Source organism: Dreissena polymorpha, chromosome 3, assembly GCF_020536995.1.
Source record: "Dreissena polymorpha isolate Duluth1 chromosome 3, UMN_Dpol_1.0, whole genome shotgun sequence".
Taxonomy (NCBI): domain Eukaryota; kingdom Metazoa; phylum Mollusca; class Bivalvia; order Myida; family Dreissenidae; genus Dreissena; species Dreissena polymorpha.
In genome coordinates this window covers 53,018,423-53,162,601 of record NC_068357.1, presented here as the reverse complement: position 1 = coordinate 53,162,601, position 144,179 = coordinate 53,018,423, and the positions used below count along the sequence as shown (strand labels likewise).

The 144,179-nt window shown below is 35.4% G+C and overlaps 4 protein-coding genes and 1 long non-coding RNA gene across 7 annotated transcripts in view; 3 read left to right on the top strand and 2 right to left on the bottom strand.

Annotated features, from left to right (window-relative positions):
• Positions 1-10,067, top strand: part of LOC127874173 (cysteine proteinase 3-like) — a 21,540-nt gene extending 11,473 nt beyond the window's left edge. For both annotated transcript variants that reach the window (XM_052418371.1, XM_052418372.1), the window contains 3 exons: positions 8,531-8,736; positions 9,289-9,520; positions 9,750-10,067. In XM_052418371.1, coding sequence (XP_052274331.1) covers positions 8,531-8,736; positions 9,289-9,520; positions 9,750-9,841 — 530 coding nt within the window. In that variant the 3' untranslated portion in view covers positions 9,842-10,067. The remainder of the gene's footprint in view (positions 1-8,530; positions 8,737-9,288; positions 9,521-9,749) is intronic.
• An 11,095-nt stretch (positions 10,068-21,162) lies between these two features.
• Positions 21,163-25,156, top strand: LOC127872231 (cathepsin L-like). The gene is made up of 5 exons (XM_052415560.1): positions 21,163-21,183; positions 22,821-23,010; positions 23,497-23,702; positions 23,981-24,212; positions 24,884-25,156. Exons 1-5 carry the CDS (start codon positions 21,163-21,165, stop codon positions 24,973-24,975), a joined length of 741 nt encoding a protein of 246 aa, XP_052271520.1. The 3' UTR covers positions 24,976-25,156.
• Positions 25,157-25,192: 36 nt separating this feature from the next.
• On the bottom strand, positions 25,193-28,439 carry LOC127872230 (uncharacterized). The gene is made up of 4 exons (XM_052415559.1): positions 28,392-28,439; positions 27,666-27,874; positions 26,776-26,921; positions 25,193-25,969 (listed from the first exon to the last, which is right to left on the bottom strand). Exons 1-4 carry the CDS (start codon positions 28,437-28,439, stop codon positions 25,830-25,832), a joined length of 543 nt encoding a protein of 180 aa, XP_052271519.1. The 3' UTR covers positions 25,193-25,829.
• Positions 28,440-29,942: 1,503 nt separating this feature from the next.
• Positions 29,943-47,023, bottom strand: LOC127874178 (uncharacterized). Its single transcript, XR_008046684.1, has 3 exons — positions 46,817-47,023; positions 45,899-46,062; positions 29,943-30,091 (listed from the first exon to the last, which is right to left on the bottom strand). It is a non-coding gene; the product is annotated as an uncharacterized LOC127874178 (long non-coding RNA).
• A 13,316-nt stretch (positions 47,024-60,339) lies between these two features.
• On the top strand, positions 60,340-136,629 carry LOC127874162 (TPR repeat-containing protein DDB_G0287407-like). Of its 2 annotated transcripts, none has more exons than XM_052418353.1 (23): positions 60,340-60,462; positions 89,303-89,506; positions 92,355-92,423; positions 95,455-95,564; positions 100,250-100,383; positions 100,802-100,932; positions 101,332-101,424; positions 103,735-103,890; positions 105,141-105,277; positions 106,759-106,870; positions 108,708-108,815; positions 112,139-112,312; positions 113,094-113,281; positions 124,210-124,379; positions 126,016-126,187; positions 127,279-127,420; positions 127,827-127,955; positions 128,747-128,865; positions 131,150-131,282; positions 131,427-131,543; positions 132,070-132,213; positions 132,742-132,822; positions 134,741-136,629. In XM_052418353.1, the coding sequence occupies exons 2-23, from the start codon at positions 89,336-89,338 to the stop codon at positions 135,563-135,565; spliced, it is 3,615 nt and encodes a 1,204-aa protein (XP_052274313.1). In that variant the 5' UTR covers positions 60,340-60,462; positions 89,303-89,335; the 3' UTR covers positions 135,566-136,629. The 2 variants fall into 2 exon arrangements, with proteins under 2 accessions (XP_052274313.1, XP_052274314.1); XM_052418354.1 differs by lacking the exon at positions 60,340-60,462 and adding an exon at positions 82,169-82,300.
• Positions 136,630-144,179: the final 7,550 nt, after the last annotated feature.

The window sequence follows — 144,179 nt, the reverse complement described above, 5'->3', positions numbered from 1 at the left end:
AAAAATAATAAGAAAATGATTTGGAATGGTAATAATGCGTTTACCCTCTATATATTGCATCACTATTTTTATGCGTAGTATATCGCCTTATAACGCAGGCGGATCACGCGTTGGGTGTATCAAAGCCAAGATGGCTGGTAGTTAGGTACGAGTCTACTCACTCTGGATCCAACCGGCTTTTTATTGCATAAGGAAGCCTCTGGTATAACGTGGGCGCCATTTTGTTTTCGGACTTCTTTCAAGCAAAATGGCCGCGCCCATCGACAGTTGTCAATTGAAGGAAAACAAAGTGCAAATCATGCCCAATACTTAGGAACGCGATACATATCGTATGCAGTGCAGTTAGGCTATAGATTGCCTCGATTTAAGACCAAAATTATGAACGCCTTGTCCTGGGAATTGGAGAAGAACAAGGAACATTTGGATATCAAAGTTCTGTAGTAGCGGCACCCTGTAATAGCTATAAGCCTATAACTTTGTTTTTTTAACTTCTACCCATGGTTCGAGTTGTCGTCAGCAGTATTTCTTTGAAACTAACAATAAAGATTTGTGTTTCATAGCTATAGTGCTTAAGACATAAAACACAATCATCTTCGAAGTCAAGTTTCTTGGAGCAAGTTTGTGGTAAGCATTTATCCAATATTGTTTATACTATATGTGTTTCATTTTTTTTTAAGTATTCATTACATTTTCTTAAAGCAAAAATATCAAACACACACATTTTAAAATTGTGTAGGCAATTAATTATGTTTTGTAAGCTTCTTAAACAACCCTATGGCCGAGCTGGACGACACAAGAGCTGAAATTTAATGTCCCTGTCCAGCCAGATTGGTTTAACCTGGAAGTAAATTAGTTAAGGTACTGTAATTCAGTGCATCTCAATTATTTTTATGAAAAAAAGCAAAGAATTTAGGTTATTTTTACAGGACTGTCTTCTTTGGAACCAAATATTGCCCATTTAAAAAATCAGCTCAATATTAGTGGAGTGTCAAAAAGTTTGTTTATCCAATAATACAACCGCAACCCCTACTATGATATTGTTTAATCAAATTTAATATTAAAATAGCGTACTGTGTACATGTACATTTAGCTACAATGACATAACATTTTCATATTACTGAGTACTACTCAGAACAAAATTTGTCAAAGATTTTGTAGCAGCACAAATGAAAATAAAAAACACACTTGATTACATGTACTTTCTTTTGATACAAATGCATTCTTACTAGTACGTTAAACTGACATGTGATATTTGCACTGATACGAGAATTAAAATGTGAACACGTGTAAAATAATATGAGTTAACTTAGAAAAAATAGTTGCTATTGTTCATTTAGTTTTTCCTTTAAATCTTTGATTTAATAGATGTTGCACCGAGTTACTTATTTAGTTTTAAAGGTATTTAGAAATTATCTAAGTAAAAATTATTAATGCAATATTTTGTGAACTATGCATAAACTTTTTAAGAAAGCCGCCCATGCAATGTAAAAGCAATACTATGGAAGAAAACAGCTTATTTTTAGTATAAATATATAATATTTTCTAAACTCTAAGAGAAAATTTACAAAGGGTATTTAAATTACTGATTTTGTTATGACATTTGGGTTTCTAATAACAAATTAATCAGCCCTCTGTCCACTATTGTTTATTGGAAAATCCAGACAGAACCCCAGAATGAAACTCAAAGCATGTAACAAGTCCATTTACCCGAATAGACTACATTAGTATTGTTAAACTTGGTTGTGAGAGTATTACATAAAAAATATAAGAGAATAAAAGAATAAATAAACCAATAAATATTTGTAAAATAACAACAACTGCATTTTAATTAAATAAACAGTCATTTCTTAGTTCTTTACAAAATTAATATCACCCTCTTGTAAATTTTAGTTTAAATTGTTTGCAATTTGAAGTAATGTAACATTAACTTTTTAAAAGTGATATACATTTTTGATTTAAAAGGTGACTTACATGTAGGTGTTTCCCTGTATCAATATAATCTTACTGTGACTCAATAAAAAAAAATTTGGCAAAAAACTAAAGTAATAAAAGCCTTTCAATATAGGTAAGTGGCAAGGTAACACAATCATGTTTGACGGTTATTATTTACTTTACTTTATTCACACTTTTTTTTTTAATATATAATTATGTTGGTTGGTAAAGCAGATTCTTGATTTTCCAGCACTGAGCAGGATTTCTTAATTAATATAGGTCTCACAAGACTAGTACAAAAACAATGTGTTATTAAGGCTGAATCTGTACAAATGTAAGAAAAGAACAAAAGATATAAGTAATATTTTTATTACTTTAAATAACAATAATAAGAAATAAGTGTATGCTCCATAGAAAATTTCATACATTAAACTTAAATTTAAAATATAACAAACATGTAATTTATTTCAATTATAATGCTTATCAAGCCTTAACACACTGTGTATGTACTGCTCGTTGTCCAGCTTGCTTAAACCTTAACATTGGCTCTAAAATCTCAGTGCTTCCACCTACAACATTGAAACTTCATATGAAGCTGCACCTTGATGAGTTCTACATGCCACACCCATTTTTGGGTCACTAGGTCAAAGGTCAGGGTCACTGTGACCTCTAATATTCTTCTCAAAAACTTTCATTTATTCAAAACTTCACCCGCAGCCCAGCATTGGCATCCGCTATGCGGTGCTCTTGTTTGCCACTGTCCTCAGCACAAAACATGATATATCTGCATGTGCATACAACCAAATCAGTTATACTGTTACTTAATTATAGTAAATTTTAGTATATTATAAGCTTTAAATTGTATTATGACACCACTCATGATGTGGCTATACAATTATACAATTATGGGACACATCTATAAGAGAAATTCCAATACATCACCATATCATCTCAGATTTAAGGCAGATAATCTATTGTTTTTTAACTGCCATTTTTACTATTACATATTTTTATTATTTTATGTTATGATGCATTGATCTTGTTTCTGAATTCACCAAGCAATCTATTTTCATGTTAAACTTTTGAAGAGAGATGTTATCTGATATTAAAATTATAAAAATTATAACTAAAAAGTGAAAAAACTTCAGTTGAATACTGTGACCAACTAAAATTTGCCAAACAGCAAAATTTTAATCAGATCTTAAATTAAATTAAATACAAATATAAGGAAAGACTCTGCCTCTGGGATCCCAGTTCAGACTTGTCAAATCTGCAAATTTGCCCTTGGCCATATAGAATTGGGACTAATTACCATCAAGTCATGTTAAAAGGAGTAGGGTGTAGCATGCTTTTATTTATCTCTTGAACTTTCAAATGAATTTTATGGGTAATTTTCATACAACAAAACAGAAGTGGCAGATTTTTTTCAAGCAGAACACATGATTCATACGAATGATATCACATATTGTATTTTACCTTTGACTTTGAAGGATGACCTTGACTTTTCACCACTCAAAAGTTGCAGCTCCATGAGATACACATGCATGCCAAATATCAAGTTGCTATCTTCAATATTGCAAAAGTTATGACCAAGGTTAAGGTTTTCGACAGACACACACAACAGACAGACAGGCCAAAAACAATATGCCCCCGATCATTCGATCCGGGGGAATAAAAGGTTATTTAAAGATAATTTAATTCACTTAAGCATATAATTAAAAGAAAAAGTGCATTTAATGCACATTTCATGCAACAGTAATTGCATTGTATTTTTCTGCATTTAGTGTGCGTTCAATACACTTAAAAATGGAGACAAGACACACTTTTAACAGAAAGAATGTATTTTTTCAGCATTTTCCAGCATTAATAATCTTCTAGTGTATTTTTTATCATCACAATTACACTTTACTAGGAAATCAGTATGTTAACCCTTTCCCACTCAGAGCTAAAGTGGAAATTGCTATGCGAGTAACTCACAGTCTGTTCTGGTTTTATGCTGTTTGCTGCCCATCAGTATCTAACGAATGGAGATGAAGCCTTAAAAACTTGAATTTAATATAAATAATAGTGAATAAAATTTATACAGTACCTAATTAGTAGCAATAGGCCTTATATGGTATACTTGTGGTAGAAATAATGCATTTTGTATAATACAACACACCTGTCGATAAATAACCGAAAGAGGAGTTAGACAGTATATATAGATAGATAGATAGATAGCATAGATAGATAGATAGATTAGATAGATAGATAGATGAATAGATAGATAGATAGATAGATAGACTAGATCGATAGATAGATAGATGAATAGATAGATTAGATCAGATAGATAGATCCTGCGATCGCTAGATTCGCTCGCTCGCTAGCTCGCGACTAGCTCGACTCGATCCTCACTCGATATATAGCTAGCCTCGCTCGCATCGATAGCTCCGATAGATAGGATCGCTCGCTAGATCGCTCGCTCGCTCGTCCTCGCTCGCTAGCTCTCTCGCTCGCTCGATCGCTCGCTCGCTCGATCGCCTCGCTCTCGCATCTGATCGCTAGCTCGACTCGCTCGCTCGCTCATCGCTCGCTCGCTCAGCTCGCTCGCTCGCTCGCTCGCTCGCTCGCTCGCTCGCTCGCTCGCTCGCTCGCTCGCTCGCTCGCTAGCTCGCTCGCTCCTCTCCGCTCGCTCGCTCGCTCGCTCGCTCGCTCGCTCGCTCCCTTCCTTCCTCCCTCTCGCTTCCCCTCCCGTTCCATCCCCTGTTCCCTTCCCTCCCCCCTGCCCCGTTGGCCATCCTGCCCTCCACGCTTGGCCCTCCTCTTTTCCCTCCTGTCTCATCCTGCCTGTTCTCCTTTCCCCGTGAAATAGACCTTGCATATAAAAACTGATTTTAACATCAAAAACTAATTGTTAAATTTGATTTTGTAAATACTCAAAAAAATGAAACAGTTTATAAATGCAGTCAAAATGAGAAAATATGCAATTACTATAAATATAAAGTAAGAGAAACGCGCTTTGGTACTAAAAAAACGAATGAATATTACAATAATACATCTGAAATATGTAATTAACAGTTTTATCTAAGAAAATCACCAATTCTTTTCATATCAATGTACATGATTCTGGCATTGTTTGTGCAACTGTAAATAATATTCTATGCTATGAGAGCATAAATTGTTGAATTTGGCACAGTAAATTTATGTCCATCTAAGTCAAATTTAGTTTTAGATTTATGTTAGAAGATTCTAGAAAACCAGCCCAGGTTCTCAAAAAATTTAAAGGTATTAATTACGTTTATGGGATAACCATTCAAATTTGTTCCTTTGTAAAAAAGCCTTTTTTTTTATGTACTGTTGAAACATTTAAATCTAAGTATGATCTCGGATACTGGAAATTTTAATCATTGAAGTTTTTAACACAAAGTGATTATCATTTCAACATTTATGAGTTTCTTGATGATGTAAGTCCTGTATTTAATCTTACACACAATTGCCGGTGTATATTTTTGTTAGTTATGATTTCTGTGATAATTGTGAATAAGTAGCATTTATATTTACCGTTTGCATTTATTGCTTCATTGGAACAATATAGACAGACATTCAATTTGATGGTTATGTTCATTTAAGCCCAAAAAGTATGGTAATTAAAACTTAAATAATACAGAAAGAAAGCACTATAAAACTGTTCTACTTTTAGAGATCTTAATTTATATATTATATTTAATCATTCTAGAAGCACATACCAGTATATATAAAAAAAATATCAGAAAAATGTCAAAATATAGTGCTACATTTATGAGTAAAACAAGCAAATCCAGTTGCATAGAGCTGTTTATTGTTATTGTAACGATTTTCAATATACATATAGTGTGATAATAGCATTTCTTAAATAATATGCAATATAAAATTGCAAAGATATTAAATATAAATGTCATGTTTTTACCAGGCATTTATTTTCTTGCTATTGATAAAGAAGGAGCAATATTGATAGATGCAAAATTGAATAACATTGTCCACTTTTTACACAAATTAGTTGGACTACACATAGTGTAACACATATGTATGCATAAAGGAAGTCATCATAATCAGAACTGATTAGTACCCAACATTAACATTAAGAATACACTATAAACACCTTGATATTGACCTGATTGCAAAAAAAACATTAAAATGCGATTAGCTGAAATCCGTCAAATTTTTTATAGTTTTTAAATACTCCACTAAACATGACAGTGTATTTCGCATTAAAATAACTCTTTTTTAGACTATTTTCACAAAACGTGACCAGGAAACATCTGGTATTTCTTATTCAATTTCAAGTTCATTAATTTTGGATTGATCAAATGTGAAAGGTCAAGCAACTGTGTCATGTTTAAGGATAAAACATAGCATGTACTTGATTGAAAGATGTTGCCCAATTCTAGCAGGGACCTATACATACCTGTTTGTATAGTCCCTGTTCTTATTATATACTTTAAATTGCATGTTTATATAATGTATGTTATAGGGAATAAAAACAAACAAGTACTTTTAACATAGTTGTGAATAAATTCTTTCATGGTTCAGAGTGAAAATGGTTCTAATTGGCATCTCTCAGTCATTTAACCAGCCATACAATTACTACAACAACTATTTTGGTTCCCTGAAAACAAGACACTTCTGTTACTGTAGCCAAAATGATTAACCAAATGTAAGCGCACGCGTGTGGAAGTTTTGAATGTATGAGAACATTTCAATGTCCATTCCTTTCCTGTTTTTCAAAATGTCACCGTTGTTATAATAACACAGTCAAGACACTTGCAGGTTTACCTTGCAACCTGCTCTACCGATTTCTTGCATGTACTTTTCAAGTGTTGTAGGTGGTCGCATATGAATAACTCTTGCAATTGAAGGCGCGTTTAGACCCATAACTAAGGCAACTGTTTCAAGCACTAAACAAACTTTTGGATTTTTCTTTCTAAGGTTAGAAATAATGTGAGCTTTCATTCTGTCCTTGTAGTTTTTGAGAAATTGTGCTACAACTCAATCTTCTGGTTGTGTACTGGATTCAGGACAATATGCACGTTTTCCTAGTTCATAGCAAAGTAGTTGAAAGCAATAGCCTAGAGATTCCAAATAATCACAGTACATAATTTATGGTGACTATTAACTCAATATGTTGGTCTTTTAATTCAGGCAGCACTTCATGCATTATCATATCATACTTTTCATATTTGTGAATATTTGGCATTCTTTCTTATTTTTCCCCAAAAATATTAGGGCAGTCAGGGTTGGCTAATACTTTTGTCGTGTTTGGAGGCTTTCAATAAGGTTTTCTATAGCATTTGGTGTTGCTGTCGCTGTAAGTGCCAAGTGAGGTATTTTGGGAAACAAACATGTCAGGTCTCCAAGTCTGTTGAACGCCTTGCAGAAATCTGAACCCCTGTAAAAACAAGACACATTACAAATATGATGTTGTTCTGTCGTAATTCCAGCAATCCATATTTAATTTATTGTATAACACGGTTTTTGAATGAACTGGAAAATGCAATCAGAACTTTTTCCATTCTTTAAACTAGGAATGTGTCCACAGTTACTCAGAAATCTATGAATAATAAACAGTCAGATATATTTATGAATAATCGCTAGGTGTGGAATTAGCAAATTGCTTATTGTCATTCAACACAATATAACAATCGTGGTAAAGATCGCGAAAACATCTTACTACCTGAAAAATGATGCTTTTTCCTGAGCCAGTTAGAAGAACTGCGATCGTATCTTTCAAATCATAAAGACTCTTTAGGACTTTCAATTGGTAGTCGCTAAAACTAAACTCTATCTTCAGCTTGCTCGTCGCATTTTCTAGATCAGACTTGAAATCCATTTTAACTCTGAAATGTAAACAATACCATGCAATATACTCTTTGCCGTAAAAGTCAACTTATCGTTTATTATGTAATTATATGTAATTAAATTGCTTGTTTTTGCATAAAAAAATAATAAGAAAATGATTTGGAATGGTAATAATGCGTTTACCCTCTATGTATCGCATCACTATTTTTATGCGTAGTATATCGCCTTATAACGCAGGCGGATCACGCGTTGGGTGTATCAAAGCCAAGATGGCTGGTAGTTAGGTACGAGTCTACTCTTTACGGAGAATCCGGAGATGGACGAAGTGTTACGATTGAGCGTCTGATAGCTTCGGCAGCAGATTTCTGGGATAGCTTGTTTGAATTATGCAAATTAACGCAAGCCGAATGAATTGGATCGTGACTTGATATCATCCACAAAACGAAAGTAGATGACATCGTTCTTGTTTTTAGGGTCTTCCTATTGTTAATAACCATCGTATGGTACTGTTTGTCGTTGATTTTTTTTTTATGGCATTATACAGTATGTATGTAGTATTGGTGAGCGTTATATAGTGGCTTCAAGATTTTCCTCAAAGATGTTTAGCTATTTGCCCTAGCGCTCTTTTAAATTCATTACAACATGTGTTTCTTTCGAGTTTTGTGTTCTTATATTTTGGACTAAAACAAATGTTTGAGAAAAAAGTAAAAGAAAAAAGTACGGGGTTTGTGTGTTCGTAAAGCACTTGATTTAACCATATTAATATATTTTCCTCTTATTTCAGAGTGCGTTGATAGTTTTCATTGCACTAAAACGAGAAAACTGGTGTCCGCAAGCGTCGTAGAGATGCATGACTGTTGTGCCAAAACCCCAATTGCTTCGAACCATATATTTCAATGCGTGCTCGACATTGGTGGTCTGTGCTCAACTGGTGACTATCCAAGAAGCACCAGTGTTTGTAAAAATTCTACATGCCAAGCTGTAGCTACGGTAATTGTGGTAACGTGTTGTTCACGTGAGCCGTTCTGTACATTTGTTTTCGAGGGCGAATACGCGTGAATACAAACCAATGGTGTCTTGACATCTATTTCATAGCTGTTGTGTTGTATGCGTTATTTGATGTAAACAAAACAGTTAACACCTTTCATTACAGAGAAACATTCGATGTTATATAATTTAGCCATTTTCATTACCAATATAGAAAAGTTGTCTATATAATATAATGAAACCTTCGACAAAACCGTGATAAAATATGACTTCAATAGTTATAATGTAATTTACTCATTGTAAGTACCAGCCTAGAAAAGTTGTAAATATGATGCCATAAACACACTGATATTACCGAAGTCCGGTAGAGGTCCTTATAAGGAAATTAACTTATCCGTATTGCCAAAACAAAACAAGTGGTTGATATTATGTTAATGTCATTACACATAGAAAAACATTGTCAAGAAAATGCGATTCAATTATTTACATTGCAAATTTTGCAATACGATCGATTTCCAGTTTTAAGCGTTTAATTCGGGTGCTTCTTTTCGTTAGGTCAATGGCGGGAAACAGGTACCGACAGGCGACGAGACAGCTATGAAGGCGGCTGTTTATACAACACCAGTGTTCGCCTTAGTGGACGCAAGCCATCCATCCTTTCAGTTGTACAGAGCGGGCACATACATCGAGCCGAGATGCTCCTCCAGTATGCTTGATCACGCATTGCAGGTGGTCGGGTATGGATCGGCGAGTGGTGTGGACTATTGGATATGCAAGAACAGCTGGGGTAAGTTTACGGACATTATATCCATCGGAAGCCGATCATGCCTACCGCAAAACAGTTTAAGGAGAGATATTAACTATAGCTGTAAGATATAGGAAATGATAAGAATTTTTCTTGAAAAAATGGCAATGATTGCTTATTATAAAATTATTAGTTTGTAAGCCATCTCCGCATTGACGGTAGTGTGTTTACAAACACGTGCGGGAACTGTTTTTTTTTGTTTTTATTTCAGGCGTCAACTGGGGTATGCAGGGGTATATTTACATAGCACGCAACAAAGGCAATATGTGCGGCATAGCAAGCTTTACGTTATACCATGTTTAATAATGATATTTGTATTATGTTTATATTTACCGATGTGTACAGCAAAGTAACTAGTGTTTCCTTTATTTTATGTCATCTTTATGTCAATTATATTTAAGTTATACCCAGTCTAGGGATTTTAATATGCATTTTTCATGACATTGCATGTCAATTTTATCTTAGTCCATTTTCATTTCAATAATATTGAGCTTATTATAGTTTGAATGATTAAAAAAATCCTTTATCATGTACTGTTAAAATAATATGTAAGTCGCGTAATTTGAAATAAATAAATTCACATTTTCATTCTTATCAACGATAAAGGGAAAGTTTTTTTTATTTTCATAAACACATTTTTCGAAATCATACTAAAAGTATTGGAGCATTTTAAAACAACGGGTCACACCATATTAGAAAATCCAAATATCTAGAATGGATATGCGCGTAATTAGATTACAGACCACATGTTTCATATGATTGAGTAATCATATTTACCTCGTGAGCGTTTCGATAAATGTCTCGTGATCATGCTATCAAATAATATTCAAGAGACAACCACCATATGTATTTACGTATAATAACACAGTTTCTGATGCCCCGTTAATTCATCATCGGACGAATAGAAGCCTCGGGTTTGCGGGTATTTATTCCATAAATATAAATGACATAAATAACGATTGATAATATGATAACAAATATACATACTCGTCGAAGTTCGAAATGATCAACCACAATGCGAACAATGGGGAAACATCACGAGGAGCAGCAAAACATATTTTTTTCGAAATATTGCTCGAGTAAACTCACATAAATAACTAATCGATACTTCTTTTAAAAGTCGTCATATTAATCATAGCACTTAACTACTATTGCTTAAAAACTGTTTCACAACTGTCCGGAACTGAACATCGATATGTTCGTAAAGCTTCATATATTGTACATGTCTGCGAATGGTTTATTCATGTTTCAGTGTTTTCATGAGTATGGTCATGTTGGTGAACGTTCACTGTTACCGACATGCCAGTTAACGCAGTATTTTATATTTAATTGAAACGTCGCTGCACCTATACTTATATGAAGCCAATATAAAACTAAGAAATGAATGTATGATTGAACAAACATTAACACAAAACAAAACATTAATCTTTCTGTATATAAGCCGTCTTTAATGTGTCTTTGTCTTATCAAGTAACTTGTGGCAATTTTAAGTTACTACATAGTTGCGTTGTACGAATTTATCTGAAAATATAAATTGTACGAAAATCATGTACATAAGATGTCATTTATTCGATCGCTGAATCATTTTGACCGTATATGTATTTAAAATGTGCTATAATATGATACTGGTCCCTTCTCTTTATCTTTACCTGTACATTTTATTATACAACTTAAACAAGTTTCAACTTTTGGTCAAAACAACCACGGTTCGGTGGATGTTATCTAACGCACCTCCTAAATGGTTTGCGACAACCTCATCACTAACGATTTGTCACAAGAACGCGTGCGCCATCTCCAGTGTTGGTTGCCGCATTGTTTTCGACACATGTTTCATCAGGCCGACAACACTGAAGCGCACAGCCTCAGTCATTACGGACTTATTTTAGAAAAGATTCAAACAACATTGGATAAATATATAACGCATTTGTTTTAACTATAGAAAGGCATTTTTGATTATTGCAACTTTGATTATTGATAACTTGGGGTTCCAACTCAATAAAAATTAATCTGTACGTCAACATTTAAAAGACAGTATTAATCTGTATTGCTCATGTGTATCGCAAAATAATTGATCTTTTGCCCAAAATGCACTATTCCATGATAACTAAATCCGACATGTAACCTTTACTAACTCTGCACGTCGATTATGTCACAGTATAATTATTAAAATCTTAATGTAATTTATTTAAAATAAAACAACTTCATCTGTAGTCAATACTAACGCCAATATTTTGCACGTTAGGATCATCAAAACTTTTTCTTGAAGGACTGGATACGCTGAATTCATTTAAGAAATAGAAAAGGTATGTACTGTGATATGTTAGAAAGAACTCAACACGTATCAAACTTCATTTCTTTTTTAGTTCAGTACAAACCGCCAACACGCAAAGCTTCGCGCTGTATTCTCTAATCTGAAACTATTTCATTGAATTCTTTGTGAGCGACCATGACTGCCCTGCATTTAAGACAGTATAACATTGCATATTAGTGTACTGATGCTTTTATCCCCAAACGGAGTGAAATGTTACAGTATAAATAAGGCAACTATTTATGGTTTTTTAAATGTGACCAAAGACGAAATTACCAGTATTATACTATATAATTATTCGCTCCGAGTTCACATACTTGTATCAGACTGCATCTAAGACTTTAATGATTAGCGAAGGATCGACATCTAGTTTTGGTGTCCTCACATACAGCTCTGCAACGGGCTCGGCAGCCATATAAGAACAAGAATCTTGTTGAAAATAAAAACGCATTCAACGTATTTTTATTTTAAAATTTAAGATCGGGAGCATTAAAATATTAAACATAAATTTTAAATTTACGATACATCGGGCTAAACCCTAGTAATTTGTATGCATCTTTCAAGAACAATTTTATTGACAATTTACCCAAATAAAATTATTACGCTCAATTCGCTTATGTAAACAAATTTACAAATTGAGTGAAGTAAGGCATGGCTTCGACAGCAAACGTGTATTTACAGAGAGAGAGAGAAAACGGTCAGTTATGTTGGATTTTTCGAACAAATAAGGGGATCCGATTGTAATTTTGCTAGCTGTGTACTGGAAAAGCATTGTGTACCATTTAACAACTTTAAATTCAGGGTTAGAATGTGATCACATCTGATACTAAAAGAAAAACTCCTTGGAAACGTCCTACGCCGAATAGAAATTTTAGAGAGCGATTCTTTTGAACAAAAACGCGAGATTGAAATACTTAAAAATGAAAACTTAACAAAAACGAAACAAATAGAAGAACTCCAACAACAAAATGCAAATCTAGAACATAAAAAAGTCAGTAATTCAATAAACTACGATGAGTTCGCGAACAACAGCGAACAATACGGTCTTCGAAACAATCTAAGAATAGCTGGTGTACCGGAAGACCATGACCGTCAGTCCTCGGTATCGATTACAAACAAAATCGTTGCACATGTAAATACTCATCTGGGCATCCATATTGAGCCAACTGACATAGACAAAGCCCACAGGCTAGGCAAATTTCAACCCAATAGACCTGTGATTGTGAAGTTCGTCAGACGACAAACCAAAATAGACATTCTGCGGAAAGCAAAAGCATTCAAAGGGTCTAGCATCTTTGCGAACGAGGATCAAATAAATAATAAATAGCCTATAGAAACTGTCCATAGAAAAACTTGTATTTCCATTTTATTCACATGGTTTATCTGCTCTAATAATGTCTGTAAAAGGTCCCTATATGTATTTGGCGGCCTTCCATCTATTATTATTTATTGTTGTCTTTTAAACGTTCAAAATAATAATATCAAAATATTTAGCACAACACCATTGAAGTTACAGTATGTGAAAGAGATAATTAAACACTACCTCTTTTAATCATGTAGCATAAAATAAATCTAGCTACGCACATGCTTTGTGCTGTTATCATAACGCAGTTACGCCTCTTGTTATAAAATATCGCGCTTCAAAATGTGTATGTTAAATTGATGAACTTATTACACATAATTAATGAAAGCTCTACCTGTATAAGGCGAGTATAATATGAAATATTGTTCTTTCACAAAAATAGCTATATATTGTCTTTTTTTCCAAGACTGTAAATATTTTATTTTGTTCTTTCTTAAATAGCCCCTTTTTTCATATATTCATGCTTTCTGTTTTTGAGAGCACTACACTTTCCCCTATGCTTTTGATATATTTGTGCTTTCAAACAGCTTATGTAAACCAAAGCAGTTGTTTTGGAGTGTGATGTCTTAATGTGAATAATTAAATACATATGTTAAATGATCTATTTATCTTGTCAACTTGTTTCGGTTCATATTTTATATATTGCTTGTAATACAACATTACTGCAACCAATCTTTTTTCCAGATAAGAATACTCATTATCTGGAAACCGTTTTTTTATTTCTTAAACTAGAGCACTTGTTTTTGTGATTATTAATATGCTCTACTTATCATCCTATTAGTTGGAATCCATACATTTTTTGCTTTTTATCAGTACTTACGCTGATACCATATACTATGCATATAAATATTGCTATCCCTGCTAGCATGGCCCTTGATTTTTCTTTATTTTGGAAAAAAATCTGTATAAGTGTGTTATATATACAGTTTGTTTTTCCTTTCTGTGTGCATATAATCCAACATGTATATATTCCTGATGTATGATAGTGTTAGAATTGTATTTTGATACAACATACCATGCATGTAACAAGAATCCAGTGAAACTATTTAATTTAGATTAATACATATTTAATAATAATAACATTCATATGATTATGTAACTAGACATGACTTTCTTTTTTTGATGGGTTCAGTACATGCTTCAAAATATAAATACATCTGCTATTGTCAAATTTTAACTCAATACCCAGTCATTCAGTATTACCAATTACTAGATAACTTATGCACTTTAATACCTTCAATTCAATAATTTTCATTTAATAGGTTAATTTGAAATGTATAGTTGTTCAAGGTTTTTAAAAGTGGAAGACTTAAATCATCCTTTTATTTTTTTCATTTAACACTTTATAAATTGCAGTCCTTCATAAATATATATACAAAAATCTATCTTCATTTTCGCTTTCATATGGAGTTTTTTTTAAGTGTTGAGTGAAATTTGGGTGTTAAAATGTAATAACACTGTCTTATTCAATATCTCTGTCTTGAAGAGTGCTCTCTTTTCTCATATAGATCAGTTACACAATTTTTAGGAGAAGTAACACGCTTATCAAATTATATACCTTTTCTAAATGCTGATTAAATTATACTGATAATACAAATTAAAAAGAAATTAAAAGTGATTCAAACTAAGTGTATTTATGTTACAAAATTAACATTCTTGTCAAACCTAAGTTCTCACTTGTATTAAAATTGATTTTATAGCTATATTCATTCTACAAATAAAAATTAACTTATGTGTTAACATAATCAAATATAGACAAACCAATGATTATCTACATTAATGCTCCTAATTAAAATGTTTCCAGCATAGGGTTTGATGTGACCATGCAAGTAATTAGAAATTATCACTTACACATTAGGGTTGTTGATTTTATAGGTGTAACTATTTATTATGCTGTTTATTATACAAACTGCATATCTAACTTGTACCTTAGCTATGTTTATAGTTTATGTTATAAGTTTATGTAGCATAAGCAAAACTGTTTTAGAAATCACCTTTCAAAGCATGTGTACTTAAATTACATATATTACTCCTAAATAGAAGTTGCAATTATTTTTGTTAAGGGATTGATCCATGTGTTTGAAACTTATGTGTACTTCAATTACATATATTAATCCTAAACATATGTTTTCATTAATTTGTTAATACTTTTATCCATGGGTACGAAACGTATTTGGTTTTTTTCTATGTTTATCTAAAAACATTTGAAAAACAATTATTTTTATTAATTTGCCAAATCTTTGATCCATGTGTATGAAACTTAATTGGTTTTTTTCCATGTTAATCTTAAAATCTTTGAAAAAACAATCCTATTTGTTACTGCCTCAGATTGACATCCGTTGTTGCAAACTTCATTGTGCAAAGTTTTAACCAACAATCCAATAACCAGCGCGTAATAGCTCTTTTAGTTAATTCTACTATTACATGTAAAAATTTGTTAATACTCTATGTCAAGCATACGTTATTGTTATGCACTTATGATCACATGAAAATAACAATAATCTTCCATAAGAATTCTAAACGAAGTACATTTATTGATTTCTTTTATAAATAAAAAGAAGTTATTCATTTCTTAATAACATTGTATAAGCTTATATCTGCATTTAAAAAAGGGGAATGAGACAACAACAAATCTTATACATATTGTATATAAAAAAAATTACTTAAAAATACTTCGAAAGATACTTTATTTAAACATAACTTTTCAAAAAATAATTATGAAATTAACTATTTACTGATTGCATATGTCTGTTTATTTTGTAATGTTCAGCCAAGCTGCCGTTACACATATTGGCCTTATTACTTTTATGTTTTTCTTGGTTTATTGTGTGTTTTATTTGCTTCTATCCACTATACGTAGATAATGCTAATGCTTTTTGTCTATGTCTCCATTGGGGACCAGTCGTTTTTTTGTGGTTTCTTTTCACCTTTGTGATTACTTCTTTTAACTTCTTCATTCTATGGAATATTCATCCTCTTGTATCCCTAATTTTTGTTTTCTATTTTTGTTTCCATGTATGGAGATTATATGTCTCATAATAGAAAGCAACTGGACATGTTTTAAAATTGAAACTAACTGGACAAGCACACACAAGTTATCATTTACAACACCCTTCACCATTTTAAATGATTAAACTATGTATTAAGAATGTAAAAGGGCTAAACAATAAAGATAAACGCATAAAAATCTTCAAATGGTTAGACGAAAAAAATATAGTATATGCCTATTACAAAAAAGTCACTTGGCATATACTTTAGCACAAACCTTTAAAGATGAATGGGACGGAGACATCTATCTCAGTGGACAACATACTAATAAACAAGGCATTGCCTTTCTAAAAAAAATAATATAGGGATCACAGTCGATAACTTTAACGAAATAATAATCGGCAGACAAGCAAGTATAGATATTAAAATACACGAAACACAATAAACAATAATCAACGTTTACGGCACTAACATAGATGATTCCACTTTTTACGAAACATTACAATCCTTTATAAATAATAACCAAGATAATAACATTATAGTCGGTGGTGATTTCAATACTGTTCTTAACCCATTATTAGATAAAAAGAAGGGAAACCTTTATAATCATCCTAAATATAGAACTAGAAAAGATTTAAGTAACATAATTGAAAACTACAATATGATAGACAGCTGGCGTACAATATATCCAAACGAAAGCAAATTCACCTGGCAATCAAAACCAACAATATTTTGTAGATTAGACTATTTTTTAATATCTGAGTCTCTTTGCAACATTATTGACACATGTAACATAAAATCAGGATTTATGACTGACCACTCTCTAGTTGAACTTAAACTGTACAATATACAACATGAAAGAGGCCCAGGATACTTTATATTTAACAACAGCATCTTATTAGATACACAATATCAAACACAAAAAAAGGAAATATTAAATACAGTTCAAACTAATAACGATGCAAACCCAAACACCTTATGGGAAGTAATTAAAGGAAATATACGTAACACAACAATTAGATACACATCATTTAAACAAAAAGAAACACACAAACTTGAAACTGAAACCATCAAAACCATTGAAACACTTGAAAAACAATTGCATCAAACAAACTCAAATGATACCACCGACATTGAAAATGAAATAACATTAAAAAAATATATTGGATGGAATCTATCATACACATCACAATGGAATAATACTAAGAGCGCGTGCACAGCATGTTGAACACAATGAAAAAAATACAAAATACTTCGCAAACATCGAAAAACGTAGAACTGAACAAAAAACTGTACACAAATGAGTAGTCAATGGCGAAGATATAACAAACAGAACTCATATACTAGAAGAACAACGTTTATTTTTCGAAACCCTCTATAAACGAAAACATGTTGAAGATAACACACTTTTTAAAAATACACATCACGCTTTAAATCAAGAAGAAAAACTATTGTGTGACGGATTACTAAATGAATATGAATGTGAATTGGCACTAAAAGAAATGCAAAATAACAATAGTCTAGGATCTGATGGCATCACCATTGTGTTTTATAAAATATTTTGGAAAGATATCAAAACGCATTTAATTAATTCACTAAACTATTCATATAATAATGAAAACCTAACTACGCTTCGAAAACAAGGTATAATATCACTCATTCCAAAACCTGGAAAAATCTTAGAAGCCTTATCGAACTGGCGCCCAATTAGCTTACTAAACAATAGTTATAAAATTGCAACTAAAAGTTTAGCAAACAGAATAAAAAATATTACCATCAATCATTTCAAAATCTCAATCTGGTTTCATAAAAGGACGTTACATTGGTGAAAACGTTCGTCTTATCCAAGAATGCATAAACTATTTCAACAATTCAAATAATCCTGGTCTAATATCTTTGCAGACTTTGAAAAGGCATTTGCTTCGCTTGATCATTCATTAATGTTCTCTTGCTTAGAAAATATGAACTTTGGTGAAAGTCTCATTCAATGGGTCAAACTATTCTATACCGATATTAACAGTATAATAATTAACAATGGCTTCTTTTCAAACAGTTTTAACATCGAACGAGGGATTCGACAAGGATGTCCACTCTCATCATCGCTATTTATTATTTGCATCGAGTATCTATCAAATCACATCTAATCAAATAAACACATAAAAGGCATATCACTAGAACCTGACGAAGAAATCAAACAGTCCCTATTTGCTGACGATGCAACTTATTTTTGAAACGACAGTTACGATTATTTCCATAACCTAATATAGCCGCTAACCCTTTACGGAATGACATCGGGTCTTAAACTAAACAAAAGTAAATGCACTGTGCTACGAGTAGGTAAATTAAAACAAAGTAATGTCCAATATAAAAAAGAAATGAAATTTAATTGGACATCCGATGAAGCCACAACGTTAGGAATTACTTTAACAAATAATGAAAAGGATACAGTCTTTAAAAACATACTGCCTAAATAACATGGCATCACCGTAAACTTACACTTATCGGAAAAAACACAGTATTGAAAACGTTTGCACTTCCTAAATTAATTTTTGTATTTACAGTTCTCCCAAATCCACCAAATTATGTTATTAACGATGTAAAATCAGCAATATTTAATTTCATATGGGACGGTAAGCCTGATAAAATAAAACGAACTCAGTTAATTCAATCTGTAGAAAATGGAGGTATCCAATTAACAAACATTGACTCATTCTTGAATGCAATCAAATGCAGCTGGATTAAAAGATACCTAGATAACACCAATACGAGTAAATGGAAATTATTCTACCAGAAAATCCTAAAAAAATATGGTGACTCCTTTCTCTTTGAATGTAACATCAGCAATACTATCTTACATGAAATTGCAAACGAAAACATATTTCTGTCTGATGTTCTATCAGCATCGAGTGATGTCACTCATAACCTAGAAACCCAAACCAGCAGTAAAACTATTTTATGAAACAATAAAGACATAACTTCAAACAATAAGACGTTTTTTCTATTAAGATTGGTTTGAACGAAGCATTAAATATGTCGACCAATTATAAGGATTTCTACTATTTTGATGATATATGCTACATATACGGAATACCTTCAAATAATTTTCTGAAGTACTACTCACTAATCAAAAGCATACCCATACATATTAAATCTGAAATCAATACAAATAATACACCATGTACTCAAACAACATTCGTAGAAAACATACTTGAAAGAAAAAACAAAACGAATAAAATATTATACACACTACAAATTAAGAACCCTTCATAAAACTCCAAAACCCAAAATAAATGGCAAGTCCTTTTCGGAGAACATGAACTTAATTGGAAACACATATTTACCATGCCATATAAAGCAACTATTGAAAGCACACTGAGAAATGTTCAATATAAATACATTCATAGAATTATAGCTATAAATAAATATCTCTTTAAATGAAAATTATCTAACTCAAATCTGTGTGAGTTCTGCGGTGAAAATATCGGAACTATAGAACATCATTTTTGGGAGTGCAAACACATCCAGCCTATTTGGAATCAATTAGTATCTTTTCTTGAACAACAGCAACTAAACGTTAAACTATCTTTCTTTAATGTAAGTTTCGGAATTTACTCATTGAAATCAATATTGTGAACTTGATAATTCTTATATTGATGAAATATTTTATCTTTAACATGAAGTACAAAAAACGAGTACCAAATTTTAATTTTTTTGTCCATAGTCTTAAACTAAAAATCCAGATTGAGAAAGAAATAGCCCTCAGTAATGACACATTACAAATCTTTGAACAAAAATGGAACCGGATTAAATTCTCATAATGTTTGTCCACTTATATACATTTCACTCTAATGTTAGTTTATCTTTCAAAAATATTTTTGTATATTTTTTTTTTCAACCTTATAAGATCATTGTGAATATCCAACAAAACACACAAGTCCAGTATGCTTTCTTCCCACTTTATACAACTCATCATTTTTCATAACTATTCTTCTGTTGTTCTTTTCTTTTCTCTTTAAAAAACACCTATCACAAACAACCAAAGAAAAAACATATTAATCCAGTTTGTTTTTTCTTGTGTTTTTTAATCTTAAGGAAACCAAAAAAAAGTATATATATATTAGCATATATTGTATAACATGTCTGAATTTTATTGCTATGCACAATCACTTTGTTGTATGATCATATACATGTATACATTGTATGTATTATATTGAATAAAAAAATCTGATAGTAATATTAGTTTGGTATAAATATTCTTTTACTAGTACTTAGTAGTAGAAGGCTCTTGAACATTATTCATACGGACCAGATGGTTTCTGTTTAAAGTCAAAATATTTAGCACGTAGACTTTTATAATTATTCCTCTATGGATGATGACTGAATATGGTTCAGGTAACTACAGGTTTAAATATACTCAAAGCAAACCTTGGAGGAAAGGTTAACCCGGAATAGGGCTCGAACCCATGACAGTTGGAACACTAGCATGCTGATCTACAAACTGAGCTGAATTACCCTTGGATACTTTTTCCATCCTTTAAACTTAAACCTGACATCCATACACTGTAGTTTACCTCTGACAAAATTAATGTAAACCCAAGACAAAAAGCTAAAAGTGCTCCCACGCTAGTGAGCTAAATATATGACAGTAAAGACAGCCTGTGAAGAATACCATATTTAGATGATCAAACATCCTTCTAATCACAATATGATCAGGCTCCGGTGTTGTCCGTTCAGGCACTACATGTACCTTACTTGAAAGTACCCCGGGTACTCTTTAGTATACTGCCATGTACCCGGGTAAGGAAAATACGGTTAAAGGCAACTGACAATAATTGGGGGTACTTTTTAGTTTATACCCCGGGTAGTTGTTACTATACTTAATCGTACATGGGGTACTAAAATATAGTACCTGAGCCGACAATGACCAAATGAACAATTTATAATAATTTGCATAACTAAATAAAAATGGGTGATAGTCATGTACAGGTATTTAAAAACATCTAATTAACAAAAGCTTGACAAAGGTCATACTATCACTCATACAACCAAAAGTCCCTTTATCCATGACCACAGTTGTGAATTTAAGGTTTGAAAATGTGAAAAAAAAAGAATAAGAATTATGTTTGTGTGCAAAGATTCGCGTAAATAGAGGCAAAAACAATTTACTGGTTTTAAAACTGATTTCTGGATATCATTTTGAATTTCATGATCATGTGATTTGAAATCACATAACTTCGGATGGACTACTTTTGATAATAATACTATATACTGATGATTATAACAAAGTTCACACGTTAACATAAACAAAGATAATATAACCACTATCACAAGCACAAATGACGATACACGATCTTATGATGAGTATTTATTGAAATGTAAACAGTAGTACATTATTTCATCGCATTGTGTTTGTGATAACATAATAATATATATCCCGTGCGAATAAATCCATTGCATTCTATCGTTCATAATGCATTTGCTAAAGATACTGTTCGCCATTCTCGGTGTACATATTACTGGGGTTCTTTCGGACAGAGCACTGGACGAAGCATGGCAAGAATGGATGCGAATGAACGGGAAAAAGTATCCAAGTCGCGTTAGCGAATTTAAACATAGGCAAACGTGGGAGCGTAACTACTCTAGAACACAATTCGCGAAAGGATTCAACTTTCAGCATGGCACTGAATATCCTTGCGGATGAGATAATTGTCGATTTTTTTTATTTATCTTAAGATTTAAAAAAAAATGGCGCCTTTTAACGGCAGTTTTTGCAAATTGTGTGAAAGATATTGTTAACGATCTTGCTGCGTATAAACAATTATTAGTAGTCTTAAGTTAAACAAATGGTCATCTTTAAAAAAAAACACTTGATCAGGAACTCCTCATAAACACCGTAGATTTATCACATAAACACATTTCATGAAAACATGTCATAGTAATTCGAATACAAAAACGTCGCTTGATTGCTTAAGTGCTCTAACTACCATTTTCATTTTTTGGAGAAAAACGCATGTGAAGGTTTAACATTTATTTTCTCACTTATTTATGCACGTATGTGGACAAAAATATACCGGGGTGTTTATCAGCAAACGGAGAATATGAATATAATTAAATACATTCACTTTAGTAAATAATATGTTAATGTTATTTGCAATTTTATGTATGGAGAAAGATCTGGCAATTGATGGATAATCTGAGCGTGACTTTGCTCTAAGTCCCGGAGATAGTGCAGTACAGCATTCACCCGTTTGTAAAAAATGAGGGAGATCGAGCAAAATGAAATCGAAAATTGGGAGATAGAGCATTTGAAAATGGAATCAAAAAAACTCTTCTGTGACGGCTGAATCTTGAATTCGATTACGTCATATTTAAGATCTCGTTCTCAAGAACACAGCGATATAAAAAAACTCATTTTTGAAACAAAATGAAGATAGAGCACTAAAGCAAAAAAGCGACGAAAAGTATTTCCTCCCGCAATCCGTTAACACTTTTAATATAGATATTCGTGCAATACAAAAAATGCACTACTCTACATCGTATATTCATAACAATAATGTAAATTTCAAATTGAAAGGTATTATCGTTTTCACATGTATGAATGTCTTGTGTTGAAACACCTGCAGGTGTATGAACGCGCCCAAATTGCCTCTTCCAAGTCGACGGCAGATACCTTACGATTCCAGCCCGCGAGCGATAAAACAGTATCTTTCATTGACATACTGGTTCCCGATTCCTGGGATTGGAGAACAAAAGGGGCAGTGACCCCAGTACGAGAATATGGGCCATTGGATGCCTTTTCCTATGCAGCCGGAGGTATGGCATTAAAAATAAACTTCGTATAACTGTGCTTGTATGCTCAAACCTTGTACGGCCAATGAGGCTTACAGTACATTAATTGCAAACGAAAATAAAATCAATTGTATAAAGCAGTGCTTATTTCATACTTAAATATATAAATATATATAAATATAATAATAGTAATTAAAGGTGCCTAGAACGTGGGGTTGTATACAGACCCCGTTTTTTATATTGACCTCGTAAGTATAGTCTGAACACTACCGAGACCGCGTAACTGGCACTATGTATTAGTATATGTGTATACATATAAAGACAAAATTTCATTTAAAATTCATTTGTAAAAAAACACATTTATTTTACAAGTGTAATTACATTCTAATGATCACTGATCTGTTTTAAGCAACTCGGCACAGGTCATCTTGCAAAGTTAAAATCAATTATTTCATGTTTAATTAATTAGTTTCTCAAGTTATTGAAAAATGTATTTTATTCTCTTCACAGATTGCGTAGAGAGCTTTAACTTTATAAAAACCCAGGACCTGGTTACAGTGAGTGTCGCCGAAATGTACGACTGTTGCACTTACTCAGGAGTCTCTTACAATAATCCATTTGATTGTGTTCAACAAATTGGCGGCCTTTGCGCCAATAAGGACTATCCCTTGATTTATGGACACTGCTATAACCGCTCTTGTGACGCCGTTGCAAAGGTAGCTCATCTTTTCAACATTATTAGAATGTTCGTTGCATGTTAACGTTCTTAAGATGATTTGCGTTAAAAAAATTAGTGTATCTAAATAACTTGCAAGCGCGTCCTTCTTCAACTCGATATTTTATTTATACTTCGCCATGGTATTCCAAGTATATTCGTTTATTTGAATATTTTGAAATGAATTTCAGTCATATACAAAATAATCATCCCAGTGTCATTGATAATTTATCATAGTGATTCAGTTACAACTTAACTGGAAACGCTTAATTGCTGCAGATCTCGGGAGGACAAAAGGTACCAATAGGCGACGAGGAGGCAATGAAATCGGCCGTGTACCTCACGCCTGTGCTAGCGGAAGTGGACGCGACAAGATCGTCGTTCAAACTGTACCAGGAGGGCATATACAGCGACCCGCAATGCTCCAACTCCTCCGTTAATTATCCATTGCAGGTGGTTGGGTATGGGTCCCTGAACGGCATGGACTACTGGATCTGCCGGAACAACTGGGGTAAAATATTATATTACTGTTTATCTTCTACGGTGACTTGATTTTATTTCGTATATAACACATGATCGATCCTAGGTCCTACTTTATCTTGATTTAATTGAACATATTTCACTTGATCTGTTGAAACAGCTTGAGATAAATCTGTGTCTTCCTTTGTCTGGATTTGATTGCGTCGCAGTTACTTGATCTACCGAAACAACTAGGGCAAAAATAAAGCTACTCCATGGTCTTCTTTTGTCAATTAGATTGCGTATCTTACGGTGGATCTATCGAAAACATATGCCCTCTTTTGTCTTGATTTGATTTCGTCGATAAAAGTGGATAGATCGAAATAGCAGAGGCAAAAAATAGGTCTTTCTGTGTCTTGATTGTATTGCATTGATTCCACTGGATATATATATAAAGAATAACAGGTCGCTGTCCTATCTTTTTGTAATATATACATGTAATTTGATGAATAATGGTCGACCGATTTTCATTTAAATCAAATATTACGTTCAAATGACATTTTTTTCAGTTCAGGCTAATTTGTTTTAAAACTATGAAATGCCACCCAAATTGAATAATCACGCATTCTGCACCCTTGTGTAAATAAATCAAAACAACCGTTTACTCGAGCATTTTACTGCTTCGTAGACATGCATGAACTGTACTTTTTGTCTTTATTGCAGGCGTCAACTGGGGTATGCAGGGGTATATTTACATAGCACGCAACAAAGGCAATATGTGCGGCATTGCAAGCTTAACGTCATACCCAGTTTAATATTTGTATTATTCTTGTGGACAAAGAAACAAAGTAGTGTTTACCTTTATTGTATGCTATCTTTATGTCAATTATATTTACAACGTATCCTGTGTATGAATTTAAATTATGCACATTATAATGAAATTGTGTTTAATGTAATGCCTTTTTTTACCCAATAATGTTGAACTTATTGGTTGAATGATGCATAAATCTCATTATTACGTTATACTGAACTTATATGGAATTCGCATTTTTTTTAATAAATAAGTTTACCATAAAGTGTAAGTTTGATAATTTAATATAAAGCTTTTTCGAAAGCATGAGCAAAGTAATGAAAGATTTAAATATAATTGGTCACAGCCTATTTGCAAATCGGAATATCAAGCAAGCATAGGGGCGTGATAAGATTAACAGACAGCATGTTTAAATTGATAACGTATTCATGTTTACCAATATATATGTATATAAATATTAATAAATATATATATATGTGTATAATTGGACGAGAACAAGTCAGTTAGTAACATTTGGTTTACAAGAAAGTATTACTTCAATTTATGGTACATATATAATGATTGATAATAAAATATTTAATATGTATACTCTTCGAAGTTAAAAAGAACAATCACGGTGCAATCCAAATGAAAGAAGAAATATGTTGCGCAGCAACAAACACCCTTTTTCCTATTATTATTGCACGAGTGAACACTTGTATGGCTCACATATACCATCAATCGATACTTCCTCTAACGTTTTTATGTTTACCAGAACTTTTCGAAACAGACCATTTATCTGTTGGAATGGCTTCAAATAGTGTTGTGTTTATGTCTGCCATTCGTTTCTTACATGTCTCAGTATTTTCAATAGGATGGTCACGTTGTTGAACGTTCACTATTATCGATTTTTTGCCCCGGAAACCCGCATCGTTTTTGAATTTCTTCCACTATTGCTGGTGTTAGTTTATCATTGACGTTTAGTAGGCCTTCATGAAACTCGCAAAGAAATGTGTCATCTGAAAAAGTTTTAAAAAGTGAATGTATTTAATATTTACATATAATTTGTATGGACTATTTACTACTTAATCGAAACGGTGTTGCATCGTTACTTCTATGGAGCATTTAACAAACTAATACACGGATTTATGACTTACAAAAATATTAATATACGCATAATCTTTCTTTAAATAAGCCGTTTCTGATTTATGCTTATTATATATTAATACTTTGTGTTCTCACGTACATTAAGGCAATTTTAAGGCGAATTATTGTTGAGTGGTATGAATTCGTCTTGACATTTCAATGGTTGAAATATCATGTAAATAAGTTATCATTGGTTGTATCGGTAAAGTATAAAGTTTCTATGAAAATGTGACCGTATATGGATATTATATGTTGTATAACATAATACCGGTCCTTGCTCTTTATCTAAATGTGTACATTTTTATACAACATAAAAACGCTTTATAACTACCACGGTACATTAGATGTTATCTAACGCATATATAATATTGTTTGCGATTACATTTCCTCCCTGAATGTATGTTCCAAGAACGCGTGCGCCATCTCCAGTTTGAAGTTCAAAATGAAAATCAATAATGCCATTTAAGGAAAGATGAAGAAGTCTTTGCAGATCAGCAAACACATACTCCTGTAATTATTGCACGGGGAAACAAAAACGTTGCTCACATCGAACACTAACAGACACTTCTTCTACAGTGCTTCAAATCAATCATGACTCTCGTACAAAATTCATTAAACATCTTTCACAACTTTTACCATCTGAAAACTACCACGGGCATTTGCAATTTATCTAACAAACCTGCTATATTGTTTGCGATAACATCATCGCTGAAGATATCTCCCAAGAACGCGTACGCCATCTCCAGCGTTTGTTTCCGCATTCGTTTCGACACATGTTTGATGAGGTCGATAACAGTGGAGCGCACAAGATCAGTCATTACGGACCTATTTAAGAAAAGATTCAAACCAACATAGGATTAATATCTAATACAAATCACTTTACTTTTTATCTCTATATATCTAACGCAAATCACTTTACTTTTTATTCTATATAGGTACTTGTATTTTTGATTACTTGGGTTTTCCCAAACTGTACTATTCACTGATCATTAAATCCGATATGTTACTGTACATATTATGTATGTAATTTAGATCACGATATAGTAATTGCAATCTTTATGTTATTTAATTTAAATCTTCAGCTGAAGTCAATGTAAGATTTAGCACGCAGGGACCCCCAAAGTCATACAGTTCCTTCAAGAACATTATACGCTAAATGAATTAAAGAACAAAAGTTAGCCATGTGATATTTAAGAAAGAACTCGACATGTATCGAATATCACCCGTTTTTTTTTCAGTTGAGTGAATCCCGCCTTCGTGGGCGTTTCCCGCTGTATTATGTGATATTAAAACATATCAGTGATTTCTACGTAAACACAAGTGCTTCTCTGCACACATGTCGAGAATAGAATATCATAACAACCGTCTTTCATTGAAAACATATCATCCTATAAATCAATACTATTTAAATAAAGTATATAATTGCATATTTGTATAATGCAACGTTTATACCAGAAGGCAGTCAAAATTCACAATTTGTAATAATGCACATATTTATGCTAGTTTAAAATTACTAGACAAAATAAGTATGATTATTAAATTATGGTTAGTCGTTGCGAGTTTACATACTTGTATCTGACCGCATCTATAACGCTAATGATAAGCGAAAGATCGACATCCATAAGTATTGTGGTGTCCCCGTATTTCCGTTTGCAAAACGCCACCAACTCAGCATTAGCGCCTACTGACTCCAACATTTCTGTGACGGGCTTGTCTATAATCATCAAAACTTGAGAGTCGTTTCCCTGGAAAGCTAGGGTTCCAGCGTATACAGTTATCTGCAAAAAATCAAGAGGTATGTATTAAGCCTGGCATTGTAATGTTTACATAAGAGTAAACTCCTCAACAGAATGATAAAATATTTGGGGATCATGTATCGAGAAAAGACATAACCTGAGCAAGAATTTACTTTTCCAAAAAGACCACCTCTGGAGGTAAATAGCCATGTGATTGCTCAAGTGATATTCTTTCATCTTCACTTGCAGATTCCGATTTAGCATGTTCATGCATCTCTTTTTCTGTGTTGGCATCTGTTTCACGCATGCCAACATGTGTTTCTTCTTTGGGAAACGGCAGAGTTGTTTCGGATGCATCGTTATATTGTTTTGAATCCGCTTCGAACGGTGCATCATCTTGATGTGCTGTTACATTTGCGGTTCGTGGTAAATTTCTGAACGCGTCCTTTGTGGTTTCTAATGGGTTAATAATAACGCAGTCATGTTCTGTTTGTTCCTCTACTACAGGTATCAATTGATCACTATTCATTCAATCGTTATGCTGCACAGAGTCTCTCACTTGAGTTTCATGGTTTCCATTTGTTTTGGTAGCATCATTCAGTGCCATTCCGTTGACCGTCTGTCCAGAAATTTCATTATCCGATTCAACACTATCGTTCTCATAAAAATTTGAATCATTGTCAGCGTTTTAATTGCGTTCAATGTCAACGAACTTGATTTTCTTGTCCTGTTGTTTTACTGGTCTCCCTTATCTTCTCATAATCCCGGAAGGCTTCTGTTTCCAGCTTTCTACCAATAGAATGTCCGTGTCAGTATTCCATTGGGCAGATTATGTCGTCAATGTCCTCCGACATTGGTTCCCGACATACTTGTTGTAAAGACGATAGCTTCTACCTAAAATGTAAATGACAAGTGTTTAAGAAGGCATGAGTAGGAGCTACTGAAGTATGAAGTAGCATAAAGAGTGTGGAGCATGTACGAACAAAATATTGTGATGCCAAATTATGACCGTTACACAAGCAACATTTTAGTTAGCATTGATGTTATCTTTTATATGATATAACCCATATAAAATATATAGTGATGCATAAATATTATGCATGTTAGTATATTCTTTTAAATTTTCGTATCAAATATACAATAATTTAGAAATCGGTATTGTTTTGATCAAATAACAACGTTGTGCAAATCATTACAAAACAAACTAAGGATGTATAGATACGCAACATTGAATATCTCATTTTAAGACATACTCGAGTTGAGGAAATTTCCGTAGAAAAAGATGAGCTTCCGGCCCTCTGTACAAACGTCGACGTCAGTGTTGAACTGTTTCATAGAAGTCTGCACCACAGGAATAGCTTCCTTGAACACGTGTTGTAGAAGTTTCTCATAGGTCGAAACGCAGTTGAGTGAAAGAGGACTTGACTTTTCTGGACAGAAAAGATTTAAACATAATAAAATTATTGCTTAACTGTTGAAGGTATCATGTTTCAAATTGACACGTGTTACCTAACTTGATTAAGCAGGAAAATTAAGAAGCGTCTTTAAAAACTTAGAGTGAGTCATTAATCTTAAATGTTGCGTGAAATGTTTTTTTCGGATAATGTGGCCGTACACTTAATCGTTTGGTGATTTACGCAATCAACTTTGCACTCATGTTTTGATGCATGACATACGCAAGTGCCTGATAATGTACACGACCAGTTGCACGGTACCTGCAGCTAAGTAATCTTATTTTAAGTAATATCATGTCCCAAATAAACGCTCTCAATAAGAGTTTCAATCCGAGTAATCTTCTGCTTTTCACTATTTGTATCAAGCACAATAGCTGCCCATGCCAATTTAGGCACCTAAGTGAACCATTTCACTGTTCATATAAGGTTCATATCGAATTGGGCAGCGTCACATAAACGCACGATTTGTCCTTGCTGATGTAAGGCACACGAACCATTTCACCCCTCTTGTACGGTTTTTATCAAACTTGCAGAGTCAAACAAAAGCATTATTTGTTTATTCTTTCGTCAGGCCCCGATTTAAACGATAACTTGACGCACTTATCTGTAATAAGTGTAATTCTGTTTCTTCTTTTGGCTTACCTGCGTCTTCTGTCAGTCTGTCGATGCTGTTGTTGAGCAGCTGGGTGATGCTGTTTGCCAGATTGGCCATGCATCTGCTCACGGATCTAGCCAGCTGGAGGTCGGCCTTGAGCTGTCGGACGGCCGCTAGTAGGACATCCACTGCCACCTCGCGAATAGTGGGCTGCAGTTATGGTAATATATTGTATAGCTTGAACATGATCAGTTTCAGAGTTTATGTCTGGACTTAACATTTATGTAATTATAAAATGTGTGTTCGCAACTGTTGGCTTGAATACTTGTAAAACAAGGACTTGTCAACACTCAAAACTGTTTAATTATGTTTGTCGGGTGTGGTTATATTATTCAATTTATTTTGATATATTATTAATTATTTGTTTTCTTAAAACATGTCATTCATCTACCAAGTAACATTCTTTTGGTAAATCAACAATAGCACACAAACACAACCAAACAAATATCCGTCCAGGTTGCCCGTACACAGAGCAATGTCCAGGACGGCGACGTGTTTGTTCTAAACCTGGGTCTCACCATATACCAGTGGAACGGTGCATCAGCTCAAGGCATCGAGAAATTCGAGGTTCTTGTGATTTCGTTCTTACTTCTTATCAATATAAACCAGGGCGCATATTCATCAACCCATTCTTAGATTATAGAATAAAGAATAGACATAGAATCAAGAAAAAAATGTCCTACTTTGGAATATTTACAGGTTACAACTGGTGATCATGTCATTAATCAAAATGTTCTGCATTAAGAATGATATTGGTGGTAAATGCCAATTTTTACTCAAAATAAAAGAATGTATTGAATACATCAACTAAAACTAAAAGAATATTGTTTATTGTTTGATTTAGGTTAATGAATTGTTCTGTAGAATGTTATGAATACCTGCGAATGGTATTGTTACCTGAGGAATGAAGTTATAAAACAGCTATCAGCCTCCCATACTTTTCAAAAAGGCGAAATGCACTGCTATATTAATCAAGTCACGTTAACAAGATGTTTAGAACTTGGTGGAAAGTTTTACCTTTCCTTGGTTTAAGGTTCATGTAGAGGCTTCAATTTGAAAAATGTGGGACCCCTAGCATTGAACTCAAATTTGACTAAAGGAAGAGTGCCACATTGAAAATATATACATATATGCTTTAAAGGATGTTTTTCCTTCAAACTGCTTCCAATTTTGTACATCAACGTATCATAACATCCACAAAATCAATCAAAATACAAAGCAATTTTAACACTAAAATATACATTATTTTCAAAAATCTGAATCATGTTTATTCCACGTATTTCGGCGGAAAATTATATAACAAGTGAATAATATCGACATTGACGAGGGCAAGTTACGCTTAAATAGTAACAAGAAATATCTTTAAAAAAGATATACGGCGTTGATTGTGGTTTGAGTTTGTGAAAGGTAAAGAGTTCAAAAAATGAGACCAATGATAGCGAATGTCTTTTTCTGTGCAGTTCCTAGCTGGACCACACGCAATACGGGATGTTACGCGGAGTTTTCGCGGCTTATTTTACATAATTACATATTGCTGGTCATAAACCTATAGATACAAAACAGAAAACCAAATGAAGAATGGAAGTGAAATTTAAACATATGAGTCAACCGGCCACACGCGAAGTATCCGTACATATTTTAAATATTTATACGCGCGTTCTTCGAACAAACCTGTTTTAGTGGTTTGTCGGGCATTGCTTTTTGATTCGATTATTAACAGTATCGAGAATCATCGCACTCATGCTTAATACATTAGGCAATATGGTGGAATAATTCTTGTTAAATTAATTAAAAATAATATTTATCATGGTATTGTTGAAAACACATAAAGACTCTATTATTGACATACCATAATTATATCGCTGAATATCTTCATTTAACATCTTTTGTGGTCTAAAGAAAATCTCAGTTCACCTAGTTCACGGATAGGGTCTATATTATATAACAAACTGGCCACGAACTCAGGTCAGCACATAAGCGTCTTCGGACGCAGCAATGACCTGTAAATAAACCCTGATAACTCGCGGGTTGAAATGCAATGCATTAAAGTGAGGCAACGCTTCCATTTTATACTTTTACATGTTAACATGTTGACAGGAATATGAAAGTCAGTACTAAAATGAGAACATAGCCTTTAAGTAAAAATGCTGTTGCCTCTGAAAATAAAAGGTGGACGCACAAACTGTATTGATGTCGAGATTGAGTGTAAAATTGTTCTGTCTATAAAGCCTTTTCATTAGAGATAAAATTGTTTCATGCTGAACACGCAGTAAAACAGTGTTACAAAGACGCGGACATGTTTCCAATGTTCTGATGGTATGCTCATATCAGCCTATGGGATAACTGAAGTGTATTCATTCTGAATTAGCCGCGGGAAATTTTATTTGAATTTTATTGGACAGTTACATAGGTCAGGTAAGGTGAAAAGCTGGCGTATACAGCTAACGCCGAAAAAAAGTTTACATATCTAGAAATATCAAAACTCGAACACATGTCATTTCATCACCATGGGGGCAGCCATTTTTAAATTTATAAAATAGAAAGAAACATGCTAAAAACTCACTCATCGCCTAATTGACATTCCAAACGGTTGACGATGACAAATGCATTGGATTGTAATCTTTCCGTTGATGTTTGCAAACTGCACGATCAGACCTCATAAACACTCAAAAGAATAACTATGTAAGAAGCATTTCACCAATGTTTACAATCGTTGTCGAATCACATTACTTATATTATTGCGCATAAAATAGTACGCTTACAGACTGACAGAAAGATCGATACGTTACTCCGTTCAATTCATCACGGTATACCTTTATAATGATAATATATAATAATACATCGCTTTAACAATCTAAAAGTAGAAATAATTCTTTTAAACGGAGCTTTTAATAACGAAAGTGAAAACAACGGAAGTTGGATAGATATTCTGTGAGATGCACTTCGGCTCCAGAAAAACAATACAAATAAACTAAAAAAGACGTGTGGGGGACAATTTTCAGCTGGAAAATATTTGAAATAGGGTAAGTGATGATATCTCTACGTGGTCATTTCTGTTATTTAGTGCGATCTCTTGCTGATTAATGTTAATAGTTGTTTTACTAGTTGCCACCCAACTGTCAAAATAAGTTATGTGTTTTCTCAGAAATGTGTATACACATACCCGGTTTTCTCACCACTGCACGTGGTTTCGACCGATTTGTTTTGCACGTTTTTCTACGGAGGACAGCGATGGCCACGCTTTCAAAATGGGTAGAAGGAATCGAAATATAAAATCAATCGGTTTGCCAATTTCTTTATATTCCTTTACAATTTTATATGTCGTCTGCAATCTATTTCAATTTGAGATGGTTTAAAGTTTGCAATTTGGTTGAGAGGTAAATAACAACAATGTAAAGCCTATGAAATAGAATTGTGGCTCTTATTATCCACCATACCTGGATTTTTAAAAAGTAGTTACGTTTTAGTTATTTTTAGAACTTTGTTTAGGAAATTTATCCAAAAAAGGCAGTTGATGAAAAAACTCATTTGTTGTTTTATGACAATAATTTTCTGTGAAATGTTGCTAACTTGACCTTGTATATGTATATAGCTTTGTATTTATTCAACTTAACTCAACACATATCCTCAGTGCCCCAGATAATTATTTGAGAAATAGGGTTTTCACCCATTGATTTTGAAAAATAGGGAAATTTCCTTCTTGAAATAGGGTGAAATGATCAATAAAAATGCATACCTTTATATCACTGATGTTTTACCTTTGTGGAAGATGCTCACTTGTACTGATTCAATAAAACTTTAAACTATCATAATTAACTTTAATAAACTGATGTTTCATAACATTTTAATCATTGAAACTGTCCTTAATATAAACTTAAAACAAAAAAAATCGATAACACGAATGATCATTTGGCTCTTGCTTTCTTGGTTCGAAACAGTTTGCGATCGACTGATATTTTTGCGCAACAATAGCGGACGTCTTTCGACCTCTCTTAGATATTTTTTATTTCGCATCGTTATAGAAACTGAAAGTACAGGCGCTTTTTAAATACATGTACAATGAGCGACGGATAAAGTCAGATTAAAAATGCATGTATGTCGAGGAAAATAATTTGATCAGACGCTTTATTCAACTATGAAATCTAGAACGCAGAGAGTTTGAATAAAGCTTGACTGTTTTCATGCTCCGTCATCCAGGCGCTTGCTTAATAAAGACGCGTGACGATAATTATTTCAAAGAGAAATTACCGAAAATAAGCAAAGCATTTTCGATTGAAGCCATTGTGTCGTACGCATCGAATTTGACGAATTTGCGTACAAATCAAAATGGTTGTGTTTTCAATACGCATGTTATTGAATTTCTTTGCGTTTTTTGACATTTTAATAGGGTGAAAGACGCAGATACGCAGCTTATCTGGGGCACTGATATCCTTCCTAACTTTAGATTGAAATTTTGTAAATTAGTGTAAAAATGTATTGGTCTTAAACCAAAATATGAATAAAGCACACAAATATTGAATGTCAAAAATGTGTTTATGTTATTCTATCCGTCTTAAGCTTTAAAATGATATATAGTTTGACCATACTGTTCCACATTGAATGAAGAAAAACCAAAGCGAAGTTTTAATGAATTTTATCCCCCCATGAACCTTAAATCAATTAAAAATAATAATATATTTAAAGAAAGCATAACCCAAATTCATAACTTAATATTGATCAAACAAACTTGGTCAGAATGTTATTTTAGCCAAACCTAGCTTACCAAGTCACATTTGTCCAAACACTAGGTCACAAGATCAAGTTTTGAAAATTGGTTCCCCTGGAACTCAGGCTAGCACTTAAGGGTTATCATGGCACATTTGCTATAACTTGCTTTGTATATTGTAGAATATTAAAAACTTCTGTTTGATATAGAACTATGATGAGCTTAAAAACAGGCATTTAATCAGGAGTGTTTTTGCTTATGCATCTTTTGTCAGCACCGGCTTGCCCGATGCCTGCAAACAAGTAGAATGAATTTTCGGGCTATTTAAACAAGTCAAAAGTTTGTGCAATTGGTCAAGCGTTATTATGAACGTTTCAAATTAATTAGGTAATAAAGCTCATAATCCATCTGTTATCAGTTTTGCTGCTACTGCCTTTTCAATAATTTGTAAAATCAATGGATACATAGGCATAATGTGCTAATAGACTTTGGATAGGCAGCTCATCTTATCAGTTTCTCAATAATTAGTATCCAATCAAAGGTTAACACAAAAACCCTGTTCAGGACAATAGAAAATTATAAAAGGACATGATGTGCTAATTGGCCTTGGAAAGGACAGTATTAAAATGTGTCGACAATTAACTTTATTTAAGAAAAGGCATACACATTTCAGTTTTATAATACTGAAATACTTTTCCCAAAATCTTTGTAATATGTCTGTAGATGGACTGGTTATGTTTTGTCATGTTATTATTTTGTATTTCACAGGATGGCAATATTATTATTTTGTATTTCACAGGTGGGCAATGTTCTTAATTTGTATTCCACAGGCGGGCCATGTTCTTATTTTGTATTCCGTAGGCGGGCAATGTTATAATTTTGTATTCCACAGGCAGGCAATGTTCTCATTTTGTATTCCACAGGCGGGCAATGTTCTTATTTTGTATTAATGTGGGTAATGTTCTTATTTTGTATTCCACAGGCGGGCAAAGCTGTGTCCAAGATAAAGAGCGACAGGGGCAGAAACATTGAAACAATCGTTCTGGAGCAAGCTTCAATGTCAGCAACTGTGGGTTTATCAATAAGTTCACAAAAATGGTAATTAATATTAATAAGTGATAGTTTTACAAATATGGCCGTAATTGGAATGTTAATACATGTACAACATGTACAAAATATAACTATTTAACACAAAATAATGAATCACAGTGTTAAGATTAGGGCACTAAGGAAAACACTATTCTCATGCACATTTCGTTTTAATTTCTTAAACTGGTTACATTCAATGAGCAGTGAAAGACAACTTCAATATAGGATTTTTTTTAAATGCAGGGGCCACAGTTAAGAAACAACTCATTTTTTCACAGCTTACATGTGTGTTTTTTTCGATCAAGCAGCCAAATGTAACTGGGCTGGTGTTCTTTTAACAGAGAATCACGTTTGTAAAGCGCAAGTTAAATTTCAATTACCAACACAATTCGATTTACTCATATAGCAGTTTATGATGATTTTTCCAAATCATTAATGTAAGTATCATTTCCTTCAATTGTTTTCAAAATGTCTGACATCATTTTGTAGAATTTTGTGTGTGTGTGTGGGGGGGGGGGGAGTTCCATCAAATTTTAACAATTGTGCTGAAAATATTACTAAAAACATTGTGTCCCCATTAGTGTCAGTGGGCAGCAAAACCCCTGGATGAAGATTAAACTAAGTTGTGTTTTTTCTAAATGTTTTAAGCACAAGTTCTACAACTTCCTTGACGATGATGACGATGATGATGATGATGATGATGATGATGATGATGATGATGATGATGATGATGATGATGATGATGATGATGATGATGATGATGATGATGACAATGTCCCCATCGAAGGAGAGTCTACGCTTTTCCGAGTGTCAGACGACGATGGCTCCCAGGACATGGAGCAGGTGAAGTCAGGGGTCATCATCCAGAAAGATCTGAAAACTGAGGTATTGGCCAATCGGCAATTTGAGTTATTATTTATTTTAACTCTCCGTAAAAACAAAGTTGTGGGGTAAAACTGGGATCATAAAATCGTTGCTATCCATATTCTAATTTAGATGAAGTATGGTTTGCATGGGTCCGAAGAGAGTTTCCCTGATGATTGTATCTGACCTACTCGATGTCGGTTCTTCTGTCCTACATACTTTTTATTTTGGGGCGTGATCGTATACACTAGTGATCATTATATGTTGTAACTTTATATGCAACATCCATGTACGGCAGACATAATATTGTCAGGTCATTTTGTTTGAGTAAATGGTTATTTATGGAGTTATTGCCCTTTGAAAAAGTAAAAATTGATTTTCTAATGGATATTTTCTTCTTCTCACGCCTTCATTTAACTCAAATATTCATGATTGGAGATCATCCAGCAGTTTTATTCATATTCTATTTTTACTGATATTTTTGTGTTTATTTAGGCCTATGCCCTTTCCAATTGTTATAACTGTTTTCACTGTCATTGAATGATCAATCCGGATTTTATTTCCAATTTTAACCTTTAATGCCTGATAATTAAGGAATGTTGAACATAAGCAATTTGTACATAAACATGTTTAAATCTCTGATATATATTTATTGTTTTATAGACCAGTCCATTGTTATTGTTTTGATTCCTGATTTTCGCGCATGCGCAATGCACTGGTAGTCAAAAGCATTGCTTACAGCTAACGCAAAGCATATGGATAACGAGACTTGTTCAGTCAATAAATCGAAAAGAAACTTAAAAAAAACAACACCTAAATAATATTTATTTTTTTTAATATAATATTTAGCGCCAAAAGAATGCATTAACACATTTATTTGCATTTTAAAAGAACGCGTAATTACCATCAAAGTAATTAAGATTGTCTGAAGACTGAACGACAGACAATTCAACACAACAAAGAGCTCTATGCATTAGTTGTATAATTATTTGCAGAAAAGCTTCAATAAAAATAATGATACATCTAATTATAAAATTATAATTATCAATTGCATGCGTAAACTAGAGTAATACAAAATTAGGGATAGAATGTGTCAGTGTTTCATTGAAAATAAACGTACTACAAAGCCCTATTAAAAGCGAAGTTCATGACGGTATTTACATGTAATTTTAATTTGGATGGGTGTTGTTCAGAGAATGACTTGAGGAATATTAACATACAACTGAAAAGCACAACCTCACATGATGAAAATTGAAATGTGTATTCATGTATTTTGTAAACTCGTTACTAGTGATCGAGTATGAGTGACAACTATCTAACATTTAACACACACACACACACACAACATAATTTATATACATATATAATATAATATATACATATTGTTTCATTATTATTTACCCCCATTGATGTCAAACGTAATTTCTTGTTTTTATGATGTATTTCGTGCATTGCCGTAATATTACATCTTCATACGGAATGACGTATTTATAATTAACCGATGCCCGCTAAATACGTTAAATATTTTTCTATTTACATTTTATAATTCATAAATACTTTGTTTTTTTTATAAATAAAACGGGCTTGTATCTTTACCGTGTTCAATTTCCGATAATCTATAGACTTTAAATTTGAACAATATGTAAGATATCTAATTGAAGCAACTGTTAAGTATGTCGGCGGTAAATTTATTCAACCAAATGCCTAGTTACTTAATACTACCAGAATGAAGACATGGTGGCATCATCAATTGACATGACGCCTTATCTATGATCGCTCCGCCCACTAGAATTGATCCACCAATCAGCGATCGATTAATCGGGCGCACTTGTTAGCAACGACCTGTCCGCCATTTTCTAGACAAGCTACATGTTTAGGTTCACTTTTATTCCAACGAGTTTCTTTTGTTTTCCTCTTTAAAAAACGATTAAAAATGGTTAAACGGTGTCAATGGGGATAATGTAACTCGGACAATCGATATCCGGACAGATTAGTTGGTGACATTGAATTTATTTCGTTTCCAAAGCCGAAAAAAGATCTTGAGAAGTGAAAGAGATGGATAAAGGCATGCTGAAAATACGGGATTTGACGTCGATTTTATCGTTATTTCCCCTAAAAATTCGGACAGAGTCAATGTACGACTCATAAGCAAATTTTCTTCCTTGAATTCGTTGACGTAGAGAGCATCTATACGGCAAAAAATGTTCGCCCAAATCATCGGGTATATCGCTTTACCGTATCATAGACATTTTCATCTGCATTACTTTACGAAAACTGAAACCCAGCATGAAGCCTAATTCATGCTGTGTTTTATTACTCTGATAGTAATGCACTTAATTGACATCATACATGTTATTTGAAGGTGACATGTGATATATTATCTTATTAACGGTATCTACGCATTTGCACCCATGTGGTGTCACCAATAAACGCTTTTAATCCACACTAGGAGCTCGAATGCCCAGATCTCATTTTTTAAACGAGTTTCGTTTATTTTGTTCGGATTAAAAAACGGAAATGAAATATGGCAAAAACGGTGTAAAAAGGGTTAATGCAACTCTGACATTTGGTATCCAGAAAGATAAGTTTGATGAATTAAATTTATACCATTTCCAACGCGGCAATGCGGTCTTGACAAGAGCGAGTGGAAGCTTCAAGAATTACCGAGATCCCCTTTATTGAACATTAATTTATTTCACAAACTTGAAATGTCATATAATCAATAACTAAGCATTATTAAGTATGTATTATGTCACGTGTGCATGTAAAATAATTGTGAATTTTGGTACCCAATTCGTATAACTTTACGAAATCCCCGTTAAAAATCGCGTTTCTGTGTGTGTCTGAAACAAGTGAAAACCATTTTGTTATTATTTTAATAAAGACGCATCGATAAATGCTATTGTAAAAGAGTTATTGTTACTGATATTAGTTAACCAATAAATGCGGTAACTTCGGGGAAGTCGGTACCTGCGCGAGCGTCTGAAATTGGAAGCCTTATTAATTTATAATAGCCTGACCGTATTCCATTTCGTACAACGCTAATTTTATATCAGACAATGTCCAAATTTACTGTGTTGTTTTTGCGCTTTAAATAATAGTGATTGATAAATGTCCCATAAGCAATGTTTAATATGATTAATATCACTTTTATACGCAATAACATGTGGGATTGAGGTACCCATCCGGCGTCAGAAAGCGCGTAAAACTTCACCGAATTCCAAGTTATAAAGCGCTATTTCGTGTCAAATACACGGGTAGGGGGAATGTTTCGGTAATAATTTTGTTAATAACACGGGTAAATACCGGTGAAGTGTTAATTTATTGCAAATACCACCATTACACGTAATAACGGGTTCGATTTCGGTAAGCGCGCAAGCGTTTGAGAGCGTGTTTAATGTACCGATTTACCCGTTATAAATAGCTGATGTTCTCTTTAATCGTATATTTTTTGCATTTGCAGAATAACTAAATGGCATCAACCCCTTTTCAAGTGTAATATGGTGTTAAACAAGTCCATAAAATCATCCAGAATATCGCGTAAATCTAAATGCAGTCTAGGCAAAGAAGCCATTTTGGTGTTAGCTTGTCTAGGTTTTCTTCCCGCTGAGCCACGTGATTAAGTGGGCGGAGCGATCACTGATAAGGCGTCATGTCAATTGCGTTTAATGGCCAGACTGTCATCTGCCACCTAGTGTGATTTATGACACCATGTTGTTAGTTAGGTCTGGACAATATCTGATCAAAACGAGATAATCGGATTAGGCAGAACAAAGGGGCAATTAAACACCGGAATACAAAGGCTTAAACGATTTTAAGATTGATGCAAACAATCAAATGAAAACTATTGCATTTAATTTAATTAAATGTTTATTTAATGTGTCAACATGTTAGTTTTTCCGGACCAGGGTATAGGGTGGAATGGTCCTCGTGGTGCTCCTCAACGCGGTGGGTCTTCTGGGCGTGGTACCAACAGTGATCGGGGATGGCAAAGAGCACAGCAGAACAGAGGAAGACGAGGAGGAGACAATTATTAGTTAAAAACAGGCTTTTGGAATGTTCATGGTTGGAGCAGTTCGAGCTCTAGTGACAATTTTATTTTACGTGAACAATGTATTAAGCATTTGAACCTTGATTTAATTGGGATTGCTGAGTCCCATTTAAAGAACTTTAATAGTATTGATGTTTCTGATTATACATGGTTTGGTAATAATCGTAAAAATATTCATGTGAATGCAAGAACTGGTTCTGGTGGAGTTGGGTTTTTGGTCCGTAACAGTGTTCTAGATGTTTTTGATGTATCTATTTTAAATGACTCCACAGATGGTATATTATGGCTGAAATTTGTACACAAAAATGATAACTTTTGTTTTTTACCATGTGTTTGTTATCTTCCTCCAGAAAACTCTGCTAGGCATGTAGATGCAACTGCCTTTTTTGACACAATACTTGTAAACTTATATGAATATCAAAACCTAGGTCTGCCTTTTATTTGTGGAGACTTTAATAGTCGTTGTGGCGATTTGGAGGACTTCATAGCAGGTGTTGATAATATTATTGAGAGAGATGTGATAGACTTTAAAACAAACAAATATGGAGATCTTTTTATTGATTTTTTAATTAACTGCAATTTTTGCATGTTAAATGGACGTAATACAGTCCATAATGATTACACGTCAATTTCTGTAAAGGGTCAATCAGTTGTAGATTATTGCATAGTACCTTATGAAAACTTGTCATTATATAGTCAGTTCTATGTGCATACAGTTGTTGATGTTATGAACAGTATTGAATTGCAGGATAGTATTGCTCCAACATGTGTCCCTGACCACTCTATTCTCACATGGGTTATGGAAATTGAATCCACTGATTTGGAATTTGCTACAGATAAGACTGGGTCAGTACAAAGTACAGATAAATTTGATTGCTCTAGAATTCCTAATGATTTTCTGCTAAACCAAGTTCTGGTAGGTCAGATTAACGACTGTATTTCTAACCTTGAACAGGGTTACAGAACACAATCAGACATAGATCAGGCATTTGGAGATTGGTGTGGTATTGTACGGGATGAAATGTATGATAAACTTCCGTTCAAAACGATTATTCATGATTCCTGTAGAAGAAAGCGCAGGTCTGGTAAGCCATGGTGGAGTAATGAATTAAGTAGTCTATGGTCAGATATGTGCAAAAAAGAGAAGTTATGGTTAAGATGTAACAATAAGCATTTAAAAGTTCAGCTTAAGACTGACTATATAAGGTCTAGGAGGTTTTTTGATAGAGCGGTACAAAAGGCCAAAAGACATTACTGGTTTTCTACACAGTCTAGATTATCTAACTAAGCTTCTGATAATGATGTAGAGTTTTGGAAGACTATTGGAACTTGTGGTGTTGGCCAGGAACGTAAGAAGGGTATTCCTCTTGAAGTTGTGTTAGACAATGGGACAGTTTCTTCAAAATTGGAGGATGTGTTGTTGAGATGGAAGAATGACTTTGCAAATCTTTTGAATCAATCTGTTAATTCAAATGTCGGCCAGCATACAAGTAGTTTTGATAATGTGTACCATGAGGAGTTGGATAGACCTTTTTCAGTTTTTGAGGTGAAAGCAGCTATTGACCGAGCCAAGTTGAATAAAGCGACGGGCATTGACCAAATTCCTAATGAAGTTCTTAAGAATGACATGTCTGTCTCCTTTTTGCATTCTTTATTCTGTGTATGTTATGAAACTGGTATGGTCCCATCAATGTGGGGTAAGAATATCATAAACCCTATCCCTAAGTCGAGCACTGCTGATAAGAGAGATCCTTTACAATATCGTGGTATTAGTTTGGCTTGTACTATGTATAAATTGTATGCAAGTATATTGAACCATAGGCTGTCAAGCTGGTCAGAACTTAATGATAAAATAGAGGATGAACAGAACGGCTTTCGCAAAAAGCGCAGCACTTTAGATCATATCTCTGCACTGACCAATATTATAGATGTTCGCAAGAAGTTACATAAATCTACGTTTTGTTCATTTATTGATTTTAGACGTGCGTACGACGGTATTGAGCGGAATTTACTCTGGCAGAGGTTGAATAGTATAGGTGTCCCAACAAAAATGTTAGATGCAATCAAATCCTTGTATGCGGCGGTCTCCTCTTGTGTTCGTATAAATAGCCATTATACTGATTGGTTTGCAGTTACCACTGGTTTACGGCAAGGTTGTTCGTTGTCACCGTTGCTGTTTAATCTCTTCCTTAATGACTTATCTGTGCAGATGAAGGCGGTTGGTAAAGGTGTTTTGATTGAAGACGAGCCAGTTTGTATATTGTGCTATGCAGATGACCTTGTGTTGATTGCGGAAAACGAGCAAGATTTGCAATGCATGTTAGATGTATTAAGCCAATGGTGTACCTCGAATAGTATGGTGGTCAATGCAAATAAAAGTAACATTGTGCATTTCAGGCCAAACTCTGTGCCCAGATCTGAATTCAACTTCAAATGTGGTGTTCATGGATTAACTTATGTTGACAAATACTCCTATTTAGGTTTATTACTATCAGAACATTTGGACTTTAGTATTTCTGCCAAATCTGTTGCACAGAGTGCTAGTAGAGCACTTGGCTTACTTATTGCTAGATATAAAAGTATGGGTGGTATGTCATTTGCAGTTTATAGCAAGATGTACAATTCTACAGTGTGGCCAGTTATCTCATATGCATCAGCTATATGGGGCATACGGACATATGCATGTATAAATGCTGTTGAAAATAGGGCCCTACGCTTCTTTATGGGTGTTGGTAAATATACTCCATCAGCTGCATTAGCCGGTGATATGGGATGGCAACCACCTCTAGTTAAACAGTACAAACATGTTTGTAATTTGTGGCATAGATTTGGTAGTATGAATATGAACCGGGTCAATAGGAAGGTTTTTCAGTGGACTGTTAATACTGCTGGAGTTAAGTGTAAGAACTGGGTGTTCAGTGTGAAAATGATGTTTAAAGATTTGAATCTTGAAGAATTCTGTATTTATCCAGCTACTGTGTCTAAACAAACTTTTAGTGACAAGGTTGATAGTGCTATGTTCTGTAAGTTTAAAAGTGATTGGAAAGATACTGTATTACAACCAAATGCAATAAGAGGGAATGGCAGAAACAAGCTAAGAACCTATTGTCAATTCAAGAATGAATATTGTACAGAAGAGTATTGTAAGATGATATTACCATATAGACATCGTTCTGCTTTTGCTAAATTTAGATGTGGGGTAGCCCCAATTATGTTGGAAATTGGGCGTTATGCTAATGTGCCTGTTGAAAATAGATTCTGCCCTAATTGTACAACTTGTGTTGAATCAGAAACTCATGTTATGCTATACTGTCCACTTTATTCTGATATCAGGACCTCTCTTTTTGAAAAATGTCATACCATTACTGATTTTAACTCTATGTCAGATATAGAAAAGATGGTAGTTTTATTCTCCAACAAATTATTGATAAGAGATACTGCCAAAGCCTGCTATAATATTTTAATGACCAGAAATGCTTATTTGTATAGATAGGTTACACATTCTATATGGCATTTTAGTTTTTAGATTTTATCAATTATTTGTAGATAACATAAACAAACTACATTTTTGGTACAATAAGGGAATAGGACCTTTGATTGTTGCTTTAAATTATTCCAACATGACACTCTGGAAGTAAATATCTTAACTAATACTTTTAAATTCTACACACAGGTTTCATGAGATTATTTTTATATTGAAACTATCAAAGGTCTCAATATTCCACTTATGCAATATTGTTTTATTGTTTTATAATCCATGTTTTATAATTTTAACATATTTGGTTAACTTTTAACTGATGCATAGTAATTGTGTTCTTGACTACTGTTATGTCTCTTATAAATCCATTATATGATTGGCACTGTAATTGATATGAATACTTTTATTGTTGTATATACTTGTACAGTGATGAGACAGAAATAAAGATAGAATACTATAGGTCCCTGCCCAGACAAATACCATTATGGTTAATTTGTAAATGTTTTTTATTTGGAATTGATCTATTTATTCATTGTGTTCAATCTTATTTGTTTCAGTAACGTTAAACAACTTGTTGGCATGTTGAAAAATAAAATCTAAATATAATCGTTTAAATATAACCGATCACGCTCTATTTCTCCCCATTGATTATATCTTTCTTGTGACTACCAATATAGTCCCATTGTGCACACACCGGTCTTACTGACAATAACGTAATGACGTCACCACCTATGTATAGAATGATATAGTCCGGATGTAAACACGGGTTGTCGGCTCTTTCGGCCCCGGTTTTTTCAGGCTCTTTCGGCCCCAATTTCAGGCTCTTTCGGCCCAGGTACCAGGCTTTTTCGGCCCCATTTTTTATTTGAATTAATCGTTGCAAATATGTTGGTCGAAACTCTTTAAAACTATGGAATAGTGTTTATTACAGTAATATATTATCTTTATTGAGGATGAATGCATTTAAAAAAGATTCTCTTTGTCTTTTGCTTCAGGTATATCGTCGTCGAAATGAGAAGAATAGATACAAGAATATGAGACGGCTTTGAAAATTAAACAAACTATAAAATAATTTATATTACATTTATTTGGATAATTTTAAAGTTATAACAATAAGGAATACATACGTCTTAACAACACAATACATTAATTTAACCTAATTACATACTACATAATTTACTGCACACAAGTTGTTTCCGTAAACGGGAAAGACCACAATATTACTACGTCGTAGCAATGCGTGCACGAATAGAAGCTGATAAAAAGGCTTCCAGACGACGTGGAACGTGCCGTCGACGAACCAGCGGTTTGACTGCTGGAGTCTGCTCAGCTGATCGTCGCTGGCGAAGATGAGTTGACGTTCCCCGTCTACACGCACATCACCGCGTAGAAAACCATCTCCGATTAAGTCTGTGTCCACCTGTTGTTATTATAATGAGAATATGCATGTGATAACCATTATTTTTTGTATATTAGAAATAAATACAATGTTTGTATATTATACGTATATTTAAAATGAGCAATTCATCTCATTAATTTACCTCAAAGTCAAGTGATGATGGATCTGTTGGCCGATGCTTTTCTCGGGCACGGTTGAGGATCCTCGTAAATGTCTGCGGCTTGGGCAGGTTAAAATAAGTGGCCTCGAAAACTTTCATATGGTCATCAACCAATCTACGGGAGGCCGCGAACACATCAGCCACGGCCGCTGTCTTCAACTGAACAAGATTACAACATACATATATTATACCATTTTTTAAGTTTACATACCGTTCGTCGATCACAACGGGCGGTTGCACTTCGGCTCTTGTCAAATCAAAGGGCTCGAACTCGGACGTTCGGGTGAGCGCTATGTCTTCTGACGCTGACACGTCGGACAATCCGAAATCGTGCGAACTGTCGAACCGTGGAAGCAAAGCAGGATCCTCGGATGCCTGAGCATACAACGAATAAACAACTTAAATTTATTAATGTCAAAAATAATGCCACTGTTTTATATTACTTTACTTACGATTTACGATTAACACAAAGAAAAATCATTTAGCACAGCATGATAAAGAGCTAGTCCGTTTAATAGATGATATCAAAATGATTAATAAAACCAATGAAAACTATCTTCGAACTTGTTTATGCTTGTGAAACTGTAAAAACCTTTATCATCAATAATCAAAAGCAATACAAAGGAACAAACCGACAACACAATATATATCATTTTAAACACCTTTATTCAATCATACACCCTAGTTAATAGGTGTAATAAAATATGGGGCCGAATGAGCCTGGTCGATTTGGGGCCGAATATGCTTGGGGCCGAAAAAGCCTGAAATTTCGGACTGGGCCGAAAGAGCTTGGGGCCGAAAGAGCCTGCTACCGTAAATGCGCAGGTGCGCGTGACGTCACGCGTGAACTGGTCTATGTATTTCCATGATATTTGGAGAGTAGATTTGGAAAGGACGAAATATTCTTAACATGCTATTTGTTTGTCCATTTATGTTACCAAATGAAAGTTATAGCGAAAATCCACGAACTTCTGGAACACCCCTCGTACATGCAAATCCTTCCTCAGATTCTTAAAAAAAAGTCCAGCATATTCATAATACCCTCACTGAACCCTGATTCGCGACCTCAAGCAAACAATCGCATTCGGGGACTACAACAAAGTGGATAAATAATAAAATATCTACTCACGTTTCAAGAATAATCTATTTCCCTTTGAATTCCATCAGAAATCACAATTAAATGTTCTCGGCACAACTCAATAAAAGTCCAGCATATTCATAATATATCGAGACAAACAAAGTGCACTTTTCTTTCCCACAGGATGTGTTCATCATCGACACAAAGTCGGAGGTGTTTGTTTGGATTGGCAAAGGCGCCTCAGTGGACGAGAGAAGAAATGGCTTCAGCTACGCGCATGTGAGTTCCCAGACTATAGAGACATTAAAGGGGCCTTTTCACAGATTTTGGCATTTTTTAACTTATTCATTAAATGCTTTATATCGATAAATTTAAACATTGGATCGTAAAAGCTCCAGTAAAAAATCAAGAATAAAATTAAAAAAAGGAAAAGAACATTGCCCGGACCAGGTTTCGAACCAGTGACCCCTGGAGTCCTGCCAGAGTCCTGAAGTAAAAACGCTTTAGCCTACTGAGCTATTCCACCGAGTACACATGCTGAACGTATTTTATACCTTATATAAGCAATCTTCGTAGTTTCACAAAATTTAACGACAAAAACAGAACTCTCCAAATTATTCAATCGTTTCGCGTTGCAACGCTTTATAATTTTTAGGTTTTAAAATCGTCAAAAGATGCATATAATGGCTCTATTAGACCATGGTAAATGTTCTGTATTACTGTTTCCTCACAAATATCATAACTAAAACGAAAATTTGCGAATCTGAAACAACTTTTTTCAATTTTGTCAATTTACCAAAGCGTGAAAAGATCCCTTTAACAGCTCCATTAGAGCGTATTCTGGGAGAACTGGGCTTAACTTATTTGCAAGTCCGCACAGACTAATCAGGGATGACATTTTCAGGTTTTATGAAATTTTAAATTTAAAACAAGCCTCATTTGCAAGAAAATCCAGTGAAGGCAGAAATGTTTCCCTGATTAGTCTGTGCAGATTGCACAGGATAATCTTGGATGACATGCACTAAGCCCGATTTTCCCAGAACTCATTGTTTTTACCTCTCCTTGTACAAACATGAAAAAAATCTCTGTGCACAAACAATAATAGTTGAATGCATACTTAGCTTAATTATTGCTAACACAATGAGTACAGGTTCGATCTAAGCCAGTTTTATTATTATATATGCCAAATTTTTAGAAAAAAACTTGAAAATGTGTGTCGGCCAGCGCCAAATATGACAACAATCAGCATTTTTATGTAGTGTGTACACACTGAAAAATTGTTTGTGCCAAAATAATAATAGATGAATGCATATAAGGCTTCAATGTTGCTAACACAATGACTAAAGTGTGTCACTAGTGTGACCAAAAGTATGGTGTTCAGTGCGGGTCAAACAGGGAACTGATTAGCCTTTCTGGCTTCTTTTACAATAACATTATTTAATGCATGCCGAAGAATAACAACGAATCTATGTATTAGTTTGCACTATGTTTTAGGTTAATTTTTATTCATTTTCAGATCACCGACAAAAAGCCAACAACCAACACCTAACCAACAACAACCTATTTCAACCATGGAATTCGAAATAGTAAGTTAAGCTGCTGATTTCATACTTGTATGATATTTATTAACTTTTTTTAAATTACAACGGATTTGTGCTCAGACATGTTACCGTATATACACTTACGAATATATATAAAAAAAACATATAAATTAATATATGATATCGAATATACACGTGTTTTATTCATTTTTAACAGTTGACTGACCCTGCATCTTCCTTGTCAGATTCAGCATCTATCGAGTACCAAGAGGTCATGCCCAATAGATTTGGCGTCCTAATAGTAAGTGATTCGGCTGATTTCATTATTTGTATTATATTTCATAAATGGTTTCAAAATTAACAACGGAATTGTGCTCGGACACATTACGGCATATAGATTTTTATATAAATATATATTAAAGTATATTTTTATATATAGATACAAATAAAAAAACAACATAAATCATATATGATATCGATTATACACGTGTTTTATTCATTTTCAACAGTTCACATCTTCGTCCTGTGACTCAGGAGCAACACCAAATGGTATCAATGATACCGACTGGTCAGAGGACGAGGTATTCCTGTCTCCCGCCAGCTTACAAGACGATGAGGTCTTCGTGCCGGAGCAGATAAACCTCCATCTATCATCTGACTCAGGCACATCAGAAACATCATCATCTGGCAGTGACAAAGGATGGACAACAATTACCCAGTAAGTGAATTATATTATTTATAATATACCAAGGCTTATACATATATATATAAATAAATAAATAATAAATATATATTTATATATATAAATAAATAAATAACCTCCATATTGCATAATGTGTAATAGCTTGCATATTAAGCACTGTGGAGTCACTTGCATTTTGCATATTGTGTAATAGATTGCATATTAAGTGCTGTGTAGTCATTTCTTACAGATTGACACATTCAATTATTTTATTTCGATGCTTTTCAGCCGAAACGAGTTGTCAGGTTCCGACACCGAAAATTAAGATCACCACTTACAGACGATGTAGACATAAGCAAATTGCCGCCGGTACTAATTCGGGTGGTGGAGGAAGAGGAGGCTCCTCCATCGATAGTATGTAGTGTGTAGTCACTTGCATAGTGTGTATTGGCTGAAATGCCTAAATCCGGGTTTCAGGGCTAATTACATTTTACGCATGTTTGGGTTACTTTATTATTTATTATTAGATAATTTGCATATTATATTATTTTTTATGCATAATTTACTTTCAATCAATATATAAATAAATCAGCCTGTGTAGTCAGCCAGGGCGAGATGCACAGGCTATGCAGTCAACTTGTAATAATAAATATGAACGGATTTGTTCTGAGCGTGGTTATTTTTTACAGATTGAAACATTCAATTATTTTATTTCGATGCTTTTCAGCCGAAACGAGTTGTCAGGTTCCGACACCGAAAATTAAGATCACCACTTACAGACGATGTAGACATAAGCAAATTGCCGCCGGTACTAATTCGGGTGGTGGAGGAAGAGGAGGCTCCTCCATCGAAACAATCTAAGGTAAGTGTTATATATCAAGTAAGATTGTCATAATATTTCTTATAAAACTATTTATTTTTCAGTTTCCTTGGCCACTCGCCGTACTTTGATTTGCTTTTAGTAGTCGCCGTGCATTGATATGCATCTATTTAAAATGTATTGAAACACTTTGACACAATTGTTAATAGCTCTGAAAGGTGATTATCAAGGTGTAATACGAAACCGAACAACTAAATTTGTATTTTTAAGTTAAACGACATTATAAACTTTTCAGATGCCACCACCCTCTGTGATGAGGCATAGAAAATCAACAACACCAGCGGACAGGGACAGTTCAGCCACCCGCCTGCCGGCGTTAATCAGAGTGCCTGTATCCAGGATGTGTTGTATTTTGTAATTGATTTTTGTCAGAAAATAAAAAGTTTTACTACAGACAGTCACTGTTGTTATATATTGCCTTGAGCTAAGCGAAAACACTTTTCTACCACAAACTTGCCTTGAGCTAAGCGAAAACAATGTTCAAACACAAAAGTGCCTTGAGCTAAGCGAAAACACTTTTAAAACAAAAAACTTGACTTGAGCTAAGCAAAAGCACTTTTAAAACACAAATGTGCGAACAAATTAAGTTATGCATATACTGGATCTTTGACATTCAAGGATGGCCTTGACCTTTGATGACCTTGAAGGATGACCGTGACCTTTCACCACTCACAATGTGCAAATCCATGAGATACACTTGCCATTCAAAGTTATAAGGGTTTACTCATGGCTCCCCTTTACGTTAGTGCCGTTATGGCACTTAGAAGTCGCCGGAGACCCTTGTTTTTTGTGAAATTTAAAAATTGTTTGTGCCCAAATAATAGTAGATGAATGCAACTTATGTGTCAATGTAGCTAACACAATGACTACAGGTTCATCCTAGGCCATAATTTTAATTACAGGTGCCAAATTTATAGAAATAGACTTGAAAATGTGTGTCGGCTAGCGCCAAATATGACCAAAATCAGCATTTTTATGTAGTGTGTTCACACGGAAAAATTGTTTGTGCAAAAATAATAATAGATGAATGCATATAAGGCTTCAATGTTGCTAACACAATGACTACAGGTTCATCCTAAGCCAGTTTTATTATTATATATGCCAAATTTAATGAAATAGTCTTGGAATTGTGTGTCGGTTTGTAAGAAATAACAAAAAAAATCAGCATTTTTAGGTAGTGTGTTCACACGGAAAAATTGTTTGTGCCAAAATAATAATAGATGAATGCATATTAGGCTTAAATGTTGCTTAAGCTATGACCACAGGTTCATCCTAAGACATTTTTATTATTATATATGCCATATATAAAGAATATGACTTGAAAATGTTTGTCGCATAGTACCAAATCTGACAAATATCAGCATTTTTTATGTACGGTGCTCACATGGAAACACTATCTGTGCCCATAAAATAATAGATGAATGCATATTAGGCTTATATGTTGCTAACACAATGAGAACAGGTTCATCCAAAGCCATTTTTAATATTATATATGCCAAATTTATAGAAATATACTTGAAAATCTTTGTCGGCTAGTGCCAAATATGAGAAAAATGTGCATTTTTATGTAGGGTACTCACATGAAAAAAATCTCGGTCCAAAAACAATAATAGTTGAATGCATATTGAGCTTAAATATTGCTAACACAATGAGTACAGGTTCATCCAAAGCCATTTTTATTATTATATATGCCATATATAAAGAATATGACTTGAAAATGTTTGTCGCATAGTACCAAATCCAACAAATATCATCATTTTAATGTAGTGTGTTCACATGGAAAAATTGTTTGTGCCAAAATAATAATAGATGAATGCATATTAGGCTTCAATGTTGCTAACACAGGTTCAAACAAAGCCGTTTTTAATAAGATATATGAAAAATTTAAAGAAATAGACTTAAAAATGTGTGTCTGCTATTCCCAAATATGGGAAAAATGTGCATTTTTATGTAGGGTAATGCTGGTAATGAGCATCATCTTTTTATCCCCTGCCATAGGCGGAGGAATATTGTTTTGGCATTTTCCGTACGTCCATCTTTCTGTCTGTCTGGCATTTTTGTGTTATGAGCCATATCTTGGAAGTGCTTTGGTGGATTAAGGCGGAGGGATAATGTTTTGGCGTTGTTTGTCCGTCTGTCTTTCAGTCCGGCACTTTTGTGTCCAGAGCCATATCTTGGCAGTGCTATTGCGGATTTCATTGAAACTTGGTATGAATATGGATAAGAGGATGATGCACGCCAAACTGCATTGTACACCATCAGTAAATAACGGAGTTATGGCCCATTGTATCTTGAAAAAATGCTTTTTAATATAAATTCGAGCTTTATCTAAATTAACACATGAGCCAGAGCCATGAAACTTGCCATAGTTGTTCTCAATCATCTGGGGGTGCTTCACATTAAACACCCATAATCCAAACCGAAGGGGCTAAGGTCAAGGTCACACATTGAGGTCAAAGGTCACAAATTTGATGAATGATTAAACTTTAGTGTATATTAAGATTGAATGTTTTCATGGAAGGCAAGACTTTTTAATTCACCTAAATAAATATTGAATGCTCAAGAACCCTCCTCTGTCTTAGTTTTGAGTTATTGCCCTTTGTTATTTTTGTATGTTGTCACTTTTGGGAGCAATAACTAAGTATGTAAGATTTCTATTTAAGAAAATCCTCATAACAAGCAATTTTCTCTTTTGTCATGATACTATCAATGTTAATTGATTCGTGAAAAATATACTATCTGCATTTTATTGTCCGCAAACCCATCACAGGTACAAATGAGTAAAAAAATAATTGACAAAAGGCACAACCCTTCACTTACACCTTTTCTTTTAGTTCTACACCCATCCATGAACAAAATGTATTTGGCTGGGGATATAAATTCAACGAATATGCTTGTTATCTCAGGCAGTGGCAGACATTGATACTTTTAAATTTAACAGTCATTGATTTACGATGTGATACATATCGACACTTGGTTTCATGTTTCACTTGTTTTCAATCCTAATGTGCGAAGTCATAAAGTACTGTTTATTGGAATTAAGCGGGTGTACACTATGATAACGTTGTAATCTGTCAAATTCTTCAGTACCGTTTTCAATCGCGGGTTACGTAATAGCCAATATGGCGGCGCCCATATTATCGATTCTGGGATTGTCTATAAAGATAAATGAATATTTTATTCCATTTTCAGAAATACCTGATGAAAACTAAGTACCCCTATCTGCCTGTGTCAATTGGAGGGACAGAAATCAGATGCATTCAATGCAGCTGTGCCCATGGCGGCGTAAACTACCTTGAATGAGGATGAACATTATTGTTTGTCACCTAGTACAAGGGATTTCATTGTATTCAACCAAATGAAGTACAAAGTCAAATATTTTTTTATGTTTTATTAGGTCTTCTTTGTATTAAATGAGTAAACCATTGATGCTCATATTCTTAGTTTGAGACAAGGATAGATCTAATTTTTGTGTAGTCTCTTGAACTTTTGTTATTGTTAATTTTTTCTGTGTTTATTAACATACTTGATTAAATATTTTGAACGTTTTGCCTGTAATTTTGGTGCAGTTAGTTCTTGTCTGCATTAGAGAAATAGTATTTGGAAAAAAATATATCTTGGAAAGAAATAAACAGTACATAAAGCCTTTTACCCAAGGCTGAGTTTGTACAGGTTATTATTTGGTTTATAATATAACCTCAATATGAAAATCTTAACTCTAATTGTTTCGGTCATACTTCAAGGTCAAAAGTGTGATCCATTTCTCCTGCACACATGAAAGAATTTATATCAAAATTGACCACAATGAGGTCATTTGGTATGATTGGAAGAGGGCAAGAGTCAGTCATGCTGGATCAAAATCACTGTCAGCGCATCAAAATTTATCAAATCTTGGCAAGGGATGTAGCTTTTATTATACTTATTATTATATTGAACGTATCTGTTTATATGGATATAATAAATAAAATTCACATCTAGTGAGTGTTTTGTATTTTAAATGCAGTAAATCCACCATTGCCAATTAAGGGTTTCAAAGAAAGGTATAAATAAAATTATTACTCAACTGCGTAATATTTTAAAGAGATTTTTTAGTTTCAATGCTGATCAAGTCTGTATTAAAGGTCAATTTTAAAGAAAATCCAAAGTCAATATATTAAACGCTATTCGCATTGAAATATGGTTAAATTATCGGGAAAATAACGTTTGCGTGTTGTGTTTAACCTGAAAAAGATGATTTTGTTGACTTTTATGATCGTAACTCGCAAAGCGTTGATTCGCTTATCTCCCCTGTTTTCCCCTGCTGTGTGACGTCAGAGCAGAACAAGCATTTTCGCGTCCGCTTAGAAGATACTGCATCAAAATTCGGGTTTTATTTTTTCTGTTTGTATTGATATTTTCGTGAACTTGTTTTCACAGTAATAGGGAAAATGGTTATCTGTGCGGCCTTTCGCTGTAACTCACGTTCTGGAAAAGATAATGTGATTCTATTCCAGTTTCCGAACGACAAAAAAACTGAAAAAGATTTGGTGCACCAAAATGGTGCTAGCCATGTTTCCAAACACAAACTGTTTTCTCCAAATAAAAACAGCCGCGTCTGTTTCTGCCTCGGCATCGATCCACAGAATCACGCGGCGATTACCCGTGTAAAAATATTTACAAATATGTATTGTATACTATAGCAAATGCTAAATAATGTTAAAATTTACGAAAATTGTTCAGAAACAGATACACATTATACGCTGATATAATGTTATATTTACTTCTGCGCTATTGTGTTAACATTTCGTCAGCTTCTCTTCATACTTCATACAATTACCATCGGATGTCAACAGTCAAAACAATGATAATTCCGTATATGGCCGATTTCCGTTTTTCTTATTAAGTTCTGGTAAATATTGAAGAAACGGTGCTCAAATTCCCAAACAAAAACTTTTTCTATTTTTTCAAAAGTATCAAACGAATTTCGGCATATGTTTCTTTTTAAAGATTTGATGAAATTTCGATTAAAAGTTTCGTAATGAATTTCAACTGAAGTACCGGAGTGTCTCGCGAATTATTTGCCATTGACAATTCCTTTGAATTAAATAAAAATCAAACACGCTGTATCGTTATCGTTACACTCTTTTAGTTCGTTCATTATTGAAAAATTTACATTCAATTGCATACATTTGTATTGTATTGTATACTGATCGCACAAAAAATCATCGTATACAATTCAATGTTTGTATTCGAATTGTCAAAAGTATTTATACTTTGTTTGGTCTGTGTATGATGTATGTTGGATGGTTCTCATTTGTTTTTAGAAATTATTTTGACAATAAATATCGTTATTTTAAACGTTTTAAGCAAGTCTCGTTTCCGAGATCATATACGGGAATTCACTGTGTGAGTTACTTCGATATTTTTACTGATCTCTAAGAATCATTGTTTTGACAGACGGCACGTGCTTATCTAAAGTTTGTGTGTCACAATACACAGGATATTGGATGTTCAGGGCATTATTGGGCAATAAAACAAAAACGCGGTCTGCGGTTTTCGGTAGAACGTTTGTACTGACCAACATAATATTTGATATTGCACGTGCTTATCTTACATTTAGGGATAAAAAAACACTGGTCGAAGCCATTGTGTGCGTCTTTGTGCCATAAAACACAATCCCGCTGGCTATTTTCAGTAGCACGCGTGGTCAGAAACTAACAAGTTAGAGTAATTAATCACATAGATTATGATCTGAGAACTGCATTGAGTCTAAAATGAAACAGAATGCCGACAAATCAAAATGGTCGCAGCCTATTTTTTAAATATAAAATTCGACATGTAGACATATATGGTGACATTATTAAAAATCAATTATGGGTTCGTCGTGGCTACAAACCACGGACTCTAGATGAGAATAGACACTCCGTGTACAAACTGCGAAAAGCATAAACAACACGAAATTATCACTAATCCAGGTGCGGGAGCCTACAGCTAGGTGCGAGCACGGTTTCCTTTAAGCATCGGCGACTAAAAGGCTAACAACATTGACATTTGGAAAATAAGACATATTCTGTTTATATCTGCTAACAAAAAATCCCTAATGTTTATTTGAGGCTTGAATTTGTAAACGGCGCGCTAAGAGAAGACAATCAGAAGTGTGTTTCGGATTACAAATGTGTATTCTTATTGGGGAATTCAACAAAACATTTATATTTGTAATATATTTGTAATGAATTAAATATAAATTTGTTAAAAAGCTTTTCGTGTCGAAAAACTATTTTGATAATATAATAGGTGAAAAGCACGATTTCCAGGAGGATTACACCCGGTTGCTATCATCAGTAGATCTAACTGACTACGATTTTATCGTGGAGGAGTACACATAAGGATTTTCGCAAAAATTAGGATATTATGTTTTTCATTTCCGTCGATTAATAAGACGCTTCGGAAAAAAGTCGCGTCTTTACCCCCGAAAAATACGGTAGTGTGTTTTCTGTCCTCTGAAATTTTATTGAACTTTACATTTGCACTATGCATTTAAGTGGAAAAGATTACGATCTAGACCAAACACGCGCGATGAACAGTTAGAGCATCGATGTAATTACATCGATGGGTGCAAATGATTAGAATTATTGTTATAAGTTAAATTATGTGTTACAATAATACGATTTCGTTCACTTTCATTTATTTACAAAAAATACAATAATTTAGATATATGATGAACAACCTAATAACGAACATTTTAGGGCTTTTTTCAGCCATTTTGGGGAAAGGAGTCTTGTCTAATTGAGATTTTTTAAATCGATAATATGGCGTGTACTGTACATATACGGTCTAATTTCATGCAGTTCATCTTCATAATGATCATATTGGTCAGAAAAGTCCATATTAAAAAGTATTGATGTAATAACAATGCAGTTGAACGTCTCGGCATAAATAACGCTGTTAAAAATAGCGGATGTACAGCTCTGACGTCACAGCAAGGGAGGTAAGTCAGTCCAACTTTTAGAAAACGGCGCGTTATTGGAAGATTTACATAAACATTCTGACCATGCACCAGACGCTACTAAATCTGGAAAGGACTTGTCCGACTTAATGTCTGCTTAGGTTGGAATCTCGATTATTTGTAAATCTGTCAGACATCCATACTTGCTACATGTGAATTTTTCACATTTTTGAATGGTTAATAGTTTCTTTCTTCCTTTCACTAACCGTTGTCTTTTCTTTAAAAAATTGTACAAGAATTAAACTGTCTTGAGCGCATAAAAATGACAACAATAACAAACTAGATGTAAGACCTGGAGTTGCATCATGATCTCTTAATCCAAGAATAAAATGTTGATCAATGCATATGTACAGATGTTGAACCGTATGTGGATCAATGTTACAATCAATCATAAATCAGTCACGGTAGATCAGTCCTTCATCTCTCCTTCCTCGTCCTCTTCCTCCACTCCACGAACGTATAGAAAATTTTTGCACCTGCAACGATTGAATGTCATTAATTCAAAGCAATAACAAGAGCACCGAATAACGGGAGCTGTGGGTGCAGTTTTGAATAAATGAAAGCTTGACTGATTTTTTTATTGTATTTAGAGGTCACAGTGACCTTGACCTTTGACCTAGTGACCCAAATATGGGTTTGGCATGTAGAACTCATCAAGGTGCAGCTACATATGAAGTTTCAAAGTTGTAGGTTGAAGCACTTTGATTTTAGAGCCAATGTTCAAAACCTTAACAAAATGTTAAGGTTTTAGCACGACGCGGACGGCGAGCTGGCTATGACAATACCTCGGGTTTACTCCGAAAACAGGCGAGCTAATTAAATGGTGTGATTTCAAAAGTTGCAATATTTTATTGTGTGCTCTTATCACATTTTATAGGCAGTTTTAATAATGTAGTATTATAATTTCACAATATCATCCAAATATATAAGTAATATTTTTTACAGAAGAAATATATACAAAACATATCGTTAAACATATTAATTCAAGAAAAATATATTTAAGAAGCTATTAAAACTGCAAGCGTTCTCTGTTTTTTAATTTAATATCAGCTCTTTATCCTTACCTGATCAAGACCTCTTCCAAGTTGCCCGTCAGAGTCCCGTCAATCAATTATTCTGTGTTTGCAAGCTGAAAAAGATTTGACAATTATCAGGGGTGTGATTTAAGAACCACCACATATATATGTATCACTTTCTCTTTTTCTGTGTGTGTTTTATGGACCCCATTGGAAATAAGCTTTCAGTTTAATGGGTTATCCATAGGTCCCCGGCATTCTTGCTCATATAAACGTAATTACTGTTAACAAGAAATATCTTTAAAAAAGATATACGGCGTTGATTGTAGTTGGAGTTTATGGAAGGTAAAGATTAAAATGAATGAGATCAAGCATAGCTAATATCTTTTTCTGTGCAGTTTTTAGCTGCATCAAACGCAGTACGGGATGTTACGCGGGGTTTTCGCGGCTTATTTTACATTATTACATATGGCTGGTCATAAACCTATAGATACAAAACAGAAAACCAAAGTCAACCGGCCACACGCGAAGTCTCCGTACATATTTTAAATATGTATACGCGCGTTCTTCGAACAAACCTGTTTGAGTGGTTTATCGGGCATTGCTACGTGTATTTGATTCGATTATTAACAGTATCGAGAATCATCGCGCTCATACTTAATACATTAGTCAATATGCTGCAATAATACATTAGTAAATATGATGGAATAATTCTTGTTAATTAATTAAAAATAATATTTATCATGGTATTGTTGAAAACACATTAAGAATATTTTATTGACATGCCATAAAATAATATCGCTGGATATCTTCATTTCACATCTTTCTGGTGGTAAAGGAAATTTCAGTTCATCTAGTTCACGCTATAGCGTCTTTATTATATAACTATTATGTTACTGACCGCGAACTCCGAACAGCACATAAGATCTGACCTGTATATAAACTCTGACATTCAAACACACTAACCGCGAACTGACCCCTTATACCTCGCGGGTTGAAATGCAATGCATTAAAGTGAGGCATCGCTTCCACTGCTCTTTATACTTTTACATATAACATGTTGTCAGTACTAAATATGAGAACATGGCCTTTAAGTACACAACGTTCTCGCGCTGAAAATCCTCTGAAAATAAAAGGCGCACGCACAAACTGTATTGATGTCGAGATTGAGTGTAAAACCGTTCTATCTATTAAGCCTTTTTATTAGAGATTAAACTGGTTCATGCTGAACACGCAGTAAAACAGTGTTACAAAGACGCGGACATGTTTCCAATGTTCTAGTGGTATTATCAAATCAGCCAATGCAGTCAATGAAGTGTATTCATCTGTACTTGGCCGCGGGAAGTTTTATTTGAATTCTATTGGACGCTAACAAAGGTCAGGCTAAGGTGAGAAGCTGGCGTATACAGCTAACGCCGAAAAAAAAATCATATATTGTTAAAAGTATGCATACTGTAACAGCGTTTTATTTGTTGCTTTTCAATTGTGATTTTTTATAAAGAAAATCAACCTAGTCTTGATATCTGTGATATATTCTATGTTAATCAGTGATATTTTCTATGTCTTATGAGTCATATATGTGTATGTGCTATTGGCCTTAAATGCGAATAAATAAATAAATAAATTGTCAAAGTTAGGACAGCAGATATACATGTATGGAGAGAACGAGAAACATAAACAATGTTAACCAGAAAGGCACAATCACAGGCAATCGGCACCTGGTCGAGCAGGATTTTTCTTGCAGAAGTTAAAGTTTCGACCCCTTTGGTTTATACTGGTACTGCCTCTGCCTGGTTAGCCTTCGAGCTGTATTGCCATTTTTGTAGCAATGACTTTATCGCCTTTTGTACTCTATATCCTCGTTTTATAGACCAAATGTCGTTTGATCATCATAGAGCATAATTCATATAGAGGATTAAGAAGAATACTTTTTTTATAAGGGAACAAGATCACTCACAAAAACATTGTATGATTATTTGAGTCGTGTTCTGAGAAAACTGGGCATAATGCATGTGTGTAAAGTGTCGTCCCAGATTAGCCTGTGCAATCCGCACAGGCTAATCAGGGACGAAACTTTCCGCTTTCATGGAATTTTTAGTTTCAATGAAGTCCCTGCTAACCAAAAATCAAGTTTAGGCGGAAAGTGTCGTCTCTGATTAGCCTGTGCGGACTGCACAGGCTAATCTGGGATGACACTTTACGCACATGAATTATGCCCAGTTTTCTCAGAACGCGGCTTATTTATATGGTGAGTTAAAGCAATAACAGTATGAATGATGTATTGTCGCATTTGGGCACTGAACAAATCGATGTTGAAGTGTTCCCAATTACTCCTACAATCGAATAAATCTGATGTTATGTCATATCGTGGGTCATTGCCAAATGGGCATTCAATATACAACGACCTTGAATGAGTGTGTAATGAATATGGTAGAGAATAGCCGGAGTCTAGTTCGGTGCAGTTTTTCTTGCCTGGTTCCATTATTGTTGTTAAATTATCCCGAAAGTGCCGGGTGAAAAAATGTCTTCTTCACAGTCGATGGGTAAATTTATGCGACTCAAATGGTCGTGTCATCGGACATTTATTTGATAAGTAAGGCACTGTTTGAGCTAACAAGCTTTTAAATAAAAGGACAAGTATATCCGATGTTGCAGCTTATCTGAATGTTGCCCTGAACAAGGGTTTTGGGGCTTTACAAGCCAAATGCATGGAGCATTTTTGTGTGATTTCTGGATAAAACTAGTTCCTTGTTAGTGAATGTTTCTATGGACTTATTAAGGATATTGTTTTTGTTATTTCTACGAAAAAAATATATGTTTATAATCAGGAGCAGGTAGATGTGATGTTGTGTTTTATGCATTTTGCTGTGCGATTAATTGTCAATTATTTATTAGGTTATATAGTCCGTACTCTATTTGCAATAATTAGGCTGAGAGTTGCCATGCACTCTCTCTTGTCCATGGGTGCAAAAAATTATCAACAATTCAAAGGTTAATGAACACTGAAACTGCAAGAGCTTATTAAAATTTACCTATCTAAATAAACTCCTCCAAATGGTACAGTCGGTCGGGTAGTTCCGGATCACTAGCGTAAATAATGGTGTTATTATTTTATACAGAAAGCAATTGCTTTCAAAATACTTGGATTGTTGAGGAAAACTATTTCATCTTTCAGGCCATATTAATTTATTAATACTTACCACTACAGTCTTCGAAATTAGCTTTGAAAAGTTACATGCCAGTCGGGCCAGTTACTTAAGAATTTTTACATGCCCAACATATTTTTTACATGCCCAAACTTTTTAAACCAAAATTATAACAAATCACAACATTTTAACACTTACATTCTACACATAGTAAAGCAGAACATTTGTTTCAATAGTAGTGAATACAACTACATCTAATCAGTCACTAGAATTAAGACAGTCGATCGTTACACCAGTGCTCTTGAAAAGAGCGTTCTTTGGTGTCCTCGTACTATTTCTTGGCTTCCTTTTTCTCTAAATCATTGTCAATTTTCTATTTTGGAAGTGCTTTATCGGGCTTAGCCCCATCAACATACCCAAGATACTGCATAGCCTCTATGTCGACAATGACATTTGTTTACATTGACAAAAACGGAAGCGTATTACTTGATTGAAATGATCGGTTCAAAAATCATCTTCTCGATTAATGTCTAGAGAAACCGTCGATAAGAACCGAATGTGACCGACCTGCATCGGTCAAAAACAATAACGATGACGTGTGCAAGCAGGTGTGTGTTGTTAAACCAATCTAATTTCATTGTTTTACAACTTACGGCAAGGTGTTTGTTCGCAAAATTGAAAAATAGATCTGCAAATATCAAGAACCGCTTACGATTTTTTTTATAAACTGTCAATTGGCTTCAATAATTTACATGCTCGGCGGGCCACAAACGTGAATTTTTGTATGTGCCCGGCAGTAATTTTGCTCGACACGGGCGATCGGGCGTGTGCTAATTTCGAAGACTGCCACTACATTTCTGATGCCAATTTGAACTTATTCACTTGCATAAAGTCGGCTAGTTCTGAATCAAGTGTGGTAATTTCGGATCACTCGGAGTATTTGGAAGATGTAGGTCAGATAGCTTCTTGGGAAATAACATTGTATGATAACATTTAACAACAATAGAATCACAATAATGTAAAACATGTATGAAAATATGACATATATGCCTATGACTAGAACATTTTATGCATGACTAGAAAATATTGTTATAACTAAGGTCCTAAAAAATACAGAACTTTATATAAATGTATTTATAACAAGAGATGTGTTTGTCAGGAATACAATGCCCCCTATTGCGCCGCTCTGATTTTTAGCTCATCTATTTAAAAAAAATAAATTATGAGCTATTGTCATCACCTTGGCGTCTGCTTCGGCGTCCGGTTAAGTTTTGCGTTTAGGTCCTCTTTTCTCAGAAAGTATCAATGCTATTGCATTCAAACTTGGTACACTTACTTCCTATCATTAGGGGACTGTGCAGGCAAAGTTAGATAACTCTGGCGTGCATTTTGACAGAATTATGTGCCCTTTTTATACTTAGAAAATTGAAAATTTTGGTTAAGTTTTGTGTTTAGGTCCATTATATTCCTTAAGTATCAAAGCTATTGCTTTCATACTTGCAACACTTACTAACTATCATAAGGGGACTGTGCAGGCAAAGTTATGTAACTCTGACTGGCATTTTGACAGAATTATGGGCCCTTTTTATACTTAGATAATTGAAAATTTGGTTAAGTTTTGTGTTTATGTCCACTTTATTCCTACAGTATCAAAGCTGTTGCTTTCATACTTGCAACACTTATTAACTATCATAAGGGGACTGTGCAGGCAAAGTGATGTAACTCTGACTGGCATTTGGACGGAATTATGGGCCCTTTATACTTAGTTAATTGAAAATTTGGTAAAGTTTTGTGTTTTGGTCCACTGTACCCCTAAAGTATCATAGATATTGCTTTCATACTTGAAACACTCGCAAACTGTCATAAGGGTACAGTAAAAGGGCAAGTTGCATAACTCTGGTTGTCATCTTTACGGAATTATGGCCCTTTTTTGACTTTGAATATATGGTTAAATTTTGTGTTTCGATCCACTTTACTTCCTAAGTATCAAGGCTATTGCTTTCAAACTTCAAATACTTTCATGCTATCATGAGGTTACTGTACCTGGCAAGTTGAATTTTACCTTGACCTTTGAATGACCTTGACTCTCAAGGTCAAATTATTAAAATTGATAAAATTGCCATAACTGCTTTATTTATGATTAGATTTGATTGATACTTTGACAAAACAACTCTTACCTGACATACCACAACAGTGCCCCAGATAAGCTGCGTATCTGCGTCTTTCACCCTATTTAATTGCTTAACAACGCAAAGAAACACAATATCATGCATATTTAAAACGCAACAGGTTTTACTTATATGCAAATTCGTCAAATTGGATGCGTACAATACAATAGCTTCGATCGAAAATGCTTTGCTCATTTTCGGTATTTTCTCATTGGAATTATTTTCGTAATGCGGCGACGCTTTCATTCAGCATGCGCCTGGATGACGGAGCAGGAAAAGTCAAAGTTATCTAAACGCTCTGCGGTCTAGATTTCATTGTTGAATAAAGCGTCTGACCAAATTATTGACGACGACATACATGCGTTTTAAATCTGACTTAATCCGTCATTCATTGTGCATGTCTTTGTAAAGCGTCTGTACTTTCAGCTTGTATTACGATGCGAAATAAAATGTCTAAGAGAGGTCGAAAGATGTCCGCGATTGTTGCGCCAATGTATCAGTCGATCGCAAACGTTTCAAACCAAGAAAGCAAAATCCCATAAGTGCCGATTCATTCATGTTATCATTTTTTTAAGTTTAAACTTTATATTATGCACAGTTTCAAGGATTAAAGATGTTATGAAACATCAGTTTATTAAAGTTAATGATGAAAGTTTACAGTTTTATTGAATCAATACAAGTGTGCAGCTTCAACAGAAGTAAAGCGGCACTGGTTTTATGGTATAGATTTTTATATCTCATATAACCCTATTTCAAGAATGAAATCACCCTATTTATAAAAATCAATGGGTGAAAACCCTAATTCCCAAATAATTATCTGGGGCACTGCCACAATAGACTCCACCCAAACCATCCCCCACGCCCTCCCCCCCCCCCCCCCCCCCCCCCTCTTCAATTTTTTTTTTTTTTTAATATCATCTCACAAATGACCACCACACCCTCACACTATACCCCCCCACCCCCCAATTTTTTTTAAACAGTTAAAAAACCACAAATATTTATTTTTATAATTTTATTTTTGAAATACCGTCCAACAACCATCGCACTGAGAATCTAAAATAATTTTCTTTTTCCGCATTTTTGGAAGATAGCGTAATAAATGACCACACTATACACACCTCTTCACTCCACCCCTCCCTCTTTTGTGATTGAAATTGAGAGTCCCTTCACCTTTAAAAAAGAAAAGATGAGGGGTCTGCACCCGCAAGGCGGTGCTCTTGTTTTATCATATGGCAGGTACAGATAATTTTCTCCCTTTTCTGGCCGTACCGATACGCCTGCGTCAGCGCGCAGGGTTTTTTTTTACTAAGAAAGTGACGCCGATATTCGGCGTCTTCCCCTACCAGAATTTTTCCACTAAAAATACCATTTCCCCTCGAAAAAAAAAAAATTCACCAAAATATAATATTTTACCCTCAAAGAAATATTTTTTTCTTTTGGGAAGTCTACACTTATGCAATTTGTACCATGTACAACGATCTCGCTCTCTCTCTGCCGACGAACACTCAAATCTGGGAATCCCAGTGATTCTATATATAGCTCTTAAATTACCTCATGGAAACCGGGCAACTAATCGTATTAATAATGTGACTATTTTACTGGATTCCGGTCTTGCGCGAGAAGGGTGTTTCGTAAATTAATTACCGGAAACCAGTCGAATTTTCATCCGGGTTATGTGAAAGCCAAAATATAAACGTTAAAACAGAACAAAGTCTCACAATTGGCGTTCATACACGAACAAAATAAAACGTTCGGACTCAGAAAATATTAATTGCGTTGACGCATTTTTTAAGAATGAATCATCAAAACCGTTGAAACCCAGCAGGATTCGGAGGTACATGTAATCAACATTGATTAATACTGTCGGATTATTTGAAAGTGAAAGTAGACAATCGGCAGCTGCCGCACCTTTCCCTTCCAATACTGTAGCAGATCTAGATCGTCAACCCATTCATCATGAAATTTAAATCATAAAATTGACATCGTTCCCCGGCCCCAGTTGAAAACATTTCCCATTATTAGATCTACACCTGCAACTTTATTTAGGACTTTGACTCTAATATCACACTTGTTCATGTGTTTAAGAACAAAAAGGTCAGAGACATGCCTCTCTTTCTAAAAAAAACCTGAAGTCTGTAGATGAGTTATAGACATTCAAATGAACAGTTTTTATTTTTTTCCCCAAATATGTCTCTTTCGCGCTCGATTTTCCCCTTTTACCCAGCGTCCAGCGTCTTCCCCTTTTTCTAAAAAAAACCCCTGGCGCGGAATGATTTGTTGGTCTCTAACCTAACGGCGCTTTTCGTTAATTTAAATTACTGAAAAGTTGTAGACTGTGTTCATATATTATTGTCTATTCTGTCGCGTGATTTCCTGTAACTTGTAAATCTGTCAAAAAGAATATGTCTGCGCGCAATGGAATGCCGGCTTATCCGAAAGCGGTTCAAAACAACTTTTTGTTGTCACATAATGACTACATACGGTGTCGTCTAACCATCCTGACATTAAATCTGTAAACCCAGAAAAGACATTGTCGCCCCGATATTAAACGATTTGATTGCATTTGTGGCTTAAAACGTTAGAAAACAAGATGGGAAACGGATGAGACTGTGAAATAAGTGTTCATTTACTTAGCTTACTAGTTGGCTTGTGTTTTCTTGTGAAGAAAAATGAAGAAATAGTATTAGTCATGAGTTTTAATGTGTAGTTGTATTTGCATCATTATTCAGAATGGAAAAATCTTATACAGTAACTGTTTAAGAAGCTACATATATTTATTATTATTGCTGCAATGTTTTCTAACGTTTTACGCCACCGATGCAATCAAATCGTTTAATATCGGGGCGACAATGTCTTTTTCTGGGTTTACAGATTTAATGTCAGGATGGTTAGAAGACACCGTATGTAGTCATTACAGTACAGCCAACGCGGCGCAAACATAATCCGCGGCTACGCCACGGCCAGATTATAAGTACACGGCGGCCAAATCGTGTGTTCACGCGGCGTATCGCCATGGCACTCAGCATCGATCCGCGTAACGACGCCGAGTCTGTATTAACCTCGCGTACTTTCGTGGAGTAAATCCGCCGCATACGTACGCGGCGGATGGAGTGAAAAGATATCCATACATGTATGTGTAGCATAGAAACCAAGATTTACGCTGGTTTCATAATTATTATTTTCACGTTTTAATAAGCGATATGACATGTTATGCGCTTTAACAAATTATCGTTGAATTAATTACGCGCAACTGTTAATGTTTCCTTTGATTATCAAATTATCATTATTAAATTGGTAATCCGAAACACACTTCCGAATTTTAATGCTAACTTGACCTTTGGCAAATTCTAGCGTCAAATAAACAGTGCTTAAATATCCTTTGTTTCATAAAAAGCGCGCGAAAATTATGCAGACATGTAAAACGTCGTTTGGAAAGTGTGGGTGTATTTTGTGTTGTATAAATACATGAACATCACGTCAGGCGTAAATCGCGTGTTCATTGGGGAAAAAAAACGCCCCGATTAGACGTTATTTCATCATTTATAAATAGTAACAAATTCCAAAATGTATTTGATACTTAAAGAAATATGGAGGATGTTTGTGTAGCGTAAATATTTACCAGCATTTGCTTTAAAACTGGAACATACATGTACGGGATTATCGGGTAATTAGTAGCGATATTAACTGTATAATATGAACAAAATAAAACGTGTTTATAAACGCATATTCAAACAATAGTTATAATAAGCTGATAATTAACAAAACAACAAATACGTCTTCACCGTCTTGTTATTGATGTGGCTTCAAACTGCTGATTTTCTCAGCTTAAATATAATAGCAAAATCAACGTGCAATTAATTTATAAATCCACCATATGCTGGAGCCTTGACCACTTGTATGTGCGAAAACATAATTACGTGACCTTGTTTATGTGTGAAATACATACACTACGGGCGCGAAACAAACTTAATTGGCCACACACATTAACTTTACTTACATGTATATGCTAATACAATCCCCGCACAATAAATTTATTATGATTTTAATTATTATTATAATTGTTCTTTCAAAATTTGTTAACTACATGTAACTAATAATTTTAAAAAGATCTTTTATTTCATGATGCGCATCGACTCTGCATTATGTCGCGGATCGCGGCATGCCTCGGCGGACAGATGCGAAGCTTCGCGGCGCAATGCGACTTGCCGCCGCATACTGACGCGGCTTCAACGACTGACGCGGCATCGACTCGTTTCGCCTTGCCGCCGCGGATCGCGAAATACGTTTGTTCCGCGTTGGCTGTACTGTATATGACAACAAAGTGTTGTTTTGAGCCGCTTTCTGTTAAGCCGGCATTCAATTGCGCGCAGACATATCGTTTTTGACGGATTTACAAGTTACAGGAAATGACGCGACAGAATAGACAATAATATATGAATCCAGTCTACAACTTTTCGGTAATTTAAATTAACAAAAAGCGCCGTTAGGTTAGAGACCAACAAATCACGCCGCGCTGACGCAGACGTATCGGTACAGCCAGATTTTTTTCGTAAATGCGTAAAATGGATACTAATGTCGTAATTGTACGTCCAGTTTATAAAAATAAATGCGTAAATCTTCATGAAAAAGGCGTATTTACGGCTGTACGGCCCTTATCTGGAGCTCTGACGACTGTGATAGTTACCGAAGCGTGATTTTTAATGAAAACACCGTTGAAATAAGAAGCAAAACTTTGTTATTGCTTGAAATTGATCACATTTTCCAAGAATCACAGTTGTATTTATATGTCAATATCCTTGAGACTAATATTTTAATTAAATCATAGAGTTGATTCGGAACTACCCGAGATCCGGAACTACCCGATCGACTGTACTATTTAAGCAAGAAATAATTGATTTGCATTGACTAAGGTTTTGTTTTGTACGCTGTATCTGCCATATTGGAAAATTGACCCAATATAGGTCAGGTCGCATTACACCAATATTTTGTACATCGCGTTATGTGTTGGAGCCAAAAAGTCGATAACGATGTGGTATTCGATACAGAATACACTGTTTCAAATTTAAACATAACAATGTCAACGAGAAAAGTGTGTTGAAACATCGTCGTGTTTTTATCGGATGCATGCAAATGATAACATCCGTAGGTTTCCATTCAGGTAAATTTAACATGGTTATGAAGTTAATTCATTATTTTCCTCAATTTGTCTCGAACGACGTCTGTAACTCTGTTTAGTGAAGGGCACGGAATCGCTGCGCTGAACTGCACCCATGTTTATGAAGGAGTGCATATGGACTGCCAGAGCCGCCATAGCAAAAATTATCAAAGGTTCTGGGAGTCCGTTTATATGGACTAGTCCGTACTCCTATTTCCGGTGTACCCGAATTACCGGTGATGTTTGTAAATACGCTACTACGTCACAGCACGCGCATTTTCATTTACAACTTCCGTTGGAGACTGTTTACTATTTTTGCCGGAAGCTGTCAAAACGAAAAATCCTCTAAATATTGTCTTTTCTTGAGGTAAGTAGGAATTAAAACACGAATGCCCATGTATTTTGTAAAGTCCGTCTGCAAAGGTTTACTTAGTAGACAACAGGTGCGCGTTTCCATAACCCTGATGTACATATCTCCTCTTTGCATTACTGAGCGAAACTTCTCAATATATGTATCCCGGAAAAAGCAACTTTTTCGAAAAACCCACTAATCTGCTGGTACAAATAAACATGACCCATTTTACTCCTTTCAAAATCACAAACCGTATCAACCGTTATTATTTAAAGGAAGCTATCATTGGTTGATATAATGGACCAGCGTTGTTTGTACCGGGGTGATTAGTGGGGTTTTCTAAACTCGTGCTTTTCCGGGATCAGTCTATTGTCATGTAGACAAAGGAAAGGGCGGGAAAATCACTGGTCAAGCCTGACTGAACAATAACAAAAAGTGGACCTATGATAACCACATGCTTGACTAACTTCAACTCTTAGACTGGCCACAGGATCACTGCTTATTAAGTAAACCATTTAAACACCATGAGTTAAAGGGAAATATTAACATTAAAACAGAACAAATAAACAGAATACTTGAAATGAATGTTTAAACCCTGTTACATCATTCATATTTAATGTCATTTATTGTTTGAAAATTGATCACAACATGTTTTAAACTTTGATATATTGTTTGCATATATTCGACAGTACGGAAGTTCAGTTTAGTAAACTGTGATTTTCATACATGCCAGAAATTTTTAGGTCCAAAGAGGGACATTCCATAAAAAATTGTCGGGACATTTGACCAAAAAGCAGGACACCTGAAACGATCTATCATTCCACCTTTACTGTAGTCAGTATACAGGGCTCGAAATTAACACTCACACACTCGCAAAATGCGAGTGAAAAATACATATTGCAAGTTAAGTTTTAAGCCACTAGTATTTTTTTGCGAGTAAAGAAATTGTGGGGAAAAAAACTAGTAATATAAATGCACTCGACGTCATGAACGCTAAACCGTAGGTCAATTTATAGAACGTCTGAATACCTGTATGCGCAAGCGCGCACCTTGTATGTAGACTGGTATACTTATAGTACGGATACGCGGATAGTATTGGTACAAAGAACATGAAACAGTCGACTATTCACATTTGTTCATTGAACTTGAAAAGACATGGCGTCGAAGCCAAACATAATTAGTTTCTTTTTGCCTACAGACGGAAATAAAAATACTAAAGATTAAGCAAAGTTAACCGTTGATTTGTATTTTGGTGACGTCGCACTCAACACACAATATCATAGCTGATTTTTTTCAATATTTGAAAACCCATTAAAAAATATCCCAAACTGACACTTAAACTTTGTTTTCTGAGTGAACACGACACACTTATATTTGAAAACAATACCCTTATGGTCCAAGGAACTGATATCTTTGTATGATTGCAAAAATAAAATGTGTATGTTAAGTCCTTTTTATTCTGTTTTAATAGTACTAAATTAATGTCCAAACTTTTTTATGTTTCCTGCAAAATTTGCGAGACTGTTTTTGATTTTGCGAGTTGGTATTAAAGCTGCTCGCAATGATTTGCAAGAAGAAAAAAAAGTTAATTTCGAGCCCTGGTATAGTACTAACAAAAACTCTTGATACTTTTATTCAAGACATAAAACATCTGATATGAAGCATGAAATCTAAAACATAACAATAACAGTTTTATTAAATAAGACAATAGCAAACAACGAAGATAATATTCATCTTTTTAGAGCAGGGGTTTTTTTTAGAGAAAGGGGAAGACGCTGGACGCTGGGTGAAAGGGGAAAAAAAGAGTGCGAAAGAGAGATATTAGGGGAAAAAATAAAAACTGTTCATTTCAATGTCTATAACTCATCAAAAGAGACTTGTCTCTGTCCTTTTTGTTCTTAAACACATTTAACAGGTATTAAAGTCAAAGTCCTTAATAAAGTTGCAGGTGTAGATCTAATAATGGGAAATGTTTTCAACTATATTTTTGTACTGGGGCCGGGGGACGATGTCAATTTTGTGATTTCAATTTCATGATGAATGGGTTGACGATCTTGATTTGCTACAGTATTGGAAGGGAAAGGAGCGGCAGCTGCCGATTGTCTACTTTCACTTTCACAATGTTCGATGTTGATTACCTCGGAATCCTGCTGGGTTATAACGGTTTTCGATGATTCTTTCTTAAAAAATGCCTCGATGCGTTCAGTATCTTCCGAGTTCGAATGTTTTATTTTGTTTGTGTAAGAACGCTAATTGTGAGACATTTTTTTCTGTTTTCACGTTTATACCTCGGCTTGCACATAGCCCGGATGAAAATTCGACTGGTTTCCGGTAATTAATTGACGAAACACCCTTCTCGCGCAAGACCGGTATCCAGTAAAATAGTCACATGATTATTACGATTAGTTGCCCAGTTTACATGACGTTTTTTAAGAGCTATATTTAGAATAACTGGGATTCCCAGATGTTGTGTGTTCGTCTGGAAAGAGAGAGCGCGAATTCATTGTACATGGTGCAAATTGGATAATTGTCGAATGCCCCAAGGAAAAATAAACATTTCTTTGAGAGAAAATATTATATTTTGGTGAAAAATGATATTTTTGGTGGGGAAATTGTATTTTAAGGGGAAAAATTCTGGTAGGGGAAGACGCCGAATATCGGCTTCACTTTCTTAGTAAAAAAAACCCCTGTAGAGTACAAAATCTGGAACATTACAACAACAATACTCATTATATTACTTTCAATGGCAAACATTAACGCAGGGGAGGCTATCCAGTACACTGAAAGTACGGGTTACAGTAAACTATCTACCGAACAGTTACATCAGCTTAACACGGAATGCGCGGCCGTACACATAATTTCCGAGGTAGGTTTTTTGGGTGGAAGCAAACCGTCTTTGTGTTCTTTTTAACTGCCAACAATGCCTCAACCGTTCTATGGCCCAGATTTTCCTTTTCTTCTTTCTGATTTTTTTTCAGTGCGCTGAAACAATGTTCTGGATTGGCGTTTGAGTGAGGGATTGACAGCTTAATTGGAGTAGGGTCAAACTGTCATGCATAGCACCTCGTTGTTTTTATTACAATTACACCCAATTACACTAGACAGGATGGGTATCACTTATTGGACGGTTTGTTGCGATTTATATATATTGCACATTCGGATTATCCCGCTATTTTGGAACTAAACATTGAATGTAAAAGACTCATTAATGACGTAGAGTTAATTTTTCAAAACAATTGTTTTGTAAACCGTTTCAAACAAAGACAAAAAAAACCACATTTTCAACATTTATTTCATTATAATAGAACTATCGATAGCAATAAGCAACCACTATCTTGAAGACCACCATGGTGTGAATGCCTGATAAAATCAATAATTAGCCGATAAATCGCTGATAAGGTGTCATAAACAACACTGGTACACACGAGAAGTAGAATCGGATTGTTAATTGGGGGCAATAAAGGGATTAGCGGTGGTAAGTGTTAGCAAAACAGAGCTTGAATAGCGAATTTTATTGGGAACCTATAGACCTTACATCGTTTTTTACGAATGTCGGGACAAATCGTCTCATATCGGGACGCCAGGACAAAGGGCCCAAAAGCAGGACTGTCCCGCCGAGATCGGGACGTCTGGCATGTATGGTGATTTTCTGAAAATGTCTTTTGTCTGAGTGAAAATTATGTCATCACCAGTAATAGAAGTAAACAATAGAAACCAAAATGGCGGACAGTGACCTACTTCTATGATGGATTAAAATGAGTTTTCGTAAATATAGATGGTAGGTTTCGTGTTAACTTGAGGAAAAATGAATGATTCTGATAATTATATGATTTTTTTACGGAAGTTGCATTTAATATTATTTATTTACAAATGCATGCTTACGTAACCGGTAATACGGGTGCCCAGGAAAGATCTTAGTCAAGCATGATTTATTTTTTGTCCCAATTAGTTATCAAAATGTAAACAAAATTGACAGATTGTTGTGTTATTTCAAAATATGACTCATTAAGGTTGACATTTACACTATAGGTTCCCACTATTAAATCTCAATTAGCTTAATTGTGGTATAAAGAAATATAAAAATCCCCATAATTACCTAAGTTTCCATATATTTGACTTATTAAGGATAAAAATATGTCTATATGTTAAAATAATAAAATATATAGATTTCAAATAATATAGTATTTTATTTTATATATAAGCAAATGTGAAGATAATTATGACATCTATTACTAGGAATTCGGCAAAGGATGCAATAGTCCATATAAACAGACTCCCAGAGCCTTTGATAATTTTTGCTATGGCAGCTCTGGCAATCCATATGCACCCCTTCATAAACATGGGTGCAGTTCAGCGCACAGAATCCGTGCCCTTCACTCAACAAACGTCTGTCGAGACAAATTGACGAAAATAATGAATAAACTTTATAAATATGTTAGATTTACCTGAATGGCAACCTACGGATGTTATCCTTTGCATGCACCCTATAAAACACTACGATGTTGAGATCACCACACATTTCTCACTGACATGTTTATGTTTAAATTTGAAACACTGTATTCTGTATCAAATACGACATCGTTATAGACTTTAATAGGCTCCATCACATAACCCGATGTGCAAAATATTTGTGTACTTCAACCTTACCAATATTGGGTCATTTTTCCAATATGGTGGATACAGCGTACGAAATAAAAACTAAGTCAATAACAAGCAATTATTTCTTGCTTTAATGGTACCATTTGGATGAGTTTGTGGTTTAAAGGTCAACTTTAACACTTTTGGAAACTTTATAATATGAAAGATAATTGCTTGAGATGCGGAATAAAACTATTTGCAACAATTAAGCGCTACGCCTTATGCCATAAATCACCAGGTAAATCTTCCAATAACGCGCCGTTTTCTAAAAGTTGGACTGACTTACCTCCCTTGCTGTGACGTCAGAGCTGTACATCCGCTATTTTTAACAGCGTTATTTATGCGGAGACGATCAACGGCATTGCTATTACAGCAATACTTTTATGTTAAATTATGGACTTTTCTGACGAATATGATCATTATGGAGATGAACTGCATGAAATTAGACTGTTTATGTACAGTACATGCCATTTTATCGATTTAAAAAATCTCAATTAGACAAGACTCCTTTTTCCAAAATGGCTGGAAAAAGCCCTAAAATGTTCGTTATTAGATTGTTCATCATATATCTAAATTATTGTATTTTTTGTAAATAAATGCAAGTGAAAGAAATCGTATTATTGCAACACATAATTAAACTTATAACAATAATTCTGATCATTTGCACCGATCGATGTAATTACATCGATGCTCTAACTGTTCATGGTGCATGTTTGGTCTAGTTCATAATAACACAGTTTTATGTGAAGTTGGAATAAGATATCAATTTGGGAATAAATTGTGTTTTTTCAACAGTGCTTAATACGCAGCTTTACAAGTTGTATTTATTGAGTTTTACAAAATATAATTAAAATATAAACGTGCATATATAATAACATCATTTAAATTGATTTTACTACAAAACTGGGTTTTTTATAGATTTTTTTTTAAATCCTAATAAAATGAGACTGTGTCCATGCGGCGCAGGAACACAGTTTAAAAATACAGTTAAAATTATTTTAAAGAAATCACTGTTAATGAAAAAGTCATAGAAAATTGCTTATTAAGCTTGAAGTATAGATAAAATAGTACAAAAATAAATTCAGATCATGAAATGAATAGTTTTGTTTGAGAAAATCATCAAAATGATGCCCATTCCCAGTTTGATGTCTTATTCCCAATTCACATAATACAGTGTTATAATCTTTTTCACTTATGCAAAGTGCAAATGTAAAGTTCAATAAAATGTCAAGAGGACAGAATACACACTACCGTATTTTTTGGGGGTAAAGACGCGACTTTTTTCGGAAGCGTCTTATTAATGGACGAAAATGAAAAACAAAATATCCTAATTTTTGCGAAAAATGCGCGTGTGATAATCATTAGCGGTAATTTGATTGCCTCTGAATAACCCCCATGTCACTATCAATCGATAATTTAATTGGTTTATTGCAGTGTTATGGCTTTGTTATACCTACCACACTTATTCTTATGTGTACTCCTCCACGATAAAATCGTAGTCAGTTAGATCTACATGATGATAGCAACTGGGTGTAATCCTCCTGGAAATCGTGCTTTTCTCGCATTATATTATCAAAACAGTTTTTCGACACGAAAAGCTTTTTAACAGATTTATATTTAATTCATTACAAATATATTACAAATATAAATGTTTTGTTGAATTCCCCAATAAGAATACACATTTGTAATCCGAAACACACTTCTGATTTCTTCTGTTAGCACGCTGTTTACAAATTCAAGCCTCAAATAAACATTCGGGATTGTAAGCAGATATCAACAGAATATGTCTTATGTTCCAAATTTCAATTTTGTTAGCCTTTTAGTCGCCGATGCTTAAAGGAAACCATGCTCGCACCTAGCTGTAGGCTCCCGCACCTGGATTAGTGATAATTTCAGGTTGTTTATGCTTTTCGCAGTTTGTACACGGAGTGTCTATTCTCATCTAGAGTCCGTGGTTTGTAGCCACGACAAACCCATAATTGATTTTTAGTAATTTCACCATATATGTCTACATGTCAAATTTTATATTAAAAAAATAGGCTGCGGCCATTTTGATTTGTCGGCATTCTGTTTCATTTCAGACTCCATGCAGTTCTCAGATCATAATCTCTGTGATTTATTATTCTAACTTGTTAGTTTCTGACCACGCATGCTACTGAAAATAGCCAGCGGGATTGTGTTTTATGGCACAAAGAAGCACACAATGGCTTCGACCCGTGTTTTTTTATCCCTTAATGTAAGATAAGCACGTGCAATATAAAATATTATGTTGGTCAGTACAAACGTTCTACCGAAAACGGCAGACTGCGTTTTTGTTTTATTGCCAAATCAAGCCCTGAACATCCAATATCCTGTGTATTACAACACACAAACTTTAGATAAGCACATGCCGTCTGTCAAAACAATGATTTTTATAGATCAGTAAAAATATCGAAGTAACTCACACAGTGAATTCCTGTATATGATCTCGGAAATGAGACTTGCTTAAAACATTTAAAATAATGATATTTATTGTCAAAATAATCTCTAAAAACAAATGAGAACCATCCAACATACATCATACACAGACCAAACAAAGTATAAATAATTTTGACGGTTTGAGTAGAAACATTGAATTGTATACGATGATATTTTTGTGGGATCAGTATACAGTACAATACAAATGTATGCACTTGAATGTATTTATTCAATAATGAACGAACTAAAAGAGTGTAACGATAAGGATACAGCGTGTTTGATTTTTATTTTATTCAAAGGAATTGTCAATGGCAAATAATTTGCGAGATACTCTGGTACTTTAGTTGAAATTCACTACGAAACTTTTAATCGAAATTTCATCAAATCTTTAAAATGAAACATATGCCGAAATTCGTTTGATACTTTCTAAAAAATAGAGAAAGTTTGTGTTTAGGAATTTGAGCACTATTTCTTCAATATTTACCAGAATTTAATGTGAAAAACGGAAATCGGCCATATACGAAATTATCATTGTTTTGACAGTTGACATCCGATGGTAATTGGATGAAGTATGAAGAGAAGCTGACGAAATGTTAACACAATCGCGCTGAAGTAAATATATCAGGGTATTATCTGTATCTGTTTCTAATTTTCGTTAATTTTTAAATTATTTAACATTTGCTATAGTGTGCAATAAATATTTGTAAATATTTTTGCTCTGGTAATCGCCGCGTATTCTGTGTATGGATGCCGAGGCAGAAACAGACGCAGCTGTTTTTATTTGGAGAAAACAGTTTGTGTTTGGAAACATGGCTAGCAAGACCAATTTTTGGTGCACCAAATCTTCGTCGTTCGGAAACTGGAAATAATCACATTATCTTTTCCATAACATGATTTACAGGGAAAGGCCGCACACATAACCATTTTCTCTATTAATGTGAAAACAATTTCACGAAAATATCAATACAAACAGAAAAAATAAAACCAGAATTCTGATCTATCGCTTATCTTCTAAGCGGACGCGAAAATGCTTGTTCAGCTCTGACGTCACACAACAGTGGAAAACAGGGGAGATAAGCGAATCAACGCTTTGCGAGTTAGGATCATAAAAGTCAACAAAATCATCTTTTTCAGGTTAAACACAACATGCAAACATTATTGTCCCGATAATTTAATCATGTTTAAATGTAAATAGCGTTTTATATATTGACTTTGGATTTTCTTTAAAATTGACCTTTAAACAGGTAAACTTTAATAAGTACTTGCAGTTTCAGTATTCCCCTTAACCCTTGCACTGTTGATTAAATTTTGCACCCATGGGCAAGAGACGGCGCATTGCAACTCTCAGCAACCCATTGGGTTATAAAGCTGAGAGTTGAATTATTGCAACTAAGGATGCAATGAAGTATACTCGACACTGTTTCAAGTTATTATCATTTATTTAGTGCGGGAATGAGAAAACAATAAGTTTTTAATCAAATACAGTGCTTTCCACAGGATTTTTGTCAGGCGCCAGGGGCTAATAGGGGTGGCTCGGGAGGGGTGATTTTGTAATTCTTAATGGTACGACAAGATTTTAAAATAAATACGTAACGGACCTGAAAATAATTCGTAATTACGAAAATACGACCCTTATCTGGAGCTCTGGGCGGGGCATTTTTCCTTATATGGCTATATATGGCTATAGTAAAATCTTGTTAACACTCTAGAGGTCATATTTATTGTCCTATCTTCATGAAACTTGGTCAGAAGATTCATCCCAATAATATCTTGGACAAGTTTGAAAATGATGCTGGTTGGTTGAAAAACATGGCCGCCAGGGGGCGGGGCATTTTTCCTGATATGGCTATAGGAAAACCTTGTTAACACTCTAGAGGCCACATTTATTTTCCGATCTTTATGAAACTTGCTCAGAAGATTTGTCCCACTGATATCTTGGATGAGTTCAAAAATTGGTACCTTTGCTTGAAAAACATGGCTGCCAAGGGGTGGGGCATTTTTCCTTATATGGCTATATATGGCTAAAGTAAAATCTTGTTAACACTCTAGAGGCCACATTTATTGTCCTATCTTCATGAAACTTGGTCAGAAGATTCATCCCAATAATATCTTGGACGAGTTTGAAAATGATGCTGGTTTGTTGAAAAACATGGCCGCCAGGGAGTGGGGCATTTTTCCTTATATGGCTATAGTAAAACCTTAACACTAGAGACCACATTTATTGTCCAATGTTGATGAAATATGGTCAGAAGATTTGTATTAATGATATCTTGGATGAGTTGAAAACGGTTACGTTTGCTTGAAAAACATTGCCGCCAAGGGGCGGAGCATTTTTCCTTATATGGCTATATAAGGCTATAGTAAAATCTTGTGAGCACTCTAGAGGCCACATGTATAATATGATCTTCATTAACTTGGTCAGAAGATTTATACCAATAATATCTTGGACGAGTTCAAAAATGATGCTGGTTGGTTGAAAAACATGGCCACCACGGGGGCGGGGCTATTTTCCTTATATGGCTACATGTAGTAAAACCTTGTTAACACTCTAGAGGTCACATTTATTTTCTGATCATCATGAAACTTGGTCAGAAGATTTGTCCCAATGATATCTTGGATGGATGACTTTGAAAATGGTTTTGGTTGCTTTAAAAACATGGCCACCAGGGGCGGGGCATTTTTCCTTAAATGGCTTTATATGGCTATAGTAAAACCTTGTTAACACTCTACAGGCCACATTTATTGTCCAATCTTCATGAAATTTGGTCAGAAGATTGGTCTTAATGATATCTTGGATAAGTTTGAAAATAATTGTTTGCTTGAAAAAAATGGCTTCCAAGGGGGGGGGGGGGCATTTTTCCTTATGTGGGTATAGTAAAATCTTGTTAACACTCTAGAGGCCACATTTACGGTCCGATCTTCATGAAACTTGGTCAGAAGATCCATCCCAATAATATCTTGGACGAGTTCAAAAATGATGCCGGTTGGTTGAAAAACATGGCTGCCAGGGGGCGGGGCATTTTCCTTATATGGCTATAGTAAAACCTTGTTAACACTCTAGAGGCCACATTTATTTTCCGATCTTTGTGAAACTTGGTCAGAAGATTTGTCCCAATAATATCTTGTTATCTCAGGTGAGCGACTTTGGGCCTTTCAGACCCACTTGTTTATTTTTATTCTTCATTTTTTACTGGAGCTTTTTAGGTCCAATTTTTATATTTATCATTATAAAGCATTAAATGACAAACTTCAAAACATGCCAAAATCTGTGAAAAGGCCCCTTTAAAGCGCATTACGTGTCGAATAAACGTCAGAAAAACGAGGTGAATCAGATCTATTAATGGACATGATGATGATGATGAAATATACATGTACTGGAATACAATTGTTATCGCATAATTGTAACCGGGAGTTATTTGCGCTTACTCGGAATAAGTAATTTATTGTTTACCACTTGCAATTAATTTCTCGTATTAATTATGAGTCATAGGCAACACTTGTTTACAGTAAAAAGGTGTGATGATGATGCCCTAAACCGTCTTTAATGCACTGTACTACTGTACTAGTTACCACTTTTATATTGCGTAAATGGTTTAACTTCTTGCTAATCAAGCTGCGATAAACTCTTACTTCGTGCCCGACTTCAATCAAAAATAATGGTCGATAGTTAACCCCGCCCTCATAAGCATTCCTGTAATCGATTGGACGATGAACATCACAGCTTGACGACTGGAAAGTTACCTGATACATCTTTGTCAGCATTTAAATGACTGTGTAATGTGGCTAGAATAATCCATACGTGCGTCTTATCAGTGGATTATCCATTACCCCGGCCATTACCCCATGTGGTGTTTATGGCGATTACTTGTGAAAGTAGGTACCGAGTGCTCTTTTAAAACAGGGAATATTGATACACTGATTGAGAAACCTTGATTTTGTTTGACAATCTCCACTTTCTTTTACTGAAAAATACACTGATCTGAAAATTTCAAGCGCCCCCTGATTTCGTAATTCAAGCGCCTTGGCGAGGGATCGTTAAATGGCCCGTGGAAATCTGAAATAAGCATTCTAGACTTTGGTAATTATTTGCATCAGGGCTCCAGCATTAAATCAGTGTTTGATTCTTATTTATCTGAGTTAGTTGTACATAGGACACACTCATTTTGAAATTTAGGAGTCTTAACATTCTTCAGAGAGTCAAAAGACACTTTTATTTATACATGTTGTTGTTTTAATTTAAATATTTATAATTTAAATATTTATATTTTTTAATATAAATTTAAATAGGTAGGATTATATTTGCAACAGTGATCGAATATCATGTTCTCCTGATCATGTAGACTCATATCAACTTATAATCAAGGTCAGTGGTATCATGGAAAGACCTTTCTCATTTACTGTCATAAGCCTTCCTTTTCACCCTTCTCTGAAAAATTTGAGCTGTCGCTGACCTTTTGCTTTTTTGACAAACCAATTTATGATATATGAAAATACCCGAGAAAAAAAAATTAACAGTCTGATTCTGAGTCCTAGATTTTTCCCTATTAATTACACATTCAGACTGTGACAATAAACCAAAACAATTAATGTTAGATTGTTTTGTGTTTTGTCAATGGGATCGAGCCACATATTTTTCGGATGCTCACAAGTAAGCACATTCAACATGATCACTTTTTATGCCCCTGGATCGAATGATCTCTTTAATCTTGGTCATAACTTTTGCAATATTGATGATAGCAACTTGATATTTGGCATGCATGTGTATCTCATGGAGCAGCACATTTTGAGTGATGAAAGGTCAAGGTTAAGGTCATCCTTCAAGGTCAAAGGTAAAAAAAAAAGAAATTACATTCAAAGTGGCACATAAGGGGGCATTATTTTTCTGACAAACGCATCTATTGTTTGTCTTTAAAATGTCATTGATTGTATTTCTTTGTGCGTTAGAACACATCTTTGGCATGTTTTTATTTCATATACATGTACAGTCAGATGTTAACAATATAAGCACCACATTCTCATATTTCAAATTCCTCTTGGTATACATTATTTAAATTATTCTTTCATGCACTGGTTGTTTCTGTTCATAATTGACCATATAATCAAATATAATCACAGTTTTTATTGTAAAAAGCAAATTAAGGCCAATATTGATGATAAATGTGAATTTGTAAAATGCAAACATTGCCATTTTTCTGAAGTACATAAAAAATGAACTTTGGATATTTGTGAATCATGTTATTAAAGGTCAGTTATAGATACAGACTGAACTTTTAATTATAAAATGCTGACTATAACCAGGTTTTTTCTGCAATTAAAAAAGGCCCTAAAAGGGGCCTTTTAAATTCCAAAAGCAATAACGAAAAGTGTTATAAAAATTTCCAATTTCTAACATAAACAAATTATTTTTTTTTAGAAAGAAGTGACTAATGATTATTACACTTCAACACCGTTATTTCGAACACCGATAATCCGAAGTCACCGTTATTTCGAAGTATTTTTAGGGTTCCGATTTTGGTTCTTCTTTGTTTATTGTAAAATTTCATTGTTAATCCGAACTTTGTTAAACCGAAGAAATCGTTAATTCGAAGTGATTTTGTTAGTCCCAACAATAAAATTTGCACCTAATTATCAATCTTTAATCCAAAGTCAAAACTGCAAAACACTAAGCGTAAGTTCACACCTTTGTCTAAAGCCGATAATTACACTTTGTCATCTGCGCGTCTCAAATAGCAGATGAATTTGGTGTTCCGGCAAACACACTGTCAACATGGCTCTAACAAGGTTCTGATACTTTGTGCGATTTATTATATTTTATATGTTCTGTAATTAGAGGAAAATAAAAAAGAAGAAAAATAATTGTTTTATTCCTCCGTTAGTAGCAATCAATTGCTATCTGACTAGTTTACGTTTTTAAGTAAAACAATTATTAATAGTAGCGTGTAACCGAACCATGTGAAGTCCATAGCGTTTTATTTTTAGAGAATCAAAGAAGTCTTCTGTCAAATGCTTATTTCGAATTATCATTAATCCGAAGTTTTTTAACGGTCCCGACGACATCTAACAAAGTATATAACTACATGTATAATTTATATGATTTTGTCCTGATGTGTCAATATTTGTTGATAAAAATCCCAATTAGGTCCCTTTTGTCGATAAATATTTCCCAAATTTGCCACTTGGTGGATTAAAAAAATTCCAATTTGTAAATATCTAAAAAAAAATCTCTGCATGCATTAAACCCCCTTTTCACAGAGCACAGCTCATATGTTTGTTGGCCTTAGTTATTACATACTTTATTTCTTATGCATTCCACACAATCATGCTTTGCAAAGCTATGATAAGCTTGTTCTATTATTGGATAAGAATGTCCAAAGTGTAACTGAGGCATGTTATGCAAATAAAACAACCATTACATGAATGTTGTGGACATGTACAAGGAATTTAGTTCATATGTGCCCCATTTTTGTCCCCTATCGGTGAAACCAGAGGGGACTTAAGGTTTGGGCTCTGTGTCTGTGAGTATGTCACACTTTTCTGGATCCTGCGATAACTTTAAAAGTTCTTCATATTTTTTCATGATACTTGAATCATAGACATATGGCAATATGGAGATTATGCCCGTCATTATCCCCACGCTTTTCGGAGAAAAAGTGGGAATATTGTGGTTCTCTCCGTCTTCCGTCCGTCCTGGCCACTATCTCCTCCTACACTATAAGCACTAGAACCTTGAAACTTACACACATGGTAGCTATGAGCATATGTGCGACCCTGCACTATTTGGAATTTTGCTCTGACCCCTGGGTCAAAAGTTATGGGGGTTGGGGTGGGGCCGGGTCAGAGATTTTTACTCATTATTTTAGGTTATTTTACTATAATTTCTTCATTTCTACACCAATTCTCTTCAAATTGATACTGAACCTCTCTTATGACAATACAGTCAATCTCAACTATGCATGGCCTCATTACCAACCCTGGGGCGCCCCGCCCACATAGGCCACGCCCACCCAAATTGCCTTTTACTATAATTTCTTCATTTCTACACCGATTCACTTCAAATTGATACTAAACCTCTCTTATGACAATACGGTCAATCTCAGCTATGCATGGTCCCATTACCAACCCTTGGGGCGCCCCGCCCACATAGGCCACGCCCACCCAAAATTGCCTTTTACTCAGGGTTCGCACAGACCTTGAAAAGTGCTTGAAAATCAAGGTTTATCTAGGAAGTGCTTAAAATCAATCTGGAGTGCTTAAAAGTGCTTATTTTCAACCATAGCCTTGAAAAGTGCTTAGAAAGTGCTTGAATTTGGCTGGAAAAGTGCTTGAAGAACGGATAAAAATATTTAATTTCTGTGAGTCGGAAGTCGTAGTTTTTTTTCACGATTGATGATGGTTCCGATCTGTTCAACGGGCAGGTACTGGATTAGTACGGGTTGGTACGGGTTTTAGAACGTAAGGGAGGCAACTACTACTAATCTTCCGCAAATTGGTCTACTTCGGTTTTTGTTGTACGCATTATGCCATTACGGTGCTGACAAGTTGAAATATGCCAGCAAATAAGTGCATTTTTCAGAAAGTGTGGCTTTTGAAGTACCCTTGGGTTGTTGACAATGCCGATTCTAAAGTCAAAGCATCTTGTAAAGAACGCAGAACAGGTATAAAGATCGACAGTATGGTGGAATCGGCGTTGAAAAGCCACCTACAATTCAGTTTGTCAGTGAAGCATTCAAGCAAATTCATTCGGTTAACGCAAGTCATTCAGACGTACTGCAAAAGACAAAAAAGTTGCACTTGACTGATTGTCAAATAAATTAGATGATAGAAGAAGAAACTGCAATCTGTTTACATGAGTGCAGACTTTCAGTTTGAACATACACAGTAACACTATTGCATCAGACAATGCATCTACAGTGAAAACTCGCTATTAAGACCACGTGTGGGACTTTTCAAAAGTGGTCTAAATAGCGAGGTGGTCTTAATTCTGAGTTTTCATGAATTTGATGGACATATAATTACAACAACGTAAATATTCACTGAACTTTTATCTGTTTGCATACAATATAACAGTCATCCGTTTATACATTGTATTTATACATTGTACAAAGATAGTATTTCAAGTTGTTCATTAAAGAAGTGTAAATACATGTATATGTACTTTTCATCAAGATCCTTGATGTTTACTTAACGAATGAGTCAATTGTCGTCTGCTTAGCATTTTGTCGAATAAAAGTCGAGATTTTCTTTTTAGAATAGCTTGAACCCGAGTCTTTCCAATGCCGAATAAATCGTCGTTGAGATTTCCCATCACTTGCGTCGATCAAATCAATCTTTTCTTTTAAACACAACTCTTTCCGTTTTCGCTTATCCATTTTGAATAACGATATGGTATAAAAGTCGGTTTTTATATCCATCACGAACAAAACCGTGTTACTCAAATAACCTAACTGTTAAATTATTCGCCGTAATAAATCTTTAAAGTGTGTACCAAACAACTACCAATTTACCCATCAAAGACTCAATAATAATAATAGCTAATTGTCAATCAAGGGTTAAAAATTATAACAAGTGCCGAAAATCTAACACCTGTGTCGCAAATCGATGCCAAAAACCGTTGTCGTTAATTGTGGTTAATTGGGTCAGAATGGCTTCGTACACAAGCCCGATAGTACCACAACATCAGGTCAAGTAAGGTGTGAAATTACTGGTCGTTTGGCGGGTGTCAATTAAGAACAATATCGATAATTGGTACTGATTAAAGTGGTCGTAATAGCGGATTAGCGGGTTGGTCGGATTAGTGAGTGTAACGACCATTGAAATATAGAAGGAACCAATCGGGACTGAAAAATGGTGGTCGACTTAGCGAGTTGGTCGGAATACCGAGGTGGTCGTAAAGAGAGTTTTCACTGTATAACAGATTTTAAATTTTTACATGTACATGTGTACCTGCTGTAGAAAATAACTTAATAAGTATAATTTTTACAAGCCTCAATTAATACATGGCATTTTATATTGCTGTTGCCAGATTCTGTACATTTGTAGTTTTCTATTTTTACTTCAGAATTAATTTGTATCAGATGCATAATTGTCTTTAACATTTTGTAGCAGCTATATTATACCACTGGAATATCTGTTATGGACATTTAGAATACATAATGATATTCAATACAAATAACAGGTTTTTTTTTGGTATGTGTAATGCCTTGGTCAATTACTATATCACAATGAAATATCTTACTTTTGATTAAACAGTTGTTACTGTAGCAAGGTAGTGCGGACTGTTGAAATTCACATAGAATGTTAGGCAAGAAGAGACCAATTTAGCAAAAATATTGTCAGTGTTGGCCACAGAATAATATACAGTTTTCAGTGGGTCGGACTAAAAAGTGCTTGAATTTGGATTTTTTCGCTTGAAAGGTGCTTGATTTTCATTGGAGAAAATCTGTATGAACCCTGTTACTATTATTTCTTCATTTCTACACCGATTCACTTCAAATTGATACTGAACCTCTCTTATGACAATACGGTTAATCTCAACTATGCATGGCCCCATTTCCAACCCTGGGGCGCCCCGCCCACATAGGCCACGCCCACCCAAAATTGCCTTTTACTATAATTTCTTCATTTCTACACCGATTTACTTCAAATTGATAATGAACCTCTCTTATGACAATATGGTCAATCTCAATTATGTATGGCCCCATAACCAACCCTGGGGCGCCCCGACCACATAGGCCACGCCCACCCAAAATTGCCTTTTACTATAAATTCTTCATTTCTACACCGATTCACTTCTAATTGATACTGAACTTCTTTTATGACAATACGGTCAATCTCAACTATTCATGGCCCCATTACCAACCCTGGGGCGCCACTGAGTCAAACATGCGGCGTGGGGATACGCGTCGGCCTCTGCCGCGCCATTTCCAGTTGAATTTTGTTCCTACGTCAAGAATTCTGGTTGCTATGGAAACAAATAGACTTAAAATATTGTTTAAAATGGTGGAGTGTCACTGGTAAGGGACATACAAATGTATATTGCTTGGCAATTATATGAATAGTCTTGTTTTCAACTGTCATAGTAGATTAGAAACAATAATCAATTTATGACATGTAGCACAAGGCTCTAACACGCAATATACCGGTAGGTTAGTGTGACTTGCATCATACCATTTGACTGTTCAGTTTGCATTAGAATACATCTACACAATTTTGCTGTTTTAAAAACACTACTTACAGTATTTACATATTTCATTACACTTGTGTATTTTCCACCTGATACACAAATAGGTCATCAAAATTGCATTTAAAGTTGCCAAGATATAAAAATGTATTTAACCACCTCCACATAAATTATTTATGCTTCGACAGTTGATCCGCAACGGAAGATATGGAAGTTAACCATGACATCTTAACAATGGGTTTTGTGGGGAAAGTATTTGGACGTCTTCCAGTAGCAACTGTATAAATGGATAAAGTGTTAATTTTCCAAAATAAAACAGATTTATTGATGAAAATGTAGGTAATACTCTTACATCCATGCTGCAAACTTACATGAACAGGTACTAAACATATCATATTAAAAATGATTTAGTTTTGAGTAGATCAATGTTTTATTTTGTTATTAAATTTTATTGCAAGTAGTGTCAGGTAAAGTCTTTATTACATTTCATTTATTCTGGTATAAAATTGAAAGGGAGAATGTGATAACTTAAAATGGGAAGCACAGGGGTCATGATAAATCAAAGTACTGACAGTACTGGTGTGACGATGCTTATGAAGAGGATGGATATAAAAGCATCAATTTAACCCTTTGCATGCTGGGTAATTTGTTGTCTGCTAAAATGTTGTCTGCTTAATTTCTAAAATTAGCATTTTCTTCATTTTTTTTTAAAGAATACTATCAGAATAGCAAACGTTCTGTGGCGTCTCATCAGGATCCAAACTGTTTGCAAAAACCTTTAAAATTCAATTCCAGCGCTATAAGGGTTAAATTTATCTACATCACCACAATTGTGTATGTGGGTTCAAAAATTTTGGGTACGAACAAAATATGCCAAAAAATATTTGGGTACCAAAAAAGAATTAAAAAAGAATTGGGTACTAAAATAAATTTGGGTACAGAAAAAAAAATGGGTATGAATAAAATGTGTGTACAAGAAAAAATTGGGAACGAAAAAAAATTGGGTACGAAAAATTTTTTAGGGGTAAGGGGAAGTAGTACCCTTGGGGAACTTGACCCAATCAGCAAAACTGGGAGGCGGGTTACATTCTCTATCAAATCTAAACATAACTACATTTGGGATTTTCCCAGCGTCACAGCGTTTGAAGTGCCAACTGGCAGTTTCGTGTCTGGTTCCTTACCCGAACCTCTCGATAAATTTGAAAGAGGATGGGAACCAAGCTGCCTTTACCTTTATCAAGATAATCAGGGAGGTATGCCGATTGAGAAAATTTAGCTTACTCAATTGGACTGGCTCGGTCTTTTACAAAGGTTGCCACTGTGAAGAATTTGTTCATGGTATGATAACTTAGACGAGCTGCTTCCCTGAAGCAGCATCGTCAAAAATATGTTGTTTATTGAACAATGAATATTCATGTAAATACAGCATTCTTGTTTATGGGGTATTTTTTTTTCAAGATTTCTCCTGTGCTGTCAGTGGAGTATAGAATCACCACTGTGTATTTGTTATTGGGAGTGTTTGTATGCCCCCCTTCGAAGAAGAGGGGGTATATTGTTTTGCACATGTCGGTCCGTCCGTATGTCTGTCCACCAGATGGTTTCCGGATGATAACTCAAGAACGCTTAGGCCTAGGATCATGAAACTTCATAGGTACATTGATCATGACTGGCAGATGACCCCTAATGATTTTCAGTTTATAGGTCAAGGTCACGGTGACCCGAAATAGTAAAATGGTTTCTGGATGATATCTCAAGAATGCTTATGCCTAGGATCATGAAACTTGATAGGTAGATTGATCAAGACTCGCCGATGACCCCTATTGATTTTGAAGTCACTTGGTCAAAGGTCAAGGTCACTGTGACCCGAAATAGTTAAATGGTTTCCGGATGATAATTCAAGAACGCTTATGCCTAGGATCATGAAACTTGAGAGGTACATTGATCATGACTGGCAGATGACCCTAATGATTTTAAGGTCACTAGGTCAAAGGTCAAGGTCACAGTGACCCGAAATAGTAAAATGGCTTCCCGATGATAACTCAAGAAAGCTTATGGCTAGGATCATGAAACTTCATAGGTACATTGATCATGACTCGCAGATGACCCCTATTGATTTTCAGGTCACTAGGTCAAAGGTCAAGGTCACAGTGACAAAAAACATATTTACAAAATGGCTGTCACTACAACTGAGAGCCCATATGGGGGGCATGCATGTTTTACAAACAGCCCTTGTTAAATATAACTTTCTATGGAACTACAAAAGCGTCAAAATACATATCTAAATGGTAAAGGGTTAAAGGAAGTTGAAAATCCTTGTTATTAGATTGAGGTACAGCAGGCAGTTGAGGCATGCTGGGCAGGCAGCATTTAACCCTTAGCATGCTGGGAAATATGTTGTCTGCTAAATTGTCATCTGCTGAATTTCTAAAATTAGATTTTTTTTCAAAGAATACTATCAGAATAGCAAACAGTTTGGATCCTGATGAGACGCCACGTTCTGTGGCGTCTCATCTGGAACCAAACTGTTTGCAAAGGCCTTCAAAATTCGGTTACAGCACTGAAAGAGTAAAGCAATGGTTTCTAGTAAATAACTTATGTTTGAATTGACCGATCTTGATGAAACCTTTAACATAGAAAGCTTGTATGGAGACCACTTTTGGGATTGTTATGGGATGTGGCAGGTTAAAGTAATTGTTGCTAAAAATAGAAAACTTGGTTCATGTGAATAACTTGAGTGAGCAGATGTAGGTAATAATTAACATTTTATATAAAGATTGCTTATAAGCAGACATAGCTATGGAGATCATTCGGGGTCAATATCACTGATACTGAATAGAATAATCAATTTCTGCATAAATACTTCAATATGTATGGAGTTACTATGTTTATTTTGTTTACCATTTGGCCATTCATGCTGTGGTAATGATCCTGATTGAAAGCAAGAAAGGCAACAAGTCTGCGTCAGTGCCTAACAAAATTTTAGAATCAGACTGTTCATGATTAAAATATTAAAGTCCATATGGCTTCTATCACTGTACACATTTAAATCACTTGGAATCAGGGGTTGAGAAATGGAGTATTCTATCACCACTTGATCGACTGAAAACAAGCACGGATACATTACTAACATACATTTAATGCAAGCACTTACAACAAATTTAAATTAATTGAACATTTTACTAGTATCTTACATTTGTATATTGATAAATACGTTTTCAGTATGAAAAAATAACAGAATAATTAAACCTTTTCAGTCTGGGTCTTGTATCAAAAAACTATTTTATATTGCAAATTGATGCTTCAACAAAGTATTAAAAAATGTTGTTACATCTTTCAGTGCGTCTCCTATAACAAAGAGCAACAAGTCACCATGGCAACTGGTACATCAACAACGTCGTCAACGGAGTCAGCAGGAACAGGTGGGGCAACAGCGGCGTCGGGTGAGTCGGATGATAAACCACCTTTAGAGGGCTCGGTGAAACTCTACATCACATCCTATACTGATGACTTCTTTGCTGAGCGAGAGTTCTTCAGAAGAGAGGTGAAAGAAGTAACTTTATTCTCCCTGAAGATGGAATCATATTTATAGCTGCTTCTTTATTTATCCTTAAGTATTTTAATTTTGATCTAATGGGGTGCGCATTTCTCAGATTATTACATCCTTCATACTTGATGTCTGCCCTTTGTCAAATTTACTGACTTCTATAAATTGGTCAAGTTGGCTAAACAAAATTCTTAATACCCATAAAATCATCAAAATAATTAGCATTTTGCTAAGGAAAATGATCAGGGCTTTCCGAAGACCTCAAATCTCAAGAGTCAAGGACTCTTGGGACCATATTTTCAAGAGTCAAAATCAAACTTCTAAGAGTCCTAATAATAACGCAGGAGAGTCAATGATTTTTTGCAATTTAAGCAAATTACTGAGATATAATATATAAAAAGCAACAAATTAAAAAGGTTTCTCTGCGACAGTTTCCGAATGCACAAGCACAATTACACTTTGCACAATTACACTTTATCAAATAACTTTGTTTGACCGTTTCGCGTGGCTATTAAATTAAGAATGAAATACAAAATGTGACAAAAAAACCATTTCCGCTGGCTATCACAAAAAAACAACATATGGGTGGTACCTAAACACAATAGCCTATATAAATTGGTAAACTATAAAAGGAAATTATTTCTACTCGCCGATAAAGGTGCCTCTGTATTTAATCCCATCAAAAATTCAGACGCCCTTTAATTGTTTCATGTGCCATCTTCACTGAAGACGTGCGACAAACAGGCAGTTTTCTATGCCTTCTCAAACGGTCAATTATTACGCCTACATGTATTTTGTAATCAATTAGCTCATGCAAAAATTGTCACTTTGCCACAAGGTCAGTTATATCGGTTCTATAGTTAATTTTAGCAACTTTGATGCAAAGAGTGTAATTTGACGTTGTAGACAGTATACATATGCCAGCATAACTTTCGCGCGTCTTTGAACTGAGCAATCATGAAGTAAAACAGTGATGGGTGCATTCAGCTTTGGAAATACATTCTGTCATACTCTGGAAATATCTAAAAATATGCTTTCCGGTGTTCTGTGGATATGGATGTTATTATTTTATATTGAATATTATTAAAACTGACGCGGATGAGTCCATTCTGTTTTGGTTGGTTTATAGTTCTTCTTAAATGCTCTGAGCTTTTATGAGTACATACGTACAGCTCAGAGGGTCAATAGCTGGGAGTTGGATTATTGCAACTAGGTGGGTTTAATACACGTCTTTTCCGCAAACAGCTGATAACAAACGCTTTGATAAATAATTGAAAGTTAATACACGCGTCATCGAACCAGCAGTGTTTTAATTGGTCACTACTAGATTTCTTAATTAACCAAACTCCGCCTTCTGGGTGGACTTGTGCTTCGATGATTGGAAACGGGCGTTAACGATTAGCGTGTACTAAATGAGATACTCCGCCCCGAGCCAATTATCGCTTAGTCTTAACAACTTTTGATCTCGTTGACGCAAGTCGGTATATTCCCCCGGGTCAAATGTGACGCATGACGTAATTTTCTCAAGAGTCAAAAAGGGGTCTTCTGTAATTTTCAAGCGTCAAAACCCGGGAGCTCGGGTCAAAGGAAAACCCTGATGATACTTCATATAATGATAGATGGCTTTAATAGGCAATGCAGAGAGTATGGACTAGAACTTCGTGTCCAATATTTTCCTGCACAGAGTATGACCATTTTGGGGATTTGAAATAAAACCACATGTATTGATTGATCAGGTTCGGAGATTATGTTATGCAATTGATTTTATATCAGCTACTAGCCAGCAAAAGACACATCTTTGTTTTTTGTTTTGGGGGAAATTGTCACAGTTGGTTATTATCCTACTTTAACAACTTCTAAAGTAATTTGACAATTTTATAAAATGACATGCAGTATGGGGGTATGGGAGTTTGAGTAACTACAGTTAATGTTGACATAATAATTTTATACATATTAAATGCTAATTTTCACAATTCTAAGGGCCCATTGACGAAAAGACTAAGAAACAAGTACTGGAAAAGTGTGGAATATCACTCAAGAAAAAGTGAATAAATGAGTTATGAATAAGACTGTTGAATTAAATTGTTATAATTACAAACTTACATCAAAGCTTTTTTTATAAGTATCCAATTTTAAAAAATGATTTTGAGAAAGAGGCGGTGATTATATTCTGTCTCTTGCTGCCATGTTGGGCTTAGTATTGGACTAAAAGTGCACTATTGAAAAGAAGAACAAAATGTTACCAGGGGTGTAAATCTCAACTCCACCCACTTTAGCGAGTTCATGGTCAATGTGTTATATCATACAAATACAGAAAAAGGATTACAAATGTCAAGATGGCATCACATTTGTCTTTGATCTGAAATAAAAACTCTTTGGGAAAGAAGAACTTTACATTGAAAATGAACAATAAAGATTAGGTTGTATTGCCAACCAATTCTGGAGTGTGTATTTAACTATTTATAACAATTCCGGTTTTATCAAGCATCAATGTGAATTGGAAATGTTGGAATCAATCGCTGCTTGTATGTTTGTTTAGTTGGATTGTTTTCAACATTATTAAAGGGATTATATCAAGATGGTCAGTATACCAACTCACACTTTTCCAGGGATGGCTGGGTGTCTAGTTCTAAGTGCACATACTTAAGCATGTAACTGACAACTGTCCTGCTTAAATCAGAGGAAGGGGGAGAATGGAGGTAGAAGGGATCTCATGATAGTGCCTATTGTTCTATTCAAAATTATGACTAAAAATGACCTTTAAAATATGTGTGTATGCCTTTAATCAGCTTAATTGCCATAGGTTCAGATTTCTATTAGTATATTTTTAATTTCTGCTTTTCAGATTTTGCCAAACTTGAAGAGTTGGTGTGAAGCCAAGCATTTGGCTCTGAGTGAGAGATATGTTAAGTGGGTATGTATATAAAAATGGTTATAAATTAGCTTGTCCGGGCCATAACTTTGTCATTTATTAGCTCATCTATTTTTTGAGAAAAAAAATTATGTGCTATTGTCATCACGTCGGGGTGTGCGTCGGCATCCATTTAAGTTTTGTGTTTAGGTCCACTTTTCATTCAAACTTGGTACACTTACTAACTATCAAAAGGGGACTGTGCAGTCAAAGTTACGTAACTCTGACTGGCATTTTGACGGAATTATGGCCCCTTTATACATAGAAAATTGAAAATTTTGTTAAGTTTTGTGTTTTGGTACACTTTACTCCTAAAGTATCATAGCTATTGCTTTCAGACTTGGAACACTTACAAAAAATAAGGGGACTGTACTGGACAAGTTGCATAACTCTGGTTGTCATTTTGACAGAATTATGGCCTTTTTTTTACTTGACTTTGAATATATGGTTAAATTTTGTGTTTACATCCACTTTACTTCTAAAGTATCAAGCCTATTGCTTTCAAACTTCAAATGCTTGCCGTTCATTGTTATCCCTGTTGAAAAAAAAATCGGAGAGGATATAGTAATTGGTCCTGTCCGTCTGTCGGTCAGTCCGTCCGGCCGAAACTTTGTCCGGAGCATAACTCCAAATCTATTCAATGGATTTACTTTAAACTTAGAATATAAACATATGGCAACTAGGAGAAGTGCAGTGACCAAGAACCATACCTCTATCTACCTTTATAGTTTTTGAATTATCTCCCCTTTTATATAACTTTAAAGTAAATTTTTGTCCGGAGCCTAACTCTAAATATACTAAAGGGATTTACTTGAAACTTGAAATATAAACAGATAGCAACTAGGAGAAGTGTAGTGACCAAGAACCACAACTCTATCTACCTTAATGTTTGAATTATCTCCCCTTTTATATAATTTTAAAGCAAATTTTTGTGCGGAGCCTAACTCTAAATCTACTGAATGGATTAACTTGAAATATAAACAGATTGCAAGTAGGAAAAGTGCAATGACTAAGAACCATAACTCTATCTACCTTAGTTTGTGAATTATCTCCCCTTTTTAATAAATCTAAAGTAAATTTTTGTCCGGAGCATAACTCTTAATCTACTAAAGGGATTTACTTGAAACTTTAAATATAAACAGATGGCAAGTAGGAGAAGTGCAGTGACCAAGAACCATAACTCTATCTACCTTAGTTTTTTAATTATCTCCCCTTTAATATAATTTTGTAAATTTTTGTCCAGAGCATAACTCTAAATCTACTGAAGGGATTTACTTGAAACTTGAAATATAAACAGATGGCAAGTAGGAGACGTGCAGTGACTAAGAACCATAACTATATCTACCTTAGTGTTTGAATTATCTCCCTTTATTTAATTTCAAAGTAAGTTTTTGTCCGGAGCATAATGAATTATCTCCCTTTATTTGTTTTAACAAATATTATTCTACTCTCTAAAACAAATGTTGTCTTACAAGCAAACACATTTGGCAGGGATTTGGCACTACTGTGACAAGCTTTTGTTAGATTTGAAATTACTCTGTACATTTGTTCACAATCATTGGACGGTGTGTCATGTTAAAGAATAACATCGATATCTCAAAGGTCAAGGTCACACTTTGAGTTCAAAGGCAAAAAATGGCCATAAATGATCTTGTCCGGGCCATAACTATGTGATTCATTGTGAGATTTTAAAGTTACTTGGTACATTTGTTCACAATCATTGGACGGTGTGTCATGCTAAAAAATAACGTCGATATCTCCAAGGTCAAGGTCACACTTGGAGTTTATAAGTCAAAAATGGCAATAACTGAGCTTGTCCGGGCCAGTTATGCCATTCATTGTGAGATTTTAAAATGACTTTGTACATTAATTTTGTTCACAGTCATTAGATGGTGTGTAATGCGAAGGAATTCAAGAGTTCAAAGGTCATAATGTCCATAAATGATAATAGCATAATAATTCTTAAAAATCGCCATAAATAAGCTTCTCTTGTTTTGTGAAGACAGCATGCAAAATATTCTGTGTCAATGCAGTATGTGGGGGTATACGTCACTTCTGTGACAAAGCTCTAGTTTAACCAGGCTATGGGAAGACCGCAGGGTTCGACATTAACTTTTTTTACAGCAAGACCGTCGGACCAGCTCCTCTTAAAATGTACTAGCCCGAATCTGATGTCTACTAGACCACAAATGACATAGCAAATGAACACAAATGTGTCATGTAACTGTTAAATCAGGATTTATCAGTAAATAATCAGTGAACAACATATTTTTTTTATGCATAGAGTAAAACAATAAAATAAAACTTTTTTTCTTTTCTCCGTCAAATTCAATCCATGGGAACTGACTCGATTTTCCATCTAGGATAAAATTGGTGTTTTCGTGTTTCTTCATTTTACGTTTCGTGTCAGTTTAAGTGTCGGATTCTTTTTTATTAACTGATTTGTAGGACGAAAAACCGAACTTGAACAAAGCCATTCTTTAAATTACATTCTCTTGTCTGCTACGCAAAAATGTTTACATTGACAATACCGATTTTCGATAGAAGTCGTAAAATCATGCTCTACAGTTTTACGACACTGCAAAAAATTATTAATATTCATGACAACTTGACCAATGGAAACAAGCAATTTCTGCAGGAAGCTCTCCTTTGCGTCTAAAAATAGCGATGAATCATGTGAATGCTCCGCGTTTATTTAAATACACTAGTTTTGTTTTAATGTAAATAACGGATACGAGAGTAATTTTACACATTAAAAATTTAGGTTTTCACAGCAGTTAGTTATAGTTATATGAATCAGTATAGATTTTTGTATGTACGACCAGTCGGACAAGCTAGACCACAGTTTTACTAGCCCGACCACCGATCTTACTAGACAATGTCTGTCGGACGTGCCTTAGTGTCGAACCCTGGACCGACTCAGTTGATATGACACTTTAAGCACATCCATTAAGCCCCATTTTTCCAGAGGACTGTTTTATTATATACTATTATCTGAAACTGTGGTTCATTGGTTGTGTTGTCGCCACTGCAGGGTTCCATCTACCCAGACCGGAGGGAGGCCTCAACCCAGGAGAAGATTCAGACCAGCATTGAGAACTGCTATCACCATAACAACATGCCCATCTTCCTCAACTTTACCAGGTACACTGCAACTGTTCACTGTAAGAACACAAAATATGAAAATTACAACTTCAGTCTCACCTGTTTATTGCTTGTTTCAGTGAGGGTGTTAGATGTGATTGTGCTTGTTTTAGTGCAGGCTTCCTGAAAAGTCCCCAAAAATGCCTGTCAACAGGACAGGCTGATGGAAAAGATAGCCTGTCCGGACAAAAATTAACCTGACCGAACAGCATGAGTTTATAATTGAATAATTAAGTAAAGTTTAACTCATATTTATTGCAATGTGCAGCCCGGGTATAAGTACGCTTGATAAAGTAAACCAAAACACTTGCGTGTTCTAGTAATTACAAAGTATGATGGACAACAGCTTTAAATTCTAGTCAGACTCAAAGGAAAATATATATTTCTATAGGGATCGGATGCATGTAATAGGCTATTTAATCAGATTTATGTCTGGGGGCAAGAAGGCCTCACATCAAAATGCTTAATTTACAAAGATTTTCTGGGTATTGAAAAATTTTAATTTACGAAGATTTTCAGGGAATTGAAAAGAATCGTATTTAACTCACATGTTTAACTCGCAGATTTCAACAAGTCTCTGCTCATGTGCATTCTTAGTTCCGAAGTAAACTGTGATGTTTCCATAATTCCGTTTAAATGTTAACAGTTTCGCTTCATATTGATTGTTTTGATATGGCACAGTTATATGTCAGACCAATGAAATGGACGTTGTCAAAAAAACAATAAAGGGAGAGCACTCTTTAAGAACTAGTGACGGGTTAGTGTTCTTAATGACAAAAAGGCTAGAAATTCACGAAAATAGTGATTTTAATGGGGGAGTTTTCGTTCTTTTGGCAAGTATTTGAATTTTCGGTGTTAAGTCATAATTTTTTTGCCTGTCACAAGGACCGGCGATATCAGAAACTTCGCCGAACCGTAAAGAATTTTGCCGGACAAGACCGGCGGTCCGGCCTTTTCAGGAAGCCTGTTAGTAAGGGTGTAATATGTAGTTGTCCTTGTTTTAATGATGGGTGTTAGATGTAACTGCGCTTGTTTCAGTGAGGGTGTAATATGTAATTGTCCTTGTTTCAGTAAGGGTGTTAAATGTGATTTTGCTTGTTTAGTGAGGGTGTAAGAATTGATTTTGCTTGTTTCAGTGAGATTGTTAGATGTGTTTGTCTTGATGTGATTGTCATTGTGTCAGTGAGGGTGTTAGATGTGATTGTGCTTGTTTGAGTGAGGGTGTTACACATGTATATGTATATGCCCTTGTTTCAGTAAGGCCTAGGGTCTTAGATGTGATTTTGATTGTTAAGTGAGGGCGTTAGATGTGATTGTTATTGTTTCAGTGAGGGTGTTAGGTGTGATTGTGCTTGTTTAGTAAGGGTGTTAATGTGTTTGTCATTGTTTTAGTTAGAGTGTTATATATGTCAGTGTTTTTGTTCACCTATAGGGGATGGTGGCGGGGCCTGTCCAAAGGGGAAAAACTCGTCGTTTTTTAGGAAAAGGGGAAAATTAAACATTCACTCTTTTATAAGAAATGATATTTATGCCCCCCTTCGAAGAAGAGGGGGTATATTGCTTTGCTCATGTCGGTCGGTCCGTCCGTCCACCAGGTGGTTGTCAGACGATAACTCAAGAACGCTTGGACCTACGATCATGAAACTTTATAGGTACATTGATCATGACTTGCAGATAACCCCTATTGATTTTGAGGTCACTAGGTCAAAGGTCAAGGTCACGGTGACCCGAAATAGTAAAATGGTTTCCGGATGATAACTCAAGAACGCATACGCCTAGGATCATGAAACTTCATTGGTAGATTGATCATGACTCGCAGATGACCCCTATTGATTTTGAGGTCACTAGGTCAAAGGTCAAGGTCGCGGTGACCCGAAATAGTAAAATGGTTTCCTGATGATAACTCAAGAACGCATACGCCTAGGATCATGAAACTTTATGGGTAGATTGATCATGACTCGCAGATGACCCCTTTTGATTTTGAGGTCACTAGGTCAAAGGTCAAGGTCACGGTGACCCTAAATAGTAAAATGATTTTCGGATGATAATTCAAGAACGCATATGCCTAGGATCATGAAACTTTACAGGTAGATTGATCATGACTTGCAGATGACCCCTATTGATTTTTAGGTCACTAGGTCAAAGGTCAAGGTCACGATGACCCGAAATAGTAAAATGATTTTCGGATGATAACTCAAGAACGCATATACCTAGGATCATGAAACTTCATAGGTAGATTGATCATGACTCGCAGATGACCCCTATTGATTTTGAGGTCACAAGGTCAAAGGTCAAGGTCACGGTGACCCGAAATAGTAAAATGATTTTCGGATGATAACTCAAGAACGCTTTTGCCTAGGATCATGACACTTCATAGGTACATTGATCGTGACTTGCAGATGACCCCTATTGATGTTCAGGTCACTAGGTCAAAGGTCAAGGTCACAGTGACAAAATTCGTATTCACACAATGGCTGCCAGTACAACGGACAGCCCATATGGGGGGCATGCATGTTTTACAAACAGCCCTTGTTATTATTTAAATACACATGTATGTTTGAATGTAACATTCACAGCTGAATGTCATTTTTCTTAAATATATATCAATGATTTTTAACCAGGTTTTCCGAAGGAAAAACTGGTTATTAGATTGGCGAATGTCGGCTGGCGGGCGGGCGGAACAAGCTTGTCCGGGCCATAACTTTGTCATTCATTGTGAGATATTAAAATTATTGGGCTAAAGAATTTCGTCGATATCTCCACGGTCAAGGTGACACTTTGAGTTTAAAGGTAAAAAAATGGCCATGAATGAGCTTGTCCAGGCCATAACTATGTCATTCATTGTGAGATTTTAAAATCATTTGGCACATCTGTTCACCATTTTGGACGGTGTGTCGGGCGAAAGAATTACGTCAATATCTCCAAGGTCAAGATTGCCACGACTAAAAATAGATTGATTTTGAAGCAATCAATAACAATGCACATTTTGAGTTGGTCTCCCTTTATCAGACTTTTTTTTACAAATTGAATTCAAGGTCACCACGACTAAAAATAGATTTAATCTTACACAAGGGGGTAAAAATGCACATTTTGAATTGTCTCCCTTTATCAGACTTTTTTTTTCAAATTGAAACCCTGGTTTTGTGACAATTTTGTCCCTTGTTTCAACATAAGTTTCAGACAGTTCAGCCTTAATGCACAGTCTTAGTTTTCCTAGTCATTTTGAGTCTACTTGGGATTTTTTTTAAATCGATAAAATGGCAAATTTGAGCATTTTTAATCAATAAAAATGGACCAAATCGGAAATGTTTTTATCAACAAATATTGACACAATATAGATACATCAGGCCTTTTCCCGGCCATTTTGGGGAAAAAATGCAATTCAATCGGGAAAAACTAATTTAATATAACTTTTTATAATAATTCAAAATCATATTACATATTACCATATTACTTTGTAAGTTGTTTTTGAAATAAATTTGAGATATATTTATCATTTGACAATTCTTAAAAAGACAAAAAAACTAATTATCTTTTGAAGGGGATTTTTTTTCAAAATTAGGGGAAAATATTTTCCCTTTTTAGGGGAATGGGGCCGAATATAGGCCCCAAAATTGCAATAAAAAAACACTGTATGTAATTGTTATTGTTTCAGTAAGGTTGCTAGATGTGATTGTGCTTGTTTAGTGAGGATGTAACTGCAGTGCTCCAGCTAGGCCTAAATTGAAGGGCGCCCCGCCCTGCCCCTGCCGAACCTCTGCCCTGCCCCTCCGAACCTCCTCCCTGCCCTTCCTAGGGCCCCCCCCCCCCCCCTGCCCTTCCAAAACAATTTTTGTTTTTACAAATGATAAATAATAAATCTCTTATTAAATTGTAATTAATTTATTCCTCATTGTAGACATTATATTTGAATGGTTTACTAATGGTTTAATAATTGGAATAATATATTCTAACAATTATTAATAACATATAAATTAACATGCAACAGGAAGCATTCCAGGAGCGCCCGGGCTTTCGTAAATGCCCATTTGACAAAATACTGCGGGTCCAAAGTGCCCTTTTGACAAAAAAGCCCCCCTGCCCTTTTCAAATTCTAGCTGGAGCACTGCAGTGTTAGATGTGATTGTGCTTTTTGTAGTGAGGGTGTTAGATATGAATGTCCTTGCTTTAGTGAGGGTGTTTGATGTAATTTTGCTTGTTTCAGTGAGAGTGTTAGATGTGATTGTGCTTGTTTCAGTGAGGGTGTTAGATGTGATTGTCCTTGTTTCAGTGAGGGTGTTAGATGTGATTGTCCTTGTTACAGTGAGGGTGTTAGATGTGATTGTCCTTGTTACAGTGAGGGTGTTAGATGTGATTGTCCTTTTTTTAGTTAGGGTGTTAGATGTGATTGTCCTTGTTACAGTGAGGGTGTTAGATGTGATTGTCCTTGTTACAGTGAGGGTGTTAGATGTGATTGTCCTTGATTCAGTGAGGGTGTAAGATGTGATTGTCCTTGTTTAAGTAAGGGTGTTATATGTAATTGTGGTTGTTTTAGTGAGTGTGTTATATGTGATTGCGCTTGTTTAAGTGAGTGTGTTATATGTGATTGCGCTTGTTTCAGCGAGGGTGTAATTTTGTAATTGTGCTTGTTTCAGTAATGTTTTTTGCTGGGTGCAAATGTAGTAATGTGTGATTCCCTGTTTCAGTGAGGGTGTTGGCTGGGTGCCCATGTGGGGGGAATGCCCTGATGAATACGTGGAGGAGTTTATCCAGGCGTATGGGCTGCTGCCAGAGGACATCCAGGTCATGTCTGGGGCCTACAGAGAGGACAATCATAACTGTATGTAAAACATGCTGTAATGAAGAAACAATTTAGCCTCACTCAGGGAAAAGGGGCTTCATGCATGTGCGTAAAGTGTCGTCCCAGAATAGCCAGTGCATTCCGCACAGGCTAATCAGGGACGACACTCTTGCCTGATCTTGATTTTTTTTCGTTAGATAAAAAAAAATCCATTTGAGTGGAAAGTGTTGTCCCTTATTTGAGACAACACTTTATGCACATGTTTTAGGCCATGTTTTCAAAGAACACAGATCAATTACTTATTTTTTTATTGAAGTATTTTTTGATGTCCGCTCTAATGTCAAGTAAGGTTTTGAAGTATCATGTCAGTGCCTCAAACACTTTTCTGATTTGAGTCAGCACCCTTTTTTGGCACAACCCAGGTAATATAAGTGTTCATAACACATTTGTGCTGCAGCCCTGTTCCTGATCCGCAGTGATGTGATCCTGGACAAGATTCCTGACTTGGAGAAGAAGTACTTCCTTCAGAGGACCTCCGCCTCGGACAAAATCAAACAGAACGGAGACATGGTCACACAGAAGTTTCCTGTGAGTAGTAATGGGGTCATACAATAGATATCGTGGCAAGGTAATGGAATGATGGCAGAATAGATGTGGAGAGCAGTCGAGTAATAGGGCTGTGTTAGTGGTATAGAAATGTACATTATAGTGGAATAATAGTGTACTAAAGATGGAGATATTTGTTGTGGAGTGATAGTTTAGTAATAATTGAAAGACTACATTAGTTTATATAGAAAGCATTAATTCTTGTTCAGAAAATACTTTGAAATTGCTCATATTTGGATTTAGAAAAGTCTGAAATACCAATGTAAATTAAATCATGAACTGATTGCAAACAGCTGATGAAATAAGATTTTCTTATCCCCAGAACAAGAATGTGATCAGCTTAGTTGTATTTTCATTCAATATCTCTTTGACTGCTTTCAGCCTGCGCGTTTGATCAAGTACAACTGCAAGTACATGGGTCTGGACGCCAGGAAACATGCCAAGCTGGCTTTCCAGGACTCCCTCGGACCTACTGTAAGAAAATATTAGATTAAAAAAACTTAAATAGGTATGGATTCTAAGACCAAAATGGAACTGATGAATTTGTTTATAGTTATTTAAAAAAAAAAATTATATGAGCCTTCCCCTCTCCTTCCCTCTTTCTCTTATTATCAGCAGGTAAGAATGAAAAAGATCCCCAATTAAAAGCAACAACTGCTTTTCTCATAATTCTAATTATTGATTTGATCGGCCATAAATAAATAATACAAAACTTAAAGACACATATAACATTTAATGGACATTAACTTAATTATTTATCAGGCAATTATTTAATCAAAGTACTGACAGTACTGGTGTGACGATGCTTTTGAAGAGGATGGATATAAAAGCATCAATTTAAGTTTATCTACATCATCAAAATTGTGTATGTGGGTAGGAAAATTTTGGGTACGAAACAAAAATGGGTACGAAAATTGTGGGTACAAAAATTATGCCAAATAAAATTGGTTAAAAAAAAAATTGGGTACGAAAAAAACTTTGGGAACGAAAAAAAAATTGGGTACGAAAAAAAATGGGTACAAAAAATTTTGGGTAAGAAAAAAAATTTGGGGTACGGGGAAGTAGTACTTGTGGGGTAGTTGACCCATTCAGCGAAACTGGGAGGCGGGTTACATTCTCGATCAAATATAACAAAAATATCTTCAAAAAGATATTCGACGTGTATTTTCTGTACCATTTATCTTAAAAAACGTTCTGTTACAGTAAAACGTTTGTGGGTTATAACATTACGTTTCAGCAGATATATTCAATACTTGACATGATCTTTAATTACACCATCCTCTTTAATTTCACATTTATATCATAGCAAACTTTAGATTTCGTTGTTTTCTTTCCTAATTTAATGATGTCATGTGTACGGACGTGATTTCACATAATTTTTATCTTTTGATATTTTTTTTTCTCTAATTCAATAAGCTTAGGCATGTTTGTTCGTTAATTAATACTAATTAATTAATTGTATTAAGCAATAATTGCATGATGATTCCCGAAAGTAGGTATGAGCACATAGTCGTAAGAGCACTTGAATACATGAACACATGGTAAGGTTGACTAAATCTCCGCGATATGACCTAATATGTGTTTAAAACGGCAAACAATATCCAACAAAGGAATGAATTATCAAACGTAGTATGTGCACTGATGTGGCTCTGTAATTTCTGTTTGAAAAGTTTATTAAATATGCAAAATGAGAAAGCACGCATAAGAGCAAGTTTCATAGATATTATAGGGCTACATTGTATTATGCTATTTATATACCATACTTGCTACAACGTTTACAAATGGCAGGTTTGAAATATTTTGTTTTCTTTACACTCGTAATCGCGGTAAAAGTAAATTATACACGTTTTCATTCGCAATTTATTTACAGAATCACTAAAAATGTCAATTACAATACAGAAAATGCATAGTTGTTTCATTTATCTATAAACATATAATGGACTGAATATAACTGATTTAAAATTAACGTTTTCAAACTATTATTAAATCTTTTTCCCAGAATATGCTGTGCTATTTATAGCTGAGCTTCTGTTACCTTTACCAATGATAATCAGCGAGGTATGCCGATAAGAAAAATGGAGCTATCTCAATCGGACTGGCTCGGCCTTTTACATAGGTCGCCATTGTGAAGAATTTTTTCATGGTATGATAACTTAGGCGAGCTGCTTCGCAGCATCGTCAAAAACGTACCACAAATCTGTTCCATGTGGAGACAATTACCACTTGTGATACACATGTCCCTAGCTTGAAGACCAAGGTTACGCATAGAGGGGCTAGGCATGTTGCCTACTTGTATCTAGTTTTCTATTAAATTACTGTTAGTATTTATCTCTTCGGGTTATGTACTTCTGGGCAATGGTAAGGCTTGGCAACCTTCTCTTTTCAGTTGATTTCCACCGTTTTAACTGAAGATTTTCCCATGAAGGATGTTTCTATATGTCAGATTTTGTTAGAATGCAACTTAATATTGGAGAGTAAGAAGAAGGATTTAACGATTACTAGGAGGGTTTGATAATTACTAGGGGGGTTTGAAAGTTACCAGGAGGGTTTGAAAATTACTGGGAGGTTTTTACCAGGAGGGTTTGAAGTAACTAGGAGGGTTTGAACATGTGCAGGAGGGTTTGAAAATTACTAGGAGGGTTTGAAAGTTACAAGAAGGGTTTGAAAGTTACCAGGAGGGTTTGAAAGTAAGAGGTTAACTCGAATACTTAATTATGATGTCTGAAAAACTTTAAAAATCATGGGTTAATGTTGAACCACCAATAACTATTTGTCATTTAATAGATACTGGACTTCTGCAAGCAGCGTATCCTGTTTGACTTCTGTGGGGAGCAGCCCCAGTCGTTCAACAAGCAGGACAACCAGGTCTCTCTGGAACACGAGACCTTCAAGACGCAGAAGGCCGCCTGCGTCATTGGACGAGAGGACATCATCAAGAAAGTACAGATTTACTTATTGCGGAATAATGCTTGATGATAATTTTACCTTGTCTGTGAACACGCGTCTGATGATTGAATGTAACAGACTGAATAATTTCGAGTATATGACATTTAATATGAATTTCCCAATAATACTGCAAATTTTTTCTCATTTAATTTTTGTGTATAAATAAAAGAAGGCAATTACCCACACTTTACAAGTTTTTGGAAAATGACAGCAAATTTTAGAAAAAAGTATTAAAGGGGCCTTTTCACAGATGTTTAGAAGTTTGTCATAAAACGCTTTATATTAATAAATGTAAACATTAGATATAAAAAGCTCCAGTAAAAAATCAAGACTAAAATCAAAAAAAGAAAAAAAGGTAACCCTCAGTAGGGCTCGAACCACTGACTGCTGAAGTCCTGGAGTAAAAAGTCTACCAATTAGACCACTCAGCCATCCTTCCGGATACAATGCTATTTGTATTTTACACTTTATATAAGCAATCCTTGTAGCTTAACAAAATATAACGACAACAACAGAACTCTCCAAATTATTAATTTGTTTCGTGTTTTTAAATCGTTAAAAGATGCATATAATGAATATTTTAGAGCATGGAAAATGTTCAGTATTACTGTTTTCTCACAAATAACATAACAAAAACAAAAATGTGCGAATCTGAAACAACTTTTTTCAATTTTGTCAATTAACCCAAACGTGAAAAGGCCTTTAATACAATAAGACAGTATTTTTTAACTTGATAATCTTTTTAAAAAATGATGTGTAATTGGCCAAGATTTACCGCCGATAAGCAACAATTGAAACATTGGATAGGAATTTGACTATGAGGGCTTGGCAAAAGATGATAATTTTTTTTATGGCAGTGCTGTAAAATAGCATATTTCAAATTTTGATTTTTGATACAAACCCCTCGCTGAAATAACAGAATTTATTAATGAAATAAATGAACCAAAATCGAAATGAAGACTACTTATTAGTTTTGTTCAGGAATGTACTCGATTTTTACTGAAAAAAAACACACGCATATTATCTGCAGATACCAACCCAGCTAACCAAATTCGAATTAAAAAAATCGCATACCATTTAAACTTTCGTTATTGAATGTAACTATTAGTGGCGAATAAAATGGTTCAGCGTTGTTTGTATGTCTGTATTTGTTTGGTAATTCCAGAAATGTAGAGATCTGGGTTGTAACTACTTGGGTCACTCGCCTCTATGTTTTCTTTACAAGGTTGTTACCTTCTTTGCAGATAGAGGAGTACATTTTCAATGGAGACAAGGATGTGCCACTCATGTTGCTAGGTGACCCAGGGCTCGGCAAGTCGTCTGTCATGTGCAAGGTGGCAGAACAGCTCACGCAGAGGGCGAAGAACGGACAACTGAAAAGGTAGGGAAATGTTTGGGTACTTTGACTACAGATTATTTTGACTACCATGTTATAACATGGGGATAGCATAAAGTAAAATTGCAATTGAGTGGTTTAGGGTATTCATGTAAGGAGCCGTATGTCAAATGTTTGAATCTTGCTCCCAATTGCCTTCTGAGAAGCAAGTTAAAATGAAAATGACTCATGGCATTCCTGCCAAGCACATGCAATAAAACATAGCTATTTTGACTGTGAAAACTGGCCAACCTTTGATACCTGGAGTAAAGCATAGCTATTGGGACTGTGAAAACTGGCTTTCCCTTGATATCTGGAATATAGCATAGCTATTGGGACTGTGAAAACTGGCTTGCCCTTGATTGCATAATTGTGAGAAATTCTCATTTATAAGCTCGGCTGTTTTCGGAGAAAACCCGAGGTATTGTCATAGCCAGCTCATAGTGTCGTCAGCCCTCCGCGTCGTGCTAAAACCTTAACATTTTGTTAACCTTTTGAACATTGGTTCTAAAATGAAAGTGCTTCCACCTACAACATTGAAACTTCATATGTAGCTGCACCTTGATGAGTTTTACACTCCACACCCATTTTTGGGTCACTAGGTCAAAGGTCAAAGTCACTGTGACCTCTTAAAAAAAAAAAAATTCTGACAAGCTTTCATTTATTATCCCCCGCCATAGGCGGAGGGATATTGCTTTGGCATTGTCAGTCCGTCCGTCTGTCTTTCCGTCTGCCCGTCCGGCACTTTTGTGTCCCGAGCCATATCTTAGAAGTGCTTTGGCGGATTTCATTGAAACTTGGTATGAGTATATATATGGATAAGAGGATGATACATGCCAAATGGCATTATACACCATCAGATAATAACATCTGATAATAACAGAGTTATGGCCCTTTGTATTTTGAACAAATGTTTTTTGTGTGTGTCCGGAGCCATATCTTGGAAGTGCTTTGATGGATTTCATTGAAACTTGTTATGAGTATATATATGGATAAGAGGATGGTGCACGTTGGCATTGTCCATCTGTCCAGAAATTTTTGTATAATGGCGGGGGATATCAATGCAACAAATTTGCTTGTTCAAAACTGCACCCGCAGCCGAGCGTTGGCAACCGTTATGAGATGCTCTTGCTTAGATTCTTTAGAGTCTTTGCCATATTCAAAGGTAAATGTTCGCCAGTTATATCACTGCACTCAGTTTACTTTCATTACTCTGGGTACGATTTTCCTGGGTAAGCTGGATATTTACTACAACATGCACATACTTGTGCCAGTAACTTACAACCAACAACTGCCCAATGTGATTATGAGTTAAGTTAAGAATGACCTGAGAAGTAATAAATCCTCACACAAATTATTTGGCTGGATGGGTAATAGTACCCGCATTCCTAGAATTTGCGGTCCAGTGCTCTGGAAACTGAGCTAGCCAGATCATCAATTATGGACATGTAGTTTCACAGTGAATAAGCCCACGATTTCCCCCACAGATCTGACGGTAGAAGCTGGCATGTGTTCTATCACTTTGTTGGTGCCATCCCAGGATCAACAATTGTAGAGCCACTGCTGAAACGCCTACTGAGGAGTATGGACTTCATAACGGTATGAAATGTTTGCCCTATTTAACAGAGCAATTATCAATTTGTTTTAAGTTTCTAAAAAAAAAGAACTGAAGCCCAAAGCTGTTTTACTGGCCCAAAGTTGTGTTGCACAGCACATCAAAATGCCAATACAGTGTAAGAGTGTTTTATCAGCTTAAAGCAAGTATATAGGATCTTAATAATATTTTTAACAGAAAAAAAATGATGAGTGAAAACTAGCAGAACATCTATGAAAGAAGAATGTAAAATTTAAAAAAAATATACACAGTTCACAATTTATTATGCCCCCTTCGAAGTAGAGGGGGTATATTGTTTTGCACATGTCGGTTGGTCGGTCCGTCCGTCCGTCAGTCGGTCCGTCCACCAGATGGTTTCCGGATGATAACTCAAGAACGTTTAGGCCTAGGATCATGAAACTTCATAGGTACATTGATCATGACTGGCAGATGACCCCTATTGATTTTCAGGTCACTAGGTCAAAGGTCAAGGTCACAGTGACTCGAAATAGTAAAATGGTTTCCGGATGATAACTCAAGAATGCTTAGGCCTAGGATCATGAAACTTCATAGGTACCAGGGGTTTTTTTTGGCCCGATTTTATAGCTGAAATTCGGCTATGTTCCCAATCCCAAAAAGTATACTTTTTTCCCAAAATGTGGCAAAAAATTCCCAGTTTCCAAAAAAAAAAAATTTTTTTTTTTTTTAGAAAGAAATGTCTTATGCGTATTTTATCTAAATTTTAATTCAATTACATCTAAAAAAGTATTTTATGATTTTGTTCTTTTAATTTTAATGATTATAAAGTGTTATATCAAATTTATTATTTCCCTAAATAGTGGACTTTTCGTGTGGAAAAAAAGGCTAATAAATTAATTTTCCCAATTTCATGAAAATGCCGATAAAATTCCCAATTCCAAAGCCATGGGCTATCTTCCCAAAAAGTGGGAAAAAAACCTGGGTACATTGATCATGACTGGCAGATGACCCCTATTGATTTTAAGGTCACTAGGTCAAAGGTCAAGGTCACAGTGACACGAAATAGTAAAATGGTTTCCGGATGATAACTCAAGAATGCTTACGCCTAGGATCATGAAACTTCATAGGAATATTAATCATGACTGGCAGATGACCCCTATTGATTTTCAGGTCACTAGGTCAAAGGTCAAGGTTACAGTAACTCGAAACAGTAAAATGGTTTCAGGATGATAACTCAAGAATGCTTATGCTTAGGATCATGAAACTTCATAGGTTCATTGATAATGACTAGCAGATGACCCCTTTTGATTGTCAGATCACTAGGTCAAAGGTCAAGGTCACAGTGACTCGAAATAGTAAAATGGTTTCCGGATGATAACTCAAGAATGCTTACGCCTAGGATCATGAAACTTCATAGGTACATTGATCATGACTGGCAGATGACCCCTATTAATTTTCAGGTCACTAGGTCAAAGGTCAAGGTCACAGTGACTCGAAACAGTGAAATGGTTTCCTGATGATAACTCAATAATAATTAGGCCTAGGATCATGAAACTTCATAGGTACATTGATCATGACTGGCAGATGACCCCTATTGATTTTCAGGTCACTAGGTCAAAGGTCAAGGTCACAGTGACAAAAAATATATTCACACAATGGCTTCCACTACAACTGACAGCCCATATGGGGGGCATGCATGTTTTACAAACAGCCCTTGTTTAGGTTTGTCTTTCATTAAAGTCAAACTAGGCCTCTTTAATACAGGCCGAATATTATAACTGGGCTTATGATTTTAAGTAGTTATTACATCAAGCAAATGTGAAAAGGTGCTATAAAATGTAGCCCCCATCTTGTTTATGTCAGGACTCGAACATACCCAAGGATGTGAATGCGGCGGCCCAGCAGGTGTGCAGCATGCTGTCCAACCCCAACACCCAGCCGCTCATTGTGATGGTGGACGCCATCAACCAGGTGACTCAAGTCTCACAACCCTTCGTAGAAAGGTTGACCTGTACATTAGCTCCACTTGTGTCAGTCTGTAGAGTAGTGTCTTAGTTTGTATTTGATAAGATTTAGATTGATATGTGTCAAGTTGTGTTGAGCTCGAGTTGTTTCTAAGCTCCAGTTGTATTAAGGCTCAAGTTTTGATTAAGTTTGAGAGTGAGGTGTGTTGAGCTTGTGTTTAGTCTGAGCTCAAGTTTTATTCAGGCTCAAGTTCTGATTTAGCTGCTGTTATGTCTTAGCTTAAGCTTTGTCTAGGCTTATTTATGCCTTGCCTAATATTGCATCTATACCAGAGTGTCTTAACTTCTTTAGTTAAGGCTTAATTCAAGTTGTGTTTCAGCTTAAAATGTTTCTTAGCTAAGGTTGTGTCTTAGTTCAAGTTTTGTCTTAGCTCAGTTTGTGTCTTAGCACAGGTTGTGTCTTAGCTCAAGTTGTGCCTTAACTGAAACTGTGTCTTAGCTAAAGTTTTGTCTGGGCGAGATTTGCTTCTTGTCTAAAAAATATGTCTTAGTGCAAGTTTTGTCTTAGCTCAGGTGGTGAAGAACTTTAGAGAAACATTTAGACTTTGAGTTTCATCCACATGTCTAGAGATGTATTAGTTGTAATAGTGTTTAGAAACATAATTCAATTAGAATTTAGAGTGATTTAACATTTTTAAGAGTACAAACTTTTCATATTTGTATCTCTATCTTTGAGATTTCTTTCAGCATGAAGACTTGTGTGTATTTCATCAAACTTAACTTTTACAAGTATGTGCTCATCATATCAACTTGTTCTGAAAATCACACAGAACTGATTTAAGGCCAGTTTTGCTTCCATTCAAAACTAAACATCAACCATATTTTCTTCTTTAAAAGCCCACAAAATGTACCTCAGATTTTCATTAGAGAACTTGGGACCCATCTTATAAGAACTCCCTAAAAATAGATGTCAATTTTTTTAGAGAATTTGAGTGTAAATGGATTAATACAGTGATAAGGCAGTTTAAAGTCACATAGAATATATGGACTGGTAGAAGATATTGTATAAACAGTAAGAGAGGATAATGCATAACCTTTTATGTTTCAGCATAGGTTACTGGACAATTAACTGTTACCAAAAATTGCTTTAGTAGTACATACACTTTGGTTGTCCAACCCTGTAGAGACAATCAGAGTGTTCACAGGGTTATGCATAACCTTTTATTTCTTCAGAGGTCCAAGTCATGTGACTGTTTCTGAAAATATAAACTGCAATCACTCCAAAAGTACGTAAGATTTGATTATGAAAAGTGGCATACACGCGAAGGTAAATCTAAGCTTTATGTCTGGTAAGTGTTTATAAAAAAGCAAGAGAAACAAAAATAAACTGTAATATTGCGGTGAGAAATTCCCATGGTGATTTGATTACAAACATTACAAATTTGCATATTTTCTCAAGCCAAAATATGAGTGTAAAGCTAAGTTGTTAAAAAATGGTTAGTTTATGGGAGGATTTTTTTTAAGTAAGAGACTCCTTTATTGCTTTCCATTGTGTCAAAGCCTTGATTGTAATTTTTTAAGCTCATCTATTTTTTTGGAAAAGAAAAAAGCTTAAGTCATCACCTGAGCGTCTTCGTTGGCGTCCGGTTAAGATTTGTGTTTAGTTCCACTTTTCTCATTAAGTATCAAAGCTATTGCATTCAAACTTGGTACACTAACTTAATATCATGAGGGTACTGGACAGGCAAAGTTAGATAACTCTGGCTGGCATTTTTACAGAATTATGTGCCATTTTTATACTAAGAAAATGAAAATTTTGGTAAAGTTTTGTGTTTAGGTCCACTTTATTCCTAAAGTATCAAAGCTATTGCTTTCATACTTGCAACACTTACTATCTATCATTAGGGGACTGGGCAGGCTAAGTTATGTAACTCTGGCTGGCATTTTGACAGAATTATGTGCCCTTTTTATGCCCCCAGATCGAATGATTGGAAGTATATTGTTTTTGGCCTGTCTGTCATTGTGTGTGTCTTTCTGTCTGTCCCAAAACTTTAACCTTGGTCATAACTTTTACAATATTGAACATAGCAACTTGATATTTGGCATGCATGTGTATCTTATGGAGCTTCACATTTTGAGTGGTGATAGGTCCAGGTCATCCTTCAACGTCAAAGGTCAAATATATGGCTTCAAAGCGCATTAGGGGGCATTGTGTTACACAAACACAGCTCTTGTTATACTTAGAAAATTGAAAATTTGGTTAAGTTTTTTGTTTTTGTCCACTTTACTCCTAAAGTATCATACCTATTGCTTTTAGACTTGGTACACTCGCTAACTATCATAAGGGGATTGTACAGGACAACTTGCATAACTTGGCATTTTGACAGCATTATGGCCCTTTTTTTTACTTAGTAACTTTGAATATTTGGTTAAATTTTGTGTGTAGATCCTCTTAACTTCTTGAGTATCAAGGCTATTGGTTTCAAACTTCAAAATCTTTCATTCTATCATGAAAGTACTGTACCTGGCAAGTTGAATTTGACCTTGACCTTTGAATGACCTTGACTCAAGGTCAAATTATTAAATTTGGCTAAAATTGTCGTAACTTCTTTATGCATGATCAGATTTGATTCATACTTTGACAAAACAACACTTACCTGACATACCACAATTGACTCCTCCCAAACCATCCCCACACCCCACCCAAGAATCCCCCCCCCAAATTTTTATATACTTTTTTCCATTTTTTTTTCTAATTTTTGAAAGATCATATAATAAATCACTCCCCCCCCCCCCCCCCACACTTTACCCCCTCTCAACTCCCGACCCCCCCCCCCCATTTATTTATTTTTAACATGGTTAAAAAAAACCACAAATATTTATTTTTATTATTTTATTTTTGAAACACCATCCAACAATCCCATCCAAGAATCCCCCCCCCCCCCCCCCAAATTTATTTTTTTTGAAGATAATGTAATAAATGACCACACCCTTACACTATACACTCCTCTCCACCCCACCCCTCCCTCCTTTTTAAATGAAGTATTGAGATAGGTCCCTTAACCTTTAACAAGAAAAATAGATGAGCGGTCTGCACCCACTAGGGGTGCTCTTGTTTAGTAAGTGCAATCAATTTACAGTCAGCTCTTGATACTTGTTTGTTTGTTTGTATGATAGGAAATTATGCCTAAACTTCTTAAACACTACATGTAATGTAATTTTATTTTGAAAATAATATTCTTTAATCATCTATCTCTAGTATTTTATGGTAGGACATCATTTGTCAATATCCTAAATGGTTATTTAAACTATTCTCATGTATGTTTTCAGTTCTCGGAAGACCAAGCTTCGAAGATAATGAGCTGGGTCCCGCGCAAGTTGTCCCCCTTTGTTCGCATCATTTTCTCATCTGTCAGCGGTTGTACGCAGCACGTCACGCTGATGAAGCGGGAAACCAAGCCTATAGAGCTGCAGATCACGCCCCTGGATATGAACACCAGGAAGGTCCGTGGTTATGTTATACTCTCAAATTAAAACCGTTATAACCCTAACCGTTATATTCCTTAATCACTCAAAAGCAAAGGGAAAATGGCTACCTGAAATGAGCATAAAATCAGAACAGCCTGCCAATAAATGTTATGGTTTTAAGCTGTTTGTTGCTTATGTGTATTTTTGGATTAGAAATAAAGCCCTAAAAACTTGAATCTATTTAGAACGATCGTCAATTAAATAAATTATCTAAGGGCCTTTACAAAGTTAAAATTGCGTATGAGTGGTAAAGGGTTAAGTGATCCCTTCTTGAGACCATTTCAAAAAGATTTTGTTTGGTAGTTACGAGGGATTTCAATCTTCAAATCTTAAATTTTTTAAACCCCCAAAGGAGGGCATATAGTGATCGGACCGTCCGTCTGTCTGTCCTTTCGTCACACTTTGCGTTTAGGTTTCGCGTTTAGGTTTCGAAAATGCTTATAATTTCTATGTCCCTTCACATAGCAACTTGATATCTGGCATGTATGTGTATCTCATGGAGCTACACATTTTGAGTGGTGAAAGGTCTAGGTCATCCTTCAAAGTCAAAGGTCAAAAAACATGTATCAAATCGGCGCTGTAGGGGGCATTGTGTTTCTGACAACACATCTCTTGTTTGTCTATAAAACAATCAGTGCAATTGTCTCATAAAATAAGGTTCATTCGCTGTTCACTTTATTTTAAAGGCGATTATCTCACCCCAAGTCACACATAATAAGGTTCATAAGGTTCATTCCTTGTTTACTATATTTTGCAGGCGATTGTCGCCAACATGCTGACCAAGTACGGCAAGAAGCTGTCCAACGGTCAGCTAGACCGCCTGCTGGCCCACCCGTCCTCAGAGAATCCCCTGTGGCTGACCATTGCGTGTGAACAGCTGTGTCAGTACCGCAGCGGCAATGCCACCGCAGACCGGATCAACTCCCTGCCAGAGGGGGTGCAGAAGTAAGTCACTTTAAATGGAAAATTCATCTGTGTTTGATAATCAATTGACTCTCAAGTGTTGGTGTCATTCAAGATCGGCCAATCATTGTACAGTGAATCACTTTTTTTGAGACATCTCCATGCTGGAATTAATTTAAAATAGTTTTTTTTAGTATCTCATGTTTATGATCTGATGTTTATTTCAGCTCAAAGAAAGAAAAAAAATCACATCCAACAAAATGTCCACCACAATTAAGTCTGAATTTATTTCTTTGTTGTCTGAGGGTAAACTATGCAAAACATAACACATTATGTGATAAAAGACGCAGAAACAAGTATAAATACATGCTAACATTAAATCCCTTCATCAATGAATTCTCACTTTCTGTTCATGTTTCATGATAATAATTATACCCCCACAAACGAAGTTTAGGAGGGTATATAGGAGTGAACTTGTCTGTTGGTCTGAAGGTCTGTCTGTCGGTCCGTATTAAGTGTCCGCTCGCTAATACAAGTAGTTTTCATCTGATGTTCACCAAACTTGGTCAGAAGTTGTATCTACATGATGTCTAGGCCAAGTTTTAACATGGGCCTTGCCAGGTCAAAAACTAGGTCACGGGGTCACTTAGTGCGTTTCAAACATTCAGCATGTTGTCCGCTCTCTAATTCAAGTAGTTTTCATCCGATCGTCACCAAACTTGGACAGAAGTTGTATCTAGATGATGTCTAGGCCAAGTTCAAACATGGGCCTTGCCAGGTCAAAAACTTGGTCACGGGGTCACTTAGTGCGTTTTAAACATTCAGCATGTTGTCCGCTCTCTAATTCAAGTAGTTTTCATTCGATCTTCACCAAACTTGGTCAGAAGTTGTATCTAGATGATCTTAAGTCCAAGTTTGAACATTAGCCTTGCCGGGTCAAAAACTAGGTCATGGGGTCACTTAGTGCGTTTTAAGCTCATCTATTTTTTGAAAAAAAAATATGAGCTATTGTCATCACCTTGGCGTCGGCGTCTGCGTCGGCGTCAGCGTCCGGTTAAGTTTTGCGTTTAGGTCCACTTTTCTCAGAAAGTATCGATGCTATTGCATTCAAACTTCAAACTTGGTACACTTACTTACTATCATGAGGGGACTGGGCAGGCAAAGTTAGATAACTCTGGCGTGCATTTTGACTGAATTATGTGCCCTTTTTATACAAACGTATAAAATACGGGACGTATTATGTGAAACCCCTTGGCGGGCGGGCGGGCGGCGGGCGGAAGGCATCACTTTGTCCGGACTCTAATTCAAATTGTATTCATCCGATCTTCACCAAACTTGGTCAGCAGTTGCATCTAGTTGATATCTAGGCCAAGTTCGAATATGGGTCATGCCGGGTCAAAAACTAGGTCATAGGGTCAATAAGTGCATTTTCAAAGGGGCCACTTTGTCCGGACTCTACTTCAAATTGTATTCATCCGATCTTCACCAAACTTGGTCAGCAGTTGCATCTAGTTGATATATAGGCCAAGTTCGAATATGGGTCATGCCGGGTCAAAAACTAGGTCATAGGGTCAATTAGTGCATTTTCAACGGCGCCACTTTGTCCGGACTCTAATTCAAATTGTATTCATCCGAAACTTTTAAACAACTTTTTATCCTGCGTCAAAGTGGTATGGGGGTCTAAACAATTATGATTTAAATATTGTGTTTTAGAGAACAAATGAGACTAAGTGTACACTTATTGATATCAATGCATATATATGAATATATCAGTTATATAAGTTGTTGTTGTTTTTTTTGCTTATTTCCAAAACAAATACATCAATCATCAGTGTATCATCTCCAATGGCACACGAATCGGGCGTATATTGCTCCGTCATGCGGCGCTCTTGTTATACTTAGAAAATTGAAAATTTTGGTTAAGTTTTGCGTTTAGGTCCACTTTTTTCAGAAAGTATCAATGCTATTGCATTCAAACTTGGTACACTTACTTACTATCATGAGGGGACTGGGCAGGCAAAGTTAGATAACTCTGGCGTGCATTTTGACAGAATTATGTGCCCTTTTTATACTTAGAAAATTGAAAATTTTGGTTAAGTTTTGTGTTAAGGTCCATTTTATTCCTTAAGTATCAAAGCTATTGCTTTCATACTTGCAACACTTACTAACTACCGTAAGGGGACTGTGCAGGCAAAGTTATGTAACTCTGACTGGCATTTGGACGGAATTATGGGCCCTTTATACTTAGAAAATTGAAAGTTTGGTTAAGTTTTGTGTTTTGGTCCACTTTACCCCTAAAGTATCATAGATATTGCTTTCATACTTGGAACACTCGCAAACTATCATAAGGGTACAGTAAAAGGACAAGTTGCATAACTCTGGATGTCATTTTTACGGAATTATGGCCCTTTTTTGACTTAGTAACTTTGAATATATGGTTAAATTTTGTGTTTCGATCCACTTTACTTCTTAAGTATCAAGGCTATTGCTTTCAAACTTCAAATACTTTCATGCTATCATGAGGTTACTGTACCTGACAAGTTGAATTTTACCTTGACCTTTGAATGACCTTGACTCTCAAGGTCAAATTATTAAATTTCTCTAAAATTGCCATAACTTCTTTATTTATGATTAGATTTGATTGATACTTTGACAAAACTACTCTTACCTGACATACCACAATAGACTCCACCCAAACCATCGCCCGTGCCCCCCCCCCCCCGCTATTTTTTTTTTTTTTTTTTTTTTTTTTTTTTTTTTTTAAGATCATCTCACAAATGACCACCACACCCTCACACTATACCCCCCCCCCCCCCCACCCCCTCCCCAATTTTTTTTTTAACGGTTAAAAAACAAAACTATTTATTTTGATTATTTTATGTTTGAAATACCGTCCGACCATCGCACCCAAGAATCCCCCCCCCACCCCCCCCTCCCCCCACCCTAATCCCCCCCCCCCCCCCCTTATTTTTTTATTTTTTTATTTTTTTTTTAGATCATCTCACAAATTACCACCACACCCCTCACACTATACCCCCCCACCTCACCCCCCACCCCAATTTTTTTTTATGAAACGGTTAAAAAACACAAATATTTATTTTTATTATTTTATGTTTGAAATACCGTCCAACCATCGCACCCAAGAATCCCCCCCCCCACCCAACCCCCCCCCCCCCCCCCCCCGATTTTCTTTTTCCTTTTTTTTCGCATTTTTGGAAGAAAATGTAATAAATGTCCACACCCCCACACAATGCACCGCTCTTCACTCCACCCCTCCCTCCTTTGTGATTGAAAATGAGAGTCCCTTCACCTTTAAAAAAGAAAATAGATGAGCGGTCTGCACCCGCAAGGCGGTGCTCTTGTTTAACATTCAGCATGGTGTCCTCTCTCTTATTCAAGTAGTTTTCATGCCATCTTCACCAAACTTGGTCAGAAGTTTTATCTAGATGATCTGAAGGCCAAGTTCAAACATGGGCCATGCAAGATAAAAAACTAGGTCAATGGGTCACTTAGTACGTTTTACACATTGAGCATGGTGTCCGCTCTCTATTTCAAGATATTTAAATTCGATCTTCACCTTCAGAAGTTGTAACTAGATGATGTGTAGGTCAAGTTCGAACATGGGCCTGGCCGGGTCAAAAACTAGGTCACGGGGTCACTTAGTGTGTTTTAAACCTAACCATGTTGTCCGCTCTCTAAGTCAAGTAGTTTTAATTCAATCTTCACCAAAATTGGTCAGAAGTTGTATCTTGATAATGGCTTGGGCAAGTTTGAATATGGGTCATGCCGGTTCAAAAACAAGGTTACGGGGTCACTTAGTGTGTTTTTTAATGTTGTCCGCTCTCTAATTCAAGTAGTTTTCATCCAATCTTCATCAAACGTGGTCAGAAGTTGTATCTAGATGATGTCTAGGTCAAGTTTAAATATGTCATGCCGGGTCAAAAACTAGGTCAGGGGGTATCTTAGTGCGTTTTTAACCTCACCATGTTGTCCGCTCTCTAATTCAAGTAGTTTTCATCCAATCCTCACCAAACTTGGTCACAAGTTTTATCTAAAAGATGTTTAGGACAAGTTTGAACATGGGCCTTTCCGGGCCTAAAACTAGGTCAGGGGGTCACTTAGTGCGTTTTTTAACATTCAGCATGGTGTCCGCTCTCTAATTCAAGTAGTTTACATCTGATCTTCACCAAACTTGGTCAGAAGTTTTATGGAGATGATCTTAATGCCAAGTTAAAACATGGGCCTTTCTGGGTCAAAAACTAGGTCAATGTGTCACTTAGTGTGTTTTAAAAATTGAGCATGGTGTCCGCTGTTTTTTGTGAAGACGACATGAAAATATTATGTGTCAATGCGACATGTGGGGGTATTCGTCAGGTCTGTGACAAAGCTCTAGCATAGACTTTAAAAATAAGTCCCTAGTGATAAATACATAATTTGATAGGTAAAGGACATCAGACCCAAATTACTAAGGATAAACGTTGTATTATTATGACTAACAGAAGCAGAGAAATTTATACCATATAAAACAACTCTATTCTCTTTCATTCGGTATATAGTGTTATTTGGAATGCATTACACTTCCTTGATGATTGATGACAAAGAATGTTGATCAGCTTTGGAAGTAGAAATTTTGTCCGTTTACCTTGTTGCATATCGGCAAATTTCAGGATTCAAAATTTTGAAGGTATTTCATTGTGTTCATTTGATGAATCAAATACATGTCCTGCATGCTTTTTTGGAGATTTAATTTTCAGTTAAACGTTTTTAGAAAATATCTTTGCATACATTACTCCAAGCTTATGGGTTTTATTTGAAGGTAACGGATTGTTATTGATAGAGTTTTTTGTTGAATGTAATAAAGACTGTATACCTTTTATAGAAGTTTGTTGTATATTTACTGCTAGGAGGAGCCACAAAATAAACTTAATAATATATCTCTACAAGTAGGATGTACTTGTATAAGAGTCTCTGTCTGTTAGATTGTCCCAATACTTTAAGGTTGTGGAACTAACCAGTACTTCCTTATTTCTAAGGCGATTACTTGAAATTAAAACACATATTCTCACCATGTGTATGTACATGTGTATGACACTCTTCATGACCAATTATCGACTCATTTCTGAGTTATGCCCTTTGAACTGGGCCATTAGACAATTTCTTGTAACACTCTAAAATTTTAGAGCAAACTTCTTGAACATTTTTATACCTGTAAAATTAAATAAACAAGGGCTGTTTGTAAAACATGCATGTCCGTTGTAGTGGCAGCCATTGTGTGAATGCGTTTTTTGTCACTGTGACCTTGACCTTTGACCTAGTGACCTGAAAATCAATAGGGGTCATCTGCGAGTCACGACCAATGTACCTATAAAGTGTCATGATCTTAGGCAAAAGCGTTCTTGAGTTATCATCCGAAAATCATTTTACTATTTCGGGTCACCTTGACCTTTGACCTTGTGACCTCAAAATCAATAGAGGTCATCTGCGAGTCATGATCAATCTACCTATGAAGTTTCATGATCCTAGGCATATGCGTTCTTGAATTATCATCCGAAAACCATTTTACTATTTCGGGTCACCGTGACATTGACCTTTGACCTAGTGACCTCAAAATCAATAGAGGTCATCTGCGAGTCATGATCAATCTACCTATGAAGTTTCATGATCCTAGGCATATGCGTTCTTGAATTATCATCTGAAAACCATTTTACTATTTCGGGTCACCGTGACATTGACCTTTGACCTAGTGACCTCAAAATCAATAGGGGTCATCTGCGAGTCATGATCAATCTACCCATGAAGTTTCATGATCCTAGGCGTATGCATTCTTGAGTTATCATCCGGAAAACATTTTACTATTTCGGGTCACCGTGACCTTGACCTTTGACCTAGTGACCTCAAAATCAATAGGGGTCATCTGCGAGTCATGATCAATCTACCCATGAAGTTTCATTATCCTAGGCGTATGCGTTCTTGAGTTATCATCCGGAAACCATTTTACTATTTCGGGTCACCTTGACCTTTGACCTAGTGACCTCAAAATAGGGGTCATCTGCAAGTCATGATCAATGTACCTATGAAGTTTCATGATCCTAGGCCCAAGCGTTCTTGAGTTATCATCTGACAACCACCTGGTGGACAGACCGACAGACTGACCGACAGACAGACCGACCGACAGACCGACCGACCGACATGAGCAAAGCAATATACCCCCTCTTCTTCGAAGAGGGCCATAATAAATTACGATGAAGTGTAGTTATGCAAGACATGCTTTTTACCCTGCAGAGATACCATTACTCTTTAGTTATATGTACCTAACTAAGCAACAGGCAAAGCAGTAGCACTGAATAGTACATGTTTATGGAGCAAATTACATCATATTTTGGAAGTTATTATACCCCCATTTCCATTGTTAATAGGTACCCCCATTACCATTGGTAATAGGGGCTATATAGGAGTCACTTTGTTGGTTGGTCAGTCCCGAAAATTTCATCCGATCTCCACCAAACTTGGTCAGAAGTTGTATCTAGATGATGTTTAGGTCAAGTTTGAAAATGGATCATGCCGGGTCAAAAACTAGGTCACAGGGTCACTTAGTGCGTTTAAAGCCGAAAGTTTGTTGCTACCATAACTAAGTTATTTATCGTTAGATTTTGAAATGACTTGGTACATTTGTTTACCATCATGGACAGTGTCATGCGAAAGAATTACATCAATATCTCCAAGGTCACACTTGAAGTTCAAAGGTCAAAATACCCATAAATGAGCTTATCCGAGCCATAACTTTGTCATTTATTTTGAGACTTAAAGATCATTTGGCACATTTGTTCACCATCATTGGGCGGCGTGTCATGCGAAAGAATTACTACGATATCTCCAAGGTCAAGGTAACGCTTAAAGTTCAAAGGTCAAAAATGGCCATAAATGAGCTTGTCCGGACCATAACTATGTCGTTCATAGCGAGATTGTAAAATCATTTGGCACTTCTGTTTACCATAATTGGACGGTGTGTCGTACGAAAGAATTACATCGTTATCTTCTAGGTCAAGGTAACACTTTGAGTTCAAATGTCAAAAATGGCCATAAATGAGCTTGTCTGGGCCATAACTATGTCGTTCATTGTGAGATTTTATAATCATTTGGCACATTTGTTCACCATTATTGTATGATGTGTCATGCAAAAGAATTACGTCAATATCTGCAACATCAAGGTCACTTTTTTAGTTAAAAGGTTAACAATGGCCATAAATGATCTTTTCCGGGCCATAACTATGTCATTCATTGTGAGATTTTAAAATTACTCGGTACATTTGTTCACAATCACTGGATGGTGTGTCATGCAAAAGAATTACGTCAATATCTCCAAGGTCAAGGTCACACTTGGGGTTCAAGTCAAAAATGGTCATAAATGAGCTTGTCCGGGCCATAACTTTGTCATTCATTGTTAGATTTTAAAATGACTGTACATTAATTTTGTTCACAGTCATTGGACGGTCTGTCATGCGAAAGCATTCAAGAGTTCAAAGGTCAAAATGGCCATAAATGATAATGGCATAATCATTCTTAACAAGAGCACAGCATAACGCGTGCCACGCTTGGCTATGGGTGCAGTTTTGAATAATTGAAAGCATGTCAGATTTTATTTATTTTTTTAGAGTTTTTTTAGCTCACCTGAGCGATAGCTCGGGGTGAGCTATTGTGATCACTCACCGTCAGGCGTCCGTCCGTCCGTCTGTCTGTCTGTCTGTAAACAATTTGTAAACATCTTCTTCTACTAAACCATTGAGCCAATTTCAACTAAATTTCATGTGGAGCATCCCTAGGTCATGGGACAAAAGAATTGTTAAAAAAAAATTGATCACATAACCAAGATGGCCGCCATGACCATGTAAGGTAAAAACCTTAAAAAATCTTCTTGTCAGAAACCGCTCATCAGATTTTCAAAAAATTTCACAGGGATGACCATTGAAGGCTCCCCTGAAAAAGTTGTTCAAAGAATTTTGATTCGTCAAAAAACATGGCCGCAGGAGCTCGTTGAACTTTGCATGTTTATTCGTTTTTGCCTATTTTGTGAAAACTTTCAAAATCTTCCACATTTTTTGTCCGATCCTTTTCAAATTTGCACAGTGTCTTTATATCAATGAGGACACGAAACCTACAAAAAATGAGCATTATTGGTCCATGAAGTACAGAATTACCTCCCCTTGAATTGAGAAAATGGTGTTTATGCAATAAAGTCCAAATTTTTCATCCAATTCTTTCCAAACTTGTAAGGATTTAGCATGGTTCAAACAAGGGAAACAACTACGGTTTATGCATGTTCTTTTTATTACAGATTTGCCTCCCTTTAATTCATTCGAAATCTCATTTTACAGCAGAGATTCCAAATCTGACCTGTAAATGAGCCCCATATTTACTGCCAGTGCTAGGTTACCTTTTCCCATTTGATCATTCTTAAGTATTGGTCTTGTAATGCTGCTACTGCTTCTGCTACTGCTACTGCTACTGCTACTGCTACTACTACTACTACTACTACTACTACTACTACTAATACTACTACTACTACTACTACTACTTCTACTACTACTACTACTTCTACTTCTACTACTACTACCACTACTACTACTACTACTACTACTACTACTACTACTACTACTACTACTACTACTTCTACTACTACTACTAGTACTACTACTACTAGTACTACTACTACTACCACCACCACCATCACCACCACCACCACCACCACTATTACTACTTCTACTACTACTGCCACTACTACTACTACTTTTACCACTACTCTACTATTACTACTACTACTACTACTACTACTACTACTACTACTACTACTACTACTACTACACCACCACCACCACCACCACCATTCACAGTGACAAAAAAACGTATTCACACAATGGCTGCTACTACAACTTATAGCCCATATAGGGGGGCATGCATGTTTTACAAACAGCCCTTGTTTCTATGGGATTTTAACCACAACTGTTCATGTTTATCTCCGACACATATTTTTAGGTCACCTGTCATGAAGTGACACGGTGAGCTTATGTGATCGTGTGATGTCCGGCGTCCGTTGTGCGTACCTGCGTGTGTCAGTGCGTCTGTCCGTCAACAATTTGTTTGTGTAGACAGTAGAGGTCACAGTTTGCATCCAATCTTGATGAAATTTGGTCAAAATGTTTATCTTGATGAAATCCGGTTAGGGATTGTATTTGGGTCATCTGGAGTCAAAAACAAGGTCACTAGGTCAAATAATAGAACAACCTTCTGTAGACAAAGAGGTCACAGTTTTCATCCAATCTTTATGAAATTTGGTCAGAATGTTTATCTTGATGAAATCTGGGTTGGGATTTTATTTGGGTCATCTGGGGTAAAAAACTAGGTCACTAGGTCAAATAATAGAAAAACCTTGTGTAGACATAAGAGATCACAGTTTTCATCCAACCTTTATGAAATTTGCTCAGAATTCTTGATGAAATCTGGGTGGGATTGTATTTGGGTCATCTGGGGTAAAATTCTAGGTCAAATAAATAGAAAAACCTTGTGTTGACAATAGAGGTCACAGTTTTCATCCAATATTTATGAACTGTGGTCAGAATGTTTATCTTGATGAAATCTGGATTGAGATTGTATTTGGGTCATCTAGAGTCAGGAACTAGGTCACTAGGTCAAATCATAGAAAAACATTGTGTAGACAATAGAGGTCATAGTTTTCATCTGATCTTAAAGGGATCTTTTCACGCTTTGGTAAATTGACAAAATTGAAAAAGTTGTTTCAGATTCGTAATTTTTCGTTTTAGTTATGATATTTGTGAGGAAACAGTAATACTGAACATTAACCATGCTCTAATATAGCCATTATATGCATCTTTTGAAGATTTTAAAACCTAAAAATTATAAAGCGTTGCAACGCGAAACGATTGAATAATTTGGAGAGTTTTGTTTTTGTCGTTAAATTTTGTGAAACTACGAAGATTGCTTATATAATGTATAAAATACGTCAAGAATGTGTACTCGGCGGAATAGCTCAGTAGGCTAGAGCGTTTTTACTTTAGGACTCTGGCAGGACTCCAGGGGTCACTGGTTCGAAACCTCCCCCGGGCCATGTTCTTTTCCTTTTTTTATTTTTTTTCTTGATTTTTTACTGGAGCTTTTACGACCCAATGTTTACATTTATCAATATAAAGCATTTAATGAATAAGTTAAAAAATGTCAAAATCTGTGAAAAGGCCCCTTTAATGAGTCAGGTGAGCGATTCAGGGCCATCATGGCCCTCTTGTTTAGAGAAGACCTTGACCTTTGACCTTGTGACCCCAAAGTGGGTGTGGCGTGTATAACTCATCAAGGTGCATCCACATATAAAGTTTCAAAGTTGTTGGTGAAAGCACTTTGATTTTATAGCAAATGTTAAGGTTTAAGCACGACGCCGGCATCGGACGACACGACGAGCTGGCTATGACAATACCTCGGGTTTTCTCCAAAACGCAGAGCTAAAATTCGCCTTAAATTAGCTTCTCTTGTTTTGTGAAGACAGCATGCAAAATATTCTGTGTCAATTTGCAGCATGTGGGGGTATACGTCACGTCTGTGACAAAGCTCTAGTTTGTACTGGACATAATTCACATCCCATTCGAAAATGGTCTATTATTGCCCCCCACCTCTTCATTTACATTTTACACTCTTGAATATGAGGCTGGATCTGGGGAAACATGTTTAATGTAAGGGAATGTTGTCTTCCCAGATTAGACTGTGCAGTCTGGAACACTTTCCGCTGAAAGTAGACTGCAGTCTGGAACACTTTCCGCTGAAAGTAGACTGCAGTCTGGAACACTTTCCGCTGAAAGTAGACTTTTGAAAAGAAGAGACTTCCTTTACACCAAAAATAAATCAGAGCGGAAAGGGACGCCTTTTTAAGCCCTGTTTTCCCTGAACTCGGCTTAATTGTATGTTTCCAGTCTTCTTGAGGAGGTATTGAAGAGGTTTGAGTCAGACTCCGGAGGTCTCCTCCTGGTGGCCACTCTCTGTCTACTCGAGGCCTCGGCTGCAGGGCTTGACGAGTCGGAACTGAGACGTCTCCTGGCCGACGAGGATCAACTCATGCCTCCTGGGGCTTTCGATGAGAAAGGTGAGACCATGGGTCTTTGCATGTACCTTAACAGTACCTTTGGTAACAACGATGATGTCGATGGGATGTTATTTGACAAATGTTCAAGTGTCTACTTTAAGTCACACTAACTTGATCATCATGATTTTGTGACTTTGATTAGACATTCCATCATCTGTCAGTAGTGTTAAGATAAGACTGTAATATGATCCATTTAACGCACTTTGATATCACCTTTTGAGCTAGGACAAACTGATGCCTCTTGTTGATTGTGATGGATTGGTGAGGGCTCGAGACAATGGTAACTTTGATTACAATGGTGATATGTCTAGGCTGTGACTTCTCAAATTTTAATCCTAGGGCTACATGCAGTAATAACATCATAGTTACCTGAGCAGTAGAAGAAAGGGAAGTTCTAATAACTTAGCCAATAAATTTGTGAAGATATGTTCTTTATACATGTGTATTAAACACACATCTGAGCAGGTTATGCTCATGAAGAGCTTTTGTGGTTCCTCTTTGTTCAGTGTCACATGTAGTGGGTTTCACCCCGGTAGGGTGGCATATAGCAGTTGAACTGTCCGTCTGTCTGTCTGTCTTTCTGTCCCTCCTTCCGTCCCAAAACTTTAACATTGGCCATAACTTTTGCAATATTGAAGATAGCAACTTTATATTTGGCATACATGTACATCTCTAGAGCTGAACATTTTGAGTGGTGAAAGTTCAAGGTCATCCTTCAAGGTCAAAGGTCAAAAAAACAAATCCAAGGAAGTAACAAGCTTTAAAGGGAGATAATTTCTATGTATCTTTGGGCAGGTACAGATCATTTTTACAAGAGAAGTAATATTTTTTAAAGATATAGAATCAAAAACAAAAATAAATAAATCATAGGGCGCAGTAGGGGGCATTGTGTTTCTGACAAACACATCTCTTGTTCATCCTATCTTGATGATGAAACTTTGTCAGTATTTGGAACTTGTAGAGTTTGTTTCTGGGTTATCTGGGTCCAAAAACTAAGTCACCAGCTCAAATTTTCAGAAAACCAACGTTTTGCTTGAAAACACTATAGAGGCTTGATTTGTCTTTCAGTCTTGATGAAACATGGTCAGAATGTATATCTTGACAATTTATTAGTGAAGTTCAAATCTGGGTCTGGTGTGTCAAAAAAGTTGGTCACTAAGGCAGATATTAGAAAAACCATGGTACCACTCTAGAGTCTGTATTTATGACTCAATCTTGATGAAATATGGCATGAATGTTTATCTTGACAACATGTAGGCTGAGTTTGAATCTGGGTTACATGTGTCAAAAACTAGATCACCATCTTGGATCTTAGAAAAACCTTGTTTCCACTTAACAGACCACTTTTTAATGACTTGGTCAAAATGTGTAAGTTCAAATCTGAGCTGAGGAAGGTCAAAAATGAGGTCACTAGGTCTTGTCTGGGACTATTTGTGTAACTGAAACTCAGGTGAACCTTTCAGGGACCAAGTGTCAGGAAAAAAAGAACACTTTAAAATTTTAAAATGATCACAATGGTTAAACAATTTTCTATGAAAATGATTAAAAAGAGGTTGTTTGAGTCAGTGTGAAATATTGGGTGTTATAAGATATCAACTTTTACACCAGTAAGCTTCAATGTCCTCATTGTTGACAGATGAAAAGGAGACATCCGAGAAGGAGACCAAGTCCAGTAGCACCGTTCTGTCGGAGGCCAAGTGGTCGCGCGTGTTCAAGACCCTCCAGCCGTACATCCGACCCTATGGGGACAGCTGCCTGGGACGCATGGATATCTACCACCGCACTGTGAGCAACGCCGTTAGGCAGAGGTACGGTGAAGCAAAATAACATCAAATGTGGGCTGTGTTTTGGAAAAAGTGGGCTAAATGCTTGTGTGTAAAGTGTCGTCCCATATAAGCTAGTGCAGTCAACATAAGCCAATCAGGGACAAATTTTTCTGCTTTTTAAACTTAATTTAAACAACAAATTCCACATGAAGCAAAAAGTGTCGTCCCTCATTAGCCTGTGCAGACTGCATAGGCTTATCTGGGATGTTTTTTGATGCATATGCATTAAACCCAGTTTTCCCAGAATGTGGCTTATTTGTTAAAGGGGCATATCAATGATGTTTGCCCTCAAAGAATTATCAACAGTATTTCCCTTGAAGATAAAGAGGTATATCAAGGGTATATCATCTAAAGTTGTGGTGGAGAGAACTAGGTTTTTCTTGTGATAAAGGGATATATCAATGGTATTTTAAGTTAACCTAAAGTTAAATGGGTACATGATTTATATCTGTTCTTCAATTATCAATTTTATTTTACTTAAAAAAGGACTTATTTAAACAAGGCAAAGTGCAAGTGATGAATGAGAGCAATTATAACATATTCAATAGATAAAAATTGCAGCATGTTGAGCGCTTTGTTTTTCTGAGTTTACAAAGTCTCAAAGATGCAGAGGCTTCTAAGTATGTGACATGGATATGATGTTAGTCTTGCTACCAAGTGGCCCTGGGTTCAAATCCCACTTATTTTTCAGACACCAAGTACTGATTCTTCCCAAGTAACTGACTTGAGAGAGTTTCTATATAAACCAAAGAATTTCCATGCAAGCAAGCTGAAATAAAAATTTTAACAAATAAACTATTAAACTAGCGTCATTTGTGACACAAGTATGTTCAGTAGAATATTGCCATTGTGGATGAAAACAGGAAAAAAGTTATCATAGTTAATATATAACTGCTCATATGTATGCATTATCGTTATTTTCAAAAGATGGGTTTTAGGTGTGGATCTTTACTAGTTTTCCCATAAAACAGAGTTGCGAGATTGTATTAGCCTTTAATTGCAATATGATAAAATAAATGTACTAATCAAGAAACAAAATTGATAGTTGATGAGTGTCAACATTTTATTGGCAGGTATTTCCAGAAGAAGGTTGCAGTGGTTGATGAGAACATAGAGGAAGAGGAGGATGTTCCAACAGCGGCCGACTGGTGGCACAAGAAACTGGCTGACTTCTTTGAAGAACAGTCACATGAGCACATGGATAGATACGTGGAGGTACAGGCATTGGATTAAATGGGTTCTTAAGAGATTGTATCAAAAACTTGTTAGCTTCTACTTATAAAAGATAATATGGAACCAGCACTAGGAAGGGGGGGGGGGGGGGTCAATAATACTTTAGACAGTTGTGTCAAATTATGGCTTATCTTGGAAGACACCTATGCACATGCTTAACTCTTTCAGTGCTGGAACCGAATTTTGAAGGCCTTTGCAAACAGTTTGGATCCAGATGAGATGCCACAGAACGTGGCGTCTCATCAGGATCCAAACTATTTGCTATTCTGATAGTATTCTTTGAAAAAAATCAAAGAAAATGCTTATTTTAGAAATTCAGCAGACAACATTTTAGCAGACGACAAATTTCCCAGCATGCAAAGGGTTAAGCCATGTTTGTTGCTTGCAGGAGTACCCGCATCAGCTGATGTGCCTGGAGGACAAAACCCGCCTGGCGGCGGCGCTGTGTGACTGGCGCGTGTTTGACGTCCTGTACAACGAGGAGTACAGCTCTTACCTGCTCATTTTCTGGAGAAAGGTTAGCACCTAACAAACGGGAAATTACCCGGGTTGGGGAAAGGCCTTAAATGATAGGGAGCAAGATGAGGCGGTGCAGAGTGTAAGGGCCATAAGTTTTTCATCTATGGAGATACTAATCATGACAAATTTTGTTCTGGATGTTTAAATAGAATTAAATCTACTCGGGCTTACACAAAAATTGAAGTCCATTGTTATATCCAGACATATGAAGGTGATATTTGGCACATCTTCATACGGATGATGCTACTTTAGGACAGTGCTGTTACTACAAATTTGCCTGTCAAAGATTTTCTTGATATTGTAGCTTAAGTCTTACCTAGGAAGCTTTGTGAATACGGAACAGGGCACTTAATGGCTAATATGTCTGAGAAACATAGTATATGATAGCAATATTTTCTTCCTTGTCACCATAAAATGGGCAAATATTCATTGACACATGTAAAGGCTGTGCATAAAGACCTTAATTACACACGTTGGACTAAAGAAATTCCTGAGAATTAGAATATTATAAGTAAATGTCACCAGACAGGTTCAGCTTTCCAATCTTTCCCATAGAAATTTGCCTTATTACTATAACTTATGTAAGTTTAAGACATTTTAAAATGTTGTTGTGTCCGAAAATTAAGATATCGGTACTAAAAAAATATACACATTGACAATATACCTAATGAATTGGATATCACTCTATTTGTAAAAAGCATGTGCTTGTATATACCACACCATTTAGTGTTAATTACCAAAGGAAATGTTTGCAATGAATTAAAAATAATGTCAATGAATTGTTTGCAGGTGGGCAGTGCTAGCGACATGATCTCCAATTATGAGAGCGCTCTAACTGTGTTTGAAGAAGATGAAAATGTTAACGAGGAAGCCGTCTCCATACGCTACGAGAAAGTCTGCAGAGTTGTGTAGGTTATACTTCATTAAATTAAATATGTAATGTTTGATTTAAAGTATTATATAAAGGACATATAATCGGGTTGCAGAATCAACGGGGTTTACACACGTGCTGGACAGAATGTAAACACAACTTTAAGAACTTAATTTTTTTAATATTTCGAGTTATGGAAATACATTTGCAAAAATCTTAAGTGCATGAAAGACAGTTTCTCTTGCAGATGGTGTCGATATCTTAAGGTTTAAGAATGAATCCTTGAATACATCTAAAATCGATGACAAACTTTAACGTTGCGTGAAGCATAAACGTGCAGTACACAGGGATTTTTTTAACAAGAACTGTGTAATTCTAATGTATTTACATCCATTAACGTTTAATTGGGAACCCCACAATGTCACATGATTCTGCAACCTGATAATGTTACCCTGGCCATGTGTGTTTGACCGTATTTTTGTTGTGTTTATTTGTGTTGGACATTTCATGTCCAGTTTAAAGCTTGGTCATGCATTATGGGAATTATAAATTAATTAGCACAAATGCTTATCATGTCAAGATGAAGTGTTCTGTGCAGCAACCATTTTGCTTGCTTCATGTTTACATATTGGCACAGTGCTTATAATGGATGTAGTGAAAGCACATAATCCTGTCCAGCCCATAACTTTGTTTTGTATGATGGGATTTCAAAATAAATTGGCACAGATTATTGTCATATCAACAAAAGATGTCCGTTCGACAACCATGTCTCGCTTAAAAGTCCAGGTCTTAGTTGACACTTTTGGTTGATGCATAATCTTATATGGGTTTGGTCAAAGTACATATTTGTGTCCATAAAATTTCTTTGTTGTGCATTATGAGATAGACCGGCACTAGTGGTCATAATACCCATGCAGTGTGGTGTAAAACAACAAACTCCTGCTTTAAGTTAATGGTCTATCTTTTTATGCCCCTTTTCGAGGAAAGGGGGGTAAATAGTTTTGGAACTGTCCGTCTGTCTGTCAGTCTGTCACACTTTTCATGTCCGCTCTCTAATTCAAATAGTTTTCATCCGATCTTTACGAAACTTGGTCAGAAGTTGTATCTAGACAATATCTAGGTCAAGTTCAATTATGGGTCATGCCGGGTCAAAAACTAGGTCACAGTGTCGAAAAAACAAATCCAAGGGAAGTTATAAGCTTTAAATGGACATAATTATCTGACCTGCCAAATTATATTTTTTTGTTAAATAAATCAAAGCGGCGCTGTAGGCGGCATTGTGTTTCTGACAAACACATCGTGGTAAAAGGTCAAGGTCATCCTTCAAGGTCTAAGGTCAAAAATACAAATCCAAGGGAAGTTATAAGCTTTAAAGGGAGATAATTATTCAATATTGAACATAGCAACTTGATATTTGGCATGCATGTGTATCTCATGGAGCTGCACATTTTGAGTGGTCAGTCTACAGTCACGCTAGTGGCTTTTAATTATTTGGTACTAAAAATAGAGATTTGTTAGCGACAATTATTTTCAAGGGAAGTAATTTATATAATTATAAATCTCAGATTATATATTTCCTTACCAAGAATTTAAGTTTTTTTCACAGTTACCGTACAGATTTTTTATTTTGATTATTTATAACTCAAATGATTGATTTGTCAAAGTTTTTTTTTGTTTAATGATATAATTATCATTTCTTGGTTGTCAGTGATGTCATTTTTTATTTTGACTGTCTACAGACTCCCCCCCCTCCCCGGTTGGATTGGACAAAATCCAAGGGAAGTAATAAGCTTTAAAGGGAGATGATTTCTATACCTGCCAAATGATGAAAAGAAATTTTATTTTAAAGCGGCGCAGTAGGGGGGGAATTGTGTTTCTGATGCACACGTCTCTTGTTGCATATTCTTATATGTTTATTGTGATAGTATGTATTCCGGTCTGTCCCACATTGTGACAAACTGGTTTTGCTGGGTGTACTTGAATAAGTTTGTCGGTCCAGCCTTATGATATATTATGCAGGCCACAACTTGCCAATTTTATGAAGTATCCACTTGAAACTTTATAGGCAGACGCATCACTCAGTGGGGGAAAACTGGGTTTAATGCATTTGCATTAAGTGTCATCCCAAAATAGCCACGGCATAGGGATGACACTTGACTGTTTTAATGGAATTTTCCATTTAAAGGAGGTTTCTTCTTTTCGAAAATCCAGTTAAGGGGGAAAGTGTTGTCCCTGATGCGGACAGCACAGGCTAATGTTGGAAAACACTTCGCCAATGCATTAATTCCAGTTTTCCCATAACTCGTACATATCTTCTTCAGGATCCAGGCGGGCAAGTACCATGAGGCGCTGGAGTTGCTGAAGACTGCACTGAAGATAGAGGAGAAGGAACTGGGGGCTCGGGCTCACCGCATGGTGGAGCTTTACGCGCTCATGGCAGAGATCTATGATGAGGTAATGAGCTGATTAGGTGGTCATAACTGCTTGGTCTTGTGTACTTGCTTAGATTTTTTCTCCCATGGAGTTTAAGGCTGTTTCAATATTGTTTATTACAATATGTGTGTTGTGGCAAGTTCTAGTTGCAATATATATTTTCAGAAACTGAAGCTGAATGACTTTGTGTCGCCCAGTCAACTTCCAGATCTCCGTAAAACAATTCACTATGGCCGGAAATCAATTGCAATAAGAAGGACCCTGCCAGGGGCTTATCATAGAGTATGTGGCATCCAATACTGTTGCTTAATGATTGTTGGGCTGATGTTCATGTTGTAAATGTTAGGGCTGTGTTAATTACCACATGTGTTCAAAATAGTAATGGGTCGTGATGGCCTAGTGGCTATATTTTCCATTTAAAGATCGGGAGGCTCCAGGCACAATACCCAGTTCTGAAATGCTCTATATATTTCCTCTCATGTAACCAGGTACTGGTTCTAACCAGAAAACGCATTGTTAAAGGTCTTAATAAGCCATCAAGGGAAAATTATTAGTTCTACAAATTAACAAAGTGGCAGTCATTTCCACTAGAATGTTTAGTACTTGGTTTGTCATACATGTACATGCATATTAGGTTAGTGCCTTTTTGTACTTAAATTTATCAGTATTAAAGTTTAAAAAAGTTTTACATGGGGAGGCTTGCTGTACTCTTGTACAGTACATTGATTTGAAATGTAGACATTGAATTCATATTCGAATATAAGAATAAATGACTGAGGTTGTTGATACTTTTACACAATGTATCTAGTCCAAGCTGGGTATGAGCCTGATGAAGCTGGCGTTCAACATGGAGAGCTGGCAGGCATGCGGTGGGGGCCCAGAACTCTCACAGGCAGACGCCCTTGCCGAGGGCAACAAGTACATCGACAAGGCCATCAAGATTTTCCAGGAGGTGAGTAGGCATTTTTGGTTCACCTGAGCTAATTGTTGTCTGAGCGTGTGCGCACCTGTCCATGAACTTTTTCGCTTACCACTTCTCTTCCTGAAACGTGAGGCGGATTTAAATGAAACTTCGCGAGATTGATCTTTGGTTGACACGTTGGCAAAGTCGTTGAACTTGTTCAAGTAAAATTAGACGTAAATTTGTCCGCAAAACTTTTCCTTTACTTTTTAACAGGAACTCTTCAGCTTGCTAACATTGTTCTTTATTGTATGAAGTTGTGCGTCAATTTTTATCAAACTTTTGGTGAAAAATGACACCTTATGTCCCAATGTCAACTTAGATTTTATTTCACTGTTGACCCTTGCTTATGGAGACTTAATAATATTTTTGAAGAGACACTTTAGAAGTTCTTCTTCCGCAGAAATGAACTCTGGGTGTCTTGTTAAGCCCATAGCTTTCAGTGTAATCGAGCTAAAAAAATGGGTAGAATAAACTAATATGTGTTCAAACCTTCTGACATATGTCCTTCTGCTGCAGCTGAATGATGATGGCCACTATGCGGAGGCGTTGATGACAAAGGGAGTGCTGGCCCCAAGGGGCTGTATGGAACAGTTGAAGGTAGGTGTTGGTTGGCGTAATGCCAGCCTTGTTTGCGCAATACCAGTCATGATTGCGCAATGTCATTCTCAATTGCGCAGTGTCATTCTTGATATTGCAATGCCATTCTTGATACTGCAATGCTATTCTTGATTGTGCAATGCCATTCTTGATTGCACAATGCCATTCTTGATTGCACAATGCCATTCTTGATTGCGCAATGCCATTCCTGATTGTGCGGTAACAGAGCCTCATGTCCGTTGCTGATGTCTTTCTTTAGATTTACTAGAATTCTAGCGAGTATTTAGATCTCAATATGTTTTGTGGTCTGACTTATGTCTGATCTTTCTTATAAAAAGTACTGAGTTAGATTAAAGAAAATACCAGTAGAGGACTTTTTCTTTGAATACAACTATTGCATTAAGACAAAGTTAGCTGTCTGTTTCTGTTTCCAGAGCTCCAGATAAGGATTTGTGAAATTAGTAACGGTAATGCCACTGACAGAAAGAAAAGGAGTAACACTGAAAATCAATTAGTACCTGTACTACCATATCCAAAAATACAGGTAGTACTGTACTACCAGTATTATTGGATATTGAAGGGTGTATAACCGACTTTACAGAAACATTTGCAGCAATAAATATAGTAAGCTTCTTAAACAGTTACTTTATTAGGTTTTCCATTCTGAATTATGATGCAAATACAACTACACATTAAAACTCGTGACTAAATACTATTTCTTAATTTTTCTTGACAAGAAAACACAAGCCAACTTGGCAAATAGTAAGCTTAGTAAATAAACACTAATTTCACTGTCTCATCTAAAAAAAATCATTGCTTTAGCAGTTAACTGTCAAAGTTGGCATAGCAAATTTTCAATTTAACCGTAAAACGTCTTCTATTTTCTCGGTGACAAGCCAATCATATTTGGTTTTCCAATCTTCCACAGTTTTTGTTTGGATCCGTTTCCCATCGTGTTTTTTTTAACGTTTTTAGCCACCGGTGCAATCAAATCGTTGAATATCTGGGCGACAATGTCTTTTTCTGAATGTCAGGATGGTTAGACGACCGTTTGTAGCCATTTATGATTATATGACAACAAAGTGTTTTTTTGAACCGCTTTCGGTTTAGCCGGCCTTTCCTTGCCCGCAGACATATTGTTTTTTGCGGGTTTACGAGTTACCTGAAATCACGCGACATAATAGACAATAATACCGGAACCCAGTCTACAACTTTTCGGTAATTTAAATTAACGAAAAGTGCCGTTAGGTTAGAGACCAACAAATCACGCCGTGCGGACGTATCGGTACGGCCAGATTTGTTTGGTAAATGCGTAAAAGGGATATTAAAGTCGTAATTGTACGTCAAGTTTTTAAAAATAAATGCGTAAACCTTCATGAAAAAGCCGTATTTACGGCCCTTATCTAGAGCTCTGGTTTCCATATTTGTGTAACTAAATGGTAATGAAGATTTAAAAAATAATAAATTTAGTTTTTTAAGTTTTAATCTTCTGCTGTTATTTTGGTATATTGTATTGTTGTACAAACCCTTTTTTAAGTGTCAAAGATTTTTACTTTTTTAATTGAATTTTTTTTTTCTTTGTTGACTTGGAACTCTTTCTGCAGTGCAGCAAACTTTTTTTACTTTAACACGTTACTAAAAGATTACTGCAATAGGCAACACATTTCTTGAAAAAAGAAAAAAGTGAAAAAAGGAGATCCACAAATTTTAGGGTCCTCTATATTGTATTTTGTTGTTTTTTATAACCATGAAATTTCATGCTTATGAATGTTAATGATTTTGCCAAATTCCGAATGAATAAAATAAAATAAAATGCAAAAAAAGTGTGAGAATATGTATGTAAATTTTGAATAGATCAACTTGAGTTTAAGAAGAAAGTGTAAAATAGAATACATGCTGTGCCCGTTTGGTATTTCAGTTGTATAATGATGCCATGGACCTGGCTATGCAGATGTATGGGGAGTACCACATCCTCACCTCGCGCCTGTACATCAATATCGGTATTGTGTACGAGGACAACAACAACTACAACAAGGCCTACGAGTACTTCAAGAAGTGGGCAAGGGTCAGCGAGGAGATCCTGGGGCCTGACCATCCCAAGACCTTGCGGGCAAAAGGCGTCCTGCGAGAATCGCGATATAAGAGCATCGCCCGTCGCCTCGGCGAGGCTGTAGACGATGTGAACGAAGAGGAAGATAATGAAGAAGGGGACGCTGAAGAGGACGCAGAGGCGGTTGACATAGAACATTACGATGATCAGGTGGGTCCGAGCTCAAACCAACGTCTGATCATGGAGAACAGTCTGATACAGGAGAATGGGGAGATGTCAACTGTTAACAGTGATCCGGCATTGATACACGGGCTAGGAAGTAGCGATGATATCGAGGTGAACGGATATTATGACGAAGATGAGGATCAGGATTCAGAAAGCGGTAGTGATCGAGAAAATTCGGACAATGAGAATTTTTACGACGATAATTTCGAGGATTACGACGAGCAGTATATGATATATTCTGATACTGGAGCGCTTGTCAACTTGAGTAATGTCAATGTGCTGCAAACTAGCGATGACGAAGATGATGACGAGATTATTCAGATGGCGGCTCGGGAAAACGCCCGCGGGCCGGACGTTGACAACCGCTATGCCAGCGACAGTCACGAGTCAAGTGGCACTGAGAGTGATGGTGATGACACCACAAATCAGCCAAACGCATCTAATCAACGGCAGGCAAGACACAATTAACACGTATGTGTGTTCTGAATTAATTAATGAATTAATTTTTTTGTTTCACTTGTTTTGATTGCCATCATGTGTTGCTTGGGCGTTGAAGCCTTTCACTGGAAGACAGCGACTCTGTAGAATCATTCTTGTATTGCAGTGCATGTCTTTGTGTTTTGATTGTTAAAGTGAGTGTTTCTATGTAGTCTTTGAACAGTCTGCATCAACAGGTACAGGAATGTGCTTATACTAGTGTAATTCTGGTAGACTGGTGCTAGGTTTTAGATTGAAGAACTTTTGATGTAAGTAAGGCAGGTGTTACTTATGAAAGATGATCTGCATTTTTTTCCAATACTGTTCAATTCATACCAGTTTGTAAATACTTATTTGTAGCTACAAATGTAGCTATATTACTTTGTTGCTCTATGTTCTTTTAAAGAGGTTTAGTTTTTGAGCAGATTTTTTCATCTCTGTTCATGTCGTAGCGCTTTAGTTTTGTACAGACTTTTTCATGATTGTTGTCTGTTTATTTTTGTAGTTGTTACAGATTACTTTGCTTTCCATATTTTGGGTACAATGCTGTTTGATAACCATTAAAATGTTCACACGTTCACCTTAATGTGTCTCATGTTTTAAGTGTGATTAATGTACCATAAGAACCAAGATATGTGTTGTTTTATTCGAGCCATGTTCTGAGAAAACTAGGCTTAATGCATGTGCGTAAAGTGTCATCCCAGATTAGCCTGTGCAGTCCACACAGGCTAACCAGGGATGACACTTTTGCCTAAACCTGATTTTTGGGAAACAGGGACTTCCTTGAAACTAAAAATACCATAAAAGCGGAAAGTGTCGTCCCTGATTAGCCTGTGCGGACTGCACAGGCTAATCTGGGATGACACTTTATGCACTTGCATTAAGCCCAGTTTTCTCCGAACGTGGCTCATTCAATCTCATGTTTGTAAGCGATTCTTCATGTGCTGTTGTATTTAGCTAGCAGTTTTGATATATTGTGCTTTGATGTACTATGTTTAAGTTCTGTCCATTTGTTGACATATTTTGATTATGTATAATAAAGTGCAAAACATCCAGACTTTGTGAGGGATTTTTAATGCATTTGAAAAACTCTGAGAAATGTCTCGGTAGACTCTTGATTGAAATTTATATGTCCTGTAAATGCTCTGTACATTGCTACATACACTTAATGACTATTCAGGCTTGATTCTGATCCCATATAATCCTAATGAGGATATATTTTAACTAAAAAATCTACATTTTGTGGGGGAAAATGACAAAATTGTTATATTTTGGTAAAAATATTCTTGATTGAATTAGCGGCTTAGTTGGCCAAGCGCACTTGTTAAATTGTACGATGATTTTTCAAACTTTTGTGTGTGTATGTTTCGTTGGCATTTACTCATTAGTTACATTCTGTCCTGTGTAAAGAGTTGTGCATTACAGGTAATAACCTTTTACTGTTGAATATGAAATCCATCATTTATCCAACGCTCTACTCTTTCCAATACATGGAAAATATTTGAATTTAAGTGTGATAGATTTCAGGCAGTTGCCTACTTCAATAAATGGTCTCTTTCACAGAAATATTTGAGTAAATTACAGATAATTTTTATTACATTAAGCAACAGTCCATGGGTGCAATTGTAACAAAACATGCTTTGGAAGGATTTTAAATATAGTATTTTTGCCATGTTAAAGCTGGTTAGAGGGTAATATGCATGCCTTTTATCCCTCCATCTGTCCATAACATTTTGGTGTCCATTCCATATCACTAGAATCTTTGCTTCTAGTTTTTGCTTGAAGGCTTAAGGGTATTAATTAAGATAATCAAACAGTTTTTTCAGGACAGTTAAACAGTTGTCCCAGCTTGTATGGGATGAAACCATACAACCAAAATCATCACTAACACCAACTGACACTATTTTCCCATTCTCCTATCGAGTAGCTGCTTAATGTTATTCTTAGGGTTCTTAAGTACCCAACCACTTCTAGTTTTGCTTTTTAAATTATAAGTAGTATAATTCAAAGAGTTTATCATTAGCTTCATATTATAGCGTAATTGAATGGTCCTTTTTTTTGTAAGACTTAATAGATATGGTATGATTATGTTGGATCTACAGAAGGCCTTCGACACTGTAGATCATGACAAACTGTGTCAAAAGCTTCGTGCCATTGGAGTGGAGTCTGTGGAGTGGTTTCGCTCGTACCTAACTGATAGGACGCAGTCTGTGCGTGTTAACGCCGCTAAATCGGTGTTCAAACTGGTTGTGTGTGGAGTCCCCCAAGGGAGTATACTGGGTCCTCTTGTTTTTGACCTACATTAATGATATGAAAACAAGTATATCATCCAATTGTAAACTAATACTCTATGGTGATGATAGTGCAATTTTGTACTCACATAAAGATCCTAGTACCATTAGTCAAGTTTTAGGCAAAGAGCTCGAGTCCTGTAGTAAGTGGTTAATAGACAATAAGCTATCCCTCCATCTAGGCAAAACAGAGTGTATTCTTTTTGGTTCGAAACGTAAACTCACTAAGGTGGACAATTTTAATATACAATGTAATGATCATGTTATAAATTCTCAGTCGCATGTAAAATAACTTGGTTCGATTTTGGATGCTGATTTGTCTGGTACTTCTATTGTAAATAATATCGTCAAGGTTAACTCTAGACTTAAATTTTTATATAGACAAAGTGCTTTCTTAAATAAAAGTCTTAGAATAAGTTTATGTAATTCTTTAATACAATGCCATTTAGATTATGCATCCTCTTCGTGGTATTGTAGGCTCACAAAACAGCTCAAGCACAAGCTACAAATAGTCCAAAATAAAATGGGTCATTTTATTAACAATTCCCATAGTAGAACATCACTTGGTGTATCGAATTTTGAAGATCTTGGTTTATTGAACATTGAGCAAAGATACAAGCAACTTGGACTTAACCATATCCTTAAGATTTTCTACAATAAATGCCCGAGCTATATGAAAGACAATTTTGTCAACTATACAGATGTCCATCAATATGGGAATAGATCAAGATTAAATTTTTATGTACCTCAATGTGATGGCTTTACTAGTTCTTCATTTTACTACAATGGTATACTAAAGGATTGGAATTCATTACCTGATAATATAGAGTCCATCAAATCGAAATTTACTTTTAAGAAACTTGTTAAGAAACATCTATTAAATGAAATGAAGGAAGACGAGAATTCCATGTATTTTTACTTTTAGATTTGTTTTATTTTATGAAATTGCTTATTTTTATGCTAATTTGTATGAGTCTGTGTATTATCATGTCAACGTTTGAAAGTCTCACTTTTTTAATATGTAAAAAAAATAATTTAAAGATCATGTCCTTTTTATCTTAAGAACTGAAACAAACTATATATTTATAGTCACTTATAAGACATGTTTAACAAAATCCAGAGACCCCGTTGGAAATAAGCTTATACATGTTTACATGTCTAGGCTTTACGGGTCATCCTGTGTATACATCATGTCGTTATATTAGTTAGATCTGTGATAAAAGGCACCATTTACACTTGAAGTTACAATGTTAGCTAACTATAGATCTGGTTTGTTTGCTTTTGGAACAGGAGGATACTTAACTCTGATCCATGTCTTGATCTCAATCCTAATTTATTAAGGGTATTGCGATATCTTGATTTTGATAATAGGAGTCGCGTTCTGAGAAAACTGGGCATAATGCATGTGCGTACAGTATAGTCCCAGATTAGCCTGTGCAGTCTGCAGGGACGACACTTTAAATGGTATTTTTCGTTTAAAGGAAGTCCCTTTTTACCGAAAATCTAGTTTAAGCGGAAAGTGTCGTCCCTGATTAGCCTGTGCGGACTGCACAGGCTAATCTGGGACGACACTTGACGCACATGCATTAAGTTTTCTCAGAACGCGACTCGTATTGATATAGGTGAGGCTGTCATTTACAGCCTCTGAATGGAAACTTCTATAGCATAAGATTTGTTTTCCTGTGAACTGAACTATTTCTCAAAGTCTTTCTTGGCCAAATTGCTTAAAGAAATTACTTGTTCAGTGATGATTTTCAGAAGTATGAACGACTTAATACTTTATGTCCACAAAAGATGAACACTTAAATAATAAGCAACTTTGCACGGATTACTTGAATAGTTCTAAGCCATTAAAGGGGCCTTTTCACAGATTTTGGCATTTTTTAACTTATTCATTAAATGCTTTATATCGATAAATGTAAACATTGGATCGTAAAAGCTCCAGTAAAAAATCAAGAATAAAATTAAAAAAAGGAAAAGAACATTGCCCGGACCAGATTTCGAACCAGTGACCCCTGGAGTCCTGCCAGAGTCCTGAAGTAAAAACGCTTTAGCCTACTGAGCTATTCCGCTGAGTACACATGCTGAACGTATTTTATACCTTATATAAGCAATCTTCGTAGTTTCACAAAATTTAACGACAAAAACAGAACTCTCCAAATTATTCAATCGTTTCGTGTTGCAACGCTTTATAATTTTTAGGTTTTAAAATCGTCAAAAGATGCATATAATGGCTCTATTAGACCATGGTAAATGTTCAGTATTACTGTTTCCTCACAAATATCATAACTAAAACGAAAATTTGCGAATCTGAAACAACTTTTTTCAATTTTGTCAATTTACCAAAGCGTGAAAAGATCCCTTTAAATGAAATATAAATGTGAATGTGCCATCAAACCAGAGGAATTTTGTAACTTATTGTTGAGATGTTTAGTTAAATGATAATGGTATGGACTTGCAATAAATCTACTTCCATAGATTTATACCTGACTATCAGGTTTATTATCATGTATGAAAAATTCATGTCATTGCACAAAATAATGCATCTCGAACAAGTTATGTTAAAACTAATATACTTTTATGTGAACTATTATGTTGCAAACAGGGCAATAAAGACATGATATGCTGCTTTATATTCTCAAAACTTTTGGGTCTATATACTGCGTCTTGTATACATTTATTTTTACAGCTGTGTCGTTTCACAAAACAACAATTCTAAATTTATGTCCCCCAGTATATACTGGGGGACATGTTTTTGCCCTATCTGTTGGTTAGTTTTGTTGGCTTGCGTCAAACTTTAATATTTGCCATAATTTTTGCAATATTGAAGATAGCCACTTCATATTTTGCATGCATGTGTATCTCATGGAGCTGAACATTTTGAGTGGTGAAAGGTCAAGGTCATCCTTCAAGGTCAAATATATGGGTGAAAATCGTTAAACTTTAACATTTGCCATAACTTTTGCAATATTGAAGATAGCAGCTTCATATTTGGCAAGCATGTGTATCTCATGGAGCTGCACATTTTGAGTGGTGAAAGGTCAAGGTCATCCTTTAAAGGGCAAAGGTCAATGTTTCACATACACATCTTGTTTATTAGTATGTTTCATTGAAGTGTTTCCTTTAATAATAATGCACTAGAATGTCTGATTTAAAATCAAATCGTTACTTATTAACATGTGCATGTTTTGATGATAATTTATACGGATTATCATAATTTTGCAAACAACTGAATTGAGGGGGACAATTAAGTTAGTTATATGTAGGTCGAAGTCAAAGGTGGTTGGGTTTTTATACATATATTATAAATTAATTATTTAACATTTAAAGTTGAATGTTATAATGATTGTAATTGAAGGCATATCAAGTCATGAGAGTTTCAACTTACAAAAACCTTGTGACACAGCATAAATGTACCAGTAAGCCAAAGTATTTTGTGCTGCTAATGTCGAGTTTGTACATTGAGCAATATTGTGAAAACTTACTTCAGTTTGGTGATATGTGTTATATTGATCATGTATGACTCAGAAATAAACCAATATGAAACAAGTTTCACTGGGATGTAACTAGTATTAATTTGATCAGTATTGGATATTTGTCAATTTTCATATGCTTTTGTTTGATAAATAACCAGAACTATTTGTGAAATTTCAAAGCATTTGCTTATTTCTGTCTGGAAAAGAAAATACAAATAAATGTTCATAAAATATCTGTCAGTGTTTTACTTTATGTGTTCCATGCAGAACTAGGTTTGTTTGTAGAAAATGCAGTGAGAATTTATGATATACACACGTTTAAACACTGAATACTGCTATGTGTACATAAAACCTACAAGACCATAAACAGAGGCTGCTGCATTTAAACAAAAAGATGAAAACAATTTCTATTTGCAGTCCATATTGTCAAAGTTTTCCAGTCAATCTAAGAATGTTCATAAGAATTATTTTTTATTTATGTTTCTGATATACACCCTGCATGCTGCTTTATCAATCCACTGCTAATTTCGTCTTCAACAAAGGGCCATAACTCAGAAAAGTTATACTTTTTACACACTGCACTTCCCCTCAATGCTGTTTACGAAGATTCAACTCAATTTCTTTCACAGTTGTCCATTAAACTTAAAATTTTAAAGCCTCTGACATACAAAAAACGCACTGCCAGACATGCAACTGGATTCAAGTACGAGTCAATTTCCACCACCAATCTTTGTTGTGCAACGGATATATTGTCAGGTCAGACACAAATTGAACTGTTATTAATAATTTGAAAACTGCATAGACCTGACCGAATGCAGACATTTGCAAATTTTAAACCCCAAAAAAATAAAGCAAAGGAGGACAAACTCAGTTGTTTGACACATTTATTACAAATTTGAACATTATATTTACACAAAGAAAAGCATAACTCGTTATATCTATGTTTGGAGCTTTGCTCATGTGGTCATGCAAAGTACTTGCAAGAACAATACCTAATATATCTGTACGATTTATGTTCATATTATCATGAAATTGCATTTTTATTAAAATACTTATATTCTTTCAAAAGATATTACATGCCAGTGCATTGAAACACAAGGAACATGGCAACAACACGAAAACAGGTTTTCAACAGTTAAGTTATTAATTTAATTTAAATAATTGTGCAATCCTAGACATTGGGCACAAAAGCTTCTATATGATATTTTTAACTAAGGCAATAACTCATTTAGAGAAACACTTAATCGTGAAACCTTGACTGCAAGCACTGTAGCATGTATAAAAAGAGAGAGATATAAATGTTGAAGATGTGCACATAAGCTCTCATATTATTTTAAACAAAGAGCAACAATTTCTTGCAAGTGATGAAATTGAAAAACCTTGACAATATATCCTGTATGACTTTCAGATAATTATGCTGTTAAAACCTTAAAAAATCACATGCCAATTATAGGAAAAGATGTCCAGAGAATCTTAAATAGGTCATTTTTATTATTCTACAAAAGTTTGATAAAAATCACACAAAAATGTAGGAGGAAATAAGCACAGAAGCTTTTATATATACTTGTAAACACAGAGGCATAACTACTTAAAAAATACCTTTTTCATGACACCCTGACAATATGCACTTTAGCACTTGCAGATAACTATTCTGTAAAAGTTTGATGAAAATTGCATGCAAAATGAAGGAGGCAATGTAATGCCCGCAGATGCTTTAATATACGATTGTAAACAAAGGGACATAACCTCTTAAAAACTATGACATTCCCAAAACCTAACAATATGAAAAGAAGCACTTGCAGAAAACATTTCTGTAAAAGATTAACTAAAAGATGAATGCAATCTGGTGGAAGAGTTGCGCAAAGAAGCTGTAATATGGACTGAGCTCTGTCAAAAAGGGGTTTAAATGCGTGTGCGTAAAGTGACTACCAGATTAGCTTGTGCAGTGCACTCCGGCTAATTAGGGACGACGATTACTGCTGTTATGATATTTTTCGTTTAAAGAAAGTCTCTTCAATGCAAAAATCAACGATGACACTACGCAAATGCATTAAACCCCCTTTTCACAGAGCACGGCTCATATGGAATTTTAAATAAAGGGCAACAACTCCATAAACAACTAAATCCTGCAACCTTGACAGTAAGCACTTTAGCACTTGCAGATAACTATTATGTAAGTTTTCTTAAATGCAAAATGAACCAGGAATGTGCAGAGAAGCTTTTATATGTTGTTTTAAACAAAGCAATAACTCAGAAATAATAACTAAATTGCGAAACTTGACAATTTGTGCTGCAGCTATTTCAGACAATGCGTTTTGGCAATGGGATGATTAAGATAATATTCCCGTAGATCTACTTCTCAATATAATTTACAAAGTATTTACAACATTGCACATTTCATAAAGAGATTATGTACACAATTTCTATGTACAAGGAACAGCACAAATAATCTGAATGAAGTCACACTTACCCTTTTTTTTAACAATTTCATTATTAATGGTTGGCAAATATTTAAGGTCTTACAAAAGCTTCTTTATCATCCATAACATAAGAAACAGAAATACCAAGCAAAATGGCATCATCGTACCATATTTAAGTTTAGCATTATTAAGTTATAACGTGCAATTCAAGTGTTTTTGCTCCCTTATTTTTCAGAATAGGTTACAGTGGTATTCTTCTAAATGTATCAATAACAAGCGATGTGTTTGTGAAACACTATGTCCCCATATATTTGACCTTTGACCTTGAAGGATGACCTTGACCTTTCACCACTTAAAATGTGCAGCTCCATGAGATACACATGCATGCCAAATATCAAGTTGCTATCTTCAATATTTC

Bases quoted from the DNA above. Each gene is read 5' to 3' on its own strand.
- LOC127872230 (XM_052415559.1), bottom strand. From the start codon at position 28,439: ATGGCACTGAATGATGCTACCAAAACAAATGGAAACCATGAAACTCAA. The intron at 26,922-27,665 runs GTATGTAAACTC...TTTCTTAAATAG, and splicing joins ATAGATGCGGTCAGATACAA to GTCCGTAATGACTGATCTTG. The intron at 25,970-26,775 runs GTTTGTTAGATA...AAACTTTTTCAG, and splicing joins TATCGCAAACAATATAGCAG to ATGACACATTTCTTTGCGAG.
- LOC127872231 (XM_052415560.1), top strand. From the start codon at position 21,163: ATGGGTGATAGTCATGTACAG. The intron at 23,011-23,496 runs GTATGGCATTAA...TTCTCTTCACAG, and splicing joins CTTTTCCTATGCAGCCGGAG to ATTGCGTAGAGAGCTTTAAC. The intron at 23,703-23,980 runs GTAGCTCATCTT...TAATTGCTGCAG, and splicing joins CTTGTGACGCCGTTGCAAAG to ATCTCGGGAGGACAAAAGGT.
- LOC127874162 (XM_052418353.1), top strand. From the start codon at position 89,336: ATGGCAACTGGTACATCAACAACGTCGTCAACGGAGTCAGCAGGAACA. The intron at 101,425-103,734 runs GTAAGAAAATAT...GTCATTTAATAG, and splicing joins AGGACTCCCTCGGACCTACT to ATACTGGACTTCTGCAAGCA. The intron at 131,283-131,426 runs GTAATGAGCTGA...ATATATTTTCAG, and splicing joins TGGCAGAGATCTATGATGAG to AAACTGAAGCTGAATGACTT.